Source organism: Coturnix japonica, chromosome 11 (assembly GCF_001577835.2).
Source record: "Coturnix japonica isolate 7356 chromosome 11, Coturnix japonica 2.1, whole genome shotgun sequence".
In the NCBI taxonomy this organism is placed as follows: Eukaryota; Metazoa; Chordata; class Aves; order Galliformes; family Phasianidae; genus Coturnix; species Coturnix japonica.
The window spans coordinates 9,593,733-9,705,314 of NC_029526.1; the positions used below are offsets into that span (position 1 = coordinate 9,593,733).

At 42.7% G+C, this 111,582-nt stretch overlaps 5 protein-coding genes and 1 long non-coding RNA gene across 8 annotated transcripts in view; 1 reads left to right on the forward strand and 5 right to left on the reverse strand.

Annotated features, from left to right (window-relative positions):
• Positions 1–2,519: 2,519 nt before the first annotated feature.
• On the reverse strand, positions 2,520–66,416 carry WTIP (WT1 interacting protein). Of its 2 annotated transcripts, XM_015873986.2 has the most exons (8): positions 64,952–66,416; positions 44,570–44,671; positions 19,288–19,355; positions 13,783–13,845; positions 11,391–11,521; positions 10,305–10,356; positions 8,389–8,457; positions 2,522–6,651 (listed from the first exon to the last, which is right to left on the reverse strand). In XM_015873986.2, exons 1-8 carry the CDS (start codon positions 66,387–66,389, stop codon positions 6,499–6,501), a joined length of 2,076 nt encoding a protein of 691 aa, XP_015729472.1. In that variant the 5' UTR covers positions 66,390–66,416; the 3' UTR covers positions 2,522–6,498. The 2 variants fall into 2 exon arrangements, with proteins under 2 accessions (XP_015729473.1, XP_015729472.1); XM_015873987.2 differs by lacking the exons at positions 44,570–44,671; positions 64,952–66,416 and adding an exon at positions 38,499–38,616 and having other exon boundaries at positions 2,520–6,651.
• A 7,960-nt stretch (positions 66,417–74,376) lies between these two features.
• Positions 74,377–90,085, reverse strand: UBA2 (ubiquitin like modifier activating enzyme 2). The gene is made up of 17 exons (XM_015873988.2): positions 89,865–90,085; positions 87,146–87,229; positions 86,809–86,879; positions 85,546–85,610; positions 84,977–85,077; positions 84,696–84,817; positions 84,122–84,189; positions 82,173–82,294; positions 81,296–81,395; positions 80,600–80,757; positions 79,682–79,775; positions 79,478–79,590; positions 78,854–79,009; positions 78,163–78,259; positions 77,462–77,567; positions 76,599–76,735; positions 74,377–75,495 (listed from the first exon to the last, which is right to left on the reverse strand). The coding sequence occupies exons 1-17, from the start codon at positions 90,006–90,008 to the stop codon at positions 75,317–75,319; spliced, it is 1,917 nt and encodes a 638-aa protein (XP_015729474.1). The 5' UTR covers positions 90,009–90,085; the 3' UTR covers positions 74,377–75,316.
• LOC107319292 (fatty acyl-CoA hydrolase precursor, medium chain-like) lies at positions 85,138–104,456 on the reverse strand. 2 transcript variants are annotated; one of them, XM_015873989.2, is made up of 15 exons: positions 104,300–104,456; positions 103,459–103,663; positions 102,566–102,710; positions 102,011–102,144; positions 101,551–101,704; positions 100,891–100,992; positions 100,640–100,744; positions 99,836–99,976; positions 99,665–99,751; positions 98,798–98,945; positions 98,458–98,583; positions 98,174–98,246; positions 97,629–97,771; positions 95,322–95,325; positions 85,138–85,189 (listed from the first exon to the last, which is right to left on the reverse strand). In XM_015873989.2, exons 1-15 carry the CDS (start codon positions 104,367–104,369, stop codon positions 85,153–85,155), a joined length of 1,674 nt encoding a protein of 557 aa, XP_015729475.1. In that variant the 5' UTR covers positions 104,370–104,456; the 3' UTR covers positions 85,138–85,152. The 2 variants fall into 2 exon arrangements, with proteins under 2 accessions (XP_015729475.1, XP_015729476.1); XM_015873990.2 differs by lacking the exons at positions 85,138–85,189; positions 95,322–95,325 and having other exon boundaries at positions 97,381–97,771; positions 104,300–104,453.
• On the reverse strand, positions 91,042–96,041 carry PDCD2L (programmed cell death 2 like). The gene is made up of 7 exons (XM_015873991.2): positions 95,627–96,041; positions 95,380–95,543; positions 94,615–94,684; positions 93,446–93,840; positions 92,508–92,618; positions 91,732–91,880; positions 91,042–91,188 (listed from the first exon to the last, which is right to left on the reverse strand). Exons 1-7 carry the CDS (start codon positions 95,918–95,920, stop codon positions 91,058–91,060), a joined length of 1,314 nt encoding a protein of 437 aa, XP_015729477.1. The 5' UTR covers positions 95,921–96,041; the 3' UTR covers positions 91,042–91,057.
• On the forward strand, positions 97,750–98,922 carry LOC107319294. Its single transcript, XR_004308668.1, has 2 exons — positions 97,750–97,864; positions 98,426–98,922. It is a non-coding gene; the product is annotated as an uncharacterized LOC107319294 (long non-coding RNA).
• A 3,724-nt stretch (positions 104,457–108,180) lies between the features above and the next one.
• Positions 108,181–111,582, reverse strand: part of LOC107319232 (fatty acyl-CoA hydrolase precursor, medium chain-like) — a 9,894-nt gene continuing 6,492 nt past the window's right edge. Inside the window, 1 exon segment of the mRNA XM_015873907.2 lies at positions 108,181–108,806. Within this exon segment, the coding sequence (XP_015729393.2) occupies positions 108,521–108,806 (286 nt within the window). The 3' untranslated portion in view covers positions 108,181–108,520.

Sequence of the window (111,582 nt, forward strand, 5' to 3'; positions counted from 1 at the left end):
GGTAGCACCAAGCAGGATCACAGTCTGGCAAATTAAGCCAAATTCTGTACTTTGGAAAGCTGCAAGTTTGGCAACAAGCAGGAAGAAGCTGCAGATTGCTTCTGTGCTCAGAGTGATGAGGTCCAAACTTTCAGATGGGACAGAGGCTGTAATGGCAGAATCCTGTCTTTTGCTTTTAAATGAATTTCACAAGTCTGCTGCCATGTTCCAAAGTTTAATGCAAATAAATCAGTGATTGAAATTGGAATGTTTCAGGAAACAAACAAACAAACAAAAAACAAAAAAAACTCACTACCCTCAAGGATACTGCCTTTGAAAGAAGCCATACCAGTCTAAAAACATGTGCAAGCTGAAGTGCTTCTTAGACCCAAAGTTGGTTTTTATCACCTTCAGCAGAGCCCTGATTCTTTGTTCATTCTTCATTTGCTAACTTCTGCCATCCTTTTGCTCCTCCTAGCTGGTGTGAAGTTAAAAGTACGGGCAGCAGTGATCCAGCCAGCTGGTGTTTTGGAAAGAAACCTCTAACACCCAATGTGAATGCTGAGTGTTAGTGCCTGTCAGACTGGGCTGATCAGAAGATGTAGTAGAGGTAGGAATGAGCCTGCAAATCCAGCTTCCTCAATGATAGACCCAAGGGAATATTTAAGGTATTACTCTCATATAAGGTTAGACTTTCTTTTGGGCCTGCTGGGAGGGGAGCAAGTGTCACATCATATGACTTCCTGAAGTCTTGTCCAGCCTCACTTGTTCTGAGTCCTCACTTATTCCTCAGTCCATGAATTAGGATGACTAAAAGTTGAGTAACAGTGACATGAGCTGAAGGCAGACACAGCAGTGTAGTTCACACAGTCCTTGCGGTTCCCGTCAGCAGCCAGTGTCTTTGGTTCAGTCTTGGGAGGCTCTGCAAATCTTTGTTTACCTCTACAGCTGCAAATTAAAGGTTGCAGACCTAGGAATGGCTGGTAAGGTGAAAAGCAGGGCTAGCAAAGCACTCTTGAATATTCTGCATGGGAGCAGATTAACAGCCATGCATCATGTAGCAGTTTCCAGTGGTACACTGCCCTGTGGCTTATATGCCAGGGAAACACACACCGCTGCCAAGTTCTGTGGCGCTCCCCTCTGGGAGCTGGGTCCTGACTCATGCTCTCTCTGCAGTGAATGTATGTTCATTTTCCAGCATGTGTTTCCTGCAAAGAGGCCCATGAGGGGCAGTAAGTATTTTTTAAATGTTCTGTTCTTTTCAACCAGGCCAGCTGGGGATTGGCATAAATACCTGCTGCAGTATGAGTATGTCCTGGATTTTATTGACTACATTTGTGTCACTCGTGGTGATGTGCTGTTAAGATGCTTTATGAATTAGATGGTATATATTTATTTCTTCAAAGAGGGTGTGAATTGCTCACTTCAAATGTTTTTGGTTGTTGTTTTTTTTTTTAGAATTGTGAGAAAATAGCATGTATTTTCTAAGTAAGTCCTTACAGACGTGTGGTACGACTGTTTCAAAGCACAGAAATGTAGATTATGTCCCTAAAACGATTGTTTGTAACTCTTTCCATTTTATGTAGAAGAAAAATGTACTGAAATAGCTGTTGTATGAAACCCACCAATAAGTTTTGTTCCTGAATTTGAAGCCATTTTTACTCTGGAAAATCCAACGTGGCTGAGCTGCAGCAGGCCTCCCTGGTGGAGAGAGTGGCATCATGCTTGAAGCAGCCACTTGTGAACACCTGATGCAAGTTGCTGGGGGGAAAAGCATCCACAGGGATGGGACGTTGACAAGGTAAATTTAAAAGAAACACAGTGCATGTAAGTGTACAGAAACTAGGGATACAACCTTATTCTTCACTTCTTCCCCAGGCATCCGCTCTTGGCTGCAGTTGACAAGAAGATACCAGTGCTGACAGATCTTTTGCATGACAGATGTAGCTGCTCTCGCAGGACTGCTGTGTGTGGGGTAAACGTGCCCATCTGTGCTGAGAAGCTGGAGATGGAGCTTCAGAAAGGTAAAATGCATAGATTGATATGCAAAAAAGCGCATCTTTCTGATCCAGTCAGAGCTTTGGCCGTGGATTCTTTGTTACTAAGACTTTGCAAAAGAACTGAGTAACTTTCCAAAACCAGGGTCTTGGTACTTAAGACCTATGCAGGTTCAGAGCCCAGGATTGTACGGCTCTTCTGGAATGCTCTGAGATCTCATGAAAGCCTTGAAAAGGAAGTGTTCCTCCACGCTGACTGGCCTGCATGTGAGCTATCCAGACTGGTTAAAGCTTAATTAAAAATTGCCAGAGTGGCTACATTCTTTTCTAAGTGCAGCTGCAAAGTATTAGCTGTGGGCATGTTTTAGACCTTAATTAGTAACACTTGCACTGCAGGACCAAAATCTTTCATGCATGCAGCTGCTATAAATTAATATCAGTTAGGCATTTCTTTAGGCAGTACGAGGGTCTCCTGAAAATGGTGTCAGAGCCCACCTAGATTAAGGAATGTGTATTACTTATGCAATGAACTGCAAAATCAAAGATAACTAGAAAACATCTTTATTGAAAAAAGCAGATTATAGCATCTAAGGTTAAATGAAACGTCTGACTTTAATATTAAATAACTTAGGGAGATAGCAAGTAGCTTCTTCTTTAGATAAATAAATCTACATTTCCCAATTATTTTTCTTTAACAATCAAGGGAATCAAACACTGAAACACAAAACCACAAGTAACTCTAAAGACTAAAAGACAGAAGCACATTTGAAAGTTTTACAAGGATATATACAAAAATAGTTAAACTAATGTATATTTTCAGCATGTAAACTAGTTACATGATATACAAACAGGGAATTTATATATTTCCTACAAAATAAAAATCAATGTTGGTCCAAGTTCTTGGAAGAAAACTATATTCTTTTAAAGAAAATGAAAATATTTCTCAAATGAAAACTTAATTTAAGTCAAATTATACACTCTAGTTACGGCATTAGTTACAGGATGAATGACAAACTTTTAAACTTTCCTTGAAACACAAGAAAGCAGCTTTTGTCTCCTTTAGAGCTTTGGTTTACTTAACTACTCTGGAATTTCTCATCTTAAAGAGCTCCTCTAACCATGTTTTCCTTTTGAAGCTCCACCTTACAAAATATACATACACACACATGTGCACACAAGTGAAAAGAAACAGAAAGAAACCCAAACAAACTCCTTCTGAAAGCTCAATTATCTGAGTGCATTCTTTTGTTTTCTTTTTCAGTTACTATTTTGGTCCTTTCTTTGGAACGTTTCCTCCAGCGCATGAGGGACACTGAATCTCCTAGAACAGCTCTGTGCTGCAGGGACCTGGTAAGGCCTCCTTACCAAAGCAGTAAGGTGCATTCCTGATGCAAATGAGAACAAGTTGGTATTGTTTTAACTTCATGGAAATATTCTGACAACACAGAATGTAAAAAGGCCTCTTATGAACAACCACGTCATAAAATGAGCTCCGGAAAGTTTACATCTGTGTTGAACTGCTTTAATTTAAGCATATACTCCTTAAGAAAATAATTAAATGAAGTTTTCTCACTTACATAATTCCCCAGACAGGAGGTGAAATGTGCAGAAGCTGTCGCTAGCACTACAGCGTGCAGACATCGTTACTTCAGATTAGCTTCTATTTTTTTCTTCTGTTCTTTGATTGAAAACTGGCAAATTTCACTCAACCGCCAGTTTTTAAATTAAATGCTGGAAAAGCAAACTTCATTATCCAAACCCAAAACACACCTGTCTGTAGGAAATGCTGGAACAACTGCTGCTTTCTGGTCTTAAACAAATTTCTTATTCTGTACTGAAACTGTACTTTCAGTATAGCACTGTGAGAATGCTTAACATGTTGGAACTGAGCAGAACTACAAGCAAGACAAATTAACACGTGAAATTAAATATTATTCTGTTCTATAGCATGATCATTTTCAAAAAACAACAAGAAGAAAAAGGTATCACAGGTTCATGTTGGATAATCTTCTGACCTTTGGAAAGTAACGTTGAGCAGGAAACTTAACCCTGCTGCTGGCTGGAGGTGGAAGTGCTGAGGAAGGTACTGGCTGAAGGCCGGGCTAAATGCCAGAGTCACCTCCACCTCTGGCCGCAGTGGTTTGTAAGGTTTTGCATCAGTGTACAGCATGTACTGCTATGGGATGACTTGCTCGGAGGAACAGACCCAAATATCCTCTGTGTATTTTAATGATTGTTTCCTTAATTTGAATTCTTTAATATGTAATTGTCAAGACAAGCAATTAGGAATACCTCAAAGATAGATGTGGGCCAAAGCAGCTTCCTTAAATGGAAAAGTATTACATTGCAGCTCAGGCTAAAAGTTTATCCTGAAGCTCTACCTTCCATTTCCTATTGTTCCTAGTAACCCTAATGGAATTCGCCTGGTTATTTAACCCAACTGAAGACAGTTTTTTTCTTTTTCTAGTAGAATTTGCTGTTTGGGCAAGAGGCACTGGTATTTCTGCTTCTCTCTGAGGCTTGTTTGGTGACTGTGGGCACAGAGGTAATGCTTGTAAAGGCCCGTGTGCATGCAGCCAATATCTACTCTTCTGCAAAGGGGGCTTCCTAGCTCACACTGCCGAAACAGGGCATGAGTTATACAGTAATTCCTGCAATACATGGCACTCACACTAACTTGTATATTAATTAGTAAATTACTTTTTAAAGGAGTATCTGACTTGCTAAAGAGCATTGGGTAGAACAGGTTCATCTAGGCCAGAGGAAGTTTGGCAGAAGTTCAGAAAACAAAGCTTTTGTTCCTTACTAACAGAAAAAAACAAATACTTCACAAGAATTTTTCCTGCCTCCTTTGCTCTGCCCCACTTCCCCAAGGAAATTCCAGACTGTCAAAAAATTCTGTTAAGAGAGTTAATTATTCCACTTAGGAATTAGTGTCCATTGGATGCCCTTTGTACTTTTTTCAAGAGCACTACGAATGGCTTTCAAAAAATCAATGGAGCATAAGAAACTGAACTGCAATGGTGTTACCAAATAAGTCATTTCATCAGTCTGCATGCCGAATTTAACGTGATCATTTCTGCATGGACCACTCAGATTCTGGACATGCTGAGAACTCGCACTGAAGTGTCCCAGTTTACACATGCCGAGAATCTGGTCTGGTATTTCCACTTCCTCTGGAGCAGAAGAGTTTTATTTTATTGTAATTTTGGATACAAAGACAGCAACGATGGATTTATTTAAAATACAAATTCAGGAAGGCTGTATAAATTCTCATGAGAATGCAAGGAATTTTTTAAACATACAGATGTGTGATTTGCATGTAAATCATCAACACATGGTAGAAAAACCATAAAAAAAGATTCATCCAACTTCCTATATGGAAGACATATATTTCCCCAGAGCTCTGAGGTTACTGTAACAGCTTATGCAAAACATGGAAGTGTGTACATTCTATGTACATCTAATACTTGTTATAAAATATCGGTGTTTCAATTGTCTGACTCTAAATTATTATTTCTGCTAAACTGTATTTTGTTTTTCCAATGAAGATAACCACCATCATCTGTTGAAATGTACATCTAGAAAAGAACACAAAGCTGAAAAGAAAAATTATACAGAAAGCACAGCCCCTCCTTTTTAACATCTCAACATATAATCTTAAAGCAGCTGGTAACAAATGAACAAATGGTAAAACAAGCAGCATAAAGACAAGTTTGACTTTGCATAGAAAGGGGCTGCTAACTCTATTAAAAAAACAAAACAGATTTGAAGATGAATTGATAACGAAGTGCCAAATCATCAATTTCATAGGAATGCATTTTGAAGCTACACTGCTACACAACAAGCAATTTCTGAGCTCAGTACCTTCCTTCAATTGTTACAACCCTGCATGTACTGCTCTTTGGGATATACTCTTCTGTTACGTGGTTTGTTATGAGACCCTTGACCAAGTTAGTTTTTGATCACTCTGGAACCATGTAGGTTGTCCTGATGCATCTTCACAGAATGCCACTTTCTAACCCATGCTGAAAACTGTCACTGCTAAAAACACTCATTTGCTTCCCATTCGCTAATTCTGGGAATGTAATTTTTTTTTAAAATGTGATACTTGTATTCTCTAAGACCAGATTTCAGGGATACCAGCAGAACTGCTGGCATTGATCTCACCATTCCTGCTGCAACATGATAAAGGTGCTACATTTTGGAAATTTATTCTGCACTCCTTGCTTGGGCAAAACCTCCACCGAATCCGATAAGCCAGGAGTGCAGAACAGCCCTTTGTACCACTGTTTTTAAAGATGCTTGCACTTGCAGTTATGACTTAATGGCGCACTATTTGTTCAAGTAGACGGTGTCTCAGTGAAAATGTCTAAATAAAAGAACACATATATACAAGATTAGAAAGAACCCCTTACCTCTGATTTAAAAAATAAATAGCTGGTTTAGATGGTTATTACTGGAATATCATCTTTAAAGGAACAGGAAAGTCACTTTTAATTTGTGGCAATGGAAATGTCTTTCAGAGTTCTGTGACGTGCATTGGATAGCTCGGCGGTGGATGCGATGGCAATTTAATATTAAGGCGCCTGATGTGACAGCCGTGACAGAGCAAGTGGCCCTCTAATGGGTAACAACGATGGCCTTCCTCATCATTGAGCTGCAAGCCACAATCCTAGAAGAAAAATATACGTCCCAGTTTCATGAGTGATTCAGGTAGGTCATCTTTTATCAACGCTGACTAACACTGAGTGCTCTCTCTCATGCCACAAAAGGCAGCAAGGTGAAGAGTTTAAAGCAGGTAACTCAGGGTCTGTCTACTGTACATAAAATGACATCAGTAAAAAAAACTAGGGCTATCTATATTAGTACTAGCCCAATTCTAACAATTTTTCCCCACTCCTCTTCATCTTATCAGTATTGAAGCAAATTGGACAAAAACTCTCTAAAACTGTATTCCTTTTTCTGCAAGAAGAAAGTCCAGTTCTTCAGTGGATTTCAGTTTTAGAATAAGAATCTACTGAGGTTTCACTGGAGCTGTTAAGCTGTCACACCAGGAAGAGATGACACAGGACACTAGAAATGTTTCCAAGCTTGACTACTGACTTTGCATGATGAACAGATGGTGGATGGCAACTTAAATGACATTTCATAGAAACTGGACATTTGCAAAGTGTCTGTGTGAATACCTCAGAATACTGGCACTGACTGAACTGGCATATCTGGAGACAGCAGTGACCCGTTGTGTACAGTTTGAGAGCCTAATTTGAGGCTATTAGGCAGTAACCTACCCCTGCTAACACATGGCTAACCCCCTGATTACTGTACATAAATGTACTCTGCCATTCTCAGCAGATGTGGAAGCAGCTTAATTTGCCTCAAACTGGAAAGAGAATGGGGAAATGAATAATGAAACAGAACAGAAAATAAACCCCCATTGGGACATTCTAATATAATGTCAATAGGCTGAGAAAGAAGGGGAGGGAGCTGTCATCCTAAGTGAAGCCTGCACAAAGCAATAGTTGAGGGAAGAAGGGAGGGAAATACAGCTCTCCACATGCTGAAATGTCCTATGCCAATTTATCTTGAGTACCAGCTACCTCTGTTGCAAGGAGCAGGCTAAGTGCATAGGCTACTCAGATGTAGGTTCACATACATTTCAGGATGTCCAGAATTTTGCTGTCCTTCTCCCTTAATTAGAAACCTCCCTTAACATCATTTTTTAGCCAGAATTAGCATGAAAGGTTGATCTCAAATTAAAGAGTTTGTCTCCTTCATATTCCTGGGATGTACAGAGAAGGCTCAACTGAACTCTCCTCTCTGTGAAGCAGGACCGCTAGTCCCAGAACTTCATATGCTCCAATAAATGTTTAAATGTTCTGCACAAAAGCAATATCACTGATCCCCTCCTCTCTTATGTAGTAAACAATTGTTCATTCAGCATGGAAACACACAGAGCCCCTGGAAGAGCTTTCCAGCACAGGGTAAAGGTCTTTCCCTACATAAGCAAGTGTATTCAAACCTCCTAAGATCACAGCCACATAAACTGCATCCAAAAAGGAAAAAGAGAACCAGAATTTCCTCTATGTTCTCTCCCCATCTACAGGTACAGAGAAAATTCCACCAAAATGAAACTCAGCCTGTTAAATTAAACTGGAGGGGAAACAAACAAACAAACAAACAAAAACAAACCTTATTTGGTTCTAGTGAAAATAGCAGTGCCACTTGCAGCCCAGCTAGCACTCATTCCTCTGACTCCCTTCAGGAACAACCACGGTGCAGAGCCCTACCTGCCCAGGCATGCAGGAGTCAGCAAATGCTCCCCAGGTTGCAAGTCATGCACCCACTGAGAGGATGTTTGGTATAAGCAAAGCCTTGTCCAGTGTCTGCCCAGCTCCTCCATGACACTCACCTCACAGTGATAGCACTCCACGTGGTAGTCTTTGTCCATTGACACTACTCGGATGGTTTCTTCAGATCCCTGTTAGAAAAGCACAGAAAAGGTAAGAGTGGGTTTTTTGAGGGGTGTTTTCTCAATCTTCTTTCAGTGCCCAACCTATAGCTTTGGAAAGGTGCTTCTGTGTGGGAGATCTATCTCTTTTCCTTTTGTAGAACAGAGCTCTGTAACTAATGAGGGTCTTGCCCCTCCATGCACTGCACTGCAGTACCAGCTTTCCTGTTTAGCAGCCCTGTGGGTGTCTGAAATAGGTCATAAATGTAATTTGGGAAGCGTAGCTGAAATTTCATGCTCAAAAGACAGTTTTCTCTTGAAGTAAAATCATTTTCCAGGGGCACCCAGAATTTGGACAGATTGTAAGTCAAACACTATGGCATAATGACTGGGGCACTATTCCTAGTAGACATCCTGACCTGACTTTTCCACAATTCATTCCCTTTAAACTAGCTGGTGCATAGCTATTCTGCACATGCACGTGGCACTGTATGTACCCTGTGGTCATTTACATTCCTGTCCAGCAGGTAATTATGCACACAGGCCAAAGCCTCAGTGTGACAGTGGATGCAGTGGAGTTGTATAATACCTGGCAGCAACCCAGGCCCTGCTGTAACCCTTCCTGTAACCTCACAGCCTTTCCCTGAGCCACTTCCATGCCTCTGAAGACAGAGCTCATTAAATTTGCTGACCCGCATTGTTTCCAGTTCCAGGTGTGGTTAGAGCATCAGATATGACGTAGACTATGTCTGAGAGAAGCCATGGGCAGGTTAGCACCTGCACTGCTAGACTTGAACTAACCTATGAAACCTCTGTGGGAAAGAACGTGGAGTCTATCTTGCTAACCATCAAATGAGTCAGCAGTATGGCTGCATTTTTACCTTCTTTTAATTATTATTAATTTCTTAATCATTTTGTAAGACGTGAAACTAGAAAAGCTCTATGGAAACTTCAGTCCTTATACCACCATCAGCAGGGCATTAGGTTCTGGCTCAGCTTTCATAAGGTTTTTAATGCTGTGAGACCTGGCCATTAAGCAGAAATAATAATGACAAATGTACAATGATGTGGAATGGTAAAGGTGGGCATGCTGAGAGGCTCCAGTCACAGGCTTTACTAGGGCACAGCAGCTACAAGGAGGCATGCTCTGGCAGTATGCACCTGATGAGAGGACAAACAAGGTGCTGAGGGCCTTGTGAGCAGGCTGGCCAGTGACACAAGCAGTGGGAACTCAGAGGGTCCTGCAGCTGCTGGAGCTTAATGGGACATCACTGTGGGCAGGCAGAAAGGGATCATCTTTTCCAGAGTCTTACTGTGCTAACTATACCATCATAATGGCCTGAGGTTGCAAGCAGCAGTCATTCATCTGGCTTTCCTTTTAGGCAACTCTTCTACCTCCTTTTCCACCCTTTAACCACTTTATTACAGTGGCCTTCCAGGACAACTGGCTGTGTGGCCTCTTGAGGGTCAGGGTAACCCTTCAGCTGTCTTTTCAAGCTTGCGCATCATAACAGATGCACATCAAAAATGCAAACATAGCGGACAAGGAAAATTGCTACTTGAGCTAATGGGAAATTCTGAAAATAAACAGGGCTTTACTTCTTGGATTGTTTTTGGAGCCCCAGTTAAAGCTTTCAATTAAAAAAGATTTATAACAGCGTAATTAAGACCTGGAAAGCACCCTAATGATACAAAGTAATATGCTACATAAGCACTGTGACTATTACAACTGCTGGGAATGCTTGGGAGTGACATTACTGCTGAACTGTATTTAATTTAATGTCTGACATACATTCTAGGAGGAGGAAAAGTTCTTGGAAAGTGTTCTTATGCCAACAGCTGTTTTCTGTAAAGAGTCCGTGCACATTAACATGTACCTGTGCTGGTAGAATCGGCTGGTTACAGGAAGCGCATTTTGGTGCAAAAACCCTACAAGGTAAGAAGAAATTGTTCAAATCACATTTAAAGTTTCTTCAAAAAGTAGAACCAGGAGAACTCTTCTAACTATGCCTTCTTTAAGCAAAATGTGAACCTGGCTTTGAAGGCATCTCTATGCTTTGTTTTTTTTTACAATATTCAGGGAAACAGAGACTTAGAAAGGCACATCTACCCCAGCTTTATTGCTTAGGCCTTCTTGACCTCTAAGTATTATTAATCCAGCCCTCTTCCTATATATGCCCTTTTTGTCACCTTTCTTTATTCATAAGACCATTCAAATTCTGCAAAGTAGCTCCAGACCTGGGGCCTGTCACCAGCTCACATGCTAGATGAGAGAGGTACTGATCTCAGTTAGGATCTATGTAAACCAAACTGGTTTTCCCCATAGCTGCATTTTATAGTAGTCACTGGGCCAACATCACTCCATCCTTACAATACAGTCAGACTAATACAACTGAATTTCAAGTGATTTCTTCTTGCTCCATGAGCTCAGTTACTGGTTGGCTGCAGCAGAGAGCATATACATTGCCTTTGAGCAGGAGTAGAAAAGAGTCCAAAAGCAATCACTTAAACAACACAACTTCATCAGGCGAAGGAAAGATCATTCTAACACTGGCTGCTAATTCTGTGTCTTCTCTCCCATCTAACTTGACATAACTTAGTATTCCCAAGTACCATGCACCACTAGCATCTGGACACTAGCAGAACCTACCACAATTTGCAGAATTATCCATGTCTAATTAGTGATAGAAGTCCTGAAAGAAGTAGAGAAGCAGCCACTGGAAAAATACATCTTCTGACACAACCTCATTTTCAACCTCGCTTAGCCCTTTAATTTCTCAGAGGACCCACTGAGTGAGTTTTAGGATAACTTTAAAACACCTTACATATGCAGCAGGCAAGAAGAGCACTAAGGGACAGCTGAACAAATAGGAATAAGTCTTAATCTACTGCAAGGCTCACAGCTATATCAGTAACTTAACCAGTATAAACCTTCTAAGCCTGCAGTGGACTTGTTTACTTACGTATGGTAGTCTTTGACACAGTAAATATTGTTCTCCACATCTACAGTGAAGGGGACTCCATCCAAACACTCGTTACATACCACGCAGCGGAAGCAGCCAGGGTGGTATGACTTTCCAAGGGCCTGTAAGATCTTAAAAGGCAAAGAGTAAAGTAAATGGTTGCACAATTACATGAAATCCTTCCTTGTATGCTGCTGTGTCTGACTTGTAAAAGGACAGTGAGAAGCACATGCTTTGGGATGAAATTACCAATCTGGAGCTCTGTCATCAAGGGACTTTTTAAAACAACTAAGTTCCTGATTTCTGTGGATTTCAATCAGGCTCCCAGTAATGACAGAGATCTGTGAAAATCAGGTTAAGTCAGTCCCACTAGCATTAGCTCTGGTACAGCCAATACTGCCCAACAGAAATTAAACACAGCTTTGGAGACCTACAAAGTAAAACAGTAAAACAGACAAATAAATGGGTTTCCCTTTGCTAACACTCCTGTTTCACCACACTTGCTGACCAGTTATCACTCAGTTATAGGGGCCCATCAGTTTTGGCTAAAATCTGTATCAGTGGGTAATCAAAACTGCCCAGGCTTCTGCCATGCCATCCCTACTGCCTATTGTAGGAGCTCCTTTAGCAGGAGCGTTGGACTCTGTGACCTCTTGAGGCCCCTTCTAACCCTTGTGATTCTGTGATTTTAAAGGCTTCATAGAAAGCCTTTATTATGCAGTCTTCTCAATACTGTTATAGAATCCCTCCCACTCAGTGAAGGTGGCATGGCACAGGGCCATCATAGATAGCACATCAAGTTCATGGACTGGGTGCTGGGAAGGGTTAGACAAGGTTCCATCTTCAGGCAACTCTCAAGAGGTTATAGCACCAATTGTACACATTTCAGGTGTAACCACCAACTAATGGACCGTACAGGGAGACTCTCCACTGACAAAGCTGATGTGGCCCTGCAGCTGTTTCTACAGGAAAAGATCAACAGGAACTAAGACATGGAGCATAGCTCTCTGCACAGCGACTGGTATCAGACATTTTGGTTTGTTCCTACCCAGATGCAACTTATCTTTAGGCATGCTCTGCTATCCAGACAGCTACATAACAAGCACTATTAGCCTGGTGTGGTTGTGTGGCCACCTTTTGCACAGAACAGCTGCACTTTCAGCCCTTGAACAGCTTCAGGCTGCACTCAAGCCTGTGAGGCTGCAGCACTGTTCCTCAGTTGCACACCAGTAATGTGACTGTGCAGACGTGTTTGCTGTCTGTGCACTCCTAAGGAGGAACACAAAGCAATTAGCCAAATAAGACTGCTTAATTCCTGGAGCTCCCAAAGCAGGTTCCTCTTTTTGGAGTATACTTGCTGATGGGAGAAAGGCAGACCTGCCAAGCTTCCAGCCACTGAGCTCCACCAGTGAGATATTACAGACTCCTGCCTGGCATCCTGCAATTAAAGGCCAGTTCAAAGCATGCAAGTTGTGATACCCCTCCCCCTCCCAGCATGACACAACTCTAGAAATTTGCTCTTGGGCTAAAACGAACAATATCCTTGTCCAACCAGTGGTGCCAGGATATGTGCCAGAATTCTCATTAGTGAAGTCTCTGTTCCAGCTCCTACTGCACCTCTGTGCTTGCAGTGTAATTGCTACTTCTATTATGTGCATAAATAAATGATCGTATACATTTTAAAGCAAGAGGAAAACACTGCCATACATGTGATCTGCTCTTCTTCAGTGTGCAAACCATTTTACTTGGGAATTTCTGCTTAGAAAGAACAGATGAAATTTATCCTGCTTTCACCCGGAGGAGGATGCCAGCAGTATCTGGCCCAAACCACAGCTCTTCATTTTCTTATAAAAGTAACTGAACACTGTCTCCCTGCAAATCACAGTAGCAAACAACAGATTTTAACAGACATAGAGCAAGTGGCAGAAGGTAAATAAAGCAAGAAGCAAGTCACGGAGCTGGCAACAAACCTCAAGACTACTGCTAGCGTTCCTCTCTTCTAGCCCAAACCTCAACCCCACTGAAAAAGCTCTTGTCTTACAGAGCACAACTTGTTTTCCTTTACTATGCTCATACAAAGCTGTGGCCTGTATTCTGCCCTTAGTATTAAAATCCGATTTTTTTTATTATTATTTCTTTTTTAACTGGCATGTGGAGGAAAAATAGCATCCCATGATCTCAGGCATAAGAGAAGCCCAACTTCATGTACTTGAGAGCAATAAAGCATGAATATACTTTAGGTAGGTTACAATTCTGCCTCAATTTGAAAAATTACCTTTACAATAGTGGAGACAATGATATTCTGATTAGGGAATAAGCACGGTGTCTAAAAGACCACTATCCGAAATACATCAAAAAATATATACCAAAGTTAGGAGTTTAGGTCACTTACCATTTCCATTATGAGGTGTCCACAAACAAAGCACTTGTCTGCTGTTTGCTGGAAACCTGAGTACTAGTGAAATAACAGAAAGAACAGGGTTATTTAGCCACTATTTTATCAACAGAAATACATAAACATCGAACTGTTTTTCATCTTGTTCTGTACGACAGCAAACTATACAGTAGATCAGCTGCCATATGTTTTCCTTTTTACTGGTGTGAGGGGATTACATGTTATTTCCGATCAAGAGGTTGGAGGTAAAATCATTACTGTTATGCAGCAAAGTGATTATGAAGAAAAGGGTCTTGGCAGACACTGTGATGGGCCTGAAAAGTCAAGTGTGGCAGCTGTCACAGCTCCACACTAAGGAATATAGCTTATGCAATCTGAAACTTGTGCAAAAGAGAATGGAGTGTTAAGGAGCACATACAGAGGTGGCTATTTCTGCAAGGTACTGTTCTGAACTGTGCAGTCAGACTGGTGTGCAAGTCTGGATGAAACAGATGAGTTCACCTCCCTGCTTTCAAGTAGCAGGTTTTGTATCAAAGAGCTTGCTTTTGTCTTCTTCTAACTGAGGTAGAAAAAGGGCCTTGATGCTCGGGATGCTTCTTGGCTGCACTGTATCTCAGTAACCATCTGGATAGACTATTTCCTAAGGTTGCGAACTCACGGGTTACTGGAAACAGGTGGGTAGGTCCTGGCGGCACAGACAGCAGGGGATTAACAATAATTCAAACCCAGCTAATTCTAAAATCCTGCTGGAATGAATTTACTGGTACCATCTGGCTGCCGTTTGATAAGGAATGCAAAGGAGCATTTATCCAACTATTGATTAAGAAAGAACCTTATTTCCCAGGAAGAGAATTGCTTAGTGGTCACATTTATGTCATTTAGTGCTAACTAGATTGTCATAAATTACACTGTTTATCAGAAAGAAAGGTTTTGCAGACACAAAATCACTCTTTACATGTCTTACTTATTATATTAAAACCCCGATTTGTTTTTAACAAGAAAATTGTTATTTGTCACATTCAGAACTACATTAACTCTATTAAGAAGACTTTGAAAAATGGTAGTAAGTCTAATAGCAGTGACAGAATATTTCACAGGCTGGGGACACTGTCTCCTTACCACTACTGTTCTTTCTTTCTGATGGCAGCATTGGTCTCAGACAAATCAGAAACCTGATTTACTGACAGCTGGTAGCTTAAGCTTTGCTTGTGCTTTACCTCTCTCTGGACTGGAAAACAATAATAGGCAGGGAACCCAGCAGCACCATTTTTCCATATGACGGCAGTGCTGTTTAGAGGTAAACAATATATCATCATCTCTACATTTTTTGTATCTCACCTGTCAGTCAACTTCAGCTCTGCAGTGTTTGTTCTTTGAGAATTCAGACATGGCTGTTGTGTTGTTCTATAACCAAACAGAACAAAACCAAGCATGCCTGACAGAGGCTTCAGGACCCCAAGTTTCTACCTTAGGCAACATCAGGTCTTTGAAAGGACATGTCGCTGCTTCTCCTTCACATGCCTAACTGTGCCCAAGGAGAGACCGATGCACTATCCTGCTGTCACGTACTCAATTAAACAAAACCTTCCTCCTGAAAACAGACCCTGGAATCTCATTCGGACCCATTTTCTTTGATGGAGATGTACAAAACCTACAGAAGGTTGGTGCAAACAGATCGAGTGGGTCACATTTCAGTAGGTGCAGCAGTTACTGCCAATGGTATGAAGCTGTAAAAACCATTACACAACTGTGAAGTCACTGAATGTGACTGTTAAGCCTAAAAGTGAGATTCTTACTCTTTTATGCTTCAGGGGCTTTTGAGAGAGATGATCAGGAGCTATTGCCAAAATGCTGTAGGCATTTAATTCTGAAAACTAATTTCTGAATTGGGTGCTATGCTAATAATGTATTCCAACCCCAGGCTGCCTGTAATCCCTCACAGACTCTCTTCTCCTTGGTTTCCCATTAGCAGAGCATCTGTCTTCTCACTGCTCTATTGTTTGCACTCTGCATGGGACCCTTAGTACATGGGACACAACAATGCAAGAAATTCATGGGGTCACATTAAAAGAGGGAGAGAATATCAAATTTGGTTTCATGCAGATGGTTGGGGTTTTTTGTTTTTTTGGGCTTTTTTTTTTTGTGCACACATTTAAATGCAGTGATTAAACTGAACTAAACAAAATGGAGCCTTCAGAGACTCAAAGATACTGGAGCCTCAGAGCAGGTGGCAGAGATCAAACTAAAGCAAAATAGTCCAGAACTTTACTCTTCATCTTGCTGGAAAACCTTTCATATACCCCGTTGCTGCACCCTGTCTTGCTGCCAGTAAGGAAACACTACCACACAGCATATCTTCATGTTTCTGCATTTCCACGTAGTTGCAGCTGAAGGACATGGATCACGCAAGGAGGGACTTTACGTTCACCACAGAGTTTGTTGGACTGTGAAAAACATTGCCAAAACCCAGGAATTCAGCTGGTAACCAACTCCACCTTTCAATGCACATGACTTGGATTTGTCCACTTCAAATTAATGGTATCAGTGTTACAGAACTTGAAAGTCCCTCCTGTCCCAACCTACAGCAGTCAGCACCTTGAAAATATTCTCAGACTTCCTCAAACTCACATCTACCAGAAACTGTGCACAGCAAATCCCTTTCCAAGCTTTCATTCCCTTACTCTTTTAAACATATCAATTAACAATGTTCGTCTGTTCTCTGACTGGAGAACGTACTTGAATCACAAGCCTCCTAAATGCAACATCCCAGCAATTATCTAGGACTACATTTGTTCTGTGACTTCCATTAGATATCAAATAGACACAAGCTACAACTTAAATCATTTACCTTTCAACTGGATTATTTTTTTCGTGACTCCCTCCCTGCTTACCCTCCATTTGCTACAACCTCAGCCCTCACTCTTATGGAGGAGGTAATGTGGCCAGGGCAGGAAGCAGCCATCATGGTGGAGCTGGCCATTCTTGGGGACACAGAGGGCGGAAAGGGGACACCCTAAGGCCTCCCAGCGTTGTATGTCTCTGTATGGCTGGCATCTACAAAATGACATTTTTAGAGCTTTCCCCTTTGAGGATTTATAGACAAGGTTACAGATCTTCCTGAAGTCTTATTTACTGAAATGGATGAACAGATTTAGATGAAACCTTCAACAGAAATTGACAGCAAAGTTAGCCAGAGGTAAAATCCCAGCACAGAGAATTTCAGCCTAAAAGATTAAACTTGGCAAAGTTGTAAGACAGAGAAAAAATCATCTTGAAAGGGGAAGCTCCGTGTGACCTTAATGCTATGCAGTGCAGCTTGTAGTGTCGGTAATAAGTTATTTCCATAGCATCTGAGTGTCTTCCAGTAGCACATTAAGCAACGTAACTAACAGCTGTCACAAGGTTCATTTTCCCTCTGAACTCCTCCCTAGAGGGAAATTCTCTCATTTCTTAACCTCTGCTGGACCCCCAACTCAATATTGTTCATCACCCCGAGAAAAAGGAAAAGTCCATAAAAAGTTAAAAAAAACACAAAACAAAAAAAACAAAAGAAAAAAACAACAAAACACTGCAGTAACAGATCTAAGATTCAGGCTGCTTTGTGACATTTTAAAAGTCTTCTTCTCCAAGAATAACAGTAATTTATTTTAAATTTCTTTACATGATATTTAAGCATTGAACTGGAAAGACAAAATTACTGAGCTGTTTTTCCTTCACCCGTGATTAGGCAGCAGTTTATCAACAAAATGGCAGCAGCACATCTGACTGGGATTATTTACTGTACAGTAAGGAATTTATTTTTTGTTCCCTTCACCAGGAACAGTGTCCCTGTTATGGCTAGTTAGCCATCTGTGTCCTAAGAGCTTTCAGGGAAGGATTAAACTGTCATTTGTTTTATTTCCTTTCATGAAATAAGTATCCTAAGAGGGCTGAGGCAAGAGCTGGAAACTGCTGGACTTGCTGCCTTAAGGTGGCATGAAGAGTAAATGTGTCTTCCCTGGAGCTATAGCAAACCAGTGAAAAGTCAGGGCTTTCTGGTTTTGTTCTTTTTACTGCTTCTATTCAGTAACACAGTCCTGCTACCACAGCGCTCCTACCAGAGACTGTAGATTAGGCAATCTCTACAGCACATCTAGGTAGGATCAGGATTATCTGTCACTGTGGTTTTTTTTCCCCTAAATCCGATTCATTCATTGCATTTAGCCAGTGTGGCTTGGATCTGCGCACTGGCAGAATTTGCAGCTGATCAGGACCAGGACCAGGACCAGGAGGCTGACAACAAATAAAGAAGAAAGAGTATTGCCACGTCCCCTCCTGCCAGTAGTGCTTCACCAGCCCTAATACACCGATTCAGAATCCCTCACACATTAAGGTTAGTGCTATTGTCCAAGGATAATCCCAGCAGTGCCATGTGGCATCTTCCCTTCGTCTGCATTTCTACAAGCATGTCCAAAAGCTTTTAGCATCTCTTCCCTGAAAAGAATGAACAAAATAACCTGCCTGATTTGGAGAAAGATAATCTGTGCCCTCAATAAAAGCAAACATGTGGGAAAACTATCTGTTAGAAGAATGTACCTTGCAGCTACTGCCAACGGTTTTGATGGGTGTATCTGTGCTCTGGATAGTTTTATGGCTGCACAGTGGAAATTGCTCATAATGCAATTTTAAAGTGCAGACAAACATCTGCACTTCTGTAACACCTCTGTCCAAAAATTAAAAGTACCTTCCAAAGAGAGGGTCAGATCTGTATAATAAATAACCAGGTCACCAGCTGCAAGGTTGTAACTTTGACAACACTCCTATACATATAAGATCATGTAACTCATCCTCATCAGTTTTCAGGGAAACAAAAGCCAAGGAGGCAAGGACACCAACAGGAGACAATATTTTCTTTGCAGGAATACAATCACAATGTAGGTCAATTGCTACTCTTTCCCTCTCCATTCCCCCCCCGCCCCCCCAATACCACACCTAAGAATGAGACCAGAATCTGACCCAAACTGCATCTGACTGCATTTAATACTCAGAAAGAAGCTGCAATGAGACAGTCTACCTCCCCACACCATCTCTGACTGACATTCTACTATGGCACTGTGAGCAGCTTATCTGTATATAAATCTGTAGTAAGGTTTGGACCTTTAAATTTTCATTGATATTGAAAAAAAGTCAGCTCTGTTTTGGACAAGAGAACACCTCTTTTTAGACAATTTTCAGATTTAAAATTGCCTTGCATAGGCTGAGATTACCAGCTGATAGCAACAATCATGTCCATTGAGTCTGAATGAAAGGTTTTGGTCATGGAGAAAGTACACTCTGACACAGTACAAAATAAAAATCTCAAAGGGTCAAAAGCCCTCCACCTCACACTCTGCTTTTTTGTCTTTCTACACTTCTACACAAACAGGGACAAGAAAGAGTTGAAAAAAGCATGGAAGAAAATAACATTTTCACTCCAAAACAAAACTCTAAAAACAATGAAAAAATGCCTGAAGTCTTACTTACTAGGAAGTCTTCTTCACAGTACACCTTGCCATTGACATTGTAGAACGCTTTTCCTCTTAGTCTTCTCCCTGTTAAAATATTGTACTGTCAGAATTTTGTACTTTCTTCCCAAACGCAGTTGTTCAGGATACCAAATACAAAGTATGCCCTGCTGCGTGTGTTAGTGTGGCCAGCTTTTGGCATCTTTCCTCTTGGCAGCATCTATCCAGGTACATGGATGAAGATTAGCATGCAGGGTCCATCCTGCATTAACAAACTCCTTATCAACCAAACATTAGTTGTGAGTGATAGAACTCAGCTGATACCAGTTCCTGGAAAATTTGAAATCTAAAACCAAAGAGGATTATTCTGTGGGGAAAGGCTCGTTTGTAATTTGATAGTTTCCTTAGAAAGTGAAATCACATCAATAGAATCCACCGGAATCAACATCAGCAACACATTTGTTTCTGAAGGATCACAAACACAGAATACAGCATATGGCTGCTCCTGTCACTAAAACATCAATCAATGCCAAAATAACTACCAACTGAACTACCTGTGATACTAAGGCAGCGCTGTCACATGTGAAGGTGAACACAGAAAATCACATTGAAAACAAGAGATTTCATTAAATCTTACAGAACTCTATTGACAAAGCCTGTGATCATCATGAACTGGCAGCACTCCTTACAGTTAAGAAATACACAACGGGCTACAGTGAGGATACAAAAAGGATACAAAAAAAGGAACTCAGAAATTACGAAGGCTGGCCAGATTTTAGATACCACACATGAGATCTCTGCCGTACACCAGAATTGCTACATAAAAGGGGAAGAGATTTTATCAGTGTAAAATCAGCTAGTGGATGGAAACCAAACCAGTGCTAACTCACTTTATTTCCACTCCCTGTCAGGTTCCCAGTGGCCAAAGCTCCCAAATACATAGATGCTCTCACAAGCTACTTACAGCCTAGGCAGGAAGATGGCACAACACACACTGTAGGCTGCACACCAGCTGCAGATGGGAGCACACAGCAGCAATACTGTCAGGAACACTAGGATAATGAAGAGGGCAAAAGACTCTGTACTACAGGTCAACAGAAAATCTCTCCCATATTACTGTTAAGCCCACAGAACAAGCTTGGACTTTTCCAAGACAGAGCAGCTGCCCCATAAACACTGCCTATCTATGCAGTGGGTTCAGCTCTCAGGGCCAGAGAGCTGAGCCAGTTGGCCAAGAACAGAGGGGCAGAAGCACCCTCCCCCCCCACCCCCCACCCCATGGTTTCCATAAACAGTGTTGAGGAAAATATGATTAACTTTCATTGCTTAAAAGTGCCTTTTACACGTTGCCCCTGTGATTCGATCCTGGGAAACAGTGTGTGGCACAAAAAACTTAGGATCTGGACTGATGCTTCTGGGAAATCACATGCTGCATGTGGTTGTCTGGCGGTTTTACTGTCGTGGCAGAGGGAAATGCTTCTTTTGTGTGCACATTCTTGGGCTGTCGATCTCACAGGCTGCTGTCTCCATACTGCTGGTAGGTGGAGTCAGCACTTGTTTGTCTTTCCAGCTGCCTGGTAGCTTTGGTGGGGACCAGAAGCCCAGCAGCATAGACAATGCACTGAGACCATCAATCTTCTCTGAGACTCTTAGGTAAAACGGCTCTGTGCCATATATCACAGAAACAAGACATGGGGCCAGGATCACTCTCCAGGGGGACATGGAGCCTCTCTAGGCTGGATCAGGAGCAACCACCTCTCGATCTCTGCTGCTTTGCCACTATTCTTAAGCCACTCCACCAAAAGATTTGTCACTGCCCTTCCTAGCCTGCTCTTAACTAAAGCACTGCTGTCATCCCTCAGAATACCTCAGAGCACAGTTTGTGCCAGCTTGCTGACAAGTACCATCCTCTGCCAGGGAGTAAGGCCGAGCAGGCACAGAATTGGGTAAGGGGACGTCTGGCTAGGGAAGAGATCTGCTCCAGAGAAACCAAGGACTGCTGTCCTTTGCTCTGATGTACTTACATAAATGAAAATAAAGGAGCTAGTAGTAAGATTATGAGAAAGGAAGAAAAGAAGGAAAAGGACAGAGGTAAGAGTAGCTTTTTGAAGCTTTTTTTCCACTTCATATGGTGGAAATGAAGAGGCCACACACTTGTACTTGACGTGCTGATGCATGTCCAACTTACACACACTACCTTCACCAGTGCAGAAAGAGGGCATTGACTTCATTGGTAAAGCTCTGGCCATCATCCTCACTGCACACCCATTGTGATCAGAAGCAGCAGAGATAATTAGGGGCAAATCCTGAACTATTCTGCTGGAAGCATCTCTACAAGAAAGCAATGCCCTCAGTGAGGACAGGCACTGGCATCTCCTGAGGCACTACAGATAACACTCTGATCCTTTCAGTTGTTACTAAGCAGTGCTGTACAACGCCAAGGACACTTCATTTTTCCCAATTTCTTCTGCTGTCCTACCAAAAAGAGGAGCAAAAGGAGCAGGGAGGTTCAAGGGCCTCCCAGGCCTTATAGAATAGAATCATAGAATCACCAAGGTTGGAAAAGACCTAAAAGATCATCTAGTCCAACCGTTCTCCTAATACTAATAGCTCCCACTAATGTGAGCGAATGACTGCGTGGTGCTGAGCACCTGCTAAGTTAAACCACAACACATGCAATGCTCACACTGCTGCAAAACTGAGGAAAACTGCTATTTTCCCCATTTCATAGCTGACAAAAAACAACAAGCCATCTATTAAGGAACTGACTTGCCTAAACTCATAAGCAAGTAGCTTACTCACATGCTAATTACTATTATTAGCAATAATTCATGTGATTGATAGGCCTTCTACCTTAGGGGACATTCATTCAGGGTTAGTATCTCATAAGCAAGCAGCAGCAAGTTATCACACAAGTAGTGCAGGCTGCACTGCACTGGTGTCTACACATTGCGTTTTAGAAATGAAGGCAAAAATCTACTTTCCACTTGCCCACTAGGAGCATTTACTAAATGTCTGCATTGAGCACAGTCATACACCCAGCTCTGAGAGTGCCTGGCATCAAGTCCACACCATCATAAACCCAAACGTGCCAGCAATTGCCAACAGGGACACAAAGCCAAAAAAGCCACAGCATGGGGCACCCACTGGCCTCAAGCAGCACTGTGCTGACTGGCCAGCCAGCCAACAAAGCCCTGTACCAGGGTGCAAGGCTTTGCAGACTGGAACAGCCATCTGAGCTGCTGTCAGGGCAGTTTTTTCTCCTGAGGTACTAGAGCGGCTCTGGAGCCCACAGAGTCTGTCCCATGCAACTGTAACCCAGTTCTGTCAAGTAAAGCTTAAAAAAAGCTTTAGCCAAATTTGTTTTAGCCGGTTGAGTCAAGCATCTGGTCAAATAACCAGGTACATCTCCTGTCCACTGATAGAATGGGCCTGCTGCTCAGTTTTCCTTTAAGTGTCTGAGTAACGCCAAGTCAGGGTTACTATTCACTTTCATAATATTTAAGCAAAAATATCAGAGTTTCTAACAAAACTTGAAGCAACTTGTAGATAGCTCATTATAATAATAATGAGCACTTATAATGAGCAGCATAGCAGAGTTCACAAGTACAAGGTTTCACAAACACTGTACTTCTTTCCTCTTTTAGCTGGATACCCACCTTGGCACATCTACCCCGTCAGACCAGTTTTCAACAGCAGCAGGGGAAGAAGCTCAGTTTCATATCTGACCCAAATAGCAGCAGGTCGGTCAAGACCACATGAGGGGACCATACAGGTCCAAAGACAAGGGCAGAACACTGTCCAGAATGTAATCCAGGTACAGTTATGCAACATCAACTCTTACAAGAAGCTCTTTTTTTTCCCCCCCAAGTGCTCTTTAGCCTTGATTACTACAGAAAATAAAGCCTATGCACTTAGAGTGACAATATATGCCCACCTACTAAGTTATAAACTGACACCCACATGCTGATAAGGTAGAGATGCTCCAGGATAAAAAGGTATTGCTATGTTAGGCAGAAGACAGACAGCTTGTAAATGTTCTAATTAAGAATGAGGCATTATTAAATGCTAAGGTATCTACATGAAAAGGTAAGCTAGAAATGAAGCGCTCTCAAGGAATGATCACAATTGGTATTTGCAACCAAGACAACAAACACCCAAAAGAAAGCAGGCCCCCTGGAACTTTCTGTTAATATATAACGCCAGAATCAGCTCTAGGTTTTTAACATCAATTTTCCATTTAACCAATTCATGCATTTCTACTGTTTAAATGTATCTAATAATTACTTCCTGCGCCATTTTTATGTTCTGTGTATTGCAGACTAAAAAGAAGGCGTAAAAGAATGGTTGCTTTAGCAAAGGACAGAACTTGCAAAAGGAAAAATGACCCACCACTGACACATGCTGTCCACAACTATTCTCTCCAGTCTCCACAACACTTTGCCTGGTGGTGAAAACACACCAGTCAGGAAGCCAAGATGGGGTAAAACTTTTTCCCAACAGTTTCAAAAGCTGCTCCAGGCCCTTATGGAACAAAATGCGAATTAGATCAGGTTTTACAGTCTCAAGGAGAAGCTCCAAGTGCTGAAAATGTCCTTCCCCCTTCCCCAGCAGCACTGAAAACATCTTCAAAGCCCTTCTGGATGCTGTTAGCAGGGGGATGTTTGTCTATGGAGAGGTAAGTTTATCAAGTCACAGCCTTCAGTGGTAGATCTCCAGCCCCACATAGGATGATGCAACCGAGTCAGGGGCTGACCCCCCTCCTCTCCTTTGTAAAACAAGAGATAGCAATGTCTCACTGTCACAGCATGGTTATTAGACCTAATTACTGCTTGCAGCGTGCTTTGAAGTTGAAAAGTGCCAAGCATTATTATAATATTTTAAGGACTTTGATGATTAAAAGCATGCAACCGTTGGGTAATAATAATGATTTACTACTACTGTAGAGTAAGCAAGTTCATGTGAGAAGTCTGTGTTGTCTCAGGGGCTACTGCTACTTAAAAACAAACAGCTCCCCTCTGACATAATGGGAATGCTGCAGCCTCAGCCTGAAAGATAATGCCCGGCACAGCCCTTAGACTACTCATGTGCTGCAAAATACACTGGCATAGTTCCTCACCTTCATTATCTCTGTCAGGATATTTTTTGATACACGGGCCTCTTCTCATAACTTCACGCTGGAAGGTTTCAGTGGGAACAACATGCAAGATGACTAATAATATCCTTTTTATTTCTCATGTTACAGCTGTATGGAACAAGAAGCCCACACTTTAAGTCAGAAAACATAAATAAAACCTCCCAGTGTGGACTGCAATTGAAGAGTTCGGCTGCACTGCTGCTAAAGATAAGGATGCTTCCTTCGTTAAAGCAGTGCTAATTAGAAGCCTGCACAGCCAAAGCTATTGCCACAGAATACTATTTGAGTACCTGCCATTCCTGTTCGCTAGAAACATGCATGCCTGGGTAGGTCTGACCACACACGAGCACAGACCTCAGCTCTACCACTGCATCTCCCTCCCATGGAGGTGCGGCTCCTCCAGGGCTCTGCTCAGGCAGAAAGGGGTGGCTGTGTGAGAGCAGGTGGGATGGCAGCCCTGCTTCAGCACCTCCCCTCCAACTGCAGGCACTGAGACATACCTGAGCCCCCAGCACAGCCCAGTGCTGCTCCAGGGGCACTCAGGATGCATTTCCACACTCTCCAAGTTTTGGTCCAGAGCTCATGCAGCTTTCTGAGCACATCAGCCCCTGGCTGTTCATGCCTGACTGACCAACAAATTGTGCATATCTGTTTTATTTAGCAATATTAAACATGGACCTAATTGCTGGCTAGCAGCCTCAGATGCCAACTCTGCAGCAAGTGATGCAGCAGCAGCAGCATTACCAGTCTCATGCTAGCATCTTGAGCGAGTCTCTCAAAGAGTTGGACTAAAAGTGGCATGTAAATATACAGGAAGGATTAATACACAGCAACATTTGCTCAAGTGTTTCACAGTGGTCATAAGAGAGAAGGAAAATGCCTGCATGTTGCCCAAGAACACCATTCAAGCAAAACCAGAGCAGTCACAAGGTAGCCTAGACTGAGCAGAAGCTGCATTTGCTTGCCTGCTGTCCTTCTGCAGCTGGAGCCAACACTGCTTCAGGAGATTTAAAATTTAGCAGGGTGGACTCGGTAACTTAGTTTAACAAAAGCTCCTGGCTGGGGACTGCTGTTTTAGAGCCATTCTGCAAAGCCCATCCACAAGCTGCCCTTGTTCCCTGCACAGACAGAACCCCACATGCACCATTGCATCCCACGTGCCATCCATGGCTGTGCCCCAGGGGCCCATCATTGAGCCTGTGCTGGGGTGACTGGTGCCCAATGGATCTGTGGCAGGGGCTGCAGATACCACACAACAGCACAGGCCACCACAATAGAGACCACCATCCCTAGTATTAGGTTCTCCAGCACAGATGCTGCAAGATGCCAGCTGTGTTTGCCTTCTGATAGCATGAGACAGATCCAGATTTCAAAAAACATTACGTTAAAAATCTAGATACACATTTTAACAATTGAGAAGCAGGGACTAAGATAAACTCAAGCACTGAAAAGCAAATGCAATATCTGGAATACTATCTGCCAAATCAGAAGTCAGGACAGCAGTATGTCTGAGAAGCAGAAGCTAAAAGTTAGAGGTTGACACCTTAAGAGAAATACCAAGTTTACAAACTCAGAAGAAATTGGTGAAAATATTAAATAACAGCTTGTTTCTGTTACCTCCTCTACCACTTAGCACATGACAAAATGGATACATTTCATCCACATCTATTTTCTTTCACTACAAAGGGGGCACTCGCCTGCCCAGGCATTACAGATGTGCCAAAAGAAAACAAAAGCTTACAATATTTTTCATTTATTTGTTATCATTTCTCCTCGACTGACTCGTGAGTTAGAGCCTCCAGTTCTCCACCCCTCACTCCGGCTTCTGACTGCCTATCTGCAGAGGGGTTTCCTTTACTTGGGGTTTCTGTTACTCAGCTGAAAACAAGGAGCACCGAGGCTGCTTAGCCCCTCAATAACCATTCATTACATTTTTCTCCATCTCCTCCACAGGAGGGTAACCCCCCCCGAGTAATGCAGGACGGTCCATGCGGTGCCCGCAGCTGCGGCAGCATCTTTGTACAGGGCAAGGAGCCACCGCCAGACCTGCGGCACAACCCCACGGCCCGCAGCCGGGCTGGGTGACATTTCCATCCCCCACCGCCACCGCCCGGTCCCCATCTCACAATGCTCAGCGCTGCGGCTTTGTGAGAGGAGGGGTGAATTTCTGGGGCTTTCAGGGTTTTGAAGATAGAAAAAAAAAAATCAATGCCAAATTCCTCTGAATAGAAGATACTGCATGTTGGCAGAAGCCACTTTTCACAGACTGCAGCCGTTTGAAATCTGAAACACTAAAAAGTGGCTACTGTGGATGTGCTATATTCTTCTTTTCAAAGCAATCTGGCACACAATTTTGGTTCCCCGTTTCAGGACCCAATCCCGCATTCCTTTCACGCTCAGACTCCCATTGACTTTAAGGAATGCAGGATTGGATCCTAAATGTGTGCTTTACTCACACAATAGCTCCTCATGGTTACCATCTATTGAGAAAGGCACACTTTTAAAAACCATTTGGAATTGCAGGCTCATCCACCGGGCCAGAATGCTTGTAAAGATCTTCCATTATTCCAGGAAAAATGCTCGGTGTGTGAATTACACACACGTCCGCTCACACATTTTTCTGGTCTCAAGCTGCGGGCACAGCTTAGCTTGAGATGCATCAAAATATTTTGAGCGGTGGCCCGATAGTTCCTAAAGAAACCACGCTAAATTTAGTTTCTGAAAACAAGCAAAACTCCAGAGAAAAACAAAACGCCACGGCAAATATATAAGCAGCTGAATCTTTAGGATGGTTTTTCAGAGAGCTCTTGTGAAAGGCTTTAAAAGACCGGCACCAGCTAAGACAAAACAGAGTCCAGCACTGCTATTTTTGAGGATGCCTTATATTGAGTTACGAGGCTATTACAATGCAAATCTCAAATGTACAAGCTTTTTACTTGGCCGTAAACACAAAACAGTATACATTGTCCTTCCAGAAGAAAAGGTTTGCTGCTAAAATAGCAGAAGCCCTACGTAAATAACCAACATTCTTTCTGACTGAGGTCACTGACTTGGCCTATTCAATTCCGGGCTAGTCTGGGATTTGACAATCTAAGCAGGGGAGAGGCCCTTTCCTTTTTTTCAAAAGAATGCTGGGATTTTATTTGAAATTTAAACTCTTGCAAACAAAAGGTGGCATCGTACGCTAGAGGCCTATGAAGGTGGAGTACAGGATGTGTATTGTTTCCTCCTTTCATAGATTCTTTCAGGAAAGAGTATTCAGCCTGTGAACAAATTCTAATCAAATTTTATCGTCAGGTACGTAGAAATGGTACGACACGAATGAACAGTTTTAAGGATTAGCAACTTTACTGTTAGAAAGTTTTGATCCACTTTATCTATTAAAATGTTTACGTGGTATTTTAAAACGTCTTTTAAAAAACCTTTAACTGAACATTTCTTCACAGTTTCAGTTCCTACACTGACTCTTGGTTGTATGTTAAAAAATAACCTCTAGGCACAAATCAGCATTCATTTTCAATCTCTGTCTCAAGTTGATCTGTCCCAAAAAGGCGGATGGCAGCTTGCTGTTTTCCCTCCCAATTCCTGTTGCCCAGCTCTTACAGGGGCACTCACTCACTATACAACCCCTCTTGTATATAACAGTGGCCAATTCTGTGTCTGTGCTGCTAACCAGGCTCTATGCTGCCAGACCGAAGTACTGTACCCACACCTCCCATCACATACAAATACACTGAGCTGAATTTGCAGCTGGTAGAAACTGTCCTGCCCCAATATACTGTGTCTTTGCTGTGCACTAGCTAAACTGTAAAATCCAGATGAAAACAAGGTACTGTATTACACTGACTCATTTCTAACTCAAGGTAAACTCTGCCTTAACCTGCCATGATGCCAAAATGAAAAACTCATTACCTTCTCTTGGACCTGTACACTGAAGAGAGCACCTTTACATCCAGAATGCGTGCCCTTGCTGCCAAGAAGCCCCACATTTTTGCGGTTAGGTATGTATTGCTCAGACCACTTTGCAGCTTCCATCTTCACTACATCAGCAAACCTGGGACTGAGAGGAGAGAACGTGAAGGGTACGCTTCTGGCCCAGTCTAGCTGTGTGACCAAGCTGTCAGTCTCCAGTAGGATTACATAGATAAATAGTTAATATCTTTTGTTACCTTGCTGGAAAACCCCACCTTTCTTGGCAGGGTATCCACAATCTCCATGCCATGTTTACTCTACTGTGGAATTCTCTCTTCCTTTCTCTCTCCTCCTACTCTTCAGTCAGGTTATTTAACCAGAAGGCTACTTAGCGCTGCAGGAACTAGAAGTTCTTTAACTTCTGGTACTGGGGCAAAGCATTCCTGTACAGACCATATTATAAACTGCAGATACTTTCAAGCTTCCATACAAATTGCAAAAAGTTAGAATTTCTGTTCTTTCCCCACTTACATATTTAAATTCTATCCCATCACCCATCAATTCCAGAATTAAGGCATAAATTATTTCCAGGAGCTCTGACAGACAAACTTGCATTTAAAAAGAGTTTGTAAAATTGTATGCTAAGCATGTATTTAAAATCAGAAATGCAAGAGCCTGCACTGATCTAATAGCTGGTTTTGGCCTATATATATATTAAGATTCCTCTTAAAATACAGTCTTTATGAGCTATCAAACAGACATGCTAACAGGGAAATGTAAAATAAAGCTCAGAATGTATTTGAATTAGGATTCTTTTTTTCAGAACTAGGTTTACAACTGCAACAAATTATAAAAAACAAAGACAGAATAACAGAGATCATCGAGTAAAAGCTGTATGAGGCCTTCCCACCACTCAACAAGCAAAAGGGAAGGAGGTGTATCTCTTACACCAAAGTAGCTTCTGCTATGGGAGGCTTTCATGTCTCCATCACAGACCCAGCTTATTATCAACAAGGAATTCAGCTTTCCCAGCTGCTGCCTGTGAGCTGGGACTTAAAAGAGTACTTGTCTTATCATACTCTCCCAGGGGTTCCAGCATCAGCCCATTCCATGGCAGAATACATCCATCACCAAACTGCAGTCAGTTCCAGCCCAAGCCTTCCTGACTCCAAAGGATGCAACCTTCCCAAGCAGCCTCGCTAACCCATGCAACATGATGGGTGGTTTTTATTCAAGCTCCATTAAGAACTACTGCAACGGCAGCACACCATCTAGCACCGTATCCTGTCTCCAGCCAAAAGATGAAATTGAACGGGAAAGTGCATTAGAAACAGGGCTTGCACAGGCTGACGTGTTCCCAAGAACAACCTCTCTGCTTCCAGCAAGCAACACTTCAGGCCCTCCTGCACTGCAGGTTGCATCAGAACTATTATGTTTTATAGTCTCTCTGGACCAATCCTTCTTTAATTTGTCTAATTCCTCTATGAGCTCATTTATACTTCTGGCATCCACACTGTCCCTATGGCAGCGAGTTCCACAGTCTCGTTATGCATTGTATGAAGTGTTCCCCTTTTGTTTGTTTTAAACCTTTGCTAATCTCAGCTTCTGTTGCTTCCTACAGAACAAGGCAGCCTCGCCAGCCATCACTGCAAGACTAGAGAAGAGTGTTATAAATCAAAGCCTAAAACTTCATTCTTGAGCTGCACATGGCAATGAAAAAGATGCAGGTCACAGGCACAGTTGGTATTTATAGCAAGTAGCTTTATGACACTCTGCTCAGGTCCTGTACAGGAGTGGACACCTACAAACAACTCAAAAACTCCTTGTTCTCCCTACAGGAGCTGTGAAAGCCACCAAGTTCTGCACTGCCCCAAGTTAACAAGCAGCCTCCATGAGAAGTGACGTGCTACACTTCACACAGGACGTAATTCCTAAGAGAATATATTCAAAAGAAACAGTCACTGTATTCCAGTAAAACTGAAGGTATGGGATTTTTGTTTAAGAAGGTCATTTAGTCCTGACTGCTATCTGGATGTCTAAGACAGGAATCCACCAGAAACTCCACCTGACAAACATAACTTGCAACAGTTAGTTAGATGCTTTGAGCAGTGAAAGTTGGCTGAGGGCGCTGCACACCCCTACCTATTGCCACCAGTTCTTTCCTGCAAGTCATTTTCCTTTCAGGTTCAGACTCAAAATCATAACTTAGTCTGAATGGAAACTTGGTCAAAATCTGGCAGAGAGAAACAAGTCAGGCTGCCAGATGTCACCTTTGCATGGAAATAGCAGTAGCATCATCACCTTCTTTCCTAATACTTTATGCATAAAAGTATGTTGAACACAAGGAGTGGACACAGCCCAAACCTGCGGCAACATGCAGGAGTGCCTCAAGGGTGATGAGCAATTTCCCTAAACCATCTTCTGATTTATCTCAGAGAAACAAGAATGGATTTGCACAGGAACAGCTTACGTTCTTCCTCCTAGTAGCACTGTATGCGTCAGCACCTCACTGTGAGTAGCATCAAAGATGCTGCTGCTGAACTTAAACATGCTGGTAGTGCTTGAACTGAGTCACATCCAGAAAGAGTTGAGCAGCCAACACCAATGACCCCATGCACTTGTGAAATCAAGCTCACGGTGCTCAGATTCTTATTCTGATATAAACCTTTGCATTAACATGAGATTACTGAGAATTACAGTGCTTAGAAAGCAATGGCTTAAACTCTGAATTTGATAATGCAAGTTCGCCATCTGGAAAAGGAGGTCTAAATATGTTCTCTTTCAGCACCGACAGTGCTAAGAAAGCTTAGACAGGTTAGTAGTATACTGTGTGAAAAACCTCAAGACGGCAAAGCATTACAGTGTTCTGCCAGTTTTGAAGCTCTCTTATTCATGCTAGCGAATGATTACACTGATGTTAATAATGTCAGTCTAGCTTTATTCCACACTTGCTAGGGCCTTAGATGTGTTTTAGCTGATAATCCACTTTGCTGTTGATGAAATACAAATCAAAATTATACTTGTACTGAATTACTGAAAGGAACTGAGGCTTGTTGAGCCAATTCAAAATAGTCAGAAAACAGCCCTGCCAAACAGCCTATCCTTGGTATTTTGTGGCAGACTGACCACCACCTCCTGCATTAGGTCCCTTTAAAACTAAAAGCACAAGCAGCTTCCAAGACATGGAGCTGAATAGGTAAGGCTTCTGATAGTCCACTCACTCCCCTTGGCACTCAGGTACAATAAGGATATTGTTTCTTTAATGCTCAGCTTTCCTTTTAAGAAGTATGTGAGATTTCAGCCAATTCTCCTCAACGATTAGTTCAGGATGAATGTACTTAACTCAGGATTCAGCTGGAAAGGGCCCAAGTAGATGCAATCAATTTTCCACTAAGTCCACTTCCTTCTCCTCTTCCCTAACCAGCATGAGACATCAGCTTGCCACTGAAGCCACTGGTGACTATAACAATGAAAACCATCGCCTTCAGCCATGCTTATATCAGAGCTAGTTATTCCTTCTTTTGGATTATTTCCCTGATGCTTTTTATTTTTTTTCCTCAGATCCCGTTCACAAAACTTTGGGCTAGAAAAACCTTCATGGAAAAGCAGCTGTACAGCAAACCACAAACACCAAATGCATTGGTTGCTATAAACTCCAAGGTTAACCATTCAAAACTGTACAGAGTCAGTTGCAGAATTTCACTGATAAATTATTATTTCCACTTCACATATTTCAGCAGAACCTCCCGATGATTCTAACATGCTGGTTCTGCATGCCTGTACATGCTACATCTGAGCTGTACCATCTCTGCATCCAACACCAAATTATCTTCACCATCATCATCATCTAAACACTGCAGTGCTTCCGAGATACCAGCCACAGGTTGCCTTACTTAAGTGAATCCCATTCACTATTGCCCGAAAATCAACTTTTCTGACAGCCGGGATGATTTAATTCTTGAATTTAGCCAGGGTGATAAAAAAAAAAAAAGTAACATTATTCCTTTTTCAAAAACAAGGCTTAGAAAACGTGATCTCTGACTCTCACCTATGTGTCTTCTTAACAGTTTAAGTACACAATTTCCAATGTAATTTTCCCAACTGTATAAACTCTTCCTTCTTAAATAACTTGTGGAGACAGCAAAACAAATCCTAGTGACTAGGAAATCTTTAGGCCTTCTTCCTCTAGAACAGCCATCCTCACACTTTTTTTCATCATGCTCCTCTACCACTTAGAATTTTTTCAGCATTCCTTATATACATACACTTGTTTATAACAAGTTACATATACATGCACTACTGAAATTTTAAAGGTTTCTTCCTGCAGCCAATCATCACAGGGAACCCTTGGGATACACATGGGTTACCACTAACCACTGGGTTATTAATACCAATCCAGTGAATTGCTTCCACAGGTCTGAATTTTCACTGTCAGAAATGCACTGACTTATTCTAAGCTACCTGCATTATTTCCAGGAAAAGCTTTGCAGGGGCCGCTGCTGGAAAAGCAACACAGTAGACTCTACCAAAGAAGCCAGCAAGGTAACTGAGGTCCAATAACTTTATCTAATTTACCGTTAAGAAAATGTCACACTTATGATTTAAAATACATCAATAGAGAACCATTTAGACACAGCAGCCAATAGTAAAAACTGATAGCTAAATACATGCCTACATTTATAGAGGTAATAAATCAGATCCCTCTAACTCCACACAGGTACCACTGAAGAGCTGGTAGACCTTGTTAGAAGCCATATTCTGCAGGCATGCACACAAGCAACGTGAGTCATCAACACCACCAGGGCCTGCTTTGCTGTCAGAAGCCAGCAGTATCTACTAGCTTTACTTCTTCCTACAGCAGATAATATAAAAGTTTCTCTGTTCAGCTTCCTTATCTATTACTTGCTAGGCAGCTTGTCATTCACTTTTACTGTTATTCTGAGTGCTGTGGAAGTTTACAAGAGTGCGTCAAACTGAGTTGAGGTTTCATAGTTCCAGGCAAGAAAAATCAGTTTGAGGGCTGGTGTGGGTGGGAAGGGAGAAAGCAGCAAGCCTCAGGAGGGAATAGGGAACCAGAGCAAAGGGCAGCAATGAAAACCAGGCTGTCTGCCCCACGCTGAAGCTGGCCTGCAAGAGAGACAGAGAGCAAGCAGAGAAGGGCAGCACTAGGGACCAATCAGCCGATCGCAGGGGAAGCAGCAGTGAGAGCAGATGGGGAAGTGGGTATGAAGTTACTTGTGGTCCTGAACACGAGAAGAAAGAATACAGCTGCTTTTGTGTATTGATAAAGGGAGCTTGTGAAGATTAAACAGGGTAGTGTGGAAAGCAGCAAAGGAACCCCTTGCAATGTGTCCAACTCAGCTGCCTTTGTGCTACCTTTGCTGCATGCAGAGAGCAGGCAGAGGAAAGACAGGACATCTGTGAGACTTGCAACCTGTTTTTGTAGCCCTCTGCTAACAGCATGAGGCAGTGAGCACTCTCAAAGGATTACAGGAATGATTTCACAAGGCCTCCGTAACCTCACTGACACTGAAGTTTATTACCAGGGGTTTGAACACATCTCAGAGGCTATGCCTGTCAGCAGCCTCTCCTACACCCTTCTCTCCCAACACACTCCTGGCACGAGACAACAGCAGCGCTTGCAAAATGACTTGGCAGAAAACACTCTGCAAGAATAACAATGCTCACTGTCTCTGGTAGTATTCCACATCTCTGTCCCCATCATACAAACTGAGGTTTAAATGCAAAAACATAGAGCTATATCTTCGCTTGTTATTTCACTTTGTAGGACAAAGTACAGAGAAGTGGGAACAGCCTTTGCCATTTCAGTTAGCATAGCTGTCCGTTCATCTCCCAGAAACACTACTGGGTGTGAAATGTTGAAGCACTTGTCTCCAGAGCAATGGTAGCACAGACCAGCTCCTTGAGTACTAAACATCTGGAGGAACAGAAGGACTAAGCATCCTGCAAATATGCAGCGACATTCCCTAAATAACCCATTCTCACTCTTTGCATGCCCAAAGCCAGGCAAGAAACAGACTACACCTCAAATTATTGCATTTCCACTCCCTGCATTGTTTTAAGAAAATAATTCTCATTGATTTATCTGAGTTTTGAGCCAGGAGTGGTGGTGAGTTCTCATGAAGAGTATTGCTAAGGGATGACCGTCTGAAGGGACAGCATGGAGCAGTTCAGGAGTGGGTAGTGGCCACAACCAGAATGCTTTCATCCTCAGCAGCCCAGCTCGACTTTCTAGACACACACAGATACTGCAGCGTATCATGTTATCTCTGTTGGCTGCCAAAGTGCACTGGCTGTGCTCAATCAGATACTGGTCCTGAAAACTGCCAAATGGAGTCAATAATCCTATAAATGGAGGAATACTGAATACAGACTGGATGTTGGCCACGAGGGAGGCCACAGCGGGGTTCTGCTTCACGTCTGTTTTTAAAAAGCATTTACCACACCTAATACAACACCATGAGTTCGCAAGCATGAAGATTTCATATTTTTATTTGTGTCAGTTCAAGGCAGGGCACCCATGCAGAGGCTCCACTCTAATATTTTTACTGAAAAAGTCCTATTTTAACCCATGATTTCCGTCACAGTGTTTGTAATGAACATTCCTTGGTTTTCACACAAGGACAGGGAATGAGCTCACCTAGGGAGAACCACACTGTAAAGCTGTTAGCATTGGTGTGACTGGGGGAGGCTCCTGCTGCTCAACAAAAAGCTCATGGCACTGCCCATAAAGTCAGATGTACTTTAGACTGTAAATGGAAATGGATTTGGCCATGGACAGTGATAGATCTAAAAAAAATCTCACTTGAAGTTCTGAGCAAAGGAAGAATTTCCAGGAAATGAGTTTATTTATTTATTTATTTATAATTATTTATTTATTGGAAGGGGAAAAGTGTTTACTGTCTAAGATCTAATTTACTGATTTTATTCCTCCTGTTTTGAGAAAGATAGAGGGGCAGAGAAAAACTCCTACCTGCTTATAACCAAGCTAAAATTTCCTGAGAAGCCTAAGAATGGAAGGCAGTATCAACCCACCAACAAGCAAGTCTGGAAAGTGACCTGCAGAAGTCAATTTATCAGAACAAAGTTGCTTATTAACAGTAAGTTTATGAGGAAGCAAAACATTCAGCTCATGTCAAATACTGGGGGTCACCAGAGCACTTTCCTTGGTCCCAAGGACAGCCCACCACAGCTATAATCGGCTGATCCTCCCAAGTCCCATCATTTAAACAAGGGAAAAAAAAAAAAAGTCTGGTTGTTTATGTGGGCTTTGCGCCAAGCCCATTTCTCTGATATGCTTCTCTGGTGTATTTGTGCCTCACATCCGATTTAGAGTCCTCTGAATACTGGAGACAGCATTCCTTGGATACTTAAAATAAATTAAAAACACAACATTGGGCTTGGACAGAGGAATGGGAACATTATTCACATGGCCCATGCACTGAGGGCTCTAGGGAACGGTGCTGGGAAAGTAGTCTTTTAAAAACCTTACATTAGTCCATGTATTTAACGACATACAATCCTCAGAATGGTCCTTCATAAAATGTAAATATGCATTATTTGAGCAAGTAATTATTTTCAGTAGCATGCTGTAACAGCTGCATGGCTTGGCTGCCAGATGTTGCAAATGTTTATTCCAGCAAATGCATCTATTTGTGATATAACAATTATTTAACAATTTACAAAACTTGTCACTCCTCTGGTACTTTCATCTCAGGATTTCTATTTCTTTTCAAAATATTAATGAAATCAGCACAGAATCCCTTTTGTGAGGTAGGTGTGAATTAGCTGCATGGGAAAATTCAGACTGGTTCAGTGATCTGCCCACAGTGACAAGTCCATAGCAAAGCGGAGTAAAGCCCCATCCTCTGATTCACAGGGCTGAGTTACCCTTCCAGGACCACCAGCTTAATAATTCAGCTGGAAATGAGAGTCTTTTGTTAATATTCTCTGCCAAAAGGAAACTGGAAAGACAATGTCAAACTCCTCCTGTCATTCTATGTCCAGAGACAATACTACCAGGTCTGCTGCTATTGTTTAATCAATTCCATAAATGTGAAGACAAAGAAAAGATCATCTATTTTGTTTCATATGTAGCAAAAAGTCTTCCGACAAACAGTTTTTTTAAACCCATTTTTACAGTGAGAAGTGATAGTGGAAGCCTTTGATCCATAAAATTATTCTGAAAGGTAAAACACAAGCTGTTTTCTGGTATGAAACATCAATGAGTTTTCAGGCCATACAGATGCCTCTCCCTTGAATTAAATACTAAACAAAAATTACTGGTGAGGATACTGGTCAGTAATCTTGGTCAGATAGGAGATATGGATGAAGTGCAAAGACAGACAGTCTTTTGTTAGAGAGCACATGAAGATGAAGATAGCAGAAGTAGTAAAAATGCAGGGGCAGTGGGATCTGCATCTGAAGGGCAGGACAGAGGAAGGAGAGATTGAGTTAAGCAGTAGGAGAATATCCAGGAGACACGCATTTAGAGAAAGGCCAATTGCATGGACGTGGGTATGTGTGTGTACATGGTCAGGTTTGTAACTGAGGGCCAAATTCACTAGAATAAGCACCATTTTTTCCTTGCTTTTAGTTAATACTCAAAAATTACAGAACCTGGAAAAAGGAAGCATAAACACTTGTTGATAATGTCAGTGATTTCCCTGTGCTCTGTTCTGGATTGTCTGATTTCTTCTCTTTTGAGAGAAGGACTCAACAGTAGAACAAGGGAACCTTTTCTCTTGGAAAAGTGAGTATGTCTCCCCAGAAAACACTTTAAATGGACAGAGGAAGACAGGAAAGAAGAAGAGCAGGATAGAAAGATGGAAAAAACTGCAGCAGAGAGATGAGTTTCTAAGGCAACCAAGAGTGGAACAGAAGAGATATTGAGAAGGATACAGGGAAATTTTTGCAAATCTTGTTACGATAAACAAGACGAACGCAGAACAAACAGAATTACACAGGTGATTTCTGTAGTATTTACCATAGCTCTTAAAATTAACAAACTAAGGCTGAAACCTCTGAGAGTATAATTTTTGCATTTTACATTTCCAACCCCTGAAAAGAACACAGGTGCTGCCTATGACAGTTTTCATATTGTTCTTCAAATACATTTTTGTGTTAATAACTTCTATGGTCAGTCAGTCAGTGCAGAAAAAAGTTCCCATCATTAGTTGCCAAGTAACCTCCACCAATTAAAATAACCATCCAATGCATTTAATGCTAGAGTAATTAATGGGAGAATGCAATTAATACTTTCCAAGGAAACAGAGATGGAGACAAACCACTGGGCAACAACTAATCACATCTTCTCCATGATCCAGAAGCAGAGGATAGTGGAAACATTTTTCATTTCTCTGTTGGACAGTTGCCCAGAGAAGAGAGATACCCTGTGTTAAGGTAATTATTAAGCACGTTTTTCTTTGAGCATTTGAGGTAACTCCCTGAAAGAAAGGACCCAGGACTGAGATAATCAGACGTGTTGCCTCTAAAAAGCAGGTCCTGCCTCAACTCTGAACCAACTTGATTTAAGGCAGTCACAGAATTGAAAGTCTTTTGTGACATAACATCTAGCAGAACTGTCTGCAGAGGGACACCAATCTATTTACCTGAAACAACCAGTGCTGCGTCAGACCACAGCGTGGCTGGGACACAGAGCAATGCAGAAAGCACTGCAAAATACATCACTGCAAAATACATAACAAAAATCACAACCAAAAGACAAAAAAAAAGATCACACCATCAGCAACAAAACAACTCATAGCTAAATACATTCTGCATGAAGGAGTTTCCTACGTCGATTCCAACTCAAACACTTCTGACTACCCTTTTCCCATCCTTTCTCATTTTTCTGAAGCTAAGAATACTATTGGATTCCAAATGGATCAAGATACGAGAAATATTTTCCTACCAATTGGTACCTGAATGTACTTGGGCTCCTACAGGGGCTGGTATCCAAGTTTGACTTCTAAGTATCAGGAGACAAGATCACATTCCTTTGCTAAGACACATTCATGGCTCAGAGTGCAAGGTAAACCCAAACATCTCAAGCCAGCTGTTATCTCTACAATCTGCCTGTCTCTTTTTTAAAGCAAGTACCTCCCTTTTGGTGAGTTTCATATTCATAGATATTCCCAGGACTGCAGCAACAGACATACCTTACACAACCTGTAACTGTCCATCTTGATAGGTGTTAAAACTGAAGGCACAGAGCAAAGTGCAAGCTGTAGCTCTTCCTGAAGTCACAGAATGACTCAGGCAAAATTCTGCACTCTGGAGCAACGTTGCAAGTTAACTCAAACCACAGCCTTAGCGCCTTAGCTACCTATGCAGACACGGAGAGACTACTTCACAAATCCTTCAGTACTTTTTCCTAACTGAACTTACACCTCTCTAAAGTGCTTAAGTTTTTCCGTGAATCATTCCTCAAAATAACAGCCCAGCACACAGAGCATCAGGAGCTACTGCCAGCTCCATTTATGGCTTGGAAACCACCAAACGTTCAGGTGGCCATGAATTCAATCTGAACATGGGGTCTGAGTTGAGGATGAGTAACAATCGCAGTTATGCAAGTTCGGGGCATCCAGCTCTCACGCTCCAGGCCGCAGGGGTCGGCAAGGAATGTTCCCACATGCACAGCACTGAATCATCCGCCAGCTTGTCTTCCCCTAAGAACCAGGTATTAACTAATGGCTCTGACAGGATTACAGACCAAAAATCCCAAAATTCCAGTCTGTGCTGGTCTGACAGTATGTGGTTAAAAACTGCAGAGGAAAACATGCAATGACGTGAACTACCCAGCAGACTTTCACTGCTCAGCTTTGTACCTCTCAAAGCAGTATTCATTAGCTTCTCTGCCTTCAGTGTTCTCGCTGTGTTCCTCAATGCTCAGAATAGTCGCACAAAATGGTGGTAGCCAGATGAACAGATACTGAGTCACCTAAAATTTAGCCACGAAGCACTAAGGAGTTAAAAGTCATCAACATGCACACACAAATTTGTACCACGATTACCAATCCCACAGTAAGAGAACAAAATACAGACCTCAGAGTTGACACTGAATTTTATTTTACATGAACAAGACTTTCACAGAGAATCCAACTGAAGGCTCTGAAGCAAACACTGGCAATGTGCAATTTGGATGCAATGACTCACGCTAGACTTAAAAATACATGGGGACGGAACAAATATGAACTGGAAACAAACCTTCCACCGGGATTTTTATTTCATTCTATTAAAAACACAGCACAGAATCTAACCACCAAAACTCATCAACTGCTGAAAAATATACGCTAAGGGGAAACATCCCCATAGGGAGACATCCCTTAGGATGCTCTGTGCCTTACTACCACCAAGGGCAAACAAAAGTTCAACTAGAGGCAGCAAACATGGAAAAGAACTTTTCCAGTGTCACAAGGAACTTGTACAAGTAGGGACACAACCAGCTTCCTATTAATAGACATTTACATAAGGCAGCACTCAGTGGCCTCAATAAGAAGGCAGCTGTTGCCTCTGAGACGTAATACAAGTCTACATTCAAGTTGCAAATACATCTATGAACAAATTCCCCTTTTACGCCAGTTGGAGAGCAGCAGCTAATTCAAAACACCATATCATACCCCCAGGGCAACAATACCTACTGCTACAGTTATCCCTCTTGGGCCTTTTAGAACGAATGTGCTGACAGCTTTCACTGTGATCTCTAAGAGATGCTTGCACCAATGAGTTCTGTACAGTCTGGACAAAGGCTAGCACTGAGGCAGCAGCGGCACTGCCAGTAAGCAGCTGAACTGTGATAACTTTATGTTCCATCCCTTGAAATGAAATGGCTGTACGAAACCCCTGAGTACTCCAGACTAATCAATACCTACCAGGAAAGAAATGAGCTGCATACCTTCGGGATTATACAGTTTGCTTTAGGCTTCTGATTGATCTTGCAGTGATTTCCTGTGCCTTAACACCAGTGGCAAAAGTGCAAATTAAAGACGAATGGCATGCTCAAACATTTCCCTTCATCACAAACAGAATATGTCCCTGTTTTCCATGGCAAAATTCATCTCAGCTTTTAGAGCCTAGAGACTTCAAACCCCCCAGACTCTGCAAAGCTCATTCCCTACCACCACCTTCTACCACTCTGAAAGAAACAATGACCAAATTGATGTTTCTTCATAGTATAGATTTATTTTACTGAAATGCCTACAGCCAGTGGCACTGGAATAAAATATTCAGCCTGAAAAGATGCTGTGGATGCAAGTGGGACTTGAACACTACTGTGCCCCCTAAAGCCTGGAGGTGACAGGTAAGTTATTTTCTCCAAGAAGTATCAAACAGAGCCCATTAATTCCTCCAGCTTGCACTTACAGCACACAAGATCTGGCATTATCGCAATTATCCTCCAAGAAATCCAGTCATAATCTGAGATACTACCAGACAATGAGGTTTCCAGGCATACATTTTTCAGCAAAATTTGCAACTGAACTCTTGCCAGAATGAAAAATCTTACACTTAACAGAAGGGACAGTATATGCTGTTGCCTAAAGTAATCTTTGTTATCTAAGATCCAGCAAAGCACACTTACATATGAGTAACTGATGTGCTTAGACATAAGCATTTTGCTGAATCAAGGCCTAAAAGAGATTTCAATGGCATTACAGCTAATGGGAAATCTGAATCTACTGTTAAAAAGCATCCTAACAAACTTCCGTTGTTTTCTGTAAGAGACTGTGATGAAGATACATGTTAACTATCTGATCCCAGTGAAACCAGACAGCTTTAGCTTTTACATGACCTGAGAAGAATTACTTGACCTTTGAAAACTGCCTACCTGAGGAACATGGCACATCACAAAAGGCAATAGGTATTTACAAAGAGAAATAAAAACATAACTGAAAAAGCAAAGTTCTGAGATGCTGACATTGTTCGGGTGCAAATGTAAGACAAATACCCAAAACTAACTGATGCACTTTTGCCTCTTTATTGAGTTCATTTTCTAACAGAAATCTCTGCCTGCTGGATCATTGACTTTTTCATTTCATTCCTCCTCTCATCTCACTCACTAGCAACATTTCAAACAATTCTGAATCAATTTTATCAAGTCCTGCCCCAAAGTTCCTAGAAACAAGGAAGACAATGAAGAGACTCACCATGTAAGCATACTAACAAGAATGTCTACAGGAGACAAATCACTTCTTTCCTGTTTATCTACTGCATTTTTGAAGTATTTCCTAACCTTTCTGCATTCATGATCACAAGAGATAAGCACGAGGGCTTTCAGAAGAGTCCCAAGAGTCTCTGCATAACTGCTCACACTTCTGCTCCCCTGTCAAGAACACAGACTGTACTGACCAGGAGAAGCATTAAATCATGATATATGACCTAAAAAATGTCCTTAATTATTACCCAGGTACGTGTGCATTAAAGCTTAACTTAAGACACTTTCCAAAGGGACATTTGGTCTTAATCTGCAAACTGAAGAACAGAGAACCTGCCACTTCTCTGCTGTTCTGTTCCAGTGATTAATGATTTTCATCATATAAAGACTGTCTTTGATTCCCCATTTGAACTGTCTTGAGGTTTGTCTTGTGTTTGTATCTAGTATGTATGAAACCACCTTTTAATATTAGTTACTTCCTGGAAAAAGTTGATTACAAGCTCCAGCCAAGCCACAAACCCCTGCCCCCATTATTTCTGATACTCAAAATACATTGGGCTCTAGCGATTATCTTTTCTCTAGTCTTCCATCACCCACATAATTCTTTCCAGATTCTTTCCAGTTTCTCCTCACCTTTTTGAAGGTGTGCATCAAAACTAGAGCACAGAAGTTTCAACTGGGTCTCACCAATGATATGGTAAAATGAGCTCCCTGTTCATAAACTCCAGCACTGTAAGCAGTTTGCGCTCAGTTGCTTGTACAAGTTATATGATAAAACTGTTTAAGCAGCACACTCCAGAATGCAACTCCCACAGATCTGACCTGCATGCTTCATTCCTAAGGTCTGGATTTAGTGCATGTGATGCCCCAAATCAAGTGAGCATCTGAAAATATAATGCAACATCCTCTCTTCAACTGTGTTCATTTTGATACTATTTAGAGGCTGAATTGATAGGAAAAGCTCTGCTTTTGTCTCATGTTTGCAGGCAACTGAATATAAATTTTGATGAAGTATTTCACCTGCACTTAGACCTGCTGCTGCATTAACAGTACAGACACTTTTTCAGTACCTAACATCAGAAAGGCCCAGACTGCTCCCCTTTTCAGTAGCTTGTATCACAGGCTGCAGGCAAAATCACACCCAAACACTTCTTGCTCACAAAGTATCCTAGCAGATGACATCTGGGCTCTCCAGCCCACTAACAGTACCAGCAAGAAGCTCAGTTGGCAACTGTTTTCTCACACATATGGGCATGACTGACTCATGGAAAGTTGTCGGAATCATTAAATTCTACAGCACAGTAGGGCGAGGCAGAATCATTCTCTGCAAGAACATGTCTCAAATCGCCCTCTGCTAGATGTACACCAGCCAGACGCACCTCATCAGAATAGTCACAAAAGCTTTTGAGCTGGAACTCACCCATTAGATTAGGTTAACGCTGGTGATGAGTAAAAAGATATTATCCACTATCATATTTTGTAATCCCCTGGTCAGAGGGATGCTAGAGCTCCTCATGTAGGGAACCTGCTTCGGCAGGGGTGTTGCACTCGATCTCTGGAGGTCCCTTCCAACCCCTATGATTCCATGATTCATTAACTCTGGGAGCCAACAAGATAGCTACTTCTTCACTGTCAGACTTGAACAAAGTCACGAGCAACCCCTGAACCTTTGAGACAAGTTGATTCTGGAGCCTGATAATGGTCCAGAGTGATTTAGAAAGGTCACTGAATTCTACATTCAGGTTGTAGGTTTCATTAAACAAATATTTACTTATCTGTACAAATCTCAGGAAAAAAGTCAACATTTCTCCTTTCAGAAGTAAACTTCACAATGGAATGATTTTTTCATTATAAACTGTCTTGGTTCTACACCAATAATCCTTTACTCTCTTTCTCTAATCCTTAAATATTATTTTAATAAACAAGTTACACTCAGCATATTCTGTTTGATCTTTTGCTGTATATGCGTGTCACAATAAGATATTGATCTAGATATCGAATATTAGGAACATTAAAAACAAACAAACAAACAAAAAAAACACATGGATATATCAAGGAAAACTACCTTACTCCAGAAAATAAGCTCTCCTCCTTCCCTTGAACTTGGTAGGAATTTGTGAGCACACAGCAGTTTCAAACAAAACACCAAGGAATCTTCCATCTAAAGTGCTTCACTCAGAGGGCAATGAGGCACTGGCTGCCAGCGGATGCCCTAACCCTGAAGGCTTCCAATGCCAGGCTGGATAAGACCATGGGCAGCCTGATCTAATGGGTGGCAAACCTGCCCATGGCAGGGCACTGGCACCAGATGAGCTTTAACAGCACTTCCAACCCAAGCCACTACATGATTCCATAATGCCTCACTTCAAACAAACATAGCTGAAAGTGCTGCCCTGAATTTTCCAAAGCCTGTTATCCCTGGCGAAGCTATGACTCCCCAAAATGAAATACTAAGTGAATCACTTTTACACACGTTAAGATTTAAAGACAAAGCTAAAGAAGTTCTAAGAGTAGTAAGCAGATGGTTATTTACTTACAGTTCTCCTTTACAAAAGAGAAATATTGTGTAAGGTGTATCAACTTGTGATTTCTATTTGTTTTTTTATCACATTCAAACAAAAAATTGAGCACTACAAAAGCAGAGAAACTATTAATATATAGATATATATACATATATGCTTGATTGGAGTTGCATTTACAAATAGTGAGGCAAAATGGCTTTGGCTACACACATTTTATCTTTCTTTTTCCCCCCTGTTAAAATGCTAAATATACATTAGAGTTTCATAAACAAGTGATTTAAAGCTCATAGTGCTTATAAATGCCAAGCCAAAGCCATTTTGTAAATGTAACCTTTAAAACAACCAAATACTACTTTTGGGGGCTGCTGTTTAAGAATAACACCATTGAACACTCGCATATTGCAAATTAAAAAAAACCAAAGTTCTGAAGCTAGAATCTCACACAGGAATTTTGCCTCAGGAAATGAGCAAGATGAGGTCTCACTTTGCACACTGGTTGCTACAGGAACATGTATTACAAAAGGAAGCCGCTTAGGCTGCAGCAGATCTGACTTACCACAAGAGCAACACGTGAAGCAGTTGGTATGATAGAGGTTACCCATTGCTTGGCAAGCCTGGCTCGCTCCATACACACCTTTTCCACATTTTATACAAATACCTACAAAGAAGAAACAGAACAAATGTTAGAATTCTTTTCAGATCCTCAAGTTAGCTCTGGGCCATTGAACCATAGCACTCACAGTACCCCCAAATCAATGAGCTCCTCCACATCATTAGACTCAGGTAAGCAAGTTAGCAGCAGGCAGTTTGCATGAAATAAATACATTGTAATTAACCCAAAATAAGCGGGCTGGAGCAGGCCTCTGCTGGCAATTCAACACGTGGAGACTGAGGTTAGCTAAAGATAGAAAATATACTGAAGAAACAATCTAGTAACACCTTGACCATTTTACCTTCAGTAATTATGAATGACAACGATCTGGTCTAAAATGAAATATTTTCTCTTTTCCTCTCTCCAGGAGCACAAACAATACACCAGTAATGCTGGTCCAGGTGGAAGCCAGCACAGGGAAACAGGAATTGTTTGTTGCATTTAATAATTGCTTAACCGTCCACAATTAGTAATATGCAACCTAAAACATAACCTGGGAGCTTACAAAACAGAAGAGCAAAGCTTACACCTTTCTCGTGGTCTAAGGGCAAAAACTCTGGCTAGCAGTTTTGTAGTGGAAGCAGAAATTCACCTTCAGTGCCTAAAGCCTGCTCTTGGTGAAGTGGGGGATGTTTCTCGTATATGGTCTGTATAAGATGAAAGTACAAAGAAGCACAGAGCTGGCAAACTGAGCTGTCAGTCTCATACAGGACAGGGTCATTGTGAAGCGGAAATGAAATGCTCACAAATCTGAATCCTCCTTCCACATATTCAAGTGAATTGATTAAGTTCATCCGAGATAATCAATGGTCTCTCACTGGAGCTGTACAGCGCATCTCAACATTCTGAATTTGGAAACACTACAGTAGAAAATAGAAATTGAGTCTTCTACCTCACATAACTTTATAAGGAAGTTGTGATCTATGGGCTGATTGAGGCCCTGTTTCAAATGCACGCACAAGCTCAGCATTACCAGCATCAACAAAACTGCTAATGTACTTGAAAGTCCAGGAACTCCAGAACTACAAAACTGAGCTTTAATCACCCAGATTTTTTTTCCCTGTTATGCTATGAGCATTTTATTTATACACATACACAAATATATATATGTGTGTGTGTGTGTGTGTGCAAGCTGCTTACAGAAAATTAGTATATTATGAATTAGTAGAAACTTACATAGCAGGAAAAAAAAAAAAAAAGGCTAACAAATCACTTGGTGTCTCAGTTCCCCTTCCACTTCCAGCATATGAACTGGAAAGGAAAGAAAATGCCATCTGTCTCTGGCAGATAGCAGTAAGGAGATGAGCAATGCTGGCAGAAGAGCAGGACCCATCAATACAGCAGAGATTTAACCAGATTGCTCAGTAAAGAAACAGTCAGGCAATGCAACAGCCCAGAAACATCTCTGTCCCTTAAGTTACTCAAGACTTATTTTAAACTCCACTTCTGAAACTGAACTGTGCATCTGTATGGACTGTGTAGACTGTGTGGACAAAAAAAGAGAAAAAAGCAACTTTCTACACTACTAATCCAAGTACTAAAGTGGGAAGACCTTCCATAAGTTATGGGTTTTTCTTGGTGTTTTTATACATTTAACTACCTTTTCAAATCATGAAAAGAGATCAGCTTTTCATTCATCTTGTTCAACAATGTTGTAATTTTGCACTACAAGAATATCTGTCAATTAATTGAAATTATAACCTTAAAGAAACCAGCAAATCTATTAGCAGTAGTTTTTATTTAAAAAAAAATTTTTTTTTAAATTAAAAAAAAAAACAAACAACAAAGAAAACTCCCAAACTTGAGTTCTGTTTCAGTGAAGCAGGAACTACAGCTTTAGTAATATTAGATTCGTGTCCTTAGCTAACACCAAACCAGCTGCCAGCTATATCCATCAGTTCACTATATCGCTGATCATTCCTCAGACAAGCTTAATTCAGATACAGAAAATGGAAACTTAGGCATATCTGTTGCCTTATCCAAGGCTGTTACATCTATTTATTTATGCAAAGACAAAGGTTATGAAAAAGGTCTGCTATTAGCCACGGGTTAATGGTTAATTGCTGATAAAAGACCACTATTGATTTTTGCAGACACTGATCAGAAAGGGTCTGTCAGCCAGCAGCTGCAGGACGAACTAGCAACAACAGCACTGCAACCAACAGCAGCCAGAGCAACTCCCAAACCTGCTCATCTCGCCACAGCCCTGAAATACCTGCCATCCCTCCTGGCCTTTGGGGCTGCACACACAGCAAAGAAATCAACTGTCTCAGAAATCAGACATCTTTCATCTTCAGCAGAAGGTTGTTGTACCATATTTCAGTTTAACTCCAGGTAGAGGAGCCAGAAGAGAGACCAATGAGAGCCTCCCCACTGCACTCTTCTTTCCCATCTCTTCATGCCAGCTGTGTACCTGAGATGGATGGCTAACACTAGCCTGACTGTGAGGTCACACATTCACCTTTTCCTATTTATGCTTTCCTGTTTATCCAAAGAATAACAGAAATCCAGCCTGTGGAGCTGATGTTACTGTCAGTGAGCTCTCATCCTCTACTACAGCCTTGAACTGCTCAGATAAATGAAGGTACTGCCTAATTTATTTGCCATTGCTCCAGTGATCCATTAGAAGCAAAAGGAGGATTTATTGTGGATGTTAATATTAGTCTCTGCAGCAAGTGATTCGTTAAGAGCAGCTGTCACTTTGTTAACTTACATTCTCTGAAAGAGCAGTCATTAGCTCCAGGAATAAATGACCACAGAGACCATCAGCATGCTAAAAAGGCATATGTATAATTCCAAAAGTATATTTTGGAAAGTATATATGCAGCTGTGGTGTGAGCATAGTGTGAGCTCATAACTGCCTTGGAAAAGCACTGATCACATGGTTGTTCAGGTCTGGTTTTACACCAGTTACAGACTGCACACTGCAAGCTTGTGTAAGCCTTGACATAACAGCTACATCACTTTTTCTTTTTCCAGATTTAATTCCAAAACTTGTTAAATTGCCAATGAAGAACACTCTGTTACACAGCAAGCACATCTCATTTCTGATCTCTCACTTATGTGACTTCAGGTCAACTGTTTCAGCAGTCCCTCCCAGCACCTCTGCATTAAGCTTCCAACTGTACATCCAGCTTCAACACATTAATGTCTGCATTTTCACCCAGGTCCAATGCTCTCCTATAGAGCTGGTCTCTCTCTTCAGCTAGGAAAAGATGTTACCAGATGTTGCATATAGGCTCAAAGTCTGCATAACAAGTCTCCCTCAGCAGTAGTATGACACCGTATCCTTCCTTAGCTGAGGTAAAACAATGTCTGCATCTTTACACAGTATTTAATAGAACTAGGGGGAGAAACCACTGAACAAACGTGCTCTGTGGGCCTCAGCTGAAGTCCATCATTAATAGCAATGCTGGAAAGCTCCCAAGAGGCTGCCATAGTTAGGCACCGCATGCTGCCAGCACTCCCCCACACTTTAACCAGTCCACTTCATCCAGCTTGACTGCATCAGTCAGAATGGCATCTCCAGGTGCAGCCAGGGCGAGCTCCAGCACTGCACAGCAACAGAGCAATCAGAAAAGCAATGCTCCCTGGCTAATATGTGCATTAGTAAAATCCTGGTACAAGTATCACAAGAAAACAGAAAAACTGTTATCAGCCTAGATATCTATTTTCTATCACAGCCTGATTTAGGTTTAGATCCAAGAAATCAAAGCACGCAGTGTAACAAAGGTACCAGCAGCTACCTAGATAAGACCTTCAAGCTATGCAGTGAAACTTGCTGCATCACACATCTGAGAGTTTTCTGCATTAGTCTATGTGTTAGAGTAAGGACAGTCTGGGTCCTGTACATCCAGTTCTGGGATGATCTCTCTCCTGACAAGCCTGTGTCTTTCTGACCACGCAAGTGCAGACAGCGGACTGGAACTTCATCCAGATTTCACCAGTTACCCAGAATTGGGAAAGAGGTGATAGTCAGAGATTAAATGCAGTATGTATAACAGCAGACGTATGACCTTTTGTCCAGGCCTTGTCCTCAGGCACAAGTGGAAATCAGCCTGCACCTAATTCTATCCTCACTTATCCTGAAGTCAATGGTTTAGCACAAATACAAGAAAAATGGTACCATATGGCCTCAACTTCAGCAAGAGCAGCTGTATGAGTCAGAATGAGAATCTGTCTATTGCACTCCTTGACAGCATGCCACAACACAGGGATGAGCTGCAGCTTTACTGTCTTACAGTCACGCTGTATCTCCTGGATAACTGCTACATGCTGCCTACAGTAGGAGACAACCATGCCCTGTCGTCAAGAGTTATGGTAAAGCTAAAATTAACAACTACCACATGGCACAGATGAATCCCTCCCTGCCTCAGCAGTTCTGTTCACACTGCAGTGCTGGGAAGAGAGGGTGAGTGCATTTTACCCTCAGGCTACTGCAAAATCTCATTTTCTTTTCACAGGGAAAGACCATCCCCAGAAACCTCAATAACAAGCTTTCCACACCCCTTTGGCACACTCAGGTGCAGGGAATGAAAACTTGCAGGCATGAAGCAAGAATTATAAAGGAGAAAGAAACTTTAACTCAGAGAAGGCAAAGTGCAGTACAAGGAGCTAACTGAAAGCACAAGGACTGCAGATGGGCTATGCCTCCACGGACAGCCCATACCACTGCAGGCATTCCTTCAGTGACAGGCCTGCAGCCCCTCACAGTTAAGCAAGCTTTAAATACGGTGGTGTTACCACCTTTAAAAAAATATTCCGCTGGGAAGCTGGGTAAATAGGGAAGCAGCAAAGCTGCACCTGCCTGAGCTGACAGCAGCTACTGCACTGACATCCTGTTCTGCAGCAGCTCCGGATGCTGTGACTTCAGGAGAGAAAAATGCTCCCCTCCTTCCAATAAACAGAGGAGAAGCGATGTTCTGATGTACACGTCATCAGCAAGAGACTAGTAAAAAGCAAGGCACCTACAAAGGACAAAGGGGCAGAGCCTCCTCCCAGCAGCCAGGGAGGGAACCCCTCTCAGGCCTTGCCACTATTGGCAGCTCACAATGAATTTGTCACCTGATGGATGCCCAGCAATTTTTCCAAGACTTCAGTACCCAACATAAAATGAAATCTTATATGTGCAAGTTATAAGTAAGAAAAATATACTCTAGATGCTCTGAGCAGCAACATAACAATTGCACTGAGAGTTGGCTGTTGCATTTTTGTGATAGGTATAATGAGGGGATCAGCTGGGTACACTGCTTACAATGCTCCCTCTCCCACTGGGAAGATAAAAAGACATCACAACTTTAAGATGAAAAATGACAGACTACGAGACGCAGACATACTCCAGTAAACAATTTACACTCCCTCCCAAGACACAACCCATAACACAGACATGATCCTCATAGCTGGGGGGGACTTGGACGTACCCAGTGACACTGCTCTGGTTCACATGTACCCCACACAAAGTAGGAATAAGCTTAAACTGTGGGAAAGATAGGTACATCACCTATGTCTTAAGCAAAATGCCTTAAGCAAACAAGAAATGTCTTAAGCAAAGCAGGACCAGAAAACATTTCAGCATTACTATTAAATTTTTCTGACACATCACCCTGGCTTTCCTCCTCCTGGAAGAACTAAAAATGTCATCAATACACCACTTGGGCTCTTGAGAAACTTGTCTGCCAACATGAAAATATCTCCATTGTTTCAGTGCCTGCATACTGGAGGAGGCATTATCACTCAATTAGCCTATAGGTTTGGAGCAGGAGGCATGCATGCTTGGAACTTACTCGGAGAACAGAAATTAGGCATGAATTTATGCAGTAAAGCTCATGTTCACTGAAAGTTTTGCAGAAGCAAGCTGTATGATCATACATTAATCCTGAAAAACAAAACAAACAAACAAACAAACAAAAACAAAAAAAGCAATCAACCATCTCCACTCTATTTCTAAACAAAATCATGGCTTGCATTGGACAAAGCTGCTAGAAGAGGATAAAGTCAGAAAAGGAGTCACTGGGGTCAGTTCCAGCCATGGCACTGCTGGTCAGGACACTGGAGCTGAGGTTTATCAGCCTGAAGGAATCTGTGCTGCTAACAAGCAGGTCCGCAGGGTCTGGCATCTGCCTATTCTGACTTGCTTAGTTAATACATGGGTTGTTTTGTTGGAAGCTTTCCAAAGTTTCAAATGTAGTGTGAGACAACGGGTATGAGTTTGAATAGACAGAAGGCTGTAGAAATGACTCTGATACCGCTTTCTCCTACTGTATTTTAGCAGCTATCAACTCAACAAACATCTGTGCTGGTGAATTAAACCCTGGCAACTCTGGGTCAGCATCACAGAGTGGGTAAAGTAATGGGAGCCAGTATCAGCTCTGATTAGCAGCTGCTGGAAACTGGAAGGCTTTTGTTACTCTTAAAGTAGATCCACCCAATCACACACTGAAAGACTGAAGCTAGAACAGAAAATGCTTATTGCTCCATACAGTACGTGAAATTACTGCTCTGAACCATGAAATTACTGACACTATCTGCACAGAGTTCATCCCGCCTTGGCTACAGCCAGCGTGCCTCTGCATAACTTTCTTTTGTGTGGATATCTAACTCTGCCACAGAGCCTCACAACAGCACAAGGCTTATCACAGAGCTATTGTTCTTCACAATATTTTAGTTACACTGACACTTGGTTTACAAATATTCGTTTATTTCTCTGCTTCTTGATTTAGTGCTCGGCAGTTCTAGGATGATTTATACTTCTCACTTGGCATTTATAGAAAGATCTTTTGCTGCTGAGGCAATGAACTGGAAGACTGAACAGTTCTTGTGGGCTTCTCTATCGTCTTTGCTGCTTTGGGTCGCTTTGTTTGCAATTCAGAGCTCAGCTGACTACTCAAGCTTCATGACTAAGTTGACAATCACAGCTAGAAGCACAAGAGGACTTACAAATAACTTCAGCAATTGACTTGTTGGCCAAAATAAATAAATAAATATCCAAAGCAACTCTTTATTACTGAAATTATTAAAAGAAGGAAACACACTAGGTTAGTAATTCTCAGTGAGAATGAGTGACTTCTGGAGGGAAAAACAAGTCAATAAAAATCCATCCACATCCTACCCACCCTCCACTGCAGAACATCAGCAATATCTTGCTGTGGGCACACATCCTTGCAGTTGCATTTACAATAACTATGTAGACACCAAATTACACCCACCTCCAGCTGTTCGTCCCCACCCTTTGACCAAGGACTAGGATCCCTTTAGCTCTGCCAGTAAAGGTCGCTGCATGCTCTATTCCATTTCAGCCCAACAGGCCCAGGTCAATAAGGCCTTTCTGCTCAAAATCCTTAACTTGGTTCTTTTTGCCTGGAATCTTAAGTGTGATCACGCACAACTCAGACATTTGAGGAGCAGCAGCTTCTTGCACAGTTGCAGCAGCAATCAGATGAAAATAGACTGATGCCACCAAGCCCCAAGTCTGTACAGCTGCTGGCTGCAGAGGACACATCACTGCACCCAGAGGCTGCCTCTGGCCAAGCAAAATCAGAGAGGCACAGAAATCATGCTTACAAGCAGAAATAACGAAGGCTCCTGAAAGCCCTGGGCTCAGTCCATACAGATCTAAAACCAACATCCAAAGCTCCACAGGGTGAATTTCCTGTTGGGAAGGTGATGTATGAGCCTTCTGAGATAACGTGGAAAAGACAACCAGTTTTAACACTCTGGCTTTGAAGAATCCGTACAGCCAGTAACAACAGTGACACTAAAGCACCAGCAATGCAGTGCAAATATCCTGAACTACACAGCACATCAGATCTGGAAACATCAGCGGCACTCAGGTCAAATTGGAAAGATTTTTCATTACAGTCTTCTGACATTGCTTGTATGAGTCATTATTAATATATGGCAGAAAAAGGTCATATTACAGCTGCCTCCTTTAACGTATTTAAAATGGGTTCTTGATTAAACAGGGACACTCGTCAGAAAGTTTCCAGGTACATTCTTCTATTTCTTAGATAACGGTCTATTTCCAGAATGAACATGCCCTTCTGGAAAAGGCACGACATTACATAACCACAGAGGGTTATATATTCAACCACTCCTTCCATGAACAGTGCCCAAGTGTTTGAAGCTGATGTCAGTGCGTAACTCCTACTACCTACCCTGCAACGGTGCCCCAATCATTAGCATGCACTGTGGAGGTTCTTTATCATTTCCAGAAGTATAAACAGGCTCTTAAATAAAGAGCAAGCACATAGGTAGGCACTATACAACACTTAAGAAAGCTGTAACTAAATTAAAGCCAGAAATTACCTGAAAACCTCTGTGACCTCAAACCTCTGAGGTTCTTTTTTAGTCACAGCAAGTAAAGCAAATCAGTGATGCTTTGGAAATGCAGTGAGTAGTGGAATATACCTTCATATAACGGGATCCTGCAGGGACAGCAATTTCAGAAAGTCATTCACTGTAGGTTTCTCACACCTCCAGTTCACGAGACATTCTAATTCTAAAATAACTATCCTGACAAGTCCTACCTCCCCTGCCTTAGCTTCACCAAAAAGCCCAGCCTTCTCCAACCAATTAGGCACAGGAAGGAGCTCCATGCTAGTGCAGCTAACCTCTTCTTCCAGTAGGACAGGAAGGCTCTCAGACCATAAGAAAAGCCTGTCCTGATCTAGCCTCACAAAAACTCTCAGGATAGGTGGTGAAATATAACACTAACCTGTGGCCTGTCTGGCTGGTTCAACAGAAATGTCAACAGACACATGACATACCTCTAGTTTAGTACTGCTGAATGATCCAGAAATGCACAAACACAGAGACATCCCTCTTCCCCCACTTTGCCCCCGAATGCCTCACTCAATTCAAAATTGGAGGAAAATGAATAAAAAAGGATGGAAGACTAAAATGATCACTGTGCATTGCACTGGCAACCTGGTGTGTAACAAGCATCACCTTCACAGAACAGAAGCTGTCAACCAGCCTTCAGCACCACAAGTACCCAACCACAAGCCATGTCTGTTCCCAAAACCAGCACACTCACCCTGCTGGCATGAAAACAGTTAGGCACCCTCATTTTAAGCTGAAATTAGGAACCTGAACTCTGTTTCTTGTGGATTGGGATGCCAGAATCAAGTCAAAAGTGGTGAAAAAGAGGCAAGATGCTCTTCTACCTCAGTCCCAGCACACGCTGCAGCACCCTGCTGCCCAGACAGCACTCACTTAGGGTGGAAAGAATCAAGATTCTGCTATAGTAACCAGATAAGAGAAGAACTGTGGCTCAGCCATACTTAAGAAAACTACTACTAAAGCATAATAAATAACAATTGCTTATTAAAAATCTCTCTATATAAAATAAAAAGAAAAAGTAAAATCCACAAAACCAGGGAAAGAGCAAACTGACAGAAAGACTGGAGGGTTAAGAAAAACAATTTTCCACTTCATTAGTTACAGTAAACATCACCAAATAAATGTGACCTTATGTAATTTATCAGGCAAGCTTCCCCTCTCTGCTTTGAAAGGTTACACAAAGTGGTGAAATGTTAGCAAATTTATGTCTTAGAAGACCAGCTAAAAATAACAGAAATGTGTTATCCTCTCATAATTATAAACTCAACACTTAACTGATATGAGAAGCCTCTATTCATTACAGCTAAAAAGAACATTCATTCGCCCTTACGTCATCCCTTCAATGTTATGTCTTGATGCAATTTTCAACAGCAGGTGAAATCACTAAAAATTGGAAACTGTGTGAAAAATTTTCCTCTGTCTGGTTTTAATTAAAATACTCAGCAAAATACAGGGGAACCATAAGGAGTGGTAACCCCTTCCACCTCATTTGAGCTGCCTGCTCATCATGACAGAGCATGGTGGAAACCCCATGTGTAACATCAGCATTAAGTATTTCCCTACTACTAAAGCAGTAGTTCAGATTAGGATTGTGACAACAGCAACAAAAGATAATTCACAAGTGGTTATGATCAGCATGGTATGTAACTGTAGCCTTTTAAATATTTAAAAGGTCCACCTAAGAACTGGGTACCACAGCCACTGTTGAAAAGATGGGATGAGACCGCACAGCCCCAACACGCACATGCACACATCCCAGCTGCCAGACTTTCTATCTGACAGTGGGTGCAAGATGCTGCCTCTTCCAGCCAAGACCTGGCCCTCCTGCCACTCTTTCTTCAGGAGTCTTCCTACACGACAGGATGGACCACTCTTGAGCTTGGAGAAGGCAGTCCTTGAAAAATCAGCTTTCCTGGACATCCTTTTCTCCCTACCTGCTTTTAAACTCCTTTCAGTGACATGCTAAGTCAGGACATCCTACAGAAGTGCATTCCTCTGCTGTACATACTACAAGGGGCAGGACATTCATTTTCTACTAAAGCTTCTCCTAATGCTAAACTCACAAAATGAAACAGGCAATATAAGAGCTATAAGGATATTTCCATATCCCAGCTTCTACTTAGAGATCTTATCCCTGGTGGTTTCTCTTTAAGCTTCCAAGTAAGCATAAATGCATTTTTGAGTCTGACCTTTAATCAAAGCATTCAGGATCAATGTGTAAATCACACAGTCGGGATTTTAATTCTTACTTGCTGTAAGTTACAAATGATTGTAACTATTCCCTTGATTTCAGAGAAGTCTTTCTGGAATCTTTCTTTTTACTGTACCCACTAAGACATACATTCATAAATGTTCCCTTAAAAAAATCAACAAAAATTATCCTGAAAAACTAGCAGAAATAATTGGAGTCATTGGTTTTTATTTATTATTTTATTAATTAATGGAGCCTTTGTTTCCATATGAATCCAGCTTTTTCTGTAGTTAGATCCATAGAAATAAGGGTAGCCTTTACTTAACGAAGAATCTCCCTGCTGTGTTCTTTTTGTAAGAGCAGAGCACAGCACTGCCATTATCAAGCTAGTGACTACATATTCTCTGCTTCTCTAACTGGTACTTCTACAAGATGAGGGATTTCATCCCTTTTGAGAGACAAGCTATTTGTCCAGTTAATAGAAGGAATCGTTGTCTAGCCTCCAATGAGTGGTTTCTGTTCAATCTAGTACCAGTCACACATCAACACTAGTTGTCTCCCATGGCAGCCCAGGAGAGAGAGACATCACCTCAAGCAAGAAAAATGAAGCAAACAGCACAAACAATTATTCCCAATGGGTTTTCATCTGATGGCAGACCCAGCTGGTGTCTTGCAGTGGTTTCAATGGCTCATGCTAAGGCAATGGCTTATACAAGTCTCTGGCAGAACACATATCTTTTTCCCCTAAGTTTCTTTGCACCAACTGACAAGTTGCAAAGGTGTGTGATGCCACATGAGAGTTATGATAAGCAACTTAGATCTTTTTCTGGAAAAAAGAGAAGAAAAAGCTTATGTTCCTCCACAACACTAGGTTTAAATCCTGGCAGATATCTCAATCCTCTACCCTCTGAAACAGATCAAGCATCTATTAACAGGCAAAGAACCTTTATCTCAAACCTGAAATACTGGGTGTACCCCAGACAATGATTTCTTCAGCACCTCTTCCTGTACAGTACTGCCCAGATAACCATTTACTATTATTTCTTAGATGACCTGACCCAGGGGCCCTTGGAGGAAGCAACGAATTACAACTACCATCTCACTACTTGAAACACTCGATGCCTATTTAGGATCACCACATGGCCCGTTCTCTGTCCTATTTGGAAATGAAAAAACTCTAAGCCAAAATACTCATTATTCATGGGGTACTTCGTCAAAAAAACAAAAGAAACTCTACTTCCCCCCAGACCTTGTGACTCACCTCTTCTCTGACCCTGCAATAATGTACCACTGGACTTCCCAATTCTGCCAGCCTTTACCCAAGCAAAATGCTCAGCATTTTCAAAGGAAGTTCTGCCTGCAAAGTCCCAGTCTTGGCCCCAGTCTCAGGAGTTAGAATGTTTTCTTTCTCTTTCACGAGCTTTGGAAATAAATGAGGTGGGCACAAGCAAGGCAGGGGTGGCAGCCAGAGCTGGTCAGCACTAAGGCCAGACAGGTCCATACTGCTCCCTCCACACCCCACAAAGGAAGTCAGGCAAAGCCCCCTGCAAGGTGGGAGCAGGGCAGCAGCAGCACAGAGCTTCACACACTTAGCACACCAGGAAGCTGACTTTCAAGTCTGTGCTTGGAGTGTCTTCAAAGTCTTTTCTTTGTGAACAAATGCAAATTAGCCTCTGGGGATCACCTCCTTCTGAGCCAGTTCTTCACCAGCCTGAATTCCTCCCAGGTGTGCAACACTGGCTGGGGAAGGATTTTCCCAAAAGAGTATAATGTCAGTTTGCTTTTATACACCATGTAAGGCTGCTCCAGCCAAAACTCTCTCTTTTCTCCCATTCCTAGTAGGCCTGGAAGGTGTGCACTCTGAGAGGTTTTTTGGTTTTTTTTTTGTTTTTTTGTTTTTGTTTTAATTATCATTTTTTTCCAACAGCATGGTCTGGCACTCCTGTGCCTTCCCAGCACAAAGAGTACAACAGCTCTCGGACTGCATAGGACTCAGTGAGTGAACTGCCATGCCTCCACCCTGACAGGAACCTTGCTTTGTACCCTCCCTGTGCAACAGTCACACAAAACTCCAAGCCCTGACAAGCACCAAACTTGCCGTGGATTTGATTTTTCCCCTCTTAATTGGGTAGTGACCCATGTTGAAAGTATTGCTTGTTGGTGCCAGGAAGCATTATGCCACTCTCACAGGCCTTGCACAAGAATAATCTTCCCCTGAACTCTAGTGCAAAAACAAGACTAAGAGGTTCTCCTTCCAGACCATGCAAAATGAGCTTTTCTCCAATTGTTTGTGAAACAGCATTTAAATCCACATCTAATAGCCTCCAATATTTCAGGAAAAACAAAGTATCCATGAGTAGGATTATTTTGCTGCCAAAATTGCAACCAAAGGAAGAAAGGTCAATAGAACCTGGAGCTCCAGCAGCTCATTCACAGCTCACACAGCATCAGGTGGCTCTATACACTCGGCTACAAACCAGAGCCTGATGACTGTCACATACACCACCCATATTCATACCTATTCCTTTGCTCTGTACATCCTCTCCAGTTTTAAGTCCTCACACCATTAAGCAAGGTGTCCTGTGCAGAAGAAAACAACGGAGAGGAAAAGCCAAGTACACAGCACACTTTGCTGGAAAGAGGAAAAAACATCACATGAAAGCACTGGGTGGAAATAGAAGCCTTGGCAAAGTCTTGACTTGGCAAGAAACCCTTTAATGGCAAGAAACCAAATTTCTCCTCCACAGAGGCACAGCCAAGTCAGCCCTGTGTGAACACCATCCATCCACTGGAGCTCTGCTAAAAGAATCCTTGTGTTTTCGTAAGATACATGGGCAAAACTTCAGCCAAGGAAGCATGGAAAGGGTGTGGAGCAACAGGGATCACAGGTGGACAAAGGAGAAGGATTAATTAACTTTCCAACTGCCCATACACCAACACCTGGAGGAGCTGCTGTCACTCAACTTCAGGATACAGCCTCCAGCTTTCTTAGGGCTTGCATCCTTCTTCAATAAATCCAACTCCTTAAAGTGCACAGAGCAGTTCAGAATCCTGTGCCTGTAGCCAATGTTCTACAAGCCAAAAGAGGTCAGCAGGACTTAAAGAGACAGTATCAAAGACCTCTTTCATGTCATTCTAGCTGATCATCTTTATTTACATCGTAACTTCCAGAATCTTGTTGTCCATTGGACAAGATACTTTTTCAGGAAAAAAGATACTTTTTCAGGACAGAAAAGGTAAAACAGATAAGGATTTACTTATTCTGTGGACCTCCATGGTGTAACTAAGAACAACGAGAGATGACTCCAAGCTGTCAGATCCAGGTCAGACACAGCCTTCTAGCATTAAGATAAGCATTACGTTTTTTTAAATAAAAACTTGGTAACTTGTAAAACTGTTGATTTTGAGAGCAGAGCATGCTCTGTTAAGTGAAATTCCATGCAGGATCCCTGTCAATTGCTGGCAGGGCGATAGATGTGACATCTATTTTTCTATTAAACATTTAATTGTTAATTTTTAACCTTTTCATAGAGTTCAAGTGTCATTGTAAAGTTTACATTTAGTATTACTTCCATGTAGTTTCAAATGTTCACAGTAAATCTACAACCCCCTCAAGTGCCACTGAAAACCTGTCAGCGCTTCATAGACCATCTACCAAAATACACAGCTGGTGCAAGATTCAAATTAACATTCAGGATGACTGGGTGCAATAAAAATGTACACATAGGAAAATGGGAGGTGTGATGTTCTGCTAAAAACTCTCATCCACCCCAGCAGCTGACACAGGACAACTGGGCTGAAGGCACAAGGATGCTTAGAGTCCCTGTTCTGTCACTCATCAGGACTTGTTCTGTGCATCATTTCACATGCAGACAGGCAGCACCAACCTACGCTGTCCATGGGGGTTTGTCCTACATTACACAATAGCACTAAAGAAAATCAGATGTATTAAAGTACCATTTTTTCCCCCCAAAGTTAAACCACTGATCTCTGTGCTGATCCACAGCAGTTTGCAACCACAGCAAGCACCATCACTTGACATGAACCTCCACTGCTTTCCAGCGCTGCAGCACAGAGGCCCAAGCCTGCTCCAGCCCGGAACAGGTAGAACAAGCCAACATGCTTTCTAAGAACACCAGCTACTGACCTACACTTGAGAAAATTACTTGCTTATTTTTCAAACCAGATCAAAATCTGGACTCCAATACACTTGATTGTTGTACAGTTCTGTTTTCCATTGAGTGTTTTGATCTGAGAAACGTGGCTTTGATTAAAAATGGGCAACAAACCAATTACAGAGAAATTTCACATGACAAAAGCTACAGCAGTATTAGCCACTAATTAAAACTCTTCCTTTGACTCTGAGCATTTCCTAGTTTCCCCCCAGCTATACCTGAGTGTAATGGTCAGCACACAATTACACTTAAATCAGTAAATACTTTTTTTAGAAAAGAAATCATACTTATCCCCTCCAAAATCCCTCCCCACACACGCACTGCAATGCAAACTCAAGGGCCACACACGGGATCTGCACACAAAAACACACCTCAGGTGACCTGCAATTCGATTTGGGCATTATACAAACAGTTTCCTAGCTCTGCGTTTCAAGTCTGACAGCACATCACCATGACCCTGCCACCAACCTACGTTCAGTACTGGCCTGACTCAGTGCTTCTTGCAACTCTGTGAATTGGGACCACCGATACAGAGGTAACATTCAGGGAGATGGAGAAAGAGCAGAAGCACCAGTGACCTTCCACCTCAGGAGCTTTACTCATGGGAACCCAGTTCCCTGCAAAGTACGCGCTCTGGAACACGGCTGCAGCACAGGAGAAAGGTTTATGCAATGACCGCCAGAATGAAATGTATTTCCCACGCCTGGGAGAGGCCACAAGGTCTCCATGTCCCCATGGACCACAAGAAATATGATCCAAGCGAGCTGGAGCAATGCAAAAGCATCTAAATCTGCACAACTGTCAAACTGCATTTAGGAATGGCTTTTCTTTTCTCTTTATTTTAACTTAAAAAAAAATTCTAAGTGGCCACATTAAAAGGGAGAAAACATCTTGTTTTCACTTTCCAGAAGTTCTGTGGCATTGTAAGTCAAACTGTTCACCAATTAACCAAATATCTGAGAGTCCCCAGCAGTTCTTCCACAATAGCTGTCTACTCCTCACAAAGACTAAATATGCTTTGAGTTGAAACATACCTTGTTAGGCCAAACTGATAGAAGAACAATGGTATCTACTGAGGCGCAACTTTTAGTAGCGTACTAAATGCCTCATCATTGTTCACTAAAACCCTTCCTTGGCTATTCTGTGACAATACATATTATTATTCTTTACATTTAAACACTTCTCTCCCCACACTTCCCTTGGAGGAGGTGATCACTGCCGAGTGTAGAGTGCACACATCACACACAGAGGAGTTCTCTAAGCCATGTGCTTAGATAAACAAGCCAGAACTTCCACTCAGCACCTCACAGCCCACTCACCCAGGATTTCAGGCAGGAGCCAAAGCCTTTCCTACAACAACCACATCAGTTCCATGATGTTCTTTCCTTTCAAGTCACACAGTAGTTGCCATTGTTGCCCCCATCTCAGTGGTGAAGACAGCCAGGACTCACGGCCACGCTGACCAACACAGCTGAGCTGAATCTGTCAGAGCATTCACACCACAGATTTAAACCAACTGCCTTCAAACCTTTGTGCAAAACCTGCTCAGAGGAACTTTTCCAGGATCACAAATTTGGAAACAGGTGTCATTAGCAATAAATCCTTACTCTTCAGTCACCCAGGGTAAGTCTCTACATATTTTATAGGTGCAGTAGTTCTCAGTTGAGTATTAAATGAGTGTCTGGGCTAAGCTGTGCTGTTGGTTTTTTCCAGTCTTTCTCTCCCCCCCTCCCCCCTCCTTAATGAGTCATAGGCCTTTTCTTAAAAGTTTTCTGGAATACATAAGTGTAATGTTAAAGATATGCAAGAAATAAAGGTTCAGATGATGTGAAATACTCCAGTTGGAAGAGATACGATGCATCTGGCCACCTCCTTGTGCTCCTCTGCCTCACTGTGCAGCTACAAACTAGCCTAGACTGAGGGTAAGCTAAAACAGCATAGTGAGGTTAACAGAAAGAGATAACGAGTCAAAACAGAAATACCCACACCAGTGTAGAGTGTGATGCAAAATCCACTTCCAGAGACAGGATCTACGCAGGCACAGGGAAAAAACACTTAAAAACACAACCAAAACCAAACATATATCGAATGATTATTAGAACAGCTGCTAATTTTGTTAAGAGATGGAGGCTATTTCAGCTTCCAAGTGAGCAGGACCCCTACTGCCAGCCTGAAAGCACCTCCAAGCAATGCCATGCCACAGCCCCAGGTACCACCGTCTTGACAGGACTTGAACCTTTGCAGGCTGTTGAACACAGCCCCCCTAAATAAGCTAATAATAAAGCTTGCTGATACCATGCATGTTCCTTTATTTCTTCCTTTTTTGCTGCTTCAGTTTCACTTCTCTAAGATCAGCGAGCACATGTGGCTGCAGTGTGCTGGCAGGAGCACTTGGGAGTGGCAAGGTGCTGCCTCTCAGCTGTGCAAGCAGGAGTAGGGCAGGCACAAGGCACTTTTTGCAGCACTGCTACTTTCAGACAGATTAAAACAACTGTGGAATGACATCTTCCATCACTGTACAGATGAACAGAAGGCTGCAGGAAGAAAGGGGAAGATGGAGAAGTAAAAGCAGCAAAGCCACAAGCACTGCTCAGAGCAGCTGCCAGTCCCCCAGTCTGCTGGGTCTGCTAGATCCACCAAGGCCTCTCCAGTGCTCAGCCCCTGTACATGCTCCAGTCACACGAGTGCACTTCTGCAGGTCCTGAGTGCCTGCAGGGCTCCAAGGTAATTCTTGTCCATCCTCTCTAGGTGGAAGGCAGCCCCCAAGGTCAGAACCAGCCCATTGGGGCAGCACCTTCAGAGCAGCATTACCAAAGGACTAGGCCCTGTCCCTTCTCTTTAGGTCTCACTATTGACACTTTTACATTCTAACCTGGTGCAGGCACCTGATCTAGAACTGCTGCCTTGCCCATCTCATTCAAGAAAAGGGAAAGATCAGGGGCAGCAACAAGAGCTTGATCATTTATTATCTGCCCCATACCATGGGCTCCATCTGAAATGGAGCAAGACTGCCAGTATAGGCAGAGTTAGCGTAACACTCAGACTGACCCACAAGCAGTACAAATACAGAGTATTCTTTCTCCTAATAGAACTAGTTAATCACTCGACCTCAAAGAACTCACTGTTTACATCTTCAAAGTCATATGTGGACAAAAACAAAGTGGCATGAAGACAGCAGTACCACACAGATTAGCAGATTTTTGTCCATTACTGTATGGACAAAATAGGGATTACTGTTTCCTTTCCTGGAGATGGGGAAAATGCAGAGAACACAGAAAAATTATAGTCACCATATGAACGCTTACTCAGAGGGCAATGGAGCTCATCCAATTAAGGAGTATTAAGCCATCTGTTGTTAGACAATTGGCTTAACGTTTATTTTGTCCATAGGTACCACAGGACACTCTGCAATTGCCTTTAGAGTGTGTCAGATACAAGTATGCATGAACCACAATGCAAATCAACACTTTTTGCTGCCTTCTTTTTACTAAGACCTTCTCCAATACATCTGAGTGGATTATTTATATCAACAGATCTGTCAGTAAGTGGACTTTTCCCTCCCTGGTTCTTTTCTCCCTGTTTCTGACAAATCAGCCTGCAGTCATACCAGATTTGCCCCTCACATGCTCATTCAGCCCAAGCTCAGCATTCAGCCCTATGAGAGAAGCAGAAACACAAGACCAAGACCCGACAGGACTTGTTAAAACCTGGATGACTTAGAAATGATCCTTCTTTTACAGTAACCATGTTTTCTGACTTTCATCTGCTTTGAGGGTACAAGACACAGTAGTGCTTCTCTCTGCCACCACAACAAATACATGGGGCAACTGGCATTTACGTTCCCTAGACATAAAGGCAAACTGCCTTCTGACCTGGCACAGGACACATCTGCCAGAGCTTAGGGCTTGTTGCAACCCATTCCTACACATGCAAATACTGACACAACGGTTAAGCTCTTCTAAATAAGAAAGAACCATCTGCAACACCCATTCCTGAGGCTGCTCCTGGAGCCCCTGATCACACCCAGCTCTTCTGGCCACAGGAGAATCCTCTCAGAGGGTCAAGATAGCTCTAAGTTACATTTCTTACCCTAAGCATATTTTAGCTCTCGGCTCTGGACACTGATGTTATTTTGAAGGTAACATTTCTTAGCACGTTAACTACCCTGCTCTGCAATCCTGCTCCTGCAGATACTCACACCTGACCTGTTATCAGCCTCAGCTGGTGATGTTCCAGCAATCACCTGAACATTGTACCAAGTGCCCGACACTAAAAGGTTTTCCATGCAGGAGAGGGCACTGCTCGCTCAGCTACCTCATCTGATCAGCCCAGGTGTGTCTCACAACAAGCACCACACTAAGTCCTGTACTTTCTCTCTTTTGCTTAGGGGACACTGTTACACTGAAAGCAGCTTGAATCTTCAGCATTTAAGTCAAGGACCAAAATAATGTATGTCTCTGTCCCAAGCAATGCCTCTATGGGTCAGACTGCACACCAACAGAAAGTCTCCTCCTTTCCACCCAGCCAGGGCAGAAAGGCCCAGAGGTTGCCTCAGAAGGCCACAGACTCCACAGCCCTGACACACAGGGTCACAGCTGGGATCTGGCTCATCCTAAGCCCCTCATCTGCCTGGGCATCACTGTCCCTTCTCTCCCACATGCTCCTCCATGCAGAGCCCTCATCCGCACAGCAAGAAGAGGACAAGCCACCCACTGCCAGGGGTTCCCAAGCCCACCCAGCTCATCAGTCCCCTGCACCTCAGAGGAGCAGGGCACTACTTGCACACTCCAGGATTATCTTCCAAAGACATTCTGGCCTTTCCCACCCAGTACAAAATAAAAGACAAAGGAGATCTATCTGAACTTTGGTGCGACTACAAAGCACGTTCATGTGCTTTGTGTTCTATAAAGAACAAAGACGTCAAGGAGATAGCCAACAGGCTGACAGCCTCAGCAAAGACAAGGTCTCTTCCATCCTCCCTCCCTCCCACACCCCACGGGTGATACCAGCCCCTGCCCGACTCAACACAGTGCGGGTCCTGCAAGGCCACAAGGGGCTGTGACAACATTGGGGTTCCCAGGAGCACCGTGGCCTAGGACATCACTGAATGAGACACTGAAAATGGCCTTAACAGTCAAGCTGTCCACAAGCATTAGAACATAGTACACAGCTTGAAAGTAAGATCACAAACGCCACAACCCCGGGGACACTGAGCCTTACTGACAAAGACAAAAACATAAATCACTGTGAACTCCAACAACGCAGTTTCTATAATGTCTCAGACAAGTCTCCTATCAGCCCCTGGAAGGGAAAGCATCACAGACCCCGACGAGCTACACAGAACAGAGACAAAGCATCAGTTATGAAGTAAGGTGCAAACACTGGTAAGAAAGTCAGCACTTGTTGCAAGCTGTTTTTCTCCTGCAATAACCAGAGGTTTCAACAGGTCTAGAGCAGCCCTGGGCATCGCGCATCCTTTTCTAACCCCAAAGCCTTCAGCTGCTTGCAGGTCCCACACACCTTCACCACCTCGATCCACCTTCCCCGGGCCGCGCACCCTGCCCCAACGGCGTCACTCACCGAAGTATTCCTTCTTCATGTGCATCTCCAGCTCCTTCTCCAGCTCCAGCGTCAACGCCTCCAGCCGCCTCTCGGCCTGGCTGGGGCCGCTGTCCCGGCACGGCGTCACCTGGTACGGCAGCTTGAACTTGTTCGCCGCAGCGGATCCCTTGCTGGGGCTGTAGGCGTAGGGGGGCGCGGCGTCGGGCCCGGCGGCCGCCGGGTGCTGCGGGTCGTGCCGCGGCGGAGACTGAGCGCGGACCTTGCGGTACACGTCCCCGAGCTCGGGAGCGGCGCAGTCCTCGTGCGGGCCGGGCCCCAGCAGCGACGAGCGGGGCGACGGCAGCTGCAGCTCGGGGTAGGCGCTCATGGAGCCGCGGGAGCTCCGCGAGCTCTGGCTGGAGATGCTGGAGCGGGGACTGACCACGGCGGCGCCCGGCGCGCCGCGACCCTCGGGGCTGCAGAGGCTGGAGCGGGGACTGGCCACGACGAGCCCGGCGGACGCCGCCCCGTCCAGCTCGGCGCCACCCGGCGGCCCGTACCTGGAGTCCGAGTAGCTGGAGCGCGGGCTGGTGGTGCACGAGTACTGGCTGGCCGTGCTGGAGCGGGGGCTGGCGTGCCGCTGGTCGTAGCCCATGCTGATGCCGCTGGTGCGGTTGCTGCTGGGTTTGCTGCCGCCGTCGTAGCTGGTGAGGCTGGCGCGGGGGCTGGAGTGTTTGCTGGTGTCGCTGGCCGTGCTGGCATAGCTGGAGCGAGGGCTGAGCGCGGCCCCGTCGTACTGCACCAGGCTGCCGCGGGGGCTGCCGTACTTCTCCTGGCCGGGCACCACCAGGCTGGAGCGGGGGCTGGAGAACTTCTCGTAGGGCAGCGCGGCCGCACCGCCCAGACTGGAGCGCGGACTGGAGAACTTGCCGTGCTCCACGCCGGGTCCCGGGCCCGGGGGGGCGGCCAGGCTGGCCCGGGGGCTGGCGCTGCCGAACTTGGCGTCCGAGCCGCCGGGAGCCCGCCCGCCGCCCTTGGCCACGTAGCCGCTCTCGTAGGCGCTGCCCGCGGCGTAGCGGTAGCCCTCGGCCGAGTAGCGCTTGCCCTTGTCGGGGAAGCCGCTGTAGCAGGGCAGCGCCACCTCGGAGCGGGTGCACAGCCCCTCCTCGCAGCACGGCGGCTCGGCTGAGGGGCGCCCGTTGGCGGCGCGGAGCGGGGCGGCTTTGCCGCAGGGGGTGGCGGCGGGGAACGCTTCGGCGGGCGGCGGCGGCGCGGCGGTACCGTTCATCTTCCGGCCCCGCTGCTCCGCCGTCATGTGGGCGGCGATGACCCGCTGCGTCTCCTCCAGGTCGGGGTGCAGCGATAGGTCCCGGCGGCCTCCCCGGCCGTACGAAGCGTCCGGACACGGCTCGTAGAGGGACAGGTCCTCCATGAACTTAGTGGCCTTCAGTGCCATGTTCTCCTCGTACTTCTCCATGCTCGTCCGGTGCCCGGCGGCCCGGAGCGGGTCGGGAAGCTCCTTACGAAAACACGGTCCGCGGCACGAAAAACAAACCAAGAAACAAAACAAACAAAAAAAGACAAAGGGAAAATAATAATAATAAAAAATTCACCCCCAAAAGTTCCTTCCCGCGGCCCCGCGGGGCATCGGCGGCGTTATCAGCGGCGTTATCGGCGGGACGCGGCTCCGTCCCGGCACAGCGGCCCGGCGGCGGCAGGCGCGCAGCCCGGCGGCATCCCCACGGCGCACGGCTCGGTACGGCCGGGCCGCCCGATGAAAGCGGCGAGCGGAGACGAGGAGCCCCCGTGTCACTTTCCAGCCTTAAATAAGTTGCTCGGTCCAGTCAATGGCGCGCCGCGCGGAGGAATTTGCGCTCGGCGGTTCCCTGCCCCCGCCGCCCCCGACCGGCCGCCCCGCAGCGGGACCCGGCCCGGCCCGCACCCCGCGGCGGAGGGCGAAGGCGGCGGCCGCTCCGGAGGAGCTTCGCGGGGCGGCGAGCGGAACGCGGGGCTCGGCGAGGCAGGGACTCCTTTGTGTAGGGCAGGAATGCGAGGAAGGAGACTGGGCGCTGCGTCCCGCTGGAATGTAGTTAATGCCGGAGCCAAACAATGATTTTCACCGAGTCAGTCAGGGAGAGGGCGGCCGCGGCGCGGATCGGCCGTGGGGCCGGCAGCTTCCCAGCCGAGAGCCGGGAGCCGCTCGGGGCTGCAAACGCCGCTGCTCGCCCGGGATCGGGGCTGTCAGTGAGCTGGGGCGTGGAGCCGGACCGAGGGCTGTCCCCGTGCCGGCGCCAGGAGGAGCCGAACCCCGGCGGGCTCCGTCAGAGAGCGGCGCTTTGACGGCCGCCGGGCTGTGCTGCCGTGTACCCGGTATGTGCCCGGTACGTGCCCGCTGTACCGCCCGTACCGCCCGTTGTACCGCCGGCTGCAGCTGCGGGACGGACACACCTGTGTGAGACCCCGGGCGGGGCGGCACGAGCTGCGCTGCAGCAGCGCCGGTTCCGTGCAGCGCTCACAGGAGCGAACAGCGCTGCAGCTCAGCACCGAGCGGCCGCGGGTCAGCGCTGCAGGTGCCCGGCCCGTGCCAGGGACGTGTCGTCCTGTTATTGTTCCTAATTAAACACTGAATGCAACTGTGTGCTCAGAAAGCTCCCAGCTGCAATGGATGGGCAGCGTGTGTGTGCGGGGCGGCAGGCAGCAAATAGATAAATAAATGGATCCTGAAAGCCAACGAAGTAAGCAGGGCCGGTTCTGAAAAGCAGACCTGTGGGACATGGAGGAATATGGGTGTATGTGTGCTAATGCAGCCCACCTGCGAGCCAGGCACTCCTTTACTGCGTGACATCATCAGAGCCCTATAGAATAAGCTGACGGACGCTGCTTCAGGAGCTTTTGTTTTCCAGTTCTCAATTAGCTGAGCAGGGTGCAGGGCCCGTGTGCTCACACAGGAAACACTCAGAGTGGCCATTTGGGCTGCAGAGCTGTGAGGCTGGGGCACAAGCTGCGGTCCTGGCTGCTCTGTGCTGAGCCCCAGCAGCCTGTGCCAGGCAGCACAGCACAGCACAGCGCAATGCTGCCAGCAGGCAGCAGCTCCTCAGTGCCTTTGGTACCTCAGCAGTTCAAGCACGTGCTTTTCTTGGTATTAACTCATGGGAAAGCACACTGGGTTCTGAGAGAGGCTGGGGAGTCAGAGGAAACGGCCCTTTTTAGCAGTTTGGATCAAATGATACGAATCACTCACATTAACTGTTGAAAGCTTGCATTGGATAAGTGACTCCTCAGAGCAAGGCCCAGTCGGTCCCTGGGCCTGGCCTGCTCCTCTCCTGTCACACACGTAATGAACATAGTGCTTATCTGTGCTACAGCCACAGATGTAGCCCACATGGGTGAGATAAATATGTTTGCAAGGTACACAATGCACTCGAGCAGCGCAGTGTTTCTCACAGAGAACCATATGTGCAGTGCTGTGCAAACAAGACACACAGAGTCAGAGCTGCTGTTGCTGTACTAAGTGCCCCTACCGTGCTCCTTACTGCTATAGGAAAGGAAAAACTACTGGCAATTACAGTGTGACAATGCTGACAAGTTTTTTCTCCCCAATTTGTTTTAAGTAAACGCGTTTAATTTTAACAGCCTGAAATAAAATGTTTATATTGCAAAAAAGACCAGTGCAACCCAGAACACAAGAGCTGTCGTGGAATATTAAGGAGAACTTAGCTTTGCAATTCATTGTGGCAATCCTTGTGTCTGCTGTTAAGTTATATCAGCACATCAGATATGAAGGAAAGCCAGCTGCTTCTGCTAAATAAACTCCTTTGTGTAAGATTTAGAGGGAGCAAAAAAGCCAGGTGGAGTTATTGATCTGTGAATATTGGCCGGCTGGGCCTCACAGGCATCACACTCCTGTTTCTTCTAATTGCCAGTGCCTTCAGCAAAGCCCTGGCCAAGCCAGCAGGCAGGGCAAATTAATGGCCTGCTGGGGATTCGTCTCCCCAAGCTGCAACAAAGCAGGGAATCTGCACATTTAAGAATTCGCTGGTGAAACTTTGGCCCTCCTTAAGACCGTGGCAAAAATCTGCCTGACTTGCACTGTAGCATGTTTTACAATGTATGTGTCTTTACTGGTGCAGCACAGGAGGGAGTTAATGTTCTCATTTCACCGATTTATCAATGTGAAGCTGCTCAGCAGATCTGTGTATTGAACTGGATGCTACCTGATTATTATTATTATTATTATTTGCCTTTTCCTTCTTTCTCTCCCACATTAAGAAAACAACAAAACTACCCTTTGAAACCCACAAGTAAATAAGGCTTAGTGCTACTTGGGTTTACTTTTCTGATCTCCATTTATAACATGGATTTGTTTCCCGGTAAATATCAGATTATTCCTGTTCCTCCCTGTTTCAAAGCCTGATTTAAAAAGAAATACTTGTGAAACCCATACAGAAATATGAAGAGGAATATTTTCATCTGGAGTTTTTATTTTGTATTCATTTAAGTTGTGGCTGTATTGTGTTTTATATTGCTTTATCTTGCTCAAGTCCTGTATGTTCATTTGTATTGCGGTGAATTTAATTATAAACAAGCATTTCAGAACATAAAGTCTGGATATGAATATGCATTAATATTTGGGTGATTCATTTGGAAATCAAGTCAATTAAGGTCCCTCCAAAATGCTTTAGATCTAGATAGCCATTTCACTGTAAGCAGCAAACCATGCAGCTATTTTTACACTACTTCAGGATATGAATGAAAGTACAAGCATCACAAAGGCTGCATTGTTTTGCTTTTAGGACTGCAGTCTGGCGTGGTTTTGTTGTTGTTGTCTGTTTGTTTTTAAATACTCATTCACAAATCACTGCCTTTAAAACTCACCATTACCGAGTGTATTCTAGGGTGCCATCTCCTGGTGCACAGAAGGCATTGGAGCTCAGCGGTTACCTTCGACTGCCAGCCACAACTATTTAAAGTATTTTTCACTAACACTACTCCGCAGGTTTACGGGTCACTTCTCATTCTAAATCTGCAATAAAACACTATTTAACATTTTTTACATTCTTCTTATTCATTGCAAATGCAGCTATTCACCATGCTGCACAAATGTAACTTGGGACAGACCCCGTAAGGTTCTACTGACAACAGCTACTTTGTGAACGCGCTACATTAGACAGACAACATATGTCTAAGTACTTATGATTAACACACCATCTATGTATCTTATTTCATTTATAGCTTCATCTTCCACTTCTCTCACATATTTCTGCTTTTGGCATTCCTGGCCAAAGCATTTAATTGGCTCATGCTTGGGAGACTGCACACAGCCTTAGTCATACTGCCCTGCAATCAGAGGACATAATACCAGAAATTCAAACACAATCCATTAGCTTAATAGCAGCCACTACATATGCAGAAATGCATGGTTTAGTTGGCTGGCACCTGCTTAATGTTTGAAGTCTTATTCAAAGATATTCAAAGAAGTGAAAATATAAAAAAATACGTAGATTTAAAATTTATACTGACACAGTGAAAAGGTTTATTTACAGCAGCGCAAACCATCATCCATAAAAAAAAGATCAGATTGCATTAACACATTTCATTAAAAAGTCCCACCCAGAAACACTGCATATATAGGCCCTGCTATCTATATCCTGTTCTGTGCTGGTGAAGAATACCAGACTGACCGTACTTTTTATGCCAGCCCAAGAAAGACAGCAGGCTACAAGCACTGGGCTCCCACCTTGATAACAGAGTGCACTTCAGCTCTGATGTGAAGGATCTTTTCAGAAGAAACGGGACATCCTTTTGTTGGGAATATGAATGATATTTACTTTTCATGGTATTTTCCGTAACATTCATTGAATGGAAATAACCAACATATTTGCAAGAAGTAAGGAGTTGTTCCACAAACTGTGGAACCAATGAAAGCTGCTCTTATACATGTCTGCTTTCTGCATTCTTTGCATTCTCCAGCTTTTAACTTCTCCAGATTCCCAGCACTGTTGCAGTAGTGGCACCCTATTTCAGAAGAGCAGCCTTCAGAACTTAGCCAAGCTTTAAGCTGCTACATGCAATACCTTGAGCTTTCTCATAGCATTTGTCTGCTTCCTTCAACAGACTTGTCAGTGCTCTTCTGTCTCCAGCACTTTCTCTACAACATATCCACCAACATACAACCTTCTCTCCTTGCTGCTTGGACAGCTACAGCTCCAAGCAGCTTCCCAAGCTTCTAGATTAAATATCCACCCTCCTTCCCAGTATGCTCCTGCTGCCTTCAGTCCATACTTAGATGGATGAAAAACAGCAAACACCCATGAGCAGCTGTGTAGGGACCAACCAGCAGGTGTGTGAGTGCTGCACCTAAAGGCTGAATGCTATCACAGAAGCACTTGTGTGGGCCTCTATCTACAGCCACTTACTTGCAGAATTACAGAATTACAGTACATTTGAGGTACAAGTAGCTTCAAATGTTGGAGGACTGGTGGAGCAATTCCTTAGGTTTCTTTTCTTTAGGAAGTCATGCTGAAAATGTCCCACTTTTCTCATGAGTGTAGTATGCTGATGAGAAAGACAAATGTAATGACGAGTAACCAAACAGCAATTTTCTGTTATTAAAATAAACTGTAAATACAATATGTGAACCTGTACCTAGAAGTACATTTATTTCTTTCATCCTATACCTCTTCAAGAAGAATCAAAGTCCCCAAATCACAAAGCTGTGTCCTCCTGTCCCTTTGTCCATGTGCATATGCTCTGTCATCGTTCTCCTCCAGAGAGTAGCCCGGAAATCTCAGGCAAGCAACAAATAAATGACTGACTTGTGTAAAATTTGCTGTATTGCTTCATCGTAGTTTCTGCTTTCTTCTAAATTCAACATTTTAGATATGTAGATATGCACAACTGAAGATTTCTGTAAGAACAGGATGCAAAGAGAAGAAAGAAAATACCTCCACTTACAGGGAAGAAAACAGAACAAGGTGGAGAGAAGGGGACTATTTTCCTTAATTCAGTGTTTGTTCAGTTTTCAAATGCAGATTTACAACTTTGTGACAGTGGAGATAAAGCTTGACACACACAATGTCAGTATACACTCACTGAACATAGGCCCATTTTATCTTTTGCAATCTAACAAATGGCTAGCAAGAGCTCTTTGTCGTAAAGGTCACAGCCTGAAATGGCACATCAATCTGCTTGCCAGCTGTCACAGTCTAAAAGCTAGGAAATCATGCACATCTCCCTGCCATTCAACAATGAAACAGTTTTATAAAGCAAAACTAAAACCTCACTACTACAGCCATCTTACTGGTATCTCCACGTTAAAGTTGCTTTTCAGGAGAAGGGCTGGTTAATAGACCGTCGCATCATCGGCCAAAAAGTTCTCCTGACTTGAACGGTCATCATCTGCCCCTTAGACAGTGATTGTCTGCATGCTTTGAGAATCAGACAGGTTTTTAAAACAATAATACAATGGGAAAATTGTTACATGCTTCTTCACCGTAAGTCAGAACAACTTAACGGATCCATAGTAACTGTTGTATATCAGTAGTGGTCAATACTCCCTTCTGTGCTCTAGTAGACAACGATATTGAACTAATAGCGTACAAAGCAGATACTAGATAGCCTCACAGCTGCAATCAACTACACTAAAATATTAGTTTTCTTGTTCTTTTTATACATGGTGCTCTCATTCACCACACAGATAAAAAATACAAGTGTTAAGAAGTAATTGTTAATGTGAAAACCAGCCAGAAAGGCTTACTTGTCTCACAGAAATTAGCATCAATCTAAGCAAACAACTAGAAAAAGCTGTGTGTCAGAATAGCCATTTGTATCACTGCAAATAGCAATTTGTACTCATTTAATGAGCCTGGCTCCGAAACCTTTAGTGGAGACAGAGCTCACATCAAGGTTGCAAAGCTAAGGAACTAGGGAATATTTCATTCATTTCAGTTTCTGTGTGTTGTGTCTTCCAGCTGTATTTCCTCCCATATTAATATTACTGCTGTGAGGGCTTTAACAAACTGTCTGTTGAAAAGCTAGTTGTTTCAAAAAACAAAACCCTAAAAGCTTAGTAAATGCTTGAACGTATAATTTGCTTATACATTTATATATTAGACAATGTATAATGCGCTTTTGCAAGAGCAAGTTTAGTTTGGAAGGTTCTCACCACTCCAATGTCAGTGGCCAGGAGCCGATTACGGGTGCTCGTACTTCACCAGTTCTGAAGAGGCGTTTTCCTCCAGCACAGAATCGTTCTGCATTTTTACTGATTCATTCAGTATTGCCAAACTTAACAAGATCCCAACAGAACAAAGACTATACGAACATCCTGTCATGTTTACAGAGGCTGCTGGTATGCAGAAAAAATATACTGAAGAATTAATTCACTTTAGAAATTTTTACAGGAAGGATCTTAAAGAGTTTTTTTTATATGTCAACTTGTAATTGCTTGTATAGTTAAATGCTATATTACCTTGTATGCTGCAAACCACACAATGATACATACCTTATGTTTTTCAGTACTTCTCTAAAATTCATCCTGCAGTAAGATCACTATCTTTGGCACAATATATATGCTAGCAGCTTAGATACAGCTCTGTCACTGCACAGTGAGAAAGAATCACATCCTATTAGACAGATAACAAGCCATTTGACAACTTATTTAATAAACCAATAATTTTATTTTTAGTGAAGCTAAAAGATGCTGATCTTTGTTCTTGGAAAATGCCAGACATTAAATTCTAGTACTTAACTGCTTATAGCGAGAACTACAAAAGCTTCCCATTATAGTGCTGAAAACAGTTTCTTATTTACATCTTTACCTTTCAGTCTTCACAGATGCTGGCCAAGAAGCAACTAACTCAAAGGTTTGATTTCGAGTATTATGCCTTCACACAAGCTGTTGTATGTGACTATTACTTCCTAAAGGTAGAGAGAAAACATTAATTGCATTGCATTATTGTTTTATACTGCACTGGCAACTCGATACTGATGAGAACCTGGTCTTCTATTAGACCGAACCAGATGCAGAAACTAAGAAGTGCCATGTTTTGTTTTTACGTTCTCCCATATGGTTAACATCTTGTTCAAAATGCAGCCAGTTTACAAACTGCAACAAAATAAATCCTGTCCGCACAATTTCTCTTCTTTGTAAGGCTGCCGCTGAGCACTTATCTATGAATAGAAGCTGTTCTGGTTCATTGACACAAAGCCAGCAAGAAATTTCAGTGCAGTGACAGAAAAGACAGATTATTGTGTTCCAAGAATCAGCACTGATAGTACAGAGAGCTACTAAAACAGGTCAACAAATGCAGTAGGCCTTAAGATACGGTTCCTAAACACTGCACTTTTGCCATAAGACACAGCATAGCACATAAAAGCCCAGTGCTTTCTCTTTCTGAAGACAGGAGGTGCTGTAAGCATGCGTGCGGTGATGCAAGCGCTCCAACTGAAAAAGCCAACAAGCGTCCAAGAACAAAAAAACATTCACAAAGGTTTTATTAAAAAAAATTCCTCTTTCACCTCAAACAAGTGAAGCTTAAGCTCGGTACTACTAGGTTATGGTTAGAAAAATGACAATAGTACGGTCATTTCTGAAGGCTATACATTTTAAAATCCCATCAATCGGCATAAACTTGGACTGTGCGAGCATATATAGCAAGTACTTCAGATGTCATTTATTTGGTCCGTCAGATGTACAGTATAGTAGTAGTATCTGAGTTTACAAAACATCAAATATAAATAACCAGAAACTGTAACAATACACAAAAAATTTGCTTCTTACATTGACATACCAGGCAGTACGAGCTGAAAACCTTGAGTAAATTAACAGTTTTACAGTAATGTACATAGTGCCAGTTAAAGTTTAAGAACACTGCTAAAACATGGCACTAATTTGCTTTAGTGAATTTTCTCTTTGTTCAGGGTATGAAAAATGTTTAGGACTAGACTAAAAATACTTTTCTTCAAGCAAAAGAAAAATTTAGGTACTTACAAGTCTGGGCATCAAGTGACGACCCTTTACTAAACCAGATTAGGTTTATTTTTTTTAGATTATTTTTTTTTCCTGTCCTACTGAATTATACTTATAAGGTATTTACACAAAAATAACATGCTTATTTTTATGACTGTTTAAGTAAATACTTATCTGCAAGTATTTAAAATCTATGTTTCTACTACATTTAATATACAGAATTCAACATGGAAAAACTTCTAGAAGAATCTACTGAGATGACAGCTTTATCATCAAGAGAAACAGACAAAAATGATTTAAGCCAATGGTTTGGTATTTCCTCAGAACAAAAGCCTTGCAGTTAGTCTAGTTCTGGACATTTTTCACATCCCCAAATAATATGCTGTTGCTGCATTACATTAACTCAAACATTTTGTCAAACAACATTTTCATGTTCAGTCTAACGCTATGATTTCATCCTGCTCTTCTGTCTGCTCCATACGCACTCTCTTTGTACCGACGCTTTCTTTATCTTCTAGTTTTCTCTTGCGGCTCTTATTTTCTGCATCATCAGCATTACTTGAATGGCCTTCATCTTCAGAATCAATAATAAGTACATCATCTTGATCTGGAGCTGCAAAATACGTATTTTTAATTCCAACGGGTACTGTAAGGATAGTCTGCTCTCAAAACAAAGTGCACACAGGATGCCTCTAATGTAACAAACACATCTCAGAGCACTCTTTATCCATAGTCTTTGTCAACAAACTGCAAGAGTCTTCTGAATTTCTCTAAAACACATGAAATATGCTTTTCATGTGGTTATTCCCTTTTCATTAGGTTGTGGAAAACATTTCAATAACTCAAAAATTCCCATATTTTTAGGAGTTCCCACATTACCTAATGCGAATGCACAATTTTTTGCACGTACAAAGTAGAAGAACTGCATGCTATCTGCTGGAGTCCTTAAGAACCTTTAAACACAAAGCTGTAGGCCATCCTCACTTCTGGTTAGTGCATTCAGTAAAATTCTCCACTAGAAACCATGCTCTATGAGAGAGAAAATGTACAGAGAGGGAAGACTGGAACAGCGGGCAGACTTGAAAGAGCTAACAGACAACAATGGATGGTATAAAGAAGGGAAAGTAGAACCAAATGTGAACTTTCATGACATCTAGTGGACTTCAAGTAGAAACTCATCTTAAGAATTCATCTTGTGCTAGTTTCTAATGCTATCTGGGGCAGAGGGGCTGCTTTGTACTTAATTTGAATCTATATCAGTACTCGTATTTTTGCCATGCCTTACTCAGCAGGTGAAAAATAATTATTTTTAAGCAGGTAGATTTTCGGTTAACCCGTGACACAGAATGAGATGTGATCACAGAGATCCACAAAGTAACTTAATCTGAAGGGAGAAAGCAGCAAACTCGATTCATTTCTGTCACACAATAGGGTGACTGGGAGATAGACAAAATGGGTTTAACTTTATTTAAATCGCCATGCAAATAGTGCATTTCAGTTGACACCCTCTCTCAAGCACCTCCAAGTTACATAATAAGGTGTATTTACTATACACCTTTGAGACAGCCTGTTCATTTTAACTATTCAGTATTATATTTACATGGAGGCATCTTGAGTACCTTTCACTTCATGCTGGCAAAGTGAAGTAACAAAATTCAAGTATTTTAATTGGGCTGAAAGACTATTTCACTTTATTTAATATTGAGTGCTACTTACCTGTTGATGTTGAAGGCTGTGCTCCGTCATCACTACCATTGGTAATGTTTTTGGATGTTGGTTCTGTGGGTTTAGGGCCAACGTTTTCAGGGGTGTCGCCCACAACTTCAAATTCTACATCTTTTTCTAGGTCTTCACTGCAGAAAAAACGTATACCATTTTAAACAACAAAAACATTGCTTTTTCCACAAACAAAACATATCTTTCAAATTATCAGAGTCCCTCCAACTGGGACAAAGTAAGGAAAATATAAGTAAGAAAAGGAAAATCTGTTCATCCCTCCTCTATAATTTGTGCTCTGTCTATTCATGAATACAGTTCCCCCACCAGTGCCATGCCATAAAATACTTAGGAAAGAAAGGAAATCATTACCTTAGATTACTTTTCTTCCTCAATCTCACATTTTTATTTGCACTGAAACTGCAGTGTGTTGATCCACTCTATATAATAAGTGCATTACTTATCCGAAGTTAAATATACACACGGATTATTTCAAAGTGACTTCTCTTTGCATTATCATATCTGAACACATGCAAATGATTTACTACTTCAGCAGGTCTTTATTTGTTTTTACACAGTTGTTTCTCAACTTTCAGCTGCCCTAAAAGCAAATTCAGCTTCACACTATTTTTATGTTGCTTAATGAGCAAACTGTTCAGATACAATATTACCATTTACTTTTGTATTTAAAAGAAAAATTAAGAAAAACAACACATTGAACTATATTCATTTATTTTAAATAAAACATTATATAAGCAAGTTAATGTTTTAGATTTATTCACAAATTCAAAATTCACAACCAGAAACTCCCTGTGGAATTATTCTGTACATATACACAGAGGTCATTATTTCAGAATTCTTACCTATGAAGCACATTGATTAACAGAGTATAATCCTGGAGGAAATCATCTGCTTGTAGCCGAGTGCCATTTCGAATTCCAAACTCTGATAATTTCCTATGGTTATTTGCTAGAAAAATAGTGAAACACGGTGTGTATTTATACAAAGATTGTCTTTACTATTAAGAAATAAGTACTCCAGACGTTTAACTCATAAACTGAACATTAATACTGTCTGAATTGAAAGTAAAAGCTGACATTTAAACCTATCAAAAGTTAAGTCAAAGGATTCTGACTTATTTATGTTGCAAGTGTCATGTTCACTTAACTATTATTACATCTAGGAACATCTGGAGATAATATGTGTACTGCAATAGGGCTTGCAAGCAACATGAAAATAACACAACCTAAGAAACTAAAAATGAGAAAGTGAAAGGGACTACAAAACAGGGGAAGATAACTGCTGTGTTTTTATTGCTGAATGCCTGATTCCTGAGTGGAATCTTGATGCTCCAGTTGAAAGTATTTGATACGGGAAAGCAGAACAGTACACACAGCTAGACAACACCATGAGCTATTCTTAAGCCACTGACATACTTGCAAATTCAGTTCTCTTCAATTATTAGTCTACAGGCTGAGCACTAAACCACTTACTACAATTCCTTATATTTTAGTTTCTTCTCAGTTTTTATCTGCTTTTATCCAAAAAGCTCCAGTACACATACCTTCTGTTTCTCCTTCTTCTGAAGAGATAAGAATGGTTCCCTTTCCATCATCTATCTGTACATCAGGTGCCACCATAGCAAATTTTTCTTTCACTATCTGAAAATATTAATTTCATTATATAATCAATATCTGTTTTTATAATGTTCGTAAGACAAATAACCTTGAACTATGCTGTTTTTCCTGTCCTCGTCCATGTTAAGGCATCTACTAAAAGCTTATACTTTCTTTCTTCTTTCTCATGAAAAAAAACAAACTCATTTTGTTACCTGAGTTCTTGGGATCTAAAAAAATAATGTCTATGACATCTGTGATTTCACCTTTACAATTCCAGATGATGCGCTGATTTGATTTTTTAATTACTTCTTTCATAAAATGGTAGTTTTGGAAATGAGTTGTTACTACAAAACTGTAATACAGCTACTGAATTATTCAAATAAAATGTTTCTATTTTTTTCCTGTTAATTACGAATAGAACTTAAAAAAAAAAACAAAATACATAAGACCCAATACGAGGGCACACAAACAAGATGCATACTGACTAATCTAGCTTTTCTTTTAGTGGAGAAAAACACAAAGAATAGAGCAAATTTGACGAAGCTAACATTCAGTCAAAATATACTGAACAAAATCTTTAATAACGTACAGTACTGGAATTGAAAGCTAAAGCCACAGCTAATATTCAAGATTTACCTTGTCCTGGAGTGTTAGCACAGTAACTTTGTGTACATTAAGTCTCACAGTCACTTCTGGCTTACTTGCACACACATAACAGCTAGGATTTGGTGGATCCAAAGCACAAGGAACCAATAGCTTCTTTTTGGGATTTGGCTGCTTGTTCAAAAATATCTTGAAGACAGACAAGAACGAAACAAGTTATTCTGTAAGTAAAGCACTTAAAACCTGTTTCCCTACAGATTTGTTCTCTTAAGAATCCCAGTTTGTCCTGTTCCCTAATCCTCTTTTACATGCCCACTAAACAGGAGAAAGTGTGTATTACAGCCAGCCCATGATGACACCTGTGCTGACTAATCAGCTACTGCCAAACAGAGCTCTAACATGAAAATAGCATGTTTCAAGCGATGTCAGTCTGATTCTCCCTCTTATCCAGCAGCCAGTTTTCATGAAATCAGATGAACACAATCCTCAAGACTTCCACTTTTCTCTATGTAGTGGGTGAAAGTTCCTAATAGATTCAGAATTACTGAAACAAAATGTGATACGGAGTAAAACTACACACTAGTAAAAGAAGGTTAAATGACTGTAGAATAAATAACGAATAACAAGAAAGAGAAGAATTGTCTTATTCCCACTTACCGTTCTACACTGATCTATTTTTCCTGATAAAATCTTCAAACCCTCCAACACTATCAGACCAGCTATTATTGCATTAGTAGTAGCTATAGCTGGGATAATATTTCCTGCCATTGCTGCAAAAGAAGCAAGAGTGCATGGATTTTTAACAGCAAATGAAATTTCAAGCTTAGATTATTAAATAAAGCAGTACATTTTAACTCTTACACTTGATATCAAATCTGCTCTTCATATTCATACTGAAAACATGCATCCTGAGGTTTGCAGCAGAAGTGACAAAATCCATTGCAGAAGGGTCATCCTGAAGTTAATGGAAAGTGCATTTAAAAATCAGGTTACACATTGGGAAAACTTTGCAACATAAGAGTCTGTATAATATTCCATTTCAAAGTATGTACATTTCTTCATTTAAATAGCAAGTTTAGACAGAACAGCAGTACTTTAAAAGCATGTTTAGAAAATGTATTTAGTATTTTAATGCTGCTTGAGTATATGTTCAAAATAATGTCTAAATAACAGACCTTACAGTGCTTTATGCTTGATTTCAAGCACTGGTGTTTTACAAACAATAAGTATTTTCACCAACTGCTGTCATACTGTTTTTCTATTTTGGCCATCACTCCCCCCTTTCTGACACACCACATTTTTTTCTTACGTCAGGTGACAACTGACTACAGGAAGCTCACACTGTCGCTGGTGCTGAAGAATTCCTTGCTTCTTGTTTTTCTCCTGCAGAACTTGTAATGTGCCACATATCTACTGTCAGAGCTAATTGTGTCCAACTCTAGCTACAAACTACTGTACAAGAACATGTTTTAGAGAGAGTTCCAGCAAAGGAAAAACGGAGTGGCATTATTAACATATTTTCAAATCGAAAATATGGCACCTACTTCTTAATTTGTGCTTTTTAAAGTTAGTAAATTATTTTACATCACAATACTTAATCCACACATGTAATGTCATATCAAGTACCTAAGGCACGTATTTGTTTACTTACAGATAGGGCTTTTAGTGATGTGTCAGATATTTTTGTCCTTAGCAGCACTATGCTGTAATTAAACTCCATGACTCCAACATTTGCATTAAGTACACAGAATATGAAGTGTTTCTATGAGGTAAACTAACCTTATCCCATATAAGCTCAGCCCCATCACCTTTCTCAGCCAGGTGATGTCTCAGGGTTTCGACACTCTTTGAGAATAAGTGTGCATAGCTCTTGACATCGAGAACCTGCTGATCTTTCAAAACTGAGGATTCATTTTGTTGGTCAGGTACATTTTTCTCTTCAGGAAAAGAAAAACAAAAACAAAAAACAACCAGGAATATTTATAAACTCCAAAAAAAATTTCTCAAAGAACTCAGAATTTGCTGATTCAACAAAATTAAATGTTTTCTAAACTGAAGAACAGCTCTTTTAAGCTATAGCTGCCCTGAGGTTTGTTTTTTCCAGTCTGCAACTAACAGCTGTACTTCAGGGCATCAATAGATGTGCACAAGCTAAAACAAATGTCGGTTTTCGGCTTTTAGATAAAATGTATCAGTGTGTGCCCTAACGTCCCCTAGAATAAACTGGCATGCAACTTTGTGAAATAGCAATTCTCCATAACCAATACTGATTATTCAAAAGAAAAATTCCCAAATAGTTTTTAGAAAAAATGTTTTCTATATAGAGAAAAAAATTTATCTTCAGGAGTTATGAAGAAGCAGCGTGTTCAGTATCAGTACCCAATTGTGACAGTGGGAAAACATACTTGTCACAGAGCTGCATTAACAAACAAGAAATGCGACTTACAAGTATGTACCAGGAAGAGAAACAATTACCTTGATTTTGTATTTCAGCCCAATCCAGTGGCACTGGAGGCTTTCTCTTCCTCCACAGCTTATCCATGGTCAGCAAATATCTAATGTCATCTTTGAAAAGCTGGGAAACATTAAAACAGATATCTTTTATTTTTTCATCTCCTTTGAAAATGAAAAAACAGCATTAGATGTATGAGTTTTTGCTTTTCTCCATGATAATATTTTAAACAAGACATACAAAATCAAACTCCACAAGAACAAACTCTCAATGCTTTGAGCAGAAAGTACATAGTTCTCATTAATTTGGGGGGCACCCAAATCAAGAAACTGTCACCTAAACTGTGTGTCCATGCGAAGCTATCACTACAGCTATCTGTATACTGTCCCCCTACAATACTGTTACCTATATGCCACTTAATTTCAAGAGGAAAATTACTATTCTCTATCAGTACTACAGTCTAAACTAATTTCCTCTCTGTAAACACTTTTTGCAACTACTTAGAAGCAAAACTCCACAGAATTTATGTTTTCTGATACCAGCATCTGGTTATATACAGGATGTGAATTATATATTTCTGATCCTCAGACTGGTTCTGATAAGGCACAGTGAGACTTCTACAGAACTCAAGAGAAGACCTTATCGTATCAGAACAACTCAGCTGAGTTTTTTTCCTCTACAATACGGACAAGCTGCTGAAGCTGTCCATACAGACACAAACAGAATGCCCTAAGACAAGCAAATGTCCAACACAAGACCAACACAACAGCAAACTGATCAAGCTGTAATACAATGGCATGACTGATGCCTCATGTTTAGTGTTCAAACTGGATTTTAACTGAACTTTAAAACTTCTCATACACTTCAAATAAAGACATTTACTAGGGGTAAAAAATGTACCTTGGTAAAAAGCTTAACTGGATCATATCCAGTTGATTTAGCCCATTCCTTTGTTGAAACACGTTTAATCTCACCATCTTCATTTGATGCTCGTGCTCTGGCTTCAGCTTCTGCTGGCTCCCCTATAAATAAAGCATTAACAGAATATGTTAGTTAACAGGACAAAAAAGGAAAATGAATCCAAATATTTCCCACAGTGTCAACGATCAAAATTATTCAAGCACCATAAAATGGCCTTACTGTTCCCAATAAAAGCTAAATTAGACACAGTGCAACTGTGACTGTTCATTTCTACAACTACAGTTCACTAGTTTAACTTAATGCTTATTCTTTTCCTGGCAGAAACAATGAGCGATTGTTTCCTACTTATTTTCTTCCTGCTGTGTTGTGATTTCAGAAATCTCCAACAATCTCCTTTTAGTAGTCTTTTTTCCTGGCTTAAGAGTCTTAGTCTTGTTAGAACTTTAAGACAGATTATCAGCTTCCTACCTCTGGTCATCCCTACATGATAATATTCTGTCCATACAGGTGCTGTTCATTTTCATTTCTTTCCTAGTCACTTCAGCAACCGTTATCTTGGCTACTGGTAAGCAGCAAGTTGGTGTTTTCGGACAACTATTAAAGTCTTGACTGAGTGAAGGAAATCAACTCAGAAAATCATTTCATGTGCAAATCTGTGAATGTTCTCCCCTCTCCAACGCACCATTTTATCTGCACCAAAATCTACCTAGCATTTCACTGTCTAGTCATTTTGTATTGTGAAGCCACCTTCTACTTTTAATTTTTAACCATCATCTTTATTATTCTGAGGAAGTTTGCTTATTCATGTCTGCTGAACAGCACTGGGATACTCCTCTAATAACCATTTATCTCTATCATTTATGTATCTCATCCACTTCAGAATCTTCATTCTTTTTTCCCTACAAGACATCTTGGTTTCTTCAGGTTCCTTACAAAAAGAGTGCTACCTGCAGATTCATAACAGACTAAACTAGATATGCTTGTCCACAAGTTTGTCAGTGCCTTCAAAAGACCCTAAAAGACACACAACACAGTTTCCTTTTCCCTTACTTTTCCTTGACATACTATAGAAGGTCCCCTGACTCTTACCAGCACTAAAGCAACTGACAGTTTGATCACTGCAGAGATGAGGCCAAAGCTCAGTGCTCCCTCTAATTGCTCTGGGATCCCTCTTCCAGTGAGCAGCAACATGCCTGCTGCCTTCAAGTACTCCTGCAGCTACTGCTGTAAATGACTTTATGTGCCACTCTCTTAAGAGCCAGCTATTTGCTCAGAATGCCCCACAGGAACAATTCATTACATGAATATTTTTGAACATCAGATAACTCTGAAGCTCTTCTTAAGCTTCCTCTCCCAAGATCGTCATTTAAAAGGATCCAGAAGGAGAAGCGGTAAAGCTGCGTATTCACCATTACAGTAACTATAGCTACTGTCCATATAAAAAAATGCAGAATAACTACAAAAACATCACAAAAATGGGCATCTTTCCTATGCAGATGAACATGGAAGTGTCTCAAACTAGAAGAGTTCAGACTTGACCCCCTGTTTCCCAGTTTGTCAGTCCCTCAGCTAGGAGCTGAAAATGAAGCGTGACCACAAACAGCACTCAGTTTTCAGTCCCTGGTTCAGAAACCAAGCCTCCCACACAAAGATCTCAGTATACACTGTGCATCAAGTTAACTTAAAAACAAACAAAAACCAACCAATTAAACAAAGGCCAAATCAATGTAAACTTTGAATACATAGTAGTATGACGCACACAAAGGGGACCTGCTGCTTGCACACCCTACATTCATGTTCATGAGTGCTTTAAGTGGAATCCTCTTAAAAGAAAATGAGGCTGAATATAACTTTAAGAAATGGACAGCAGCAAGTCAATCTCTGACACGTTTCAGTAACAAGGTAAGTACAGTCTGTATCACACTTACAGGCAGCTTCAGGATCAGCTCTGTCAGGAGAGACTTCTTGATCAGCATCTTCTTCTCCAAACAACTGACTGCATAGCAATTAAGAACACAACAATAGATTTTAATCATATCTTAAAGACTGAAGTATTTGTTAACTGGCATACACCCACTTTAGAATTCTTGCTATCAGAGTGCTACTTCTTTCACTGCATTTTAAATTGCTGGAATTCATCGCATGCAGACTTAACATGCACCGTGTAGAAGATCCAACAGAAAAATGAATTTAGGAAAACATGTGCATGTAACTGCCCCAATAGTTCATCTATCTCCACAATCCCAGCAAAGCTCACTGTTTCAAAGTCGTTCTTCTCTGCCCTATTTCTGTGATACCAGAACAAGGCTTAAGTACTAACTGACATGCTATCTGTGTATTCAAAAAACAGAACAGACTTCAAAGAACTGGAGGCTTTTGCTATTATCTACATTGGTTTTCAAATTGTGTCCTTAATTTCTCAATCTGTAATTTCAGAAACCAACACAAAGAGAGTGAGTCACAGTCCCTATTTGGAAAGAAAAAAGGGAAAAAAAGACTTACTTAAACAAATACTTGGCCCACACAATGCAGTGGATAGGTTCTGATGGCGTGTTACGGATTGTGCAGCCTGGAAAAGTCTTCTGAGTTGGTTTAGGATGACATTCATAACATTCTGTCACTCCCTGGTGAAAAGTGAGATATTTACTCATCACACCATGATGCTACCCATAGAATACGCTACTATGTGATGCACTGTAACTTTATCTCAAAGCACCCAACTCTGTTGTCTAAAATAGCCAATGATTTAAACTTAAAGTGACAGGAGTAGAACACAACCTGACCTTCTTAATAACTGTCACTTGACCAAGGTAGCCTGCAGTTCCGCTCTCTATAAGAGGAACATCAGCAGCCAGACACATCCTGTTCACATGGTTACGGGCAGCTGCAAAGCAAGAAGTTTGATAGAAATATGAGTAAGTCGAAATAAGTTTGACTTCTACAATCACAAGCTAGACTCCTAACACACACATTTGTCCTGGATTTGCCTTATTTCACTAGAGACAGTGTTACGCCTCTTTCACAAAGTCCATTCTGCAACTGATACAAAATATACTGATGCTACAAAATACAGCAGATAATTTAATAAAGTTATGTGTTTACACAAAATACTGATCAGTTTCCACAAAGCAGTAACACAGCAGACATGTTTACTTTCAAAGCACCTGTAACGGCTCTGACTACGCTTTCAATGTTCTAAGTGCACAAAAGCATTAGTTAAACCAAAGCTGTGTTAAGAGGATACTTATTTGATACTGCTCAAGAACTAGTAGCAGAACACATCAGAGTTCTGTTCCCATGAACAAGCAACAGCACTTTCACCTTCAATACAAAATCATAATGAAAACTTCACCTCTGTTATCCAGAGCATTCATAACCAACGTAAACTGGCGGAAGAACTCTACGTTATAGTCAGGGCTACAGAAAAGAAAAACAACATTCAAAATGGTACATCAAAGTTGTTGGTTATTGTGCCACAAAAGAAACAATACACACGGAAAGGGCAGACTGATGTTCAAGTATGGATTACATACACCATAGATTTACTGATAGCTTTTAAGCACCCCATTTGTTTTCAGCCCATTTTAAAGCTAGGTCAAAGCATGACTGTTATGTCACTGCAAGGATGCTATTCCAATTACTGACACTTTGACCAATGAAACAGGCAGGCAAAAAAGTGTTTATACTGCTCTTATCTAATGAGTAAATTGGATGATCTCTGATAACTGACCTTAAAAACCGCCAGCAGAGAGTAAGATGTGCACGCTGTAATTACCACAGCTCATCAGACTGCTGATATCTCATTACAGTGGGAGAGCTCAATTGGTTTTGATTGTGCCTGCATACCCTTAGAGGCCAAGATGAGGGACATGAAAATCCTGACACCTCATCGTCTTCACATTGCATTTGTCTGACTTAAATAAGGCAGCAGCAAAGATGACAGAGAAGCGAGGAAACAGGATTAATGGTTTTATAGTTTTAGGAGAAGGATGCAACGAGCCAATGTTTCAGTGGCTGATGGCAACATCAGAGCTGAAACTTTAATATTAATAGAGAATGTGACCTTTTGTAAGAACTGGACAAATACACATTAATAGCTGGGAAACAACTAATGAAGAGCTACTTGATCTTGCACTTCACTGACTTGTTATGGACCATGAAGTTTAGATTTTAACAATTTGGTAACTGAGCGATATTTACAGCTGCCTTCCAACCCCAACCATTCCACCATTCTATGCCCTATGCACGACAAAGCTTCTGTTTTGGTTGTGTTTGTGTTTTTTTTTTATAATTTTTAATCAAATACTCAACATTCACACTAATTCTCCTCTAATTATCACTCCTGACATCATGTAAAGAAATCTTTACAGCATAGAATCTCAAGCAGTAAAGTTGCTAATAAAGTGAGAATGAGGCACAAGCAAATAACTACAGCTACCAGAACTTAATTAAATTCATGCAAAATCCACACTCCCACTCAGTGCAATGCAGTCTCATATTTACAGCTACCTTATTGCGGAAGGTTTGTGAGGTACCTTAAAGCACACCACTGCAGCATTTAAATAACAGTACTTGCAAATCAGAACACGTAATTAGAGCTTAAAAACAAACATACTTCATGATGCTATCATGGTAAGCTATAATATTAGCTTCTGGATAAAACTGTAACACGCTTTCCTTGGCAACCTAGAAATAAAAACAAAACAAAACAAAAACAAAAACAACACTTATTATTTCTTCCTTCTTTCTAAAGAGACTCAGTACCAGTTGAGCACTGAGTACATTGACTACCTTAGAGATTTTAATACTTTTAAATGAAACTTGGCTGACAGCCACAAGCAACCAACCACCACTTACCTCTCAGCAGCACCAACACAACTGTGACAGCTTTCTAACAACGGCCACAAAATAACACCAAGCAAGTAAAACGTGAGCTTTGGCTTGCTCCTCACCTGTGCTTTTGATCTTCCAACATGTCTCTTTTGAAACAAGAACTGCCTGTTGAGATTGCTGACATCAATAGTATCCAAATCGATCTACAAACACACAAAAAGAGCCATTTCACTTCTGCAGAAATAAAAGGAACAAAGCCATCGACAGACGAATGTGATTAACTAAATGGCAAAAGCTGTACAGTCTGCTTTTTGGCCCTCCATACTCTTGCAACATTTACACAACAACTGTAGAAGCATCACGATCTTCAGGGAGAAAGGATCTTTATTTAAATGATTATTAACAGTGGAACCACACCTCAAATATCGAGAGCTTTATGACAACAAACTTCCTTTGGAGAGTCCCTACTAAAAATGTACATCAGTACAAAAGTACGTCACACATTTCCCATGGAGGACTCGTTGCACACAAGATCAAAGTCCCAACTTGATGTAATCTGAAGGAAGTATTTATTTAAATATTTAATTAAGTATTTAATGTAAGGATTCAAATTTAACGTGCTGAACACTCTACTAGCCAGAGAGTCTCAGTTAAATGCTGCATAAAAGCACCCGTGGAAACTGAGCGCACAGAAAATATCAGCTGCTTCAGGAAGGTGTGAAGAGGTAGAGGTTGTCAATCTGTATCACTCATCGTGCCCCCAACCACTCATGCTTTGGTAACCGCCACCAGAAGCGATATCTGCCCAATAATACACTTCCAGCTCCCTTCCCATACGACAGCCGTAAGGTTGGCTCAGTCCAAGGCCCCGAAGGTCGGGAACTTCAAGAGAAACTAAGTGCAAACTTCTGTTGATGTCCAACTCCCAAGAAAGCCTTCAGCCCTTTAACTGGAGGCTGCAACTGCCATAAGCTGCAAATGAAAACTGATCTCAAACAGCACTGCCAAGACAGAAAAGGTAATGGAAATTTTTCTCCAAAGAGAATACTTGAGACCATTGGACTCCAACCAAAGCTACAGTTCAGCTGTGAATGATCCAAATTTGACAGTCCTTAAGCTAAAGCAACTTCACGCTGCTCTCATTTTTGAAAGCTAGAAGGAACTTCCTAAGAATAAACGTTGGTGTTCTGAGCGCAGACTTGTATTTTGACATGTAATTCTGTACTACACTCAACAAAGTACATTTAGTTAAGCTTCATGGTTCTGAAGGGCTCCTGTTCAAAACTGTTTCTCTTTTTTAGCCTTAATGCTGTGACAAATAAAGAAATAACCCCACAGCTTACTTATAAAAACAAGAAGTATTCTCAGACACCTGAGCTTGTTGATCTATATCAACCAAAGGAAAGCCCAGGAAACATCAAAATTGCCTGTTGGCACAATTCTGCTCCTGCTCTCACCTTGTCTCTCACCCATCCATTCCATACGCTATCACAATGTTACTCCACTACATAAAACAGGAATATTTTTAAACTAACATGGCTCTGATCCAACACACACTGAAGGTAATGGAATCCAACGGAGGCAGCCTTCAAAGACAATTAAAAAGATCTAACCAAAGCAAAGGAGACAATAAGCATACGCCAATGAGATCCATGCTTAACGACTAACTGGAAAACCAGGACATACTAAACTGCACGTTAGCGGACTGCAGAAGAACACAAGTGACAGAATAAGGTAGAAGAGAAAAAAGGAGGAACAGAAAACAGTGCAGAAATCACATATTTCTGCTCTCACACCATGTTAAAATTTGGTAGGCTCCCACTGGCAGACACAAACCAAAAGGACAATGTGGAATTACACCCCAGAATTCCATTTGGGAGCAAAGCCCGAGCTGTACAAACGAGAGGCAGCCGGGCTCTCCTACCAGCTGGCAGGGCTGAGAGAAGCTGCTTCTGCCAAGCTCTGCTCAACAAGTCTGAACGCAGGGACAAACTCCTTATGTGTCGTATGAAAGCGACTCCTGGCAGAGCAGCACCGAGCTCAAACACAGACAGCACAACAGCCCCATTTGCACTCCGCGGCTCCTTAACGTGAAGTTATGCAAACAGTTCGCTTCACTTCTTCCAGATGGAATAAAAGCCACGAGGTCGGGCCGCTCCGTCCCGCGCCCAGTGCCAGCCTCAGTTCCGCCCTTCGTACACTCACGGATGAGCTCCAGGAAGCAAAAGCGAAAGCATCGGTGCGCGGGAAGCTCCACTTCGGCCCTGCAGCACGGCCGGTTTAACAGCCCAGCGTCTAAAAGCACCGCTCCGTCCCGCTAAGGCCCATCCCCAGCCCACTGAGCTCCGCACCCATTAAGCCGCACTAAGTCAAACGAGGGGACGGCGGGCAGCGCATCGCCGCTTCCCAGCCTGCAACTACGGCTCTAGGGAGGCACGGCCGGGTTGCAAAGAGGCCCCGTGCGGCCGCTCGCTGTGCCCATGAAGGGGGTTGGGGGCGGATGGCGGCTCGGGCCGCAGCTCTTTGTGCACAGCCCGGCCCGGCCGCTTTGGCGGGCGAGCAGCAGTTTGAAAACACGCAGACAATGCGGCCGGGAGGGGCCGCACCGCAACAGCACAGCACAGCACAGCACAGCAATACACCGCAACACAGCACAGCACAGCACAGAACAGCAATACACCGCAACACACCGTAACACAGCACAGCACAGCCCTGCAGAACACACCACAGCGCAGCGCAGCGCCCCCGCCGCGCACCGAGTGTCGCCCCAGGACCCGCCCGGCCCGTTCCCCGCCCCCCGACCCTCCTCGCGCCCCCGGCCCCGGCCCCGGCCCTCACCACGTCGATGTTGCCGAAGCCGGTGAGCACCAGGTCCTTGAGAAGCTCGCAGCCGATGCCTCCGGCCCCCACCACCAAGAGCCGCGCTTGGGCCACGGCCTCGGCCAGCTCGCTGCCCAGGGGGCCCGACGCGGGCGCGGACATGACGGCGGGCGACGAACGGCAGCGGGCGGAACGAGCGGCGCCGTGCGGCTCTGCTCAGCCGGGCCGCGCTTGAGACCAGAGCGGCGGCCGCCCGCCCTTGCCACAGCGCCCCCTGGCGGCTGGAGGTCCGCGGCCCGCTGCAGCGGCGGCCCAGATGGATGGCGGCGGCGGACGCCGCAGGTCGGGACAGCCGGGATTCATGAGTTCGAGCCCCGCGCCGCCATTCACCGCGCGGAGAGAACGGGTGTGCCCCGGTGGCGCAGTGGTGGCAATGCCGCGTTGCAACACCGGAGGACCCGGGTTCGAATCCCCCCTGTGGCACAAGTGGTAGCAGTGCCGCTCTGCTACACAGAGGCTCGAATCCCGGGGGTTGGACTCGATGATCTCTAAGGTCCCTTCCAACCCGCACCAGACTGTGATACTATGACACTATGAAAACACTGCCAGTACATTGATTTATACTGTGACATTAAACCTGTGCAAAAAGCTTAAGGCTAACTTAAATGACTGCTCCATTAATCCTCCATTAAAACAGCAAGGAGTGCTAGCAGAAACTTTCCCCTTTTCTCCACTCAGTGCAATGCAATGACCATCAGAGCTCATCCAGTCCAGCAAACACAACATCCTTCACTCTAAGAGCATACAGATTGTTTTCAAATACTTACATTGAGCTTCTCACTGCCAGTAGTTTGTAACACCTGGATCCCATTTGATTGACGACCACCAGCAGGATCACTAAGTGCAATTAAGCTGCCCTTTTCTCTTATTTTCTTCCCCAAGCTTTTACAAACATAACCAGCATAATCCCCACACTTAGAATTCCCTCTTTGAGCAAAGCAAGTCTTTTGTTGCCACGTTTTGCAGCCATCCCAATGGACACATTGGCCATTCTAGGAAATAAGCACCACGCCAACAAATGAATTTCAGTTTTCACCACATTTAAGGAAAAAACTTGCATAATCACATACTTTCAACTGTAGGAAAAAATCAAACCAAAGCACGGCAACCCAACAAATGACAGACTTTCCACCTATTTAGAGAAACACGATTTATTTAAATAATTTCTGGTCAGGGTCTTCTTGTACAAAAATAAACTCTTCCAGAGGGGTTTGATGGTTTGTTGGCCAACAGCTCTGCTCACACGTATAAACTATCACAGTCCCAAATTCCACTGAGAGGTCTAAAAACAAAACAATAAAGATACGTACTGTATTAGAAGAATGCCTCACTTGGTGGTTATTGCTTATCACTGCAGTTCAACCTTCCAATCCAGAACGCATTTGTCCATATCCAGCCTCCTTTATACATTTTCTTATTTCAAAGATTTTAAAGTAGCATGACTGAGAATTTTCAAAGAGCTTCTTAGGTGCCTGAAGTCCTACACGGCAATATTTATTATTTTCCAAAGCATTATTTCACAGAATCATAGAATGGCTTAAATTGGAAGGGACCTCAAGGACCATCAAGTTCCAGTGTCCCTTTTCTCCTTTCTCCTTTAGCAGGGGAGGTATGCTTTCATTTAACAGGCAATAAATTGCCTGCTACATGATTATATCCATAATCTCGGTGGATTTAAGTATCCATTTGTAACCTACATAATTCTATGACCACTACAGTTAAGCACATCAGTGCCTATGGTTAACAAGAAACAATCCAAATTACACATTAGTGAACCTTACCAATATACTTTTAATACTCATTCAGCTAAGCCCAAAGTCAATACCTGCATCACCCCGCAGCATGCTGACCATTGCTGGCATAAGCTGAAACTCGAATATTCTCTTGCTTCCACAGTTACTGCAGGCTGGAATACTGTTGTTAAAGTTAGCTGGAGGACACGTTATGAACAAAGGCTGACCACCCCAAGAGTATCTAAGAGAAAAAAAAAGAAAAAATGTATTTATTCATTGTATCTCAAGTAACTAGGAAAAAAAAACACAAACACTGTTAGCAGCCAGTCACCTGCCTGTGCTTCAGATGAGTCACTCAACAAAAATTAAAGATAGGAAAAGGGGACAGTGAAAGGTCAACATTCGGAAAGTCTTAAGGAAAGAGATGGATCTAAAGGGGTGAATGGCTTAAACTGACACCTCCAGAGCGTGCTAAACATGACTCAGTTACACCAACTACATCTGCAGGGGATTCTGTGTTTGCTGATAGCTCAAGAGACATCTGGCAGCCCAGAAGAAATAGAGGCCTAACATTTTTCTTACATACATATTGTATATAACCATAATACTCTTGAAGGGAAATGGGGGCTAATAAAGACTACAACTAGCAGTACTCATAGAAATCACCTGAAGCAACTTTACACAAAAGAAAAATACAAAGAGCAAAGTGACAGATTCAGATAACTGTGGAAGTAGTCATCAAAACTCAGCAAATTGTTCAATTAGGAAAAATAAGTAAATACATCCAATTCAATTGTTTATTTTTATTTACTGACAGCCTCCATCTATGTCCTGCCTCTCCCTGTTGCAATCAGCTGATCAAACATACCTTAAAATCTGCTCTGGACAGACAGATATTCTTTTCATAAACTTATGGAATGTGTGGTCCTCACTGACTTCACTCTTCTCATACTTCTCATTACTATGTTCACCAGCAAAACTATGAGAAAAAAGCACAAACCAGAAGTCCAAATTCAGTATAACAGGCATGCTTTAAATGTGTTCCAGTTAATAGAACCCCATGTTAAATTATATTATGTACATGAAAAAAAAGCCAAATGTTAAATCAAGGGGCAATCACTGCTCCAGCTTGCAGGTAAACATTCTACCTCCAGCTCCACTATATGTTGCCAACAGTTTCAAACTGTGATAAGACATTCATACCTAACAGATACCTGCTTATACTTAAGGGTAAGTGCTCAGTGTGGTCACCTATGTTAAAACAGGAAATACATTCAGTACCTACACCCAGAAATTGTTTTCCTGACCACTTCTTTATCAAAAACCCTGAGTAACTGCAGCCATCATCCCAGTCTTTAGTCAAAATCCCTGAGCTCCTCAGCTCTTAAAAATGCAACCAGAATAACAAAATCTGTAGCATCGTAAAGGAAAAAAGAAGTCAAATGTCCAAATGTCACAATATGAACTTATATCACATAGCATAAGATTCTGTTCAAACCACATTGGTTTGGTTTCAGAGACTGAAGGTAGACTGCTCTGTCAGAGCCCAAAGGGATTCCAGCTGCTCAGTCACTCAGAAATAGATGCATTGAATAGAACAGATGTACCATGTAACTCAAAATCCCTAAACTGGAGATAACAGGTGCAATGTTATGTGTTTCCTGCAATGTCCTACACATAATTGCTTCCTGAAGGAGCCAGTTATGAACATACTCAGACACAGTGAAGGTGACACTTAGTTCATAACACAGTACAAACTGAACACAAACCCTTCAGCTTCAGCACGAGGTTCAAACAGGTTCTTACCTTTCTGACATCAAATCTGCCAAATCAACACCCTCTCTTTGCTGATACTCTTTCAGTAGTTTATTTGCATGATCTGTATCAAGGAAACCAGCATAGTCTGCCTCATCCACAACACTAATGTAAAAGGAATGGAACACAGGAGCTGAAGTAGCCATCGCCGTCTCCTCCCTGAGTAGGAGGTCTGTATTTGGGGAACCAGACACATCTGCAGCTTCAGACAAGTGAAGCTCTTGGAGCTGTGACACACACTGTGCTTCTCTAGACGCAGAGCTGCTCATCCCTGCATTTAGGCCCAACATCTGAAGGGCACACGTGGAAGACTCCTCTCCATCACAGCCTCCCCAGTCGTCTGCCTCAGCACACCAGTCCTTGGCAGAAAAGTTACATTCTTCTTTCTGCAAGGAAAGGAGAAGAGAAGCATTTTCAAGACTGAGTACACTCTAACATGGAGTTGCTGCTATTATGAATACAGGAAAGAAAACCTTCACCTCATGCTTAGTGTTATGTTGCCCATCCCCTCTCAACGCCAGGTAGCAGCATATCCATGTTTGCTTGTTGCAGCAGCACACTTATGGCAAAAAGCCCATGTCAGACTGGGAAGATGTGCCATAATACAACGGCTGCTTGATGTACTGAACCATTCCCATGTTGGCATAACCGCTGGGAGCCAGCTTGGACGTATTTCTCTGAACCAGTCACTGCATCACACTAAGCTCAAAGAGCGAAATATGGAGAAATAAAACACTTTTCCCCCATTTTAATTGGAACATGAGGCCATTTGCCACAGACCAAACTACTACAGTGTAAATACCTCCGCTGAATCAGCACTCTCCCTTCCTGACAGCTTAGTGTGGAAGCAACGCTCCTCCTTCAACCACCCCAAGCTGCCACTATTGTTAGGCTTCAAAAGCAGAAATACCTGAAATTCTGACAGTAAATACCTGCTATAACCGTGACCACCACCCTGACCATGGAGCTCTGACCATGGAGCTCTGACACTGCATACAGATCTGTGCTGAGGGCTGTGGGTACATACAGCCGTGCAGCTCACACACGTACACGCAGCACCAACCACACGGCACATTAAGCACATTAAGCACATTAAGACCCCCGGGCCCCGCTCCTCACTGTGCCCACCAGCAGCCAGGCCCCATGGCAGCGCGCTGTACCTGCTTCGAGCCGCAGCCCTGCGCCTCCTGTCCCCGCACCTCCAAGCTCTGGGAGCGCAGCACCTTCCAGCTTCGGCCCGACACGTGGGAGAGGACACAGAGAAACACACACTGGGTTAAGGTGCTTCCTGGCCGCCCCGTGCTCTCACAGAGTCACAGAATGACCCGGGTTGGAAGGGACCTCAAGGATCATGTAGTTCCAACCCCCCGCCTGGCAGGGCCACCAAACATACACCTTTAGCTAGATCAGGTTGCCCAGGGCCCGTCCAACCTGGCTTGAACACCTCCAAGGACGGGGCATCCACAACCTCCCTGGGCAGCCTGTTCCAGGGCCTAACCACTCTCCTAGTGAAGAACTTCCCCCTGACATCCAACCTAAATCTTCCCTCTTTTTAACTTAAAACCATTTCCCCTAGTCCTGCTATTATCAGCCCTTTCAAGAGTTTACTCCCCTCCTGGGAGTAAGTACCCTTCAGGTATTGAAAGGCTGCAATGAGGTCACCCCGCAACCTTCTCTTCTCCAGGCTGAACAAACCCAACTCCCTCAGCCTGTCCTCATAGGGGAGGTGCCTCAGCCCCCTGATCATCTTCCTTCTCCTCTGGACCCTTTCCAAAATCTCCATGTCTTTCTTGTACTGAGGGCTCCACACCTGAACACAGTACAACAGATGGGGCCTCACAAGAGCAGAGTAGAGAGGGACGATCACCTCCCTATCCCTGCTGACCACCGCTCTCCTGATGGAGCCCAGGATCCCATTTGCTCACCTCTGTGGCCGCCCCCAGCAGCCGCTCCCGGCGCAGGCGAACACGTTGGCGAGGCGGTGGAAGGGGGCCGCTCCCAGCGGGCAGTACACCTGCACCACGTGTGACAGCGCCGCGCCGCACGCCCCGCAGTGGGGTTGGGCCGGGAGCACGAAGGGCAGCGCGTCCTGAAACACACACAGCGCTCAGGGCAGACCCCCACTCGGGGCAGCCCCCCACCCAGCACGCCCCACCCCGCCCCGCCCCGTACCGCGCGGCCTCCCAGCTTGTTGGTGGCCCAGCCCGGGGACTGCCCGCCGCCCCGGCACGGCCCCACCATGGCGGCGTCACGGAGCCCCAGCAGCACCGGCGGCGAATCAGCCGCCATGACAGCGCCGCTCCGCGCCCTACGGCGGCCGCCGGCGGACACGTGTCGGGCCTGAATGCCCGGCCGGCCTGCTGCAGGGGGCGCACCGCACTCAGCGAGCTGCCGCCATGTCGCGGCACGGATACCCGCGGCCGCCTGATGTGATCCAGCCCCGCACAGCATCTCCTTGGGAATCATTAAACCCTGCGTCCTCCGAGTTATCTCAGGCTGTATGTAGCAATTAGAACCTCTGCAAGTTCATAGTGTCATAGTATCACAGTCTGGTGCGGGTTGGAAGGGACCTTAGAGATCATCGAGTCCAACCCCCTGGGATTCGAGGCTCTGTGTAGCAGAGCGGCACTGCTACCACTTGAGCTACAGGGGGGATTCGAACCCAGGGGCTCCAGGGTTGCAAAGTGGCGTCCTTAACCACTGCGCTACCGGGGCACACTAAAGTCATGCAGATACTTCACTCCGTCACAAGCAGACTCTGCCAACATCCGGGTTTTTACAGTTCTTCAATATCGTGGTACCTTAAAGCAGGATTTCACAGAGCACATCTTTCTCGTCATACCGCTGGACGTGTCGAACCTCCTCCCAGGTGCTGGCACTGCTGCTGTGTTCCAGCATGAAGATGAACTTCAAGGTCCAATTTAAGCCATTCCATGATTCTATGAACTACTCGAGTGAGTGATCTCCATTCAGGCCACACAGCTTTGCTCAATACAAACTCTGTTTTGTTCTCCTCTTTCTTCTTCCATGCTTCCATCCAGGTGACCAGCCAGCTCTCACTTAGAAGGTGTGTAACCTTGGCCAGCACTGATGCCAAAAGCTCTCATGCATATCAACAGGGAAGCCCTCACAATTACACAAGCTGTTCCTTTAACAAACAGATAGCACATGTATGCTTGGGCCCTGAACTCAGTGAAAGGTTTCTATGTACAGACCACACATCCTCTGCAGCTTACCCTTCTAAGCAAAGTATCCGGTTATGAATTGGGCAGCTTGAAAACAGAGGCCACCTTTCTGCACAGAGCTGCTTGGGCTTTCATGTCACTCACTGAACAGCTGAGACATGATAAATTACAGAAGTAGAGAAGTGCTGGTCTTCGTCACAGCCCAGTGTCTCCATCACATTCAGATTTTATGGCCATGACAGGCAGCCCCATGGCTGGGCAGACCCCAGCTGCTGCGGAATGTAAAGAGAGGCATCCCAAGGCTGCCAGTCCCACCCTGTCCAGTCTACACATAGGAAAAAAGAACCCTCATGGTTATCAGCTTGCACTTCCATAGATTGTCTTTGTTCAGACCTGTTAGTGCCTTTCACAACACTCTCTTGGAATTAGCCTAAATTAGGTGAAAGAAAAATCATGCCAAAAATCAGAAGTACCACGTATTAGTTGACAGAACAGAAAAACTCTTTTGATCCCATGGCTGCTTTTGATGAATGCTCTTCAGAAGCTATTTCCACTAAAAGAAAGTGGAAAGAGGCTGTAGGAATGTCAGTCTCAATCTCCTTGATAAAAAGAGTGAAATGAATATGCAACATATTCTGACACCTATGAGATATTCTGTGTAAATTCTTATCGATTTCAATGTATTTAGTAATTTTCTCCTCCTTTCCCCTTTTCAAAGGAACATCATTCAGTTTTGATGTCTGTTTGAGCCTGAAAGACCGTTTATTTTTACCTCCTGACTTCATTATTGATTTTTATTTCCATGACCATTTTGTACTTCCCTTGATTCTCTCCCTTCGCAGAAATCATGACAGCAGTTTACACATTAGTGAGTTAGAAAGTCAAGAGTAAAATCTGCATTCCGACAAATTAATTTTGACTTCATGTTGTAAAAGGAAAATGTGTCCACTGCAGCTCTCACAATTCTGTGTGTTCTCTCCTTCTTTCACTCATTTGTTCTGTCAGCTGTACCCAAAACTCCATTTTGTCTTCTTTCAGCTTCTTTGATGCCTTTTGTATGAGGTCTATTTCCAGGTATCTTTCATCCACATCATACTGAGGCCAATGTACCAAGCCTTCCCCATTGGGATTTCTGGAAACAAAAAATGGAACGTTACCTACAAATGGAAATTTGTGCTCTGACTTCTCAACCTGAGATCGCTTCAGAAGACTAACAGGAGCTCAGGTTACACGATTCTGGAACCGTAACAGATGGATGCTTATATCAAAATGCTCATCACTGGAATGGCAAACATTTAATAACGTTTGCCATTGCACTGGGATCTAATCCTCCATTGCAGATACAAATAGCTCTTGGATTTTGTTTTGGATTGCACGTGCTTTCCAGAGTTTTTCTTGCACTCATTAAGAAGAGAAACTATTTGTTTCAGTACTGATCTTACATTCTGCCACGTTTACAAGAACTACCATGCTGCTGCTATGCTTCAGGCAGCACAGACAAAACGTGAGCTGCAGTTAGCGCTACGAATCTCACCCGTTTCTAGCAAAGTTACTCCAGTATTTCATAACAGTTCTGCTAAGTTTATTTTCTTCTTCTGTAGCATTCCCTGCAAAGTGAGAGAAAAGACAATACTCAAAGATCAGTAATCAAAAAACAGCAGTCCAATCAATTCCAATACACTGTAACCAATACTACAGCAATGAGGATGTAGATTCTATTGTTCCTAAACAAACTTCTGTTCTGAAAATTCTGAGGTAAGCATAAATAATAACAATGTTGTTTCAGAAAGAATGGTTTAGCAAGCACAGATACATCACCAGCTAAGAACGGCTTTCCAAAGACAAAGGCAATCTCACTTCCATGATCTGCTTTTACAAACTCGGGTGCTATGGTTGAGCTTGGTCGATGCTGAAATTCATAGAAGTAGACTGGGTGGCCAGCATCTAACAGAAAATAAAATGAAAAACAAGTGCTGATGTTTCAAATGCCAGCCAACAGTGATGATAAACTTTCACTGCACGCTGTTTTGATAAAACGAAAACACTATCAGTTTTTTTGATAACAAAGTGTGATACATACATAAAGACCACAGACATGCTCAAGGATGGAAGACAACGCTTGTTTGAGAGACTTGTTTGAAGAGAATTAGAGACTCACCTCTATGGTATCTGGCCACTTCAATGGCTGGGAAAACAAACACGTGATCTCCTAAAGCATCAAGAAGGCCATCTCGCACCTGAGCACGGCTCTGTGCTTTCCCCATGTATTCATTGAATACAAGATCAACAATGTCAGAATTAGATCTCTGAAATGAACAAGAAAGATATTTTTATAATGAGAACAAATATTAAAACAACTAACAGTGTAAACTGAGAGTGTCACAGCATGTCTCTGGATAAACTCCAAATACTGCCATCTCTGAGAGAAAATCCCCTACTGCGCCTAAGCAGAGCTCACAGTTCACTGTGGTGCATTTTACCTAACATAGATGATCTCAAGGAAAAGGGATTTGCAAGATCACAAAGTACACCCTCAAAGTCCTTTAGACAAATAGCAATTGGTGATGCTAAGAGACAGATCTGGTTCTTTGTTCTTCAATATGTGGAAACAACTCTCGTAAGTGAAAAGAAATCCTGTTGGATTGTAAGTTCCATTTCCTGCTGCAGATGGCCACAACTTACTCCCTTTCAGAACAAACCTGGGCTCAATCCCAGATTATGATAGATTCCTATGGCTCTATAAGATCCTTTACAAGTACTGGCTAAGTTTATCAACTTCTTAATTCTTGCCTATTAATCTGCAATTTTTTATGTTTCCTAGTTTCAGGAGTACACAGAGCAATCAGAAAGTTGTGAGCTTTGTAAATGAGAAGGAAGCAAAACATCCAGTACATACATGCAGGTCCCTTGGTGGCATTTTAAGCAAGGTGTCCTTTCTAGTATCCATGTGAAGCTTCAGAAACATGAATACTGAATTATCCCAGTGAAGAAGTAACACTGGATTATTCTGCCAATAGTCTCTTACCTCAAGTGGTCCTGCTATTTGGTTCTGCAGCACTTGATATGCGACTTCTTTGTCCAGACCATGTATAAAATCAGGAAATTTCATCATCTTCAGAACAAAGAGATTAAATATTTAGGGGGCAATTTAATATTCACAACCTTATATTTAAATAAAGCTATTAAAGTCTCTCACATTAGGAAGTCCCCATCCGAATTCACAGTTATTCACTCCTATTATATATGGGACTGCATTGATTGCTTTCTCAGAGAGTAATTGTGTGGGACTCTTTGGAAAAAATACACCATCCACAGATGAGCTGATGAACGCTAGTGGCTGGAGAAAAACAAACAAACAAAAGAATGAAATATTTACATGAATTTTGCTACTGAGAAACATTTTACATTCTTACTGTATTTCCAAAGCAAAACAAGTAAAGTACCAAAGGAAAATGTAGGCAAATTTCCACAGCAGATATTTTGAACCAGAGAAGATTTTAAGTATTCATAAATTGTAGGTTAAATTTAGTTTACATCTCCTGCAAGCAGATGCAGTGCATCTGTGAATGTATGATGCTGTGGGGCAAAAACTAACTTCTGTGTAGAAACAGCAAAGGAACAGGGAAGCTGTCACTGTCATAGAAAACTTAGAGAAGGACATAATTATGATGTTAAGTAATGTTCAGGCTCTCCAAAAGAATCTGTGACATCTCATATTCTTGTCTCTTCCCTTGGCACAGCCTGACAGTGAAGCTGAGCTACACTCTGAGCTACAGAGTGTGTAGCTCAATGCCCATACAAAATTAAAGAGAAGGAACTCATTCACATTTTTTCAGATGAGGTAGAACATAGCTGCAACATTGTCCTACCCTGAAAACATAAAGAAGGGAGAGATGTTAGATGGACTTCAAGTTGTCTTAATGTTACAAGACGTTTATAGCATGCTCTGTTATGATCAAATCTGAAATGTCCTTCATATACAAGGTATAATTTCACCTACAAATTTTAGAGTGATCTGTTCCATCTCTTCCTCTGTTTTTTCACTTAAGCACTCAACCAGAGCAGCAGAACTGGATTTTTCACAGCCAGATGCAGCAGCAATTCCCTGCAATCAATAAAAACAAGTCACATCCTCATTTACTAATCATCCATGTACTTCCCATTGAAGGGCTCTATCTGCCACTGAGTCTGGAGTCAGGAGTGCAGGAGTGCAACACTATCTGAGAAATAAATATGATACAAAACACCCACCTGTGCTTCTTCCTCAGGCCTTTCAGTGAATAAAAGCCTGATTGCAACACCACTCTCTGAAATGGCCCTATGGAACAAGCCCTTTGCCAGTGGAGATAAGACCTGGAAATAAAAAGCACCATCCATAAAGAAGAACAAGCGTTACTGGGGATGCGTTCTGATCACTGACACAGAATTTCAATATCAGAAACTGCCATTTTGAAATCACAGAATCAGAGAATCATAAGCTTGGAAAAGACCTATAAGATCTCCTAGAAAACATGTCATCCAACTGTTACTCTATAGCCTCTTATCATAGCTCCCTGGTGCAAAGTTCTCTGCCAGCATTAACAGGGATAGGTTCATGCCTGCCCTTTCCCCTCCAGTAGCACTTTGCTTTTGAGACTTCACAGAACAACAGTGCAGGCCAGATATGCATCAGGTATAGCTCTGTCCAACAGAGCAGCTGTGCTGCTGAAGGGGAAAAACAACTACAATGGAGGAGTCAGAAGCTGCGCTGTTATCACATAGTGTATCAGAACAAGGACATGTGTGGTTTATCCTAAAGCCACCCACTTTCTCTCACTGACATTTCATTTACATATTAAGAATGACTGCAGGCCGTGACTGTTTATTTGTTTTTTCCCAATTAATTAACATTCGTGCTTGTGATGAACTCACCAGAGCAGATACACTGATTCCCCCTGCAGATTCTCCAAAGATGGTGACAGATCCCGGGTCTCCTCCAAAGTGTATGATATTTTCCTGAATCCACTGAAGAGCTGCCACTTGGTCCAAATACCCCCAGTTACCACGAGCATGCTTATCACCAGTGCTGGGAAGAAATAACAAATTTCTTTAAGTGCTTGATATGAAAGAAAACAACGCAGAGATGAAGACAATGTGCAGGATAAGGAAACAGCTGTTTAAGAGCATCTCTATAATTAATAAAGAATTGGCTTGAAAAGGGTTGAGATCAGACCAGCATCTGGGACTTGTAAGTTGCTGCCAACTGTTGCACGTGTAATTAAGAAACAGAGAGATTATTTGCAAAGGCAAATATTCTACTGGTCTTTTCACAAAGGATTTGCATGCATAATTTTGGAAATTGCTTATCAAAACCAGAGACAGCACATCTTACCTAAAGTATCCAAGAATACCCAGTCTGTACTGAATTACCACAACTACCGTGTTCTCAAAGGCTGCTAATGCTGAACCATCATAGGGTGATGCTGATCCAAAAGCTAGTCCACCTCCATGGATCCACACAAAGACCTGGAAGGGGAAAAACAGAAGCGATTCAGCATAAGGAAGAGCTCCCTGTGATGCAGACTAAATATCCCAGCATGTGCTGCTTCACTCATGAGTCCTTCAGATTACATTTCACAAAAGGTCTGGTATCAAACTGGAGGCTGGCAGCCTCACAACACGTACTGATTTCATTAAATGCTTGAATTTTACCAGTGCCTCTGCAGGAAATCTAACACTAATTCAGTAAAAACAATCAGTATGATTTTATGTGTTAATCATTAAAAACTGTGCCACTATGTTCACATACTGTGTAGGATGTAAGTTTGCTGTGCATGTGTTCTAACCCTCGGGAAGCTGTTGTAAGATTAAAGGAAAGGCTTAATCTGTCACATCAAATCACAGAAGCCATTAGGCTTGCTAGAGATTTTGTAATGATTTTTCTTACCGGCAGTTTCTCCTGTTTTTCTGTAGACACAGGTGTGTATATGTTCAGGTATAAGCAATCTTCAGACATCTGCAGAATAAACTTTTCTTTTCTTGTAGTAACAAAATCTGATTCAAACTGTCCTAATACTTTGTCCTGAAGACACCTGGAGAAATAAGAGAAATAACAATCAACAGAAATAACAAAAGTCTCAATGCCATAAAGTGCAGCTGTTTTGCAAAGTACAAAGCTCTGGTACATTTCTGGATTTTATGCAACAGAAAACATACAGTAAAGATTTAATTTTCAATATGTTTTCTTCCATTAAGTTGGCACAGTAAGACCTGTAAAAAGGGACCACAGTCCAGAGCAGTACAATTTGGTACCAAATGCAGTTTTGCAACCTCCAGAACATTACAGAAGTATCCTTGCAGACAGGTAGAGCTATAAATCACTTTGAATAAATTGCATAATAATTACTACATAACTTCAGTAGCTTTTTGTATTGCAATTACTGGGCTAGAGGCTCTAAAGAAGAGCACCAGTACAAGCGCATTTTCTTACATGTCCTATTCAATATTTTCTTCCAATGTTTCCTCAGCTTCTCATTGTTTCTGCTGCAAAGCTACACAGCTTAAAAATACGACCACACGCTTGCAATAAAGCACACTGTCAGTCAGGTGTTGATCCGCATTAACTCACTTATAAAGCCTATTAGACAGCACTCGATACAAACAGCAGCTTATAAAGAGTTTTTCAGAAATGCGTTCACTGTAGCAGATGTGAGAGGAGGAGAGATGACAGTAAGGACTTTTTCCTCGTGGCTTTGGATCACCCTGCATATCAGTGTCCTCAAACTGCAGGTAATATAAAATCATTGAGAAGATAAATGCTTTTCTTCTTGCTTTACTTACATTGGTGGGTAGGAAGTGGCATCTCTGACACCTTTCCATGGCTCAGGAGGCTGGGGCTCAGAAAACCTCAGTGGTCCAACAGGAGGCTTAGCAAAAGGAAGTCCCAGAAAGACATTGACACTCCTCTCAGCTGCATCTACTTTCACTTGGTATCCTCGCGCAGTCCCGTATTTGGTCACCACTTCTGGTTGCTCAGCTTTTTGCCCTGGGGGTTGTGTGCACAACATCACATCATGGACTGGTCTACTAAAGAGCAACTGACGGCTTTCTGAGAGCTCTGGTGCCTGAATAAGCACCCCCTGTTTGTTTCCACAACTTGTTTTCACACACAAGCCTTCAACAAACACTCATTCCTAGAGCTGACATAGTTCATAGACATAGAGCTGACATTAGTTCACCCTCATTCTGTTAGTGTTCCCAGGTATGATCTCCCGCAGCAATGCCATGCCTGCAGCATATAACCTGCTCACTCTCCACACACATCAGTAACTGGTTGTAGATCGCTGCTGATACTTAAAAGTCCATCGGACTGCCCTCACAAAGAAAAGGCATTTCCTGTTTTAGAAAAGGATCTGTGAGTGCACAAAAGACACAGTTTCACAATAGGAATTTAGTTTTGCTCGCTGCATGTGAAAAAAATAATGAGACAAATGCCTGGAAGCAGCCCAGAGAAAGAAACAAGGAGAAACAAGGAGCTCTTTGCTGGTCAGGCCTCACTTCTGTGCAGCAGGGTTGGGAGCCCAGGACCTTCGTAAGGCTGGCATTCCCATGGGTATGTGAGCAGCACATGCGCTCTGACTCCTCACAGCAGGCAACAGTGAAAAACCCTTTGGAAGCTTACCAGTAGCTGCGAGTGCCGTGAGCCCGGCGGTGAGAATCAAGGACAGCAGCGGGTTCTTTTCAGTTGCCATTCTGCAGCCGACTCACACTTACCTACTCTGTGCACTGCCTTTAGTACTCTGTAAGTGCAGCTGTTGCGCAAGACAAACACTGATTAGGAAAAGCAGTGCTCAAGCTGTGAACCAAATCGGGCAGGACCAGCCCTCAGCAACTGTCAGGACGGAATGGCACTTCTCCAAGGGGAGTATAATGTAGTCTATCTGAGTATGGGAACAGCGGAACCTTGGGCTGTGCACAACGGCCCTATAAGGCTCGTATCGGCTGCCTAGGGCTCCTTATTACTCCCCTTCACAGAACTTCAGGCAGCAGGGATTTGCTAAAAAATGCACTGAAAGCAGGAGATTCTTCCTGCTGCAATACCATTACCATTACCCTCTTCAGCATTTCAGTCAGGATTTGCTTTAACTACACAGAGAATAAACAGGAAAACTCTCCTACTATTGCGAGAAGACAGAGCGAGAGAGATTGAGAAGCAATACAGAAGAATCCTATCTTTTCCTGCACGGTCAATACTCTACTCACCACTCAGTGCTGTGCAGTCAGAAATGTTTGGCCAGTATGTCAGCATACACGAATTTTGCAACAGCTAGGAGAACTTTTACTTCACTGCTGCTCTACAGGAGCCAAATTCAAGGATTTGAGTGGTAGGAACACATTTAATCCCTCTGAAACATCAGGAGGGTTTACATCCTTGAAAACTCACATCTATCAATAAGAAGGTACTGAATAGGAATGGATTGTCCATCTCTAACTAGTTGGCACTTTCACATTTCGAGCTCTGACTTTGTTTTCCTGGCTCTTTTTTTTTTTTTCTCTCTTTCTCCTTTTTTCCCCAGAGTCAAATGATCTTACCTAGAAATGCTGTTTCATAATTACCTGTCAAGAAAAATCTCACTTGTCAAATTCAGCATTTCTGTAGATTAATTTAGTGACTCACCTTTGTTTTCAGCTATGCGTGTACCAAACCCAGCGATTAGATCTGTTCTACACGGTGTATTAAGCACATAATAGTTCTGTGTGCTAAAGCTTTACTTCACTTATTCACAAGGGATGCTTTACTCCACACCCAACTCGTGTGGACAAACCTGGGAAACTAAACCAGAACGCTCAGGGAGTGACTCTCAGTTCACGAACAACGTAGGCAGGAGCTTCTAGGTAGATTTTTCAGGCTACATGGACGTTCTTGGAAACCTTTTTTTCTTGTACTATTTCTCAAGAGTAAAATCTTGTGCCATGAAAACTGGGCTGTCTTGATTCTGCACATTTAGTCATAAAGATATTGTCTGATCCGTGTATGCATGGATAAAGGCAAGGAAACAGGAGCCTGGAGCTCAAATACTGGTGTTTAACATAAACTACCTTCTACCTTATTTCTGTGATAAATGTTTCCTGGAAGCAAAGGGCATTACTGCAGAGCTGTAAACTCTGCACTCCTGTTTGCCTAGTTGAATACCACTGCAAAGTATCTCAGGGTGGCCACTACATTACACTGCAGTGGCTGCCTGTATTAGCAAACTGGCTCTACGCAAGGTAAAACTCACAGACAAAAGAATCCCTGCTTGTGACACCTGGCTTCCACCATGATGGGCCTGCACGCCCCAACGCACCAAAACACACAAACCCACAGGAGGAACCCTTTGCTACAAGGCCAAACACAGTGTAGTCCACTCATTGCTCCCTCCTTTTGCTGAAGCAAACCTTATTGATTTCCATCAGCATTTTTTTTCCATGTCCTCATCTTCTGGTTTTCAAGACTCTGCCTTCACTAATTTGCTTTATTGATCAGCTTCATTTACTGTTCTGCCATTTCAAGTGCCAGAACCATCTGCTCGTAACTTATTACTCCAAGTCTCAACCTGTCGCCTTCTGTATGATATATTGTCTCAGCCATGATCCCATTGCCAGTCCTTACACTATTACGGAGTGATTTATGATGTGCACGCCCCTTTGACCGTCTTCGCACCTTCCGTCCCTCACATCCTCTGAAAGGCTTCATCACAAAGTGCCTGAGTGCCGTCTCAAGCCATATATATACAAAAAAACCATGGGGCAGTGCTCTGGGAGTGACCTGCTCCCTGGCCTCTTGAAATATCTACCCAAGTGGACTTAGATTTTTGCAGACTTTAACATGCTATATACGTAGTGAGTGTGACTTTACGCTTGTGCGTCCGCCATGCGCGTGAGAGGCTACACGATGCTCATACCTGGCAAGTGGAAGTTTCGCACGTTAGTCAGAGGCCTACCTGGCATTTCATCTTCATGGAGAGCATTTTGCAGTTCACGTTCAATCAGTGAACAATGCATAGGTCCCATGATATATATCGTATAATCATATCTCTACTCTTTCGCTCGATCCCTCTTGCTTCTATTACATCAACCATCACCATACTGCAACCTCTCTCCTCTTCGGATACTCTCTGTGATATCTTCATCAGAGCGCCGTTTACTCATTGCACATACTATCAATGTGATGCTATCTATATTCTCACATCTCTCCTATCATCTGTAATTGTGCCACGTGTCAACTTGTTCAGAAACTCATCCCCACGCCCCATCCATAGCATCTGCGTCATATACCAGCCTAAAGTGGAGGTGTCGCTTCCAGTCTTCATTATATTTTTTTAAATCAGCCTCTCGGTAAGGCTAAATGAAGCTGGAGCACATAAACCTAGCACTAGAGTCTATGAAGCTAGAGCTTTGACAGTTTTAAGACTGTCTCCTTGACATGTGGCAATCTCACACCAGGATATCACTGGGATGGGACAGAATATCAGAGCACTCACTGCTAAGCAGGCACAAAAAAAATGAGTTAATTTTAGCAATGTGATTACGTGTGAGAAGTCAGTTCATCTGCACTTCTCTGCATGCACACACACCACGACCATATACTCTGAGCATATACATACAATACTGCCTGGTTTTCTGCTTTTGAAACGAAGAGTACAGCTCCCAAGAGAAGAGTGCGTGAACCAAAATCCATCAAGATATTTTCCCCTCACATTACTAAAATGAAGGACAATTTGGGAAGAAAGAGATCAGGAACACTGCTGTGTTTTCTCCAGCCAAGTAATTCAGAAAGAAGAGAAGGTTGAGCAAAAGTACAACATAGGATATGAGTAGCTGGGTACAATCTTACATTCTTGCAGAGATACAGATAGAGATTAAAGAAAGGCAAGAGGATTATGGGTGTAGCAACCATAAAATCTACAGAGCTGCACAATGCTGCTGGGAGGTACCAGTATGGTCAGCAATACAGCTGGATGGCTGGAGCAACCTTGGAGTAACATGTGGGAAGCAAGTACACATGGAAGAGAAGTTCTTTGCAATGCTGAAATGATGCGATCCAGACTTCTTGGCAGTCAAGCTGAAATGGGAGCTTGAGTAATTCTGGCAAATGAAATCACCCTCCAGTGCAGTATGAGACCTGTGACCCAGTGTGAGAGACACCTGGAACTGACAGTTGGCACAGAGCGCAGCCTAGAGTGCCGTGTAAATAAAGCACCATGGAAAATACAGAAAGCACAAAGCTAACACTACCACAGCTGATCCTTCTAAGGCAGATACAGCTAATTTAAAAAGAAAGTAGCTGGGCTTAGTAGAGAATGTTTGTCCCCTTTCCTATTATCTACAAGCAATGTGAATTCCAGCACTGCACTCCTGTTCCAGACGAGGTACCAAACAGTCAGAAATGTACAGCTACCTCAGCTGTAAAACTCACTCACAGAACACAACTTTCTTTAAAAATCTCAGAGGACATTTCTGTGTGTGAATCACACCAAAACCTCTGGAACACCACTGCTAGCTTTGACATGAGAAAGACAGTTTTACTTGCAAATCAGGTCTTTATTGATTTAGCTTTATTAACACAACAATGCTGCCACATTCTTCTTCAGCAATGGCAAATCTACAGAAAAACCTGAGTAGCAGACAGATCTGTTAACTGTATTGCAAAGGAAAGGATTCTGCTGAGGACAAGGACCGAGGAAAAAGCACCAAGTGAAAATCTTTCCACTGCAATAATTACAGCAAATAAGCGTAAATATGAGAACTGCAAAGAAAAGGTGAAAGGAAGGGACACATTATTTTACCCTCCAAAAATATTTCCAATAATTCCTTTTGCTATCCTAAATACTATGCCTATTATGCATGTTTAGACGGTAAGTTATAGCTCTATAGTAACTCTCTTGTTTTCCATTCTTTTCCTAGTTGGCTTTTCAAACAACACCTTTTCCCAGAAGTCTACCTTCTTTTCCTTCAACTTTCTGTCTTTCCTTCGTTTTAGATTTATCTCCAAGCGTTTTTCATTTAGTCTGTAGGATGGCTGTTCAGCCAGACCTTCCCCATTGGGATTCCTGTAAACAATAAGAAAGAAAGAAAGAGTAAAACCCTGACAGTTGTTAGCAATCCAGAAATCATCACAAGAAGATTTCAGGGCAGTTGAACAAGATCAGCATAGTTATTCTACAGGCAGTGGAAACTTGAGGGTGCGAGGCAGTGCAGAGGATTTGCTCTGTCCTTCCAGAAACCAGTAAGCACAACCAATAATAAATAAACAAACCAACGTCTCGCGAGTCCCACTACAACTGAAGAAACTGGCCACATGTTTAGTTCCATAGATCTCATCCCAGCTTTTGTGGACTGAAATTCTCAATCGGGTGTGATGAGGTAAAGCTTTCTTCATTCTGATACAGAGGATGGAATTCCATCTTTTAGCATTTCAAGAATATTCCCTTAGATGCAGTTACACATATGACCACGCGTAAATGCACCTCAGCATATCACAAAGACCATCTGCTATTAGAATGCTTTCCCTTATAAATCTGAGAAAACAGCAAAAGACCGTGCAGTGTTCTCTAGTTGTTTCTCTAAGAGCAGGGTCATTATAAGTAAAAACTAGATACAAATATAAGCTAAATCAAAAGATTCTAGTAAAGCATGAAATTCATGCTTTTTACAACACAGCTGATTGCTCTAAGTTCACTGGAGTAAAAGGGAATACTTCAGTTTGCATGGACTTTGACACAGACCATGAACTACTGTGAAAGTGACAGTAATTAAAGAAGTAAAAGTGGTGAAAAAACTTTATATATTCTAATTCTCATAGTTTTCTTTCAAAATGAGAGCTGTACTCAATCTGTTTCATGAGAAAGAACAAACTGCTTTCTATGTAATGACAAAAAGCTTGCTATAGAACATCAGCATTTGCTAAATTGTTTGCAGCATAAACAACTTCCTCTGCTTCAGAAACAGCATGCTATGCTTGATCTAGAATGCAGAAAACAGTAAAGAAATATCGAACCAATTCAAACAAGAGAAAGGGTTGTATTTTCATCTGACTGCTAATGTATGTACTATAGTCTAATGAAAATGGAAGTAGTGATAATGAATAATGCCAGAGAAAATGTATGAATGAATCCTGATGTTTAATTTCTTACCCTATAGGCCTATAATAGCACATACAGTTAAAAGAAAAGCCAAACACATTAAATTAAGAAGCAGCCACTGTTCCAGCTTGCAGATGAACATCCTGCCTGTAGCTCCTGTGATTGTAACAGTTTACAGAACAGGAAAACAATTGTGATCCCATGGCTGGTTTTTGACAGATGCACTTCTGCTCCCAGGGAGGCTGTAATAATGAGATCCAAGGATGCTCTCGATAAGGAAGAGCAGAAGGAACATACAACATACTGTGATGCCTATGACATATTCTGTAAATATATTTTCTTATAAATTCCAATATATTTCCCAATAAATTCCAAGATATAACCAGTATTACTCAGCTGGGCGAAACACTGGCTGGATGGCTGGGCCCAAAGATTTGTTGTCAATGGAGTTAAATCCAATTTGTGGCCAGTCATGAGCTGTGTCCCCCAGGGCTCAGTACTGAGGCTGCTTCTATTTAACGTCTTCATTAATGATCCTGATGCGGGGATTGAGTGCACCCTCAGTAAGTTTACAGACAACACCAAGTTGGCAGGGAGTGTTGATCTGCGAGAGGGGAGAAAGGCATCAGAGAGGGACCTGGATAGACTGGATCAATGGGCCAAGGTTAACTGTATGAGTTTCAATAGGGCCAAGGGTCGGGTCCTGTGTTTTGGTCACAACAACCACAGGCAACCCTACAGGATTGGGGAGGAGCGGCTGGAATGCTGCCTGATGGAAAGGGACCTTGGTGTACTGATAGACACATGGCTGAATATGAGCCAGCAGTTTGCGCAGGTGGCCAAGAAGGCCAATGGCATCCTGGCTTGTATCAGGAATGTTGTGGTGAGAAGGACTAGGGAAGTCATCCTGCCCCCATACTCAGCACTTGTGAGGCCTCACCTCGAGTACTGTGTTCTGTTTTAGACACCCCAGTACAGAAAGGACATTGAGGTGCTGAAGCAGGTCTTGTGAAGGTCTTGGAGAATATGCCCTATGAGGAGCAACTGAGGAACCGGAACTGTTTATTCTGGGGAAAAAAAGGCTGAGGGAAGACCTTACTGCTCTTCCAGTATCTGAAAGGTGCTTACAGCAAGAGTGGGGTTGGGCTCTTCTTGCCGGTGACAGGTGAAAGAACAGTGAGAAATGGCCTGAACTTGTATCAGGGTAAATTTAGGTTGGATATCAAGAAAAACTTCTTTACAGAAAGGGTTGTTAAGCACTGGAATAGACTCCCGAGGGAGGTGGTTGAGTCACCATCCCTGGATGTGTTTAAAAACTGTTTGGATGTTGTCCTCAGGGACGTGATTTAGTGAAAGGTTGTTAACAGTTAGAGTTAGGGTAGTAAGGTTAGGTTGTGGCTGGACACAATGATCTTTAAGTTCTTTTCCAACTTGAGTAATTCTATCATTCTATGATTGTATGATTCCTTTGGATACCATAGAATCACAAAATGGCCTGGGTTGAAATTGACCACAATGATCATCTTGATTCCACTCCCCTGCTATGTTCAGGGTAGCCAACCACCAGACCAGGCTGCTCAGAGCGACATTCAGCCTGGCTGGGAATACCTTCAGGGATGGGGCATCCACAAACTCCTTGGTCAACGAGTGCCTGTGTATCACCACCCTCTGTGGCCTGTTTGAACCTGAAAGACTGATTTTTTTCTTCCATGTTTCATTATTGATTTTTATTTCCATAAGTATTTTGCACTTCCCTCTACTCTCCCTTTTCAAAAAAGGAAAGAATCAAGGGATGTTTTCCTGTGATTGTGACAACAAACTACACATTAGTGAGGTAGAA

Bases quoted from the DNA above. Each gene is read 5' to 3' on its own strand.
- WTIP (XM_015873986.2), bottom strand. From the start codon at position 66,389: ATGGAGAAGTACGAGGAGAACATGGCACTGAAGGCCACTAAGTTCATG. The intron at 11,522-13,782 runs GTAAGTGACCTA...TTGCCTTTTAAG, and splicing joins GACACCTCATAATGGAAATG to ATCTTACAGGCCCTTGGAAA. The intron at 8,458-10,304 runs GTACATGTTAAT...CTTTTCTAACAG, and splicing joins AGCCGATTCTACCAGCACAG to GGATCTGAAGAAACCATCCG.
- UBA2 (XM_015873988.2), bottom strand. From the start codon at position 90,008: ATGTCCGCGCCCGCGTCGGGCCCCCTGGGCAGCGAGCTGGCCGAGGCC. The intron at 85,611-86,808 runs GTATGTTTGTTT...TCTTTTCTGTAG, and splicing joins TACCATGATAGCATCATGAA to CCCTGACTATAACGTAGAGT. The intron at 76,736-77,461 runs GTAAGAATTCTG...TTTTTTCTGCAG, and splicing joins TTAATCAATGTGCTTCATAG to TGAAGACCTAGAAAAAGATG.
- PDCD2L (XM_015873991.2), bottom strand. From the start codon at position 95,920: ATGATTCCCAAGGAGATGCTGTGCGGGGCTGGATCACATCAGGCGGCC. The intron at 92,619-93,445 runs GTAAGAACCTGT...TTTTTCTCATAG, and splicing joins GCAGATTTGATGTCAGAAAG to TTTTGCTGGTGAACATAGTA. The intron at 91,189-91,731 runs GTATTGACTTTG...TTTTGTTTTTAG, and splicing joins CATGCTGCGGGGTGATGCAG to ACCTCTCAGTGGAATTTGGG.
- LOC107319292 (XM_015873989.2), bottom strand. From the start codon at position 104,369: ATGGCAACTGAAAAGAACCCGCTGCTGTCCTTGATTCTCACCGCCGGG. The intron at 100,993-101,550 runs GTGAGTTCATCA...TTTTATTTCCAG, and splicing joins GAATCAGTGTATCTGCTCTG to GTCTTATCTCCACTGGCAAA. The intron at 98,946-99,664 runs GTAAGAGACTAT...TGTTCATTTCAG, and splicing joins AAATAGCAGGACCACTTGAG to AGATCTAATTCTGACATTGT.